This window comes from Stegodyphus dumicola, chromosome 8 (assembly GCF_044657685.1).
Source record: "Stegodyphus dumicola isolate Sdum_Otavi_A_Nest chromosome 8, ASM4465768v1".
NCBI lineage: Eukaryota > Metazoa > Arthropoda > Arachnida > Araneae > Eresidae > Stegodyphus > Stegodyphus dumicola.
In genome coordinates, this window is record NC_140775.1 from 56,704,178 (window position 1) to 56,842,686 (window position 138,509).

At 32.7% G+C, this 138,509-nt stretch overlaps 1 long non-coding RNA gene across 1 annotated transcript; it reads left to right on the forward strand.

Moving 5' to 3' along the window:
* The first annotated feature begins 8,303 nt into the window (after window positions 1–8,303).
* LOC146995854 (uncharacterized) lies at window positions 8,304–118,953 on the forward strand. Its single transcript, XR_015042843.1, has 3 exons — window positions 8,304–8,800; window positions 34,870–34,960; window positions 118,523–118,953. It is a non-coding gene; the product is annotated as an uncharacterized LOC146995854 (long non-coding RNA).
* Window positions 118,954–138,509: the final 19,556 nt, after the last annotated feature.

Genomic DNA, 138,509 nt, shown 5'->3' on the forward strand with positions numbered 1-138,509 from the left:
AAAAAAAAAGGCTCTAGTGTAAAATTGGGTGCCCCTTCGCTTAGCGGTTTTTTTTTTTTTTTAATTTATTTTCGCTATTACCATAATAATTTTAACTTTGTTTTAGTTTCCTGATTTTTAAAATGAAAATAAATTGGTGTGTACATGGACAAATTTAAGGCAGTGCGCAATGCCTAGTTTGTGCAATTCTGGGATTTTTTTTAAGTGAAAATAGATCGATGTGTACATGGACACAGAGTTTGTGAAATTCTTTGACATTTTATTTTGGTGTTGTGCAGTGGCCATCTTGAAATTGCGCTTTCCTGGCGCCGATCTTTGCGTCAAAAAATCGATAAAACAAGGGGCACCCAATTGTAAACATTTACAAAAAAAAAAAAAAAAAAAAACTGAAAGGTTTCGGATTTTAAATTACGTCTAAAGGGGCGTTTTTTTAAAGTTTTGTATTTTACCTTTATTTATTAAATATCATGTTCTTTGCGCTTAAACCATAAAATTCAATTCAACAAAAATATCACGAAATAATTTTAAAATGAGCATATCTTTAGAATTTCCGATACACAGTTCCGCGCCCGCTGGAGATAAAAAGGTTTCCCCCGTAGAGTGTTGCCATTGCTCGCTTTTAAATCGTTGAGTTTGTTACCCAAAAACTCGTTAAAGTTTTACAAAATATTAAATCGATAATAAAACAAATTCCAAATTTGGGCTTTCAGATACCCATATTCGCAGTAGAATTACGTCATTCAAAATTGGATAGCTCTAGGTACCGTTGGTTTATCACAATGCGAGAAATATACATACATTTATGCAGATTCTTCATTATTTAATTTCTTCAACTATAATACAGGGTGATAATATTTGGTGGCAACGATTTCAAAAGTGATACAGCCTTTTAAAATTTTCAACACAAAATCGCAAAACGAAAACAGTAGTCCTTCAGGGACAAAGCCCCTTTGGACTAAAAAACATTTTTATCTCCAGCGCGCGAGACTGTGTATAGAAAATTCTAAAGACAAGCTCATTTCTTAAGAAGATTCTCATTTCTTAGATAAGTTACTTTGCGATATTGCTGTTGAACTGAATTTTATTATTTAAGTGCGAAGAACATGATATTTAATAAATAAAGGTAACACGCAAAACGTTAAAAAAACGGCATTTTGGGCGTAATGTAAAATCTGACAGCTTTCAAATTTTTCTTTTTCCATATTTTCTCTGACTATTTTTCAGTAGCACATGTTTATAATCCTGAACATCTTATGTTTCACTGCGTGTGGTAGCGCGTTTGACAAAGCGAGAGGAGAATGTATAGTATTTGTGTAGAGTTAACAGATTGCTCTAAAATTTTTGGAAAGACTTCTCTAAGGATGTATCTAATATTAGAAGGAAAATTTCAAAAAGTGATACAGACTTCGAAATTTAATTTTGTAACCCGGACGAGCTGTAACAGTATCTGCTATAGAAAAGAATGTTTCAGTAAGAAACATTCTAATCTACGTTCGTATATTAAATTATTTGATATAAAGAAAGTTCAAGTGTTTTTCCTTAGAAAAGCAAATAAATCAATTTTTAGCACTGTTGTAAAGTCTACATAATAGTGGACGTTGTAAGGCATCATTGTAAAGCTATATCTGGCTATGTAAAGCTATATCTTAATTTTTAATATTTTTTATACATGCAGTTAATACAATATATAATTTTTATAACATTATTTATTTCAACAATTATTTTACTGAGAAAATTTTTAAATGTTAAATAATTAACTTTCATTTCGCAAATAATAATAATAATAATAAGAAGAAGAAGCTTAATCTAAATGTTAAAATATTAGTTTAAGAAAAACTTGAAAAATTCTAATTTAGTTTAAATATGAATATAATAAGAGAAAAAATATTTACTTTTTAAGACAAAAATTACTTATATTGATAAACTTCAAAGAATGAATGCTGCTGTTCAAATAAGAAATCTTCTACTTTCCTGTTGAAAAAAGAATTTCTAATTAATATTCTCACTGCATTTTAGCAATGCTATGGGAAATAGCGGTTTCTTCAAATCTTACTCAAGTTTAATGTTAGAAATTATTGTGAAAACTAAAGAGATGGAAACTAAAGCTCCGTTTTCATTAACTGACCCACAAAACCTTAGCATAGCATGGAATAGGCGTTAATATATGACACAAAACTTTCTTATTTATCCTTTTTCATAAGTGATAACCCTTATAATGTTCACAATGGAAGTAATTTGTTTGTTGCCTCAAGGTAATAATATGGTCTTGCTGCCATAAAATTTCTCCAGAATTTCTTTCTGCTCCTCTTTCTTTATGTGGCTTTCTTTACTGCAACGGCAAACAACTTCGATTACAATCTAAAAAATGGTTCTTCGTTGAATTACATATTGATGGCGGCCAAAATTAAGATTACAAACACAAAACATATGATATCTTGAAAAATAATTAGTTAATTGTAATGATATTATGTAAACATATATCTAATTTAAAAAAAAAAAAAAAAACTTTGAGACTGTCAACAGCAGCATAACAAAATAAAAAGAGGATAAATGTTTTGCGAAAAGCAAAATCAGTCAAATATGACCCCTCATATTTCTAGAATGCTCGGGCTAATAAAGAGTGAAGCCGTTTCGCACAGCTATTTGTCTGAAGAATCCTAGGAGGCGGGGATCCTGACGTCGTGCGATGGTTCTTCCTAGAACTTTCAAATATGCAGTGGTCTCAGACTAAAACGACATGCAGGCTGAATACTCGTTCTGAAAGAAGTCGACAAACCAAAACATGTTTCCAACAAAATTTAAAAACATAAAAAAAACTAAATTTTAAATTTTACTTACTGAATATTTATTAAAAAATGCAAAATCAATAAATAACAACAACAAAAATCAAAATCTGTATTTATTTTCTATCTGAATTCTAAAGCTCAGTACCTGCAATAAATTTTTTTGATTGTGCTCTGTAATTCAAATGCATTGACAACTAATTATTACATTTTAGACTGACATTTATTTCAAGTAATTCCAATATACAACCACTAAATATAGATCTACTAAATAATTTACTTTAACAGAAAAACCAGAAATTCAGCCTCATCAGCTGTTTTGGCTGGCAAACTAAATTTACTGACTGTACCAATGCGGAAAATTCTTCTGCCTTACTTTAGTCACATAGCCTGGCATAGAAGCATACAGTGACATATCCCCGCTTTACTCATACATTTTCTCTTTTTTTTTTTTTTTTTTTCCTGCCTTCAAAAGCAGTCGCCCACAGAAGCACAGTCCATATCTTTATGTCTGTAAAATTATAAGCACCATATAAGCACCAAATACGTAATTCAAATGTATTCGCGACAAGCTTAAAGTCGCTCCGACAGACGCATGTAGCCCGTAGTGTGAAACAACTGCCCTATAGTATTTAGGTCTGGCGACTTCACTGGCCACACCGCACTGTGAACAAACACCCTCTTTCTCTAGAAAATTATTGACCGGTTTTCTTCTATGTCAGTGGTCTCAAACTTAAATTGCCTTCGGGACGTATGCTTTCTGGTTCACGAGAACATAGCTGACGGTCCAGAAATTTTTTAACAAAATAAAAAATAATTAAAAAATAATAAAAAATTTAATAATAAAAATAATAATAATTTTAAAATAAAAAATAATTTTAAATGTATTTAAAATTTCACTTACTAAGTGTTTCGCAAAACATACGTAAACAATAATAATAATAATAACGCAAATTAAATAAAGTCTAACTTACATTTAATTTCGATCTGAAATCTAAAATCTGGTATCCGTAAGACATTTTTGTTAGTTGTTCTTTGTAATTCAAATACAGTAAGAGTTAAATATTAAATTTTCAAATTGACGTTTATTTAAAATAGTTCTAACATGTTTAATTAATTATAAAAGAACTTAATTAATAACTTAACTAATAACTGAAAGAAATTATGAAAACTTCTTAACATTTGAATGAAAATTTTCCAAGTAGGTTAAAACTTGATAATAAATTAGGACAACTTAAAAGGACCCATAAAAACATTTTGTTAATTAAATTAGTTTGTTAATTAATAACTCATAAAAGCATCTCTTATTTTTTTTTTTTTTTTTCGAAGCATAAATAAAGATACGTATGTAAACAATTATAAACTTATTTTTTTTCTTACTGCAGCTTGACATTTGATGGCGCTTTGATTCTGATAAAGCTTGTAGCCTAGAAATATCATCATGGATTGCAGATGCTCATCAGGTCGCGTTATAAATTTTCAATTGTGAAAAAAAGCTGCTGACATACGAATGCATTTTAGAACAAAGAGATTCTTAATGCAAAAATTCTTAACTGAACGTATTTGTTTTTTGAAAAGTACGAATAAAAATTAACGAAATCTATATCTCCAAATCTCTGAATAAGATTTATATCGTACAGTAAATTAGTTAGCTCCATTTATAGATTTTTTGATGCACTCTTAATGGTAATGAAAATAATGTAAACTCAGACTTCAAATAATTTCAATCTTGAAGTCTTTGTAACAAAGTCATAATTGAACAAATTGAACTTTGTAACAAATTCTTCGCGGGCAGCATAAAATTGCTTTGGGGGCTGCATGTAGCCCGCAAATTTTAGACCACTGCTCTATGTGGCTTCACGTTATTGTACATAAAATAAAGTCCTCTCCAACAGCTCCCCAGAAAGGTTTCATATAAGGTTCAAGAATCTTATTCCTGGACTGCTGTGCAGTTCCAATGCCTGCATCGAACACACGTAGTGGTCCACGACTATTCCACATGATATCTCTCCACACAAGGATTTCACTTCAACAAAAATGGTCAATTTCTTTTTATGCTGAAGAGGCGATAGCTTGCTTTTCTAAGGTTCTTTTTTTCCCCTAGACTCGTAGAGACTCTTAGACAATCACTCTGTGCACTGAATTTTGACTTATCACGAAAAAGGGCATGTCTGCAGTCTTGGTATGCTTAAGAATCGTGTGTCTGGCTCTTTGGTGGCCATTAAGCGATCTGCTAAAGGAGACACTATTTAAGATCACTGCGGGTACAGGACATCTTTTGTTTACGTTGCGTACTATTAAGTATATAGTTGCCTGGAAGTTGTTGTTGTAGGAGCACCAGAAGATCCTTTAGTCTCATACTTTCTTATGACACCGTGATTCAGTGCCACGTATATATCCTCCGGAAGACTTGTGGCTTTTGGAAAGCCTTTGAGGAGACTTATAGTGATGATGTGCGTAGTTTGAAATTAGTGCTATAACCTGGATGTCATAAATCAAGACACTCGTAACCATAGAGCGATCTTCGGTTGAGATTCACTAGCTCGACGCCTGCAGTTGTTTCTCCATCTCATCCTATCGAGTGAAGAATTCATTTTAAATAAAACAATCAATTTTATATATTATATGATTATAATACGCGCTGCTTGAAAGCGATGCGATGATAGAAGAAACCGGTACTTTTAACATCTGGCAGTCGTAAAAGCTGAGTGTAGAGGCAATGAAGACGAAGCTGACAAACAAAACTGAATTCGAAGATTCATAATATTTATTTTGTCGCACATCTTTTTTTTTTTTTTTTTTAATTTTTTTTAAGACAAGGTATTTTATTTTTCAATCATAGTTAACTGCAATATGTACACGGGTTAAAAACAATACTACGTTATATTAGGTAACAAAGAAGGACAGTTAAGCATAGCAGCGCAGAGATGTTTTGCAGGGCAGGAGAAGTTAAGAAAAGATGACGTAATTGCTCGCGAAGCAGTATTTATACTAGGCCAGTGCATATAAAATTGGTTGATCTCTTCGCTTAAGTATATACTGTAAGAAAGACGAATATAGACAAATCTCACATATTCAGAAGGCATTTATTTTCACGTTTTCTTAAAAAACGTATTCTTTTAACCTTAACCTTGTAAGCTATTATTTTAAACTAACTAGTTATTCTGAATATCCCTGTGTACTTCTTCTTTCCGTACTCTTCATCAGAATGCAAAGATAATCAGAATTTAAACTGAGATTTTTGTAGCTTGTAGTCTGTGGCTTCACGTGCGCGCTACATGTTAGTTTCCTGCGAGTTCTGTTGTTTGTAATTAGTCGACCTTTTGCTATATCACTGCTGATATTTTGATTTTGATGCTTCGGTAGAATTACTGAGCCAGCTTCGAGTAATGGTTAACTGTGTGGCTAAGATACAATAACACGGCGAAAAAGTATTAATTTAGAAGTCAAACAACAAAAATCAGAGTTATGTTTTCAAACTTCTAAATTAAGTTAACTGTGCAGTCTTTCACTAACCACAAACTTTTACAAGCCCCAGATACTTATATTACATTTACAGTTCTGCAAATTATATATAATTCAAGCTTTTAAAATATTAGCTGTAACTAATTAGAATTATTGTAAAAATAGGTTTGTAAATTTAATTTTAGACGCAGCATATTTCCATAATAAAAGTATATTTCCATTGAAAATTCGTAAGCAATTCATAATCGACATAGGTATCACACGTTTTACTTTAACCCAGGGTTTCTTAAACTTTCTGGCGTGGACACATCATAATATTTACGAAAATTTTGTGAGACCTAATAAGCATTGCGCAAATCCGACCCACGCGTTATTGAAACTGTTAGTTTCTTCACCTGTAATGTTATATACTATTGAAGTTTTAGGTCATTAACTTTAATTTTTAAAGTCAAGTAAACGTTTATATTGTTAAAAAAAAAAAAATGCATCGAAACGTTTTTGTTTCTTTGTCTGTATTATCTTGTCTTTTTCTATTTTCAGATACATTATGTAAGAATATTTGGTAATTGTAAAATTATTATAATAAGTTAAAAAAAATATCAAATTTGATAACATTTTTGGAGACCCCCTACTACATGTCCCGCGACCCCATTGGAGTTGCGACCCACAGTTTAAGAAACTCTAATTTAAACTATGCAATTTGAGCCATCGCAAGCTTCATTCCAAAGAAAAAAAAAAAAAAAACCGTTGCTTCAAATTCCTGGCCAACTGTTTTTTCGTACTTTAGAAATTTCACCACCAGAATCTTTCTAAAATTTTTGGAACGTTTTATTTCATTACAGTTCTAAGAATTTATTACACGTACATCTTAGTACAGCACGAATATTGATTTGCCTGATACTTAGAACTTTTAACTTTTAATTGATGACCAACAGACTCGACGGTCACCACTGATTTACGGTTTAATTTTATTTTAATAATCTGTTTAAATTTATTGCACTATCCAGTGAAGTATGTGCTGTTTGTTGATGACGGTCAACTTTAGAAATCTCTCTACTTTTTATCAATGCTCATTACAAGCAACCGTAAACCCATAATGTAATGTCTTGAAAGTCACAGGAATTTTTTTTTTTTTTTCCCTTGTTTAATTTTCAAGTTAGAAACGTGCTTAGAGGAGCCCTTTCAAAATTTGTGAACTATTGTGTTATGATTACCTTGCAATCACGTTACATGCATGCGACTTGATAAGTGTTTCATTGCATGAAGCATAAATCTTTTAATTTTCCTTTCACGAGGCCTTGCCAATGGCCCATCCTTAAGGAGTTACCCTTTGAGAAAGATCTTTAATTTATGTTTAAAATTTAATCAATCTGTAGTAATTGCTTAACCTTTAAACTAAGCGATTTAAAAGTAAATAGCTTACGCCTTGATAATTTTTGTACCATACACCACGTCAAAGAAACCATACACCAAGTCAAATATACCACATACCAAGTCAAAGAAAGCACCGGCGACTTTCGATTTAATTTAATTTTAATAATCGATCTAGATATACTGCGCCATCACATATCCATAATCGCTGAACGCTGATCAATGGTGAAAAACAAACTTAATTTTAATAATGTATTTAAATGATATAATTTTGAACACATTTTAATTGCAGTATGACATTCGGATAATTTTTATGAACATTTTCAACATTATTTTAATTAATAAAAGTATTTCTCGAGCCATATATTACATCTGCTACAATTTTTTTAAACGCACTTCTTTTTTCTTTTTTATTTGTAGATACTTTACAATTATTCTCATGCTTCAATCTTTGAGGCCCCCCCTCCAAAAAAAAAGCGACTGGCAAACATTACACACGATTAGAAGTTAATATTGCTGTAAACTTGATTTTTGAACGGATAATATGCTAGAAAGCTAAATAAAGGTTTTTTTAAAAGTATCGAAATAAAAAGTAAGAAAACCAAAAGAGCTATTTTCAATAGGGCTAACGAAACATTTTTTGGTGAACACTTCTTTGAAAATTTTCGAAGTATACGTACATTTTCCACTGACTCTTTCTTTTTTCAGCCTCTAAAGAATCATTGTCGAAATACAGTGATTTCTTTCATGAGATGTGGTCAGACTTGCTGTTCGAAAGGGCGGTCATTTGCTCGACGCCGGATTTATCACCTCGTCATGATCTCCGCGTGAGCTCTCGATCACGGCACGCGCAACGGTCACGATCCTCTGTGGAATGACAAAAGATCGGTTAGCATCAAAGGCAGGAGCTCCTCAGTGGCCACGAGCAGCTTGACATGGGGGCGGACGAGGCCTAGCACAATCGTCCTTCCCGGTCCTTGTTCTGGTCACGTACACTGAGGCACGTGGTCAGAGAAACGGAAGAAAGAAAATGTCTTTGAACGTGATCCTACCCTTTCACCTGTTATTGTTTTGTTGCCTATTTCTGAAATCCTGACACGTAATGGAAGAATGCGAATGTTTCCAAAGGTGTCCGGAGGCATGAAAGTTACAGTGCTGAGAATTTCTGGATACTCCTGAAGGTACGTTCATCTTATAAAAATGTATATCGTGAAATTCCGATGAAGTCAATGCCATTAGTGTTATAAGCTGTAAAGTGATCCAATAACTTTCTGAAGACAAACACCTCCTTATTGTGATATAAAATTATATTAAACTAAGTAAAAAAATAAAGAAAGAAGACTTGAAATCTGACTTTTTAGATTACAGTACTTTGCCTGACGGCTAATAAAAACTTACATTTTTTGCAGTATTAAACGTGAGATTAAAAGATTGAAATTGAATTTACTTTAATAGTAAGAAATGTTTTGCTAAACATGTATGTGATGTGTAAGCTAAAAAGTAAAATTCGAAGATTATAACGCTTAGTTGGCAAACATATTATCAGGTGACTGGTAATCTATGAAAAACGAAGTACGTCATATTTATAAATGCGACTATTATGGTGCATAGTCACTAGACGTGTTGACAATACCTCTTAGTTTAACAAGTTGCGATTTTCCTTCTACAGTGACAACAATAATATCTGCATCCGGGTGTTTAAAAAAAGAAGCTATTTTAACAACCATCTTCGCAGATTCTTTGCTTAAACCTTTACTGAAAAGTTTGGTATTATTTAGGAATTAGAAAAAATCGATATAATTTTATTCAAACGTCCACACTTTATATCGTTTAGAATTGAATAAAACTTTGTCTATTTCGGGGGAAACAGACATAGGTCTCTTTTTCTTTTCAAGGAAAAATAAAAATTGATAAATTTTTTCAAAATATGCCTTAAGTCTTCTATTTCATTCGTGACCAATTGTTGGCCATTATGCGAGTTTTATTTTCATTTCGAATTCTAATATAACTGAATATTCTAAAACTGGATGGAAACAGACAAAGGCTATTGGATAAAAGCATGGATGGAAAAATAATTCTAGGATCGCAAAGCTGCTAAGTTGCTATTGCAATTGTCTCCTTTATTTAATCATCTAAGAAAGGATAACAAAAAAGTGGCATTGCTTAAAAACTCATTTCACAGCAATAGCTGTTACGAATCAAAGATAAGGAAACTTATAGAGACATTAGGTATTTTTTGGAAGCAGGCAAGATGAAAAATTAGTAACGCCTTCGCCGGATTTCGAGCCACGAACCTCTGTAATACGCGGCTGGCGTGCAGACCACCACACCACGAAGCATGCCAAGAAGGTGGGAGAAATACCTTATAACCTAAAATCGGAATTACTCTAAATACTAAATGCTTTTATAAAAATGTATAAAAAACCTGGTGTAGACCCACCTACGATTTTCTTGTATGGCCTATTAAATTATACCCCCTTTCTTTTCTGCACTTTAATTAAACTTATTCACTCAAATTTTTCTAATTTAATGAACCGATCCCTCAGTGCAAGTTGAAAATTTCATCAAAAATTGAAAATATTGGAGTTAAAATTCCCTCGATTTGTTATACGGAAGTAAATTTTTTTGTAATTTTATTTTTTCATGATGAGTATAAAATTTTCTGAATATAAATATAGAAACCGAAGGAGCTGATTAAAAGTTAGATTTCGCTATTTGTTTAAATTTAAAAAAAAAAAAAATTAACTTATCCAAAACATGAATATTTTTGTCATTTAAAACACTTCTGTAATTTGAAGGATGTGATTAAGCGATTAACGATTGAGAAACTTAAGGCCGGGTAAGGGGGTGGGTATTTATGAATACTATTGGTATAGCCGATTGCAATAAAAAAGAGAGGTGCTCAACAACATGTTAGAGCAGTCCCATATATAAAATTTCAACTTTCTATAGCTAATCCTTTTTGAGTTATGCGAGACACATACGTACACTGCGCAAAAAAAAGGGGGGTTCGGGAGCAGTTCTACATCTCCCGCTGGTCCGATTGACTAAATTCAAATTACATATTTCAAATCAAGCCCAGTATTTCATGTTTCAAAAGCGCGACATAGGATATACATTAGATTTATATATAGCATTGCTATAACACAGGAATTTTGCAAATGACTTTTGCAGTTTGGCAACTGAGGAAGATGCTTCTCTAGTTAAACCATCGAAACTAGTCCTGGAAAATTTACAAATAAAACGCTGATTTTGTTGTTTAATTTTTAAAATAATACGTTTACTATTTGGCAATGCTATTTTTATTTCATACTTTTTCGATTTACAAATTTTTGGTTAGCAGACTCTACGATTTGAAAGCGAGCAGTGGCAACGCTTTTTGAAATAAAGAAGATATTTATCTTCAGCGCTCGAGACTATTGCTATTCGGAAAAATTAGTGCCAAAATGAGCGTTTTCAGTGTTTTTAATTAATCGGCTAATTAAAGTAGTACGAAGATGAGAACGGTCAAAACGGCTTCCCACAAATTTTTGGAATCTAGGAGTACCTCTCTCGAAACTCAACTCCCCGCCGTTCCGGAGGTGATAATGCCACAAACAAACAAAGAGATAGACGCGCACAGATTTTTGTTAGTTTGGATTATATTAGTCGCAGCTAGCAACTTCGCATACAGTGCATTAAATTAATAGTTTTCATTCATTTTATTTTTAGTATACAGAGCTTATAAATATTGCTTTGGCAACAGCCCACTCATCTGAAGCACTTGCCCGCTAGTACACTATAAAAACTGTATTAAAATAATGAAATAGGTGTATTCGTTTCTCCTGTATGTTGCTAGACCAGAATGCTTTCTTTCTACGATTTAAAATCCGAATATCAATAAACATGAAGTAATTAGCAGCTGTCTTAATTATATTTTTCATTCATTCTACAGACAATAAGAGAGACCCATAACTTAAATATATATTTTTACTTCGAATAACTGTTTGAAAATAAAATTGTTGTAATTATGAAATTTGTAAACAGGAAAATCTGAACGTAGTGCATTGTGCTCAGAAAGAAAGAAAAAAAATCCTTCGCCGATAATTGGAAACATAAACATAATTGGAAAATTGAATAATAGACAACTTTTTAGAAATCAGCGAAGACATAGGTCCAAAAAATAAACTTCGTGATGATGTAATTGCCACAATAAAGAGAAGTCAACATGAGAAAGAAAAAAAAAAAAAAAAAAAAAAAACACGCATCCAATCATTGAAGGAGTTTCAAAAATCTAGATCCAATGAGGAAAACGATATGAAGAAAGTCAAGCATTGTAAATACGCATTGCCATTTTCCAGCAACAAAAAAGAACACTAAAAACATTTCCTCATTAGAGCTCTTCTTCTTAGGTACAAAAGGCAATAAAGTTTGTTATTATTACTATGACAGCATTCTTCTCTACCTTAGAGATCTTATATTACTAGCTTAGGGAACAGTTTATGTCACTGCGTTCTACTATTCGCTACTTTGTTTGAAGCATCTGTTAAAAATAATAAGTGTTCGAATTGTTCTTTGATGCAGAGAATTCTTAAAGACGCTCTTTTTTTTGTTTCTTTTTTCAGTATCAGGCTTCGCCCTTAGGCAAGCATTTAAGTTCCTGCTTTTGTTGCATAGAGGGACGCAAAGCAAGTCTATTATCAATTGCTGCTTTAATTAAGGGTTTTTATTCTTTCCAGATGTATCAAAAAGAAAAATTTTTTTAATGTAAATTTCAAGTACGAAGATGAAGAAATGACATACAGGGGCAAATCATCGTAGGAACAAGGCAATTTCCGAGTAAGCAAGCATTGCAACAAAATGAAAGTGTATTGAAAAGTTTGTCTTCGGAAACGAATGAATGCAGGCCCTTGAGATTAGCAGGGATAATTCTTCATTTCAAAAGTCAAATTCAAGATGAAAGAAAAAAAGAGCACATGCAGTGCAAAAAACGAAACATCCAAAAAAAGTATCAAACCATTTTAAATTCGATTAAGTTTTTAAAGTGGAGTGACTAGGAATAATTTTTCTGTCCGTAAAATATTTAAAAACAACATATCTTTAGAATTTCCGACAGACAGAACGGAAATTTTATCCCCAGTACAGTCTCGTGTACTGGAGACAATTTTTTTTCCTTCGTACTGTGTTGCCATTGCTTGCTTTGAAATCGTTGAGTTTGCTAATCAAAAATTTTTCAATATTTGACAAAATATGAAATAGATAATAAAACAAATTACAAATTCTAAACCCGGGCTTCCAGGTGCTCATATTCGGGTGGAGGACTGCTTGAAATTTGATGGTCCTAGGTACCGTTGTTTTTTCGCAATGGTAGAAACATGCATACATTCATACAGATTCTGCATTATTTAATTTCTTTAAATATAATAAAGGGCGATAATGTTTGGTGGCAACAATTTTAAAAGTAATATAGCGCTTTTAATGATTCAACGCAAAATGCCGTTCCGAAACTAATAGCCTTTCTGGGCAAACGCCCGTTTGGGATAAAAATTTCAAACCGAATGGAAATTTAATATTAAAACTTTTGCTTCTTTAAACGATTAGCCCACGTATTTATTAATTAGGATATTTTACCTTCGGAGTCTGGAAAATTCCTGTCCTAAGCGACAGCTGTAATTTTTATATAATTCAACGTCTATACGAGGTGGAACGATCTATAATGGTGCAAAAGTTCTTCTTTCTAATTATACACAAATTTATACGTAAAAGTATGGAAGCTGAATATTTGATATTTAAAAAAAAATCAAAATTAAAGACATGAGAAATTACGTGAAACTTTTAGAAACATTATGTGACATTAAATTTTCTGTTTGAGTTGTATAAATGTTAAAAGCGGCAGAAAATATATTTAATTTTAAAAAAAATGACAAGAGGAATGTTATGAAATGTCCGGAAGCAATTTTTGAAAAGTACCGTGCTTTCTTGCGTTACTATACACACAATAAATAATCATGTAAGTATTCAATAGTTATTAAATCATTTCTTTAAAATTTCAACAAACATCCAAGAAACTCCTCTAGTTGTATCTCTTATTAGGTTTGTTTTAATTAAGTGTGAAACCCTTTAACAAAACATCTACAAATGTCTAAGAAACGCATTTAAAGACGTGTCAAGCATACAGGGATATATCAACGGGGGGGGGGCGGTGTAACAGAACATATCATAACGGTTAAATGGTGCACCTAAGATGCATAGTAGTTTCTATTTATAATCACTCTGCATAAATAACGTTAATAAAGGATAATTTGTTTCTGAGTATGTAAATGAATAACTACAAAGGTAAACAACAGTTAAGCACCTTAAAGGTGGTATATTTAAAGACAAATTTCGGAAATCAAATCTATATAAACTATAAATCTCCCTTTCACATAGAACTGCCAGATTAATTTTCTAATTTAAAATCAAGCAATAGTAATAAAACGTCAGTAATATGACAAAGTCAAAAGTATTTTTGACTCATATATCACACATCAAAAGCGCCTCATGGCAACCTGAATTAAATTCGAACGCATTCAACTTCTTGCCTTTGCCGTAACATTATTGGTATTATTACGATTTACGTGTTACGCCCTAAGGCACCCCCACGGAAGGAACGGATGCCTTCGTGGAGGTCTTTTTAAGGGGAAACTGGCTCGTATTAACACCTTACGTATGGTGGAAAGCACGAAAACGCCCATCCAGCCAGTTCGTCGGATGCGAACCTCGGACCGAATTAGTTGTTCAGGGATTTTACCGCTTGGCCGCTGGGGGGCCTTAGCTGTAACCTGGAGAGCAAGAAAGAATATTTAACTGCGGCTTCAATTAATCAAATAAAAATATCAGCGGCTAAAAGCAATTTTTTTCTTCTATTTTTTTGTCGAATTTGCGTAATTATGAATCACATACCGAAATTTCGGAAGATGGAGACAATTTAGATTCTATATTTTGATACTGTTATCATTATTATAGATGATATTTGTAAATATAATATAATATAATATAATATACTTTGCTAGTTCTCCATTTTGAAGGTAATGCTGTTTTACTAAAGGATCAAAAGGAAGCCTTTATTAAGATTAAGGAAAAATATGTAATAATTTTACGCTATTTTCAAATAAGTAATTTTCATATTTGGAACAACCAAGAAAAAGGCAAATGAATTATGTAACGCTAAGAATTCTGCATGAAAAAAGTGACGGATTTCTGGATTTTTTCTTAATTATTACCGATATGGCAAATCTATATTCATATGAAAATGGTTTATTAACCCACCTGAGCAATTAATATGGATCCGTACTTTTACTGACCGTTTTATTTTTCAAATAACTAGCCGCTGGGGTAGCCAGCCATCTAAAATAGTTATGTAAAAAGAAAAAAATGCATAATTCTTTTAATAAATTCAGCCAGTTTAATTTAATTCCAGCTAGTAATTATTAATAAAAAAAGTGCAGGAACTGCCTTTATCGCTTTTAAATTGTTTAGTTTGTTAACCAATAGCAGGCAGATTAAATTTGAAATAAAATTAAGCATATTTTGCTTCTTGAAATGGCAACAAATCGGTGAGTGGAAGATAAAAGAAATTTTATATCGGATACTGATAACACATTTCTTTTAAATAGTTGAATTCTTTTGTTAAATTTCAAAGGCAGTACACTTTGCCGTGACACATTTCTTTTAAATCACCGAGTTTTCTGATCAAATTTGAAACGACGCTTTGCCGAGAGGGAAGATATAGCTTTTAAATCGTCGAGTTTAATTAAAATGTCATTAAATGCGTAGAAAATAAGAAATAAATTTAAAAAAAAAAAAAAAAAAAGAAATTCAAAATTCGGCTTCGAAGTGCGCATGTTTGCGTGAAGGATTACGTGAGTTCAAAATTTGGTGGCGCCACGGTTCTTTTGCAGTGCGAGGAACTCACATGCATACGTACATACATGGAACAGTTGTGTACAGGTAATAAAAAGCGTAATCATCAGAAGTGTGAGTCTGATAGCAGCCTAAGCCAGTGGTCTCAAACTCAAATGGCGTGCGGGCCAGATGCACGATCTGAAAGTAGCTTACGCGCCTCAACAATAATAATAACAGAAAATAAGGATTTTTTTTTCTAACAAAACAAAATTTTTTAACCAAATTAAATGAAAAGTTACCCCGTATTTGTTAAAACAGACGTATAAAAATGACGCACAGGAAAAATTCAAATTTACGCTTATTTTCTGCCAGAAATATAAAGGTTGGTATCTGCAAGGAATTTATGTTGATCGCAGTTTACAATTCAAAAGTACTGACAGCTAAATATTAAAATTCTCGGAGTGATGTTTATTCAAATAATTGTAATATTTAAATTTAAATTAATTTAAAGTAAAAAATTAAATAACTTATGCTTATATTAATTATTAATTATTGACTTAATTATTAGAATTATTAGAAAACTTCACAAGAGAGAGAAAACATGCGAATAAATAATGACAACCTCTTTCTTTTGTTTATTACATTTTTCTATCACGCGCGCATACAAAACACATATTCTTATGTAAATAATTATAAACTTCTACTTTTCTTACTACATCTTTTAGCTATATCACCTCTTGGCATTACGATTTTCATAAAGTGGAAAATCACCAGAAAATATCACAAATTAGAGATAATTGCAAATTCATCACAAACTGCGATAATCATCAGCAGACTGGTTCTTTTTCTAGACTTTCTTAATTTTTAGCTACAGGGAAAAAAAAAGGAAAAGAAGAGAGCTATTCACATTTAACGTACTTCCAAACAAAGCTACCATTTTTATTTGCAAAAATTCGTAGGTGAGGATATTTATCTTTTACAAGTGCTAATAAAATTTAATCAAATTTGTATCTTCAGATTTTTGAATGAGATTTATGTCACAGTGTAAATTATAATTACCTCCGTTTCTAGATTTTCCGACGCGTTACTGACATTGGTTTTTGGTAATGAAAGCAGTGTAACTATTAAAATCTTATTTTTTTTTCAAATTCTTGTCATAATAATGCTCATTAATTTACGAAAAATGTATTCGTGGGAAGCATAAAATTGTTTAAGGGGTTTTATAAGCTGTTCCTCCAAACGTTAAAAATTTGAACCGTTTAAGACATTTTCTTTTCGGTTATTATTATTTGATTTACGAAAATTAAATAATTTATTTACACTGCTTTTTTTTTTAGCCCAAAGGGCTATTAGTTTCAAAACGGCATATTGCGTCATTTCATTTTCTGCGTTGGTTCATTTTTGTTGCCAGTTTAACTTTTCAAACTGTTGCCATAAAATACTATCGCAATGTATTATATTTAAAGAAACTAAACAATGAAGAATTGCATGAATGCATGAATGTTTCTTGCACTGTGAAAAAACAACGGCACCTAGAGCCATCAAATTTTGAATAACGTAGTCCTCCAACCTAACATGGGCACTTGGAAGCCCGAATTTGTTTTATTATCTATTTCAAATTTTGTAAAACTTTAACGAATTTTTGATTAACAAACTCAACAATTTCAAAGCAAGCAACGCCCACATTGTACGGGGGAGGAAATTAGCTCTGTGTATCGTAAATTTTAAAGATATGTTGTTTTGCTGTTTTTTTAAATATTTTGTGATACTGCTGTTGAACTGCATTTTATATGGTTTAAGTGCGAAGAACATGATATTTAATAAATAAAGGTAACACACAAAAGGTTAAAAAAAAAAAACGCCCTTTTGGTTGTAATATAAAATCTGAAAGCTTTTAGATTTCCTCTCCCCCCCCCGAGGAAACAAACAATGAAAATTTTCAACGTTATGAAAAAGATTGTTTTCATTGATTAAAGCGGGAAAGAAATATTTAATTGGGTTTCTTAATAAAGTGCAAAAAGTCGAAAAACATAAACACATAATAACGGTTATAAATTAGATAATTATTTAATAACAATTTTATATAACTATGTAATTATAAATTACGTAGCTACGCTATTTCTTTTTCTTAGTTATTTAAATTTAAATTAAAAGTCCTTTGAATCTTTCCGAAAAAATCAGTTTGTTTCATTGAAAGCGAAAAGCTCACCAGAAGGCGCTTGCGTGACACGAACACAAATATTTCGCCGTAACAAAAGACGAGGGGATTTAACTCACCTTTATCGTTGACAGGTCCATGGGTCTGCTATTATAAAGCCCGGATAAAAGAAATGTAAGGGAAGAAGACAAGAAATTGCAGTGCTTAGAAAGCGACAGAAATTTTTTTTAACCTCTCTTTCATAATGCAGACTTCTCTTTTTTCCCCCTTTCTTTTATTTATTTTTTAATCTGGCGGTCATGAACAAAGAACGTGGCTCGCGCCAACTGGAAAAGCAGCACGAGAATCAGACAGTAATTGCATTTGGAACTTGGCAATGAACTGTGATTAGCAGTTTTTCTGTCTAACGAAAACATTCAAAAGAAGATGAAAAAATTAGACAGAGGCATGAGGCTTTGTAAGCTGGTTCAAAGTTAGTTCCTTCTTAATCCTATTTTCGCAAGTTGCCTTTGGACATTGTTGCAAAGAATGCATTGCTAATGAGCGAAAATCATACAAAGGGTGAATTTGTTCTTTAGTTGTGATAAATGACAGTTAGTATGTACTAAGATCTCGGCTTCCTCCCTTTTTGTAATTATTACTATTATCATTATTTCGTTAGATTAAACATGGCTGCATAATAATCAGTATATCAAATTTAACTTAATCAAAAGAATTTGAGTTTCTCATGACAAAAATATTTTTCTTGACCATTTACTTGTTTAATTTTTGTCATTTGTTTAAGTGAATTTTAAGATTGATATCTCTGAAGAACAGTGGTCAATTTGTAATTCAAGAGAAGTGTTCATCAAGGAGGCAAACCAGTTTATCCATTTTTTATTGACACTATTGAATCAAATAATGGATTTTTTTTTATTTGGAAATGCAAAATATGAAAGGAATCACAGTCAAAAGCTACTGTGTATAATTTTATATTAGATTTCATGGGCATTGGTTATGAATGTGAGGTGAGAAGATAAAATACCATTTTTATGTAAACGCGTAATAGAAAACTGAAGGGTAATAACACGCCATAATAGTCTTTATTGAAGTTTGTAATAAATGCTGATCTGTCTAAGCTTTCAAGAGTAGGTTTTCCATCTTTAGAAGTTCTATTTCCTCAATGAGTTACGTCAAAGACGTCATTTAAATAACACATTCGATCATGAATATTAAATAAATGAAATTTTTATATTTGCGAAACGGAATGAAACAATAACTCTTCGAATCTTAAGTCTTTATCAACAAATTCTGGAAAAAGTTCCAGTAAGAAGGAATTATCTGAAAAGGAAATTTACGGGTCAGCCAAAGTAAAGGCAAGGTTTAATGGAATTTTATAATTCTTAATTTCTGGTTCAAATAAAGATATATTTCCACGTCGTCTCATTGTAAGAATCTTTAATTTTAGAGTAGCATTCGAACTTTATATCTTCTAGACTACGAATTCCCAACGGGGCAGATAGGACTCTGGTGATCGGAGTTTTAAAGTGGGTTATCCACTAGGGAATCAATAGCCAAATATGCACAGGCAAGTGCTTTGCATAATAAAGATCCCATTCATTATAAAAATTATTAACATTATAAAATTGATAATTAATTATTTATTGATACAAAACTGTGTATCATGCAGTAAGGATGAAATCGTATAAAATAAATATAAGAGAAAATACAAAAAGAAATTATTTAATTTATTTCAAAAATCAACAATGTGTTTTTTAAACATAAATATTTTTATACAAAAAGGTCAATGTAAAAAGATAAAATGCAGCAGCACAAGAAAACATTACGAAAAGGCTACAAAGAATGCAAAAGTTCTTCATAAAATATATTGTTGTTTATAAGGCGCTAGTAAAATTTAGAACACTTTAATGTTCGCTTTTTGAAATAGAAATTTCCGCTTTTCTTCACTGAACTCTGAATATGATGGCATGGCTCGTAGAACAGTTAAACTGTAATATGCTCGTATTTGATCTGGATATTATGATGTAGGAAGAGTTGATTGCATTGCAGGAAAATGTTCAAAGATAAAGTTTATTCACAACATATATACACTAAGTTGTCTGGGAGAAATATCGCAAAATAAAAGTTGTTACCGAACAATGTTATTCATTTTCCCGTCTTGTTACCTAGCAGAACTAAGCTTTTATCAAGTGAATACTTAAGAGGCTGAATATTTTTATGATTTAAGAATTAATTTAAGCAATTTTATTCCCAAAATTAAAAAAACTGGCGTGTCCTTCACACTAATTCAAATCGAATTTTTATATAATTAGAATCTAATTTTGTTTCTAAAAACTTGATTATACTTCTAAAATTATTATTAATAACAATAACACAACCCACATAGCACAAAAACATCCTTGGGATATCCCAAGGATGTTGCTCGCGGGATATGCGCACATCCTCAGGACATCCCGCGAACCTCCTAAACACCTCCTCCCGAGTGCTTAATGTCACATCCCGGGATATCCTCAGGACATCCTAACCAAGTCCCATCGACAGCGTGCGGGATGTTATTAGGATATGAACTCCTACTAACTACATCCTCAGGACATCCCACAAACCTCCTAAGCCACATCCCATTATATCCTAAAAACATCCTATCTATGTCCCATCGACAGCATATGGGATGTTATTAGGATTTAAAGTCCTACTTACTACATCCTCAGGACATCCCGTAATATCCCAATTTCCTCCTAAACTCATCCTCCTGAGCGCTTAATGTCACATCCTAGGACATCCTATCTACGTCCCACCGACAGTGTATGGGATGTTATCAGGATTTGAAACACTAGTTACAATATCCCTTTAACCTCTTAAATACATACTCTCAACTGTTTAGTGTCACTTCCCAGTATATATACAGAGGAAAATTCCAGTGAAAGTATGTGAAGGTGTGATGATCTAAAACCTACTTTTTTTACACAGATAGTCTCAAATCCTTCTCCTATGGTTACTATGGAAAAATCAGAAATGTTGAAAATATTTATACAACTTATTTTGTTTTTAAATCTGAATTTGTGAATATATTAAAACTGAGCAAGGAAATTAAAATGAATTATTAATACAAAATATTAAAACTGAAAATTTTGCTTTTATTTTTAAGATATTAAAAATCTTTTGATCATTTTTAAACATCCAATAGCCCCCAAATTGAATTATTCATAATTAAATTGTTTTACAAAATCAGTTTCTAATTTCAGTTAATTTGTATTAAAAATTGAATAATAAAATTAGCCATTTAATAATCTTTACATAAATGAATCATCTTTCTTTAAAACATGTAAGGAATTTATAGTGTTTTGATGACACTGTTGGGAAATTGTTAAAAGGAATAAATTGTATTTTTAAAACTAAATCAATTCCTAGCCTCAGAATAAATATGTTTTCGTAACATGAGAATGCTGCAGGCTTTTTTATATATTTAATATTTAGTTGTAAAAATTCGACATTATGCTAACAATTCTTTATATCATTCAAAAGGTAACTCAAGAAGCTCTTCTAAAATTCTATCTTTCTGCTCACACAATTAAAAAAAAAATCTGAAAGGCCTCAGATTTTAGCAGTCACTCAAAGAGGCTAAAAGTTTATGAATGCATAGATTATCAATACAGATGGGGCAGTGGAAATAGCAAAACATTTTATAAGATACTGACACCAGAAAGTTATATATCTTTTATATATTTGAAAAATGAAGAAATATATCATGTAATTATGTAGAAATATTAAAATGTTTTCAATTAGATATATCATGAATTAAATGCATTTTAAATCAATCAGATTAAAAATTAAAAAAAGCATTGTTAAGAACTGTGTGTAATGCTTTTAAATAGCTTGGCTTGTTAGTCAATAATATATTAGATTTTAAAGATAAATATGTTAAATTTTGCCAAATGGCAAGACTTGAATGAAAAGCGAAACAAGTTTACGACTGACAATATGAAGTCACATTTCAAAACTAATACCCCTTTTAGATTAAAAAAAAAAGTTCTGAAAATAATTTGCAATGGTTCATTGGTATTATTTTATGCAAAATTCAGTAAAATGAAATTTACCCGTTGAAATCAGCACCAAATTAAACTTTGTAAATTCTAGCGCATGTTAAAGGTTGTCTCATCCAGAATTTTATTACTAACCATTCATTTCAGAGCAAAATAAAACAGTAATTGCCATTTATATGACAATCAATATCCAAAATTTAAATCTGCATTTTACGCAACATAGAAAAACTTCAAAAGATCTACTGTTTACCATGCAATTAAGGCATTTTATTCTGCAATCAACTCTACCAATTATTAATTCCATTAAGTATATTAAGTTTACTCTTTCTGCTCAATATATGCTATGTAAAATTTTCCATAAATTTATTAATTCATTTTATTTTGAGGTGAACTTTTATTCAACTCTCAATGTCAACGAGAACGTTTAGTTCATTTTTTATTCGGTCTCAAAAGAGAAATCAAAATACGTGGATTTATGTATGTGTATTTATGAATCAAAATACATGAGAAATCACAGTGAGAAAAGCACTGCTACCTTAAATTGTGATTATATATAACAAATGCAGTGAATTATAGTTAAAAAATGGTGAAAATATTTATATTTCTGAACTATTTCATATATAACATTTTCAGTTTCGCATATGTGGCAATTTAAGAACTTTTTTACGTATACCAATTTTTTGAAATATCTGCAAATTTTTGTATCTTCAAGGAAAGCTTATTCTTTCACCTTTAGTATATAAGCAATGGTAATTTACCAGATAAAATTACTTAATGGGGAATACAGAAAAATATCTAACCACTTACCTTTGTGACTTCATCTGCAGAGAGACTAAAAAAGCAGTTCAGCTAAATCTGCTATAATAAATATTTATAATAATGCTAAATTATGCAATATCTATTAATATGACAAATTTTTGTAAAGCTATTTATTTGGATGAAAAATAAACACATTCAGAAATTTATGGCACTATATTATGATTAACAGAGGAAAAACACTTTTCAAAATTCAAAATAGTTTTTATTAATCCAATTTATCACATTTTATTTGAATTCATGAAAAACAATCTTATATCCATGTATTCTTATGTATATAAGAACTCTTGATAAATTGGATCTCTGTCATTGCCTTTCACAGCACCTAAAATAAAAAAACACTCACAATTACTATATGTGAATATAATTCATAATTAAATTTAAACAAATGACTATTACAATGCAAATTAAAGGAAGCATTTAAAATATTTTAACATTTAATACCTATAAACAGAGTAGCAATTATCTGATTTTTTGATTATAGTAAAATAAACATGGGGAATGCCTTTTAAAATTTTTTATGTCAGAAAATAAACTCAAACCACCAGCTGAACATATGAGCAGTTTTATCAATCAGCCACTGGTAGGTAACCTGGATACTGAATCAACATATAAAGTTGCCAAGATAAAGAGAGAAACAAAATTATGATAATCACATCTTACCTATTCATAAAACTATTTTAAATTTAATGTGTAGGCAAGTCCAAAAAGAGTGAGAATGAATTTATTTTGCAACACAAAGTAAAGTCTTTCAGGAGCAAAAAAAACTTGTCTCATGAGATTGGCAAGTAAAAAATAATTAACTGCATCTGGTAACATTTATCTGACAACACATAAGTAATTGATAGCTACGTGCAGAAAATAAAATCTGATCAGGGGCGTAGCTAGAGGGGGGAAGGAGGGGCATCTGTCCCCGGGCACAGAATCCAAGGGGCGTCAAACTGATGTTACGACATTTTAGAATTAAATGTTTTCCATCCTTGGCAAGCAGTAGGGGGTGCGAAATCTTCAGTTGTCCCTGAGCACTGAAAACCCTAGCTATGATTCTGAATCTGATCATGTTAATGCAATTTTAAACTTTTGAATTTAACCGCAGAAATTTACCAAAGAAGTACTTGTAACAGTAGTAAATGAAGATGTGGCTAATCTTTACTATATGGTACACCTTGGTTTCTGTCTGAAAAAAAATCGCAAAGTGGTTGTTTGTGAAATGTGGAAGCCCATTGTGTCAAATAAGTTTTTCGGTAACCCTAATGTTGATAATGTTGGTGAAAGTAGCCTTTAGGAAAAAAAAAAAAAAACTTTTTTTTTTGTCAATAAAAAGGAGTTATTTCAAATATTGCCAACGTGTTGTGATAAATTTAGTTTTGAGCTACTTTTTTTAATAGTAAACCTTTTGTACGGTCCCAGGTTTTTGGTTCTTACCATTCTTTTCAATTGCTGTGTTTGGTTGTACAGAAGTGGTATGGTCTTGTATTTTGAACATGCTATTTATTATTTTGGTGTGGGTACCATCGTTTGAGTATGTCTGAGGTAACTAAGAGACGAAAAATTGAATTGAATTGCTTACCTGGAGGATGGTGGTGGGAAGCCTAAACATATGCATGTGAAAAAAAAGGTACGTGGAAAAAATGACGTTTCATTTATTTTTTTGTCTCTGTGTGTTAATTTTTGTTAGAAGATTTGTTGTTTAATGTTTTTATGTTAGGAAATATGTATTTTTGGTAACTTATTCCTCTCTGTTAGTGTATTTTTGGTTGTCTGTATGTTAAGACAGTGGTGAATTTTTTCTGGTAACTATGATATTTTTAACTTTCTGATTTTCTTAAAGTGAAAATAGATCAATGTGTACATGGACAAAGTTAAGGCAGTGCACAATGCCCAGTTTGTGCAGTTCATTTTAATAGGTCGATGTGTACATGGACACAGAGTTTGTGTATGTCTTTGACTTCTTATTTTGGTTTTGTGTAGCGGCCACCTTGAAATTGGTGCCGATCCTCTCAGGTGACGATCTTGATATAAAAAAAAGAAACGATTCGCCAAGGGTTACAGTAGAGTAAATTTTTACCAAAGATGTTGTACCATAATCATCATTTCAGTGGTTTAAACACTAGTGGAGCAGTATGCAGAGATGAAGATTTGAGTTTTGTTTACACAGCATGATGGTTTAGGCACTCCAGCCATTACAGTGAACAAAATTATAATAAACATAGCCACAATAATTGCCTATAAATATTGATGTATAACACTGCATTAACTAATATATTTCTTATGCTAGTATATACAGAATCCTTAATCGAAGGGAAAATCAGAAGACTGTGCATGCATTTTCCTTTAACTGAAACATGGATTTGACCATACAAATCTCAGTCTTACGGGACATGCCACACTATGCAGATAGACAGTAAAAAGTGCTTGCATTGTTTTTATTTGTTAGAGGTATGAAATAAATATACTTCTAGATTTTAATTTTTTCTTTTCTTGTTTTACATTTGGATTACCTATCAAAAAGTAAGGAATTTTGATATTATTACAATATCGGAGTTAAAATAATTATTGGACATGTTAAAGTAATGAAAATTTTAAATTAGGTTAAAAAGTAACCCTTAATGTGGCATATTTTTGAATTAAACTCTATCGACATTAAAAACAACAAAACGTCCCTCTTTATTAAGGACTTTAATTAACTAATTTTAAATACAGAGCTATGAATGAATTTTTTCCCTTGCATGTTATAATAACTGAAACAAAATTACTCTGATACAGTCAAAATTCCTAAATAGTACATAAAATTTACTTTAGCAATTTAAAGAGATGAGACACACTGAACACATGAATAAATTTCTATCAAAGAATAATTTATTAAATTTGGCCCATTCCATAGTAAACTTTAACCATTAGATTACATTATTACACCATGTTATCAGTTTGAAAAGCAAGTCATATGCCAGATCTTGGATGTAAAAGAAATGCACAAAATAATATACAGATTATTGAAAAATGATGTATACCAATGTTTATAGATATTATTAAATGTAACAGAAAATTTACTGTCATAACCACATTTTTAAGTGAAATGTATTATTTTAACATTTTACAATATTTAAGGTATGGCATTAAATGCAACATTATGTGCCTGGATATAAGTTAGTAAATTAAAAAAATAATAATAATAATAATCAAAGAATGAATGTCATGAAAAATTTCAAAAACAAGCAGAATTTAATTTAGAAGACCTTTAGACACTTATGATAAATAAATTTGAGAATTCTTCACCCAAAATTAAATTATAATTAACTAAAACCAGTTTGACTGACCTTCTACAAAATCCTTCAGCTGCAATTTTTTCTAGCTTGAAAACCAAATTCTTCTCCACATGGTAATAACATCTTAACCAGTAAAATTCCTGCAGAAAGTTTGATAACACAGTAATAGAATTAATAGAATAGAAAAATTAACACAAAAGTATAGAACATCATTTAAACTTAACATTATTACAAATTTTGGTGCTTTCTGACTATCTGCAAAGCTGTGAAAATTGGCAAAATGGTTAGTTTATGGTTCATATCTACTGCTCTGTTCCCAAGTAGTAATTCAACTAAGCACTTTATAAGAAACAAGAAATTTTAGGATGCACACACACAAAAATATATACATTGGGTCAATATTCCCATATTTTTCATCCAATGGAATACTATTCAGAAATAAAGATTAAATATAAAGCATGTAAATACACGTGTGTGGTATGCATATTCATAGTTTTCTATTATCGTGTGCATACTCTTGCTGTTTTAGCATAAGTTGAAGCTGTGAGGGCAGATGATAAGAAAGTATCAGAATTTTTCATGTATAAGAAAAGATTGCCCTGACAATAGTATCTCAATTGTTTAGCACTGACATTTACATAGCGCATTAGAAATATATAGTAATATATGTATAATAAAAAGATAATTGCATATTATTAATTCATTTTTTTAAATGCCAAACTTTAACAATTCTTTCACATATAATTAAACAGAATTCTTTCACATGAATATCTAAAATCCATTCTTAACTAAAGAATAAATAATAAAACCATGTAAATTTCTATCAAGCCCATCATTTCTGAAATGTCTACTTCTGAAAGTTCCCAGCATTTCTCAATATATTATTAAATTACTAAACTAAGCTTTGATGATCGTCATGTTTGCTAATGTGGCAATATCTTTCACACTTCTTTGTTACCACAAGTAACAAGTAGGCTTCAATAAATCTTTAACTGTTACATGCTACTTTTGTCTAAAATTTGTACAAATAATAAAATTAAATGAGCTCTTTATAATATACTCAAAGAAATAATTTTGTATGAAAATTTGTATGTTATATATTGGCCTGATTAATGATTCAGGAAATAATTCGGGTTTTCAAAGTGCTTCCAATAATTCAAATTTCAGCTTGTGTCAAAATAAAATCTATAACACAAAGATTTCCTTATGAACAATGCATTTTAACATTATTCAATCACTGGCAATCACACAGTACTGATTGCTTCAATAAACATTACTGTAACTGTGTTATTTAAAAAACTGTAATGTTTTAATTATTTCCTTAATTAAAACATTACAGTCTTTTCCTCCTTCTAACACCAAAAGAAAACCCAGATAAGAAATATAAAAATATCAGTAAAAATAAATTATATTATTGAATGACACTTTACATTAATTACACTTATGCATATATTATTTTATTATAAATTATTTCAAAATCAAAGAAGAGAAGGAGGAGAAACTTTAATATTGACATTTCTAAAATGATATAAACATTAATCATTTAGCACAATTTGTTATTTCAGGCAAAAAGAATTCACTTTTCTGGATAGCATTTATATTTCCATCTCACTTTCAATGAAACATTAAGAGAAATGCATATAATTTAAACACCAGTTTATTTTATTTATCAGACAGATTATGTCAACTCGAAAAAACCTATCAGTAAAATTCGGTAGTAATAATTCTGAATGTTAGGCAACTTGCAAGATTCAAGAAAAATTATCAATACTTTTACTATAATGACAATACTACAGTAACATGAACATAAAATTAAACTGCATATAACTATAAAATAAGCCAGCATATAATAATGGTGCATTGGTTTCTAAAACAATGGGCTTGATGAAAAAATACATGTATTATGGTAGCTATTCATATTCTTCAGCTTTCCTAATATTCTCATGTTCACTTTACATAACTAAAGTATCTAAAATACAATAAAAATGCAAACAATATTTATGAGAAAATGATAAAAGCATTCATAAGCATTTGATTGAATGACCATATTTTGTCTTCCTGCAAGTCGAATCTTAAAATGATATGCAGTTTGAAAAATGCTTAATCCTTTTATAAAATATTCAAAAAAGATTAAAAAAAGGTACTGTTCTGTTATCAGGACCGGGTTCAGAAATGTATTTATGTATGCTTGTATATTTGTATGTTTATGTGTCTACATATACACATCTATGCACATACTTACGAACACAGGTTCATACATTTCCGATTCTGGTCCCAATAACAGAACAGTACCCCCAAAAAACTTGAATTACAAACTAGATTAAGATAATGTTTCAACCATACATATTTTGGACAAAACAATGCAAACTCTTATTTTTATACAATTGTTCAAACTATTTAACATAAATTTATTGCTGCAATAAAATAATAAGCAATCTGATCACACATATTATTTTGAAACTGAATGCATAAACTAAAAAAAAATTCAGTCATAAACATTTGGATAGCAGGGCAAATTAGATATTTGAAAAGACAGCCAGCCATTGAGATACACGTAATTCACGACAGAATGGTAACAATTCATAAAGCTGTGAAACATTTAACTGTCAAAATGACATAAATAACATAAATTTGAAAAGCAAAAAAAGTAAACAAGTATTGCAACTGAACTTACCTTTCATGCAACAAAATATATCCATACAAGTTAACCTCATGGCGCAGCCATTTTGGATTTCGTTTCAAATCAGACAGATGTTTACGGATTTGCGGAAGAATACGAGGAACTAGTAGTTTGCCGGATACAATGTGAAATGACGCGAAAGAATATAGTTCTGTAGAACTTCCTACATTATTCCGTAATAAACAGTACTATTTCCTAATTTTTTCTTTATCTAATTAATTAATTAATAGGGAAATAGTTAAATAACGCCGAATTCATTTTTAATGAAATGTAAAATTTTGTATGTATGGGACGACCACCTTCCATCCAATGTTTCTGAGAATATAAACAAATTTTGGAATCTGAGAGTATCAGTAAATAAATATATAGAATATCGCCTCTCAAACGACCACTTCTGAAAGTGACCAATAGTTCTGAGATTATAAATAAATATTGATATTAAGCATTATTTCTATAAGACGACCATCTCTATATAAGACCAAAGTTTCTAGAATCTTGGATAGTCATCAGAGATGTATCTTTACTGCGAAATTATCGCACGACTGTAATTCAATATCAATAACAGATCGCGCGATTGAAAAACATTTTCTGTCCTGTAATTAGAGGGAAAAAATTTTCCTTATGAGGTATTTCTCCCGCTTTCCTAGCGTGCCTTCCTGGTGTAATAGTTCTGCACGCTAGGCCGGTATTTCAGAGGTCCATGGTTCGATTCACGGCGAAGGCGGTTGCTAATTTTTCATCTCTACGGCTTCCCAAAAAGAATCCTAATGTCTCTACAGTGGCGCCCGAACTAAAAAGGTGTTGGATGAGGTATATCCACACCCAGGATTTAGTGATTGGATCCCCTTAAAAAAAAGTCGGCCTTTAAAAAGAGAAGTAATATAAGGTATTTCTCCCGCTTTCCTAGCGTGTCTTCGGCCCACCAGCGGCCGAGCGGTAAAGTCGCTGAACCCTGGTAGTGCGATCCGAGGTTCGAATCCCGCGAATGGGCTGGCTGCATGGGTGTTTTCGTGGTTTTCCCCACGTGTAACGTGTATACGAGCCACTTTCCCTTAGAAAGTCTTCCACGAAGACATCCCTCCCCTTAGGCAGATAGCCCTAGTGTGCTTTGCCATAATTAAATACACCACCACCACATCTAGCGTGTCTTCGTGGTGTAGTGGTTCTGCACACTGGGCCGGTATTCCAGAGGTCCGTCCTTCGATTCCCGGCGAAGGCAGTTGCTAATTTTTCATGTTTCCTGCTTCCAAAAAAATACCTAATGTCTCTGTACCCAAATTTAAAAAAAAAAAAATCGTTTCCGTAATTATATATATATATATCTAATTTTACCTATATTTGCAGTAGGGTTTGTAATCTGTAAGTAATTATACATGTAATTTATACATTTTTTATAAAAAAAAAATATGTTATTTAGAATTTTGCAAATATTCTAGAAAATGCTAATCCATTGAAAAAAATCTTTTCCATAACTAAATAAATTTTTAAAAACGTCAGAAAAAATAGCAGTTAAAATTAATAACAAAATAACAAGAATAAATCATCAATCATATCAATATTTTTAATGTACAGCATTTAGAAACAACTTAGTAAAATACATATCTATAATAATAAAAGCAAGTGTAATGTGTCTGTCTGTCTGTCTGACCGAGCTCTCCAGCCAAATCTATCGCACGCAGGGACCTGGAATTTTTTATACGGAAGCACAAAGGGGCTGGCCACCAGACCTCGAAGCCCGATTTTCGATTTTTGAATTAGAAAAATTTTAAAAAAATTATTTATAATTAATTAATGACGGTTTTTTTGACTCACTGATATTATTATTTGTTTTCAAATAACGTTCGTTTGTAACAATTGATTTCTTTATTCTAGCGTTAGTTTGCTGTTTTGACGATACATTAAATCGATTAATTACAATTCATTTCTTTTTTGTAGCTTGTGGGGGGGGAAGAGAGAGAGACAGTCTACATGTCCTACACTACTATTCCTGCGCTATTCACTTATCTGCATTTTCTAAATGCACGGGCAACGCCGGGCGGGTACACCTAGTGAAAAATAAAATAATGTGCAAGCTTCAGATGTGCAATATCAAAAAATTAAAACTGGTAAATTTAAGAACAAATATCCTCAAAATGTTTGACAACGAAAGTCCTCCGGACAATGCAGAATGAATGTCCTCAGGATGTGAAATTGGTGAACTCCTCAGGACATCTGAGAATCAACATCTTCAGGACATCCTGTCATATCCCGGGACATAGCGACTTAAATAAGACATCCTCAGGATGTTAAATTACGATCTCCTCAGGACATCTGAGAATCAACCTCCTTAGGACATCCTAAGTATGTCCCGGGATATTGCGACTTAAATAGGACATCCTGAGGATGTTTTGTGCTATGGGGGAAAGAATAGTCAAACAATATTTCTAAAATTAATAAAAATAATAATGAAAAGAATAATAAAATCAAAATCTAATAAATAATTTTTTCAAAGCTTTTATTCGTATTCTTAGTATAATTGCTATCCTTTAATTATGTATGTCTAACTATTTATAGTACGATTTTGTTGTATGCTATACATTATAGAGATAAATGTAATGGGACGATGAAGAAAACCACACTTTTAAAAGGGTCCAATGCAAGAAAAGGTTTGGGAATTTTTATTCTAGGCTATAGACCGGGATCTTTCAAACTGTGTTAATTGTACTACTAATGTAATATAATATCTTTCATGGAGCGATTTTTACACGAAAGATTTAAATGAAAGTTCACAATGAGTGTATAAGATAACCAACCAAAGATAAGGTACAAATATTGATACATGTTTTTACAAATATTTTTCATACTTAATAAGAACAAAAAAGCATATTACTCCTTAAATAGATTAAAATAATATAAATTCTTCGAAAAAAAATAGGATATGTTCTAGCACACTACAACATTTTAAAATGTTTGGTATGAAACGATTTAAAATATGCATGTTTATGAGTATATTTTCATTTTCATTAGTGAAAATCTCTTTCTAAATTCTAAAATAATGATACTTCTCCCTTTTTATTTTCAACGTTTCTTATTTTGTTAGTTAAAGAATTGAATAAATGTGTTAAATTTTAGAAAAAACTTCAAATATTTCCTGATTGGTTAAGGTAATCTGAAGTCATTTAAATGATTTGAGAAGGAAAAGAAAAATTAGAGATATTAAGAATATAAAAGGCGCTAAAAATTACATCTAATAAATAATAAATAAAATTCATGTATATGATAGAAAAATATTAAATCATAGTTAAAATTAAGAATGTGTTGAAACTCGCGAAAGTCAAAATGTGTGAAATAAGTAAAAAATTGCATTTGAAATTAAATAAAATATATGTATATGGTCAGAAAATATAAGAAATAAGTTAAAATTAGGAGTATGTTAAAAACTTGGAAGGTTAAAGTGTATATGGAAGAAGTTAAAAACTAGATTTAAAATTAAGTAATACAATAAATTAAAACGCATATTTGAATTACACCTGTAACATATAACAAATAAGTTAAAATTGAGAGTATGTCGTTAATAGGTATGACAAAAATTTCTATGTAAAATTAAATAAAGCAATAAAACTTAATGATATCAAATATTAAGATTTTGGAAAATAAATGTTATGAACAGAAACTATAAGAAATGCCTTAGATAGGAAACCAAAATTGTTTAAAACGTACATCTACAATTAAGCAGCGACGTTTTAAACGTACATCTACAATTAAGCAGTGAATATCTAAAATAAGAGGTGTTAAGGCTATATATGGCAGGAATTATGAAATAATATATCTCAAGAAAAATATAAAAGCTATGGTATTCCTAAAATTTAAGTTAAAGGTAACCACTGAAAAATAAATAAAAGATAATCTCTCATCAAAAAGTCCTTCTTATTTCGGCTCTTCCTTTTATCAGGTAACTGACGTATCAGCAATCCGCGTGCGTGTTTCGCCTGCGAACTTGCTCCGCTCTCCGCCTCCTTTTGCTGAACTTCTTGTTTCATATCACTATTATGGAGCCTCAAATAACAAAATTACGGGTATCATATTTCTACAAAAATATCCATTTTGACCGCTTTCGAATCCATTTTAACGATATTTTTGCGTGACATCTAAAATCTATATGTACGGACAGAAGAAAGAACTCGTTCTTCGAAAATGGATTCAGAAGAGAATTTTTCATGACGTATATATCTCACATAACTCAGTTCTATTGACCAATAACGCGCTAAACGTGTTCTTATACCTATCAAAACATTCTTCATTTTATTGCAAAATTTGGGAGATAGTTTAATTTTCTTGATGCATCATTCAGCATCGGAATGGAAATTGAAATTTTTTTGCCAAAAAACGCAGTTGTTCTACTGTACAAAATTAATTTCAAAGTAAAATATTGTGAATAGTAAGGTACTTGAAAATTAAATTTTAATCCTATCAAAATGCAGTTGGATGGAATTCAAGTGGAATGCAGCTATCAGATTGCAATTCTTAGAAATTCCATTATGATGTTATATCTAAGAAGAAATATAAATAAATGCCAATCCAACGAATAAAAAATGAAACACTTTGAGTAATTCCCCCCCCCCCAGTTATATAAATGCCTTTTCGCTGAACCCCAAATTATTTTTGAAAGAAACTTGGAATATCGTCCGAGAATTACTATTATATAAAAGTTTTCTTGACCAATTAAATTTTTTAAAATTAAAAAGATGTTTTATAGTAATTAGCATTTAATGTAACGAACTTATTATTTGAATTTCATTTTCTTACGAAACAGAGTTCCTGTAGAGAAATTGATAACAATGCAATTACATGGAAAATTTGAAGTGTAGCCTGTCAGCATAGTTTTGTAATTTTACTTAAGAATTAAGTTTCACAACAGGGTTTTAGATCTTTCAGTCTATAATTTTGATGTCAGAAATGCCAAAAATAAAGACAAAATGACGTGAAAGAATTTTTGGACTTCAATTCTAACTACGTTTTACAGATAAAAAAGTTGAGCAACGCAATTCAATTTGATGGAAAATCTTAAGGGGGAAATCTAGAATAGGAAAAACAAAGAGAAATAGTAAGTTTTGTAAGAAAATATCTTGAGAAGAAGAAGTATGAATTAAATACAAAAATATCATACTCGAAATTACTTATAATCTAAAATTACAATATTGCTAGAAACTTGCAGGCATTTCAATTTATTAACGGAAATGAAGAATTCTGAAACAGAATGCAAATTGCGGGTTAGTATTAAGTAAACTGTTTATAAAAATAAGTTTTTAGCATATGATTGCTTTACTGTAAAACTGTGATATGCGACAAGTCTTTTAACATATCGAAGAGTAGTTATTGTAGTCAGTATAAAAAAATTCGGATCCAATTTAAACAGATGTTGTTGCCAATTGGCGATGGATAAGAACTTCTTTTCAATTTTGATGTTAAAACGGTAAGTATAGAAATGTAGCGTTAAATTAATTATTTAAAAATAAATTTATTGGACTTTTTAACAGTGCTTACAACAGTTGTTTGTAATATTTTACATCATGAGTGTCATAAAAATGTTTCTCATAACATAACAGATCGGTTGCAAGATTTCTGTTCTTCATACAATTTGTTATCGTCTGCAATAAAAATAATATCTAATAGTTACGATGCCGTTTGTAATAACATATGAATTACAAGCATTTCTATGTGTTACGTTTTTATTACTTTGTAGAGACATTAGATATTTTTTGAAAGCAGGAGATGTGAAAAATGAATAATGCCCTCGCCGGGACTCGAACTACGGACTTCTCGAATACGCGCCGAGTGTGCGGACCATTACACCGCGAAGGCATGCTAAGAAGGTGGCAGAAATACCTTATATACTCCCCTTTTAAAGAGCGATGAGGATTAGGGGACCCAGTCGCCAAATCCTGGTGGTGGAGAATCATCATCCACCACCTTTTTTTTATTTCGGGCGCCACTGTACAGACATTAGGTTATTTAGAAGTAGATGAGATAAAAAATGAGCAATGCTCTCGCCGGGGCTCGAGCCACGGATCTCCCGAATATATGCCGAGTGTGCTATGACTATTATACCACGAAGGCATGTTAAGAAGGCGGGAGAAATACCTTATAACTTAATTCAAATGATACTGTAGAAGTCAAGCGGTATTTGTGTTTTTTTAATATTTTGATTTATATCCTTTTATTTTCTAAAGTGAAATTCAGAAACCCATGCTATAGCACTTAAATTCTCTTTAGTAAAATTTTTTTATTTATTAATAAAGTTTATTTTGATGATGAACGGGCAAGAGTAATATTATTTTTATTCGAGTATGGAAAGGAAATATTTGCATGTTCTTTTTTTTTAAATATTTTAATTGTTTATATATTTTAATTTATAAAAAATTTTGGAAATAAATCTTTTCTTTTTTAGGTGTTTTACTGTAAATCCCCCTCCCTTTCCAAAGTTCAGCTTTGTGTTATCGTGTACCAGAGATAAGACTATCTAATCAGCTTATAATAAGGTAATATCTGTTTGAAAATTATTAGAACAAATTTTTGTAGCAACAAACACAGAGGAAAAACCTAAAGAATAATCCATCGGCAAGAAGATGTAAAAATCGCGCTTTAGTGGAGGGTAAAAACTATATTAGTTTAAAATTTTATTGTATTTTAGCATCTTATAAAAATCTTGGGCAAATTTCATGCTTCTTTCTGGAAAGCAAAGGAAGCTATTACGCCTATTTTTATTAATTATTGTTTAATACTTTACCCCATGAGCATTTTCCGTCGATCGCAATTAATAATTCGAAAGCTCAGATAATTTCATGGACTTTGAAACTCAGATGAAAACTTAATAGATTGAACATATAAATAAAATTTTTAATTTTTTAATTTAAATTGTTTCGTTTACAGAGATGAATGTGAAAGAAACGAAGCCCTTTTTCATTGCCTAGCCAAATATTAAAATGTAACTTCCTTTTGATTTCATTGTTCAGCTAACCTGTCTTTTAGTTTTAGGAAAAGTATGTCGAATATAGTTTCAGATTTAAGATCCTATATTACATTTAATGAACAATATCGCAAGGAAACTAACTATGTGTCTCAAAAATTTCAGTGATCGCACTGGATATTTGTTGCTTGTTTCACGAATATTATTTTAAACTTAAACATTTTAACATTTTTCAGTTGTTGATAAATTAAAATAGCAAATGTTTGGTATTAATTAATGTAATTTAATTCTTGTGATGTATTTATTGTACTTACAGTGTTTTTTATATAAATACAAACATGTTCAAATTTAACTCAAGTTTTTAATTGTTAATACCTATGTTTTACCTACTCATTTTATAATTCCAATGCTTTGCAATCCCATTAACCAGTTCTTGTTCATTTATAGATGCAAAGAATATATTGAATGGCATCCGATTTATTAATTGAAAACATTTCGGTGAAATGATGTATTCAGCTTATGGAAATAGGCTACCCGGTTATTACTGTTGCGAGATAGAAACTTTTCATCATATACCAATGTAAAGATGCCCGTACATTTAAGAAAGAGTTTTAAACTTGAAAAAAAAAGCTCCCTTGAAGGTGCAGATATCTTTACACCTAGGCATTCTTGTAAAAATCTGTGTCTTGGCTAACAATGGCTGAATTGTATAAAACTGCCGATTCCTTAAATAACGGACACTTTGCTGGCAAGACAGAATTTATCCACTTTTACACTGCTGAATAAAGAATTAGACTAAACGATGATGAAGTATGATATTTAAACGATGATCAAACTATGAAGCATCGAATAGTCTGATGACAAAGCATTATTTTGGCTCCTCTCAATGACCAGTTACGTATTTGTTTTTAATAAGTAAACGAAAAGTATTGCGTTTTTCTGACAGTTATAGGATACTTTGGGTTCCTCTTACAATTTTGGAGCCATGGACTACTACCATTTAAGTTTAGGTAGTAGCTTTGGATTATCTGTTACAGTTGTGGAATCGAATCTTTAGTCAACCGTGCTCTAGGAGTGAGGCATGTCTTACTCATTTAGCAGGTGCATCTTGGGCCATGTTCTCAAGACGTGGAGGGCAAAATGTTCATTAATAAAGTCCTTCCACAACTAATGCCTAATCGGTAAGTGTTCATGAGTTTAAGGAGTGATTCCAAAATTTATTGAATTGGTGTCTATGAAAGGGCGTGTCTACGCATTGATAACTGCATAACAAATATAGACTGGTAAATACTTTTTTGTCAAGCCGCTTTTTACAGCTTGAGATTATAAACTATTTACATTTTCTAATATTATAGTAATATGAATGATATGACTAACTTTAGTTAGTTATATTTAGCTGTGAACGCTTAGTTATATTTAGCTATGAGATAATGTGGACAATCGACTTGGAAAAAGTAGGCAAATGAAGAAAAGTCTATGTTAAAAATGACCATAAAATGGGCATTAGTTCTGTCACACTAAACCATTTCCTCTTGAAATAAGCGTGATCAGTATCCCCATGACCCATACACGTGTATCTACCTGTCTGTCATGTATGAAGTGGAAAGTAAAGAAAGAAAGTCCGACAGACAGAGAAAGAAATTTCATATGAAACACTCCACATGCGGAAGTTTTTCTGAGTGGACACCATACGGCGCTCGCTTAATAACCTCCCCCAAGCACTCTCTTTACTTGAATTACCTTTCCAACATTTTTTTTTTTTACAACATTGACCAGAGAGTTTATTGACCTTCTAACTTCTAGCAGGTATGAGGGGTCTAATATTCCCTCTGCAGTAAGATCGTCTAAAGAGCAGACGACAGGCTTCTTCGAAAAGGGTCGTTTCTTTTTGTGCTGTGACCTAAAGCTGAGTAATTTCAGTCACGATTCTCGAGACAATTTTTTATTTGTAGATTTCATCTTTCTCAAGTGGCAACGGGTGCATAGATTTGAATGCTATACCGTGACAGGTACAGAGTCGTCGGCATCTTATCTTTGTGGAGAGGGAGGTAAAATGAGGTAAATTAACTCTGCTACGCTAGTGGGAGAGATTTTTGAAGTGTACAAGCATATGGATGACCTACAAAAAATACTCATTCATTGAATTTAATATGAAATTTTATACTTGAACCCCATACTCAAAGGAAACTTCATTTTTTTCGTGGGGGGGGGAGGTCATTCAGTATAGGTGCATAGCAATTTCCGGGGTTGATAACCTTTTTTCAAATTTTAATATATTGACACTTGAAATGTAACACAATAAACCTTCACAGAATAAGTCCTAAAATAACTCAGTTTGCATACGAATAGATGATTCTGGTTAAGCAGAGCATATGATTATGGTACAATATTATTTCAGCCTCTAAGTAGCTGCCATGGTGTCTGTAGCTTGAAAAGATGAGATTCAATAAATTAAATCATTTTGTTTTCTGTTGAGCAAAAAACTGCGAATTAGAGATATATGCTTTAGAAATTGTAACATTTATGAAGTCATTGCAGTATTTTTTAAATAGAAAATTAACGCACTTTTAAACAAACTCTTAGTTTGTCATTTATAATATTATATAACTGTATTTCGGCTGGGTCACAAACCTGTGTTTTCCTCTTTTATAAACAGCTATCAGGGATGTGAAAATTCTTCCACGGGAACATCGTTCTAAAGGCAGAAAAAATTTCACATCTTTATTGAAATAAATTATTTAAGTAAAACTGTTTTCCGGAATCTTAGTTAATATTTGTGTCTCTTGAAATACCCTAAAGAACATTTTATTTCAAAGCAATTCGAAAGAGGATAAATTTTGATGCTCTAATATTTCAGAAAGTTGAACAGTTTTAACATTTCTGAAAAGCAACAGGATCTAGTTTCTTGCAAGCGAAATGATTTCGAATTTTTGATTGATTCTGACACCCTATAAAGCGTAAGATACTGGATAATCAACACTAAACAAAAAATTTAAGAGAAACCGATGCGTCATAAAACAGAGGACTTAGCCAGCTGTTCTGGTAAAAAGGAAATGCTTTTGAAATTATTTCAAATATTTCGAGACGCCACACCTTCTTATGCTCTCAGATGGTACTCGCGAACACAGCTCTAGGGAAAATTTCTGAAAAGGCTTTTTTTCCCCCTTTTCTAATTTTTCTTAACGACGGGCTCTTTTGTTATCTAAAGTAATTAATTACACAAGGGTATCAGCCTTCCTAAACATGAAGACGCTCCTAATTAAGTTCTCGAAACACTCCTGAAGAAGATATATTGGTTCATTAAAAAAGTTATGTCGTATTTGCAACAGTAGATTTCAGCACAGATATCTTTAAAAAAATAACGTACGGAAAAAATAACTTGTACGGAATATTAAATTATACGCATTTTTTCCTGCATTTCGTTTAAACTTATTTCCTCCAATTTCATTAGAGATGTATCTCTTATTCAATTAATTCAATTCTCACTTCGCGACAAGGCAAAAATATATGAAACCTCAAAGTATTTTTATTAAAAATTGAAAAATAGAGAAAAATATAAAACATAAATACAGTTAAAGCAATTTAAAGAACAATTTTTACAATTAGAATTAGAATTTCTACTCAAAAACGAGCAATTCGGCCAGCGGGCAACAAGGCAGATTTTTCGGTGCACAAAACTGAAAGTTTACTTTTGGTCTCACTCGGCAAAAAGACACTGAAGGCGTAGCAACTGACTTAATTTGTAGTGGAAGCTATGCTGAGTCAATATATGGTATAATTTAATAACTTAAATGATAATTCCAGAGTGGATAAAGCATGATTTAATTCACAACAATAAAAGAAGACATTATCTTTGTTGATGCGAAGCTTAGTTTCTTTAGATTGGCAACAAATCCGCTATTCTGCTAAGTTTCAAATGTAGACAAATATGGCTACTATGGTAAAAAAAATTAGGCTTAGCTGCACTTAAACAACTTTTAAATTGTTGATAATTCTACAAATATTGCATGCAGGTTAACTAAAGGCATAAAAACCTTAACTGGAAGATAAGGACAGCATAATTCAATCATTTTTAAAGCAAATAATGCACAATTTACCAACATACGTGATAAGTGATGAGGGATCGGAACACTGTCCTTTTACCACAGTGGTTAATCAGTACAGCACCACGTTCCCCATTACCTAGAGAACAGCATTAACATATGTAAGTAGTATTGTAGAGACTCGGCGCGTATTCTAGAGCTCCAGGTTCGAGTACCAGCGAGGACATTGCTCATTTTTCACGTTTCCTGCTTCAAAATATCCTAATGACTCTATATAAATTTGTCTGGTATCTTTTTCTCTTGCAAGCAGTGAATAGTTTACGGTTCACTTTCAGAACGTTTACAACATAAAAAAACAGAACGGCTAAGCAATAGCGTTGTCTTATTAGTTAGTTCCTTACGTGGCCAAATTTTAAAAACTGGAATTATTTCATTCATCCATGGGCTACTAAAAGTTTGTATCATATTCCAATGCCAATTTTCCTGGCTCATTCCTGGTGTTTCATTTTCTTTTTTGTTAGAGGCCGCTCAGCTAGAATTTTCAAATTTTTATCAATCCCGAATCTTAAAAGTGCCCATTTTCTTGCTCACTTTTGCTGTTTCATCTTCAATTTTTATTAGAGATTAGGTGAATCCTAATTTTTCTCAATTTCAGATTTTAAAAAGGCTCACAAATCATTCGAGTATTAGAATGGTAATAAGTAGAGCGGGAGCTTCTACCTGATGCTAGAAGTTTAAAGCAAATTTCGAATTTGTGTTTAAGGCAAAGTTTTTAAGAATACTGTTTTTTAAAATGCATCTGTGTTTCTTAAAATGAAAATTAAATTTAGTAAACGAAGAGCATAGTTAAAACTGTTGAATCTTTAGACTCGTTGTTTATGCAATTTATCAAAAAATATTTAGTAACAGCTTAAATTTTCTTAAACTTCTTCACGCTCTTCTTAAATTAAAACAAGAGAGAGAATTATTTCGAGAGTAAATGCAAATAAACATGGCTAAACATGGAGGGCTCAATTCTCTCACCAAAATTAAGCGTGAGGCAACGAATAAACCAAGGTGATTATTGGTGATGCAGTTCTACTAAAATTACAATATCAGTGCTCTCGTTTTTTTAATGAATGTTTTTATTGCGTGTCATTAATCTTTCTAAGCTTTTGAATTAAGACTATCGACTAATTTTTAGACTAGGTTTCAAAAGATTTGTGTGAGAAAAAAGAGAAAAAATTTGAATTTTCGGAGGGAATTTTCGAATTCTCCAATCTTTCGCAGGATTCGGGAGATTAAGAGGTTCGAATTTTCAATTCCTAATCTTAATTTTCTTGTTTTATGCTATACGATTGTTTTATGCCGAGTTAAATCATTAACTGAAAGTATTATGGTTTTCAGTTTCACCATACTTGATCTTCTGCAACAAATTTTCTTTCACTTATATTTTGAAATTCTATAACGCAGAAATGAAATCTGTGATGATTTCGGCCAATTCTGTTATGTCTTCACTAACAAAACTTTTCACTATCATAATATTTCTCCCGAAACGAGAATCTTCTCTAAAACTTTATCTTGATTCCAAGCCGTAGCGATGACATTCAAAGCAACGGAACTTGTTAAGCTTCTCCCTTAAAACACCGAAGTATTTTATATACGATATTCTCAAAGTAGCAGTCTTGGAAAGTTATTCCAAAATGTTATTTCGGTTAGAAGAGTAATCTACAGATGATATGCAGCATCGATTAAGTTTTATACGGACAACTGGATTTCCATTGCACTAAAGATTTTAGCTATACATATAAGGTACTTCTCCCGCCTTCTTAGCATGCCTTCGTAGTGTAGTGGTCAGCACGCTCGGCGCGTATTAGATAGGTCCGTTGTTCGAGTGCCGACAAAGGTATTGCTCATTATTCACTTCTTCTGTTTTCAAAAATGCCTAATGTCTCTACATACAAACTGAAAAATCTTATTACCAAGTCAGAGCCTCCTCTACTGATTGTGTAATACGTGCATTTTCCCAGAATGCCGAGATTAGAAGGCAAAAAACTTCAGCTAAATTGTTAAATAAATATTTAGTTAACTTGCAAAGGAGATTTCAAAATATATTAGTAAATGAGAAGGTAAAATTCCTACGGCTGATTCTGCTGTAAGTATTTTATTTAAAAATCACAGCCTTCTGTAAGAAAACTATAAACACACTCCTATTTTCTTTGAAATGTTATTGTAGGATATAATTAAAATAAAATTAATAGCTCTGCAGACTTAAAACTAATTTTTATTAATGGAAATAGCTACAGGGGTTGGACAAAAATATGGAAACACCTTTAAAAAAAACATGTTTCTTTGCTTAATATGGTGTAGGAAACCCGTTGGCATCCAAAACAGCTTGCAGTCTTCTCGGAATGGATAAATACAGTTCCTGTATGTTTGCCAAGGGAATATTATACCATTCTTCCTGCAAAACGGTGGCAAGTTCAGATAACGATGTTGGCGGTGGATAACGAGAACGCACTTTCCGTTCCAATGTAGACCACAAAGGTTCGATAATATTCAGGTCTGGTGACTGTGGTGGTCAGGGAAGATGGGACAACTCATCCTCGTGCTCAGAAAACCAGTCCTGGACAATGTGAGCTGTGTGAACAGGGGCTTTGTCGTCTTGGAAGACACCATCACCATCGGGGAACAAAGTTTGTACCATGGGATGAACTTGATCGGCCAAAATGTTCACAAAGTCTTGGCAGTCATGTGCTCTGACACAGTTATCATGGGGCTAGCAGAGAACCACGATATGGCTGCCCAAACCATAATAGAACCCCCGCCATGTTTCACTCTTGGCAACAAGCAGTCTGTATTATAAGCTTGAGATGGCGTTCTCCAGACGTAAACTCGGCCAGAAGTGGGAAACAATGTGAAAGAAGACTCGTCAGACCATATTACTCGCTTCCACTGCTCTATAGTACAGGCCTTTATGACTTAAACACCACCTTTTCCTGTTACGGGCATTAGCATCACTGATGAGTAGCTTCTCGATTGCAGCACGGCCAGCAATTCCCTGTTTATGAAGCTCCCTTCTAATTGTTTTGGTACTCGCAGGGTTCGGTAACACAACATTCATTTCAGCAGTAATTTTTGCAGCTGTGGTCTTATTTTTCGTCTCAATTGCCCTTAATGATCGTCTGTCACGATCACTCAGGACACACTTTCGTCCGCGCTCTGATTTAGCAGATGATGTTTTTCCGCATTTCAAATATGCGGAATAAATCTTCGATACAGTACCTCTTGAAACACTAAACACCTCGGCTACCTTGATTACGGAAGCATCTACCATACGTGCTCCAACAATTTGCCCACGTTCGAAGTCTGTTAACTCTGACATAATGCAATGACAACCTCACATAACAGTACTCCGACTACAACTGAACTGTTTAGCACATTTACGAAGTTGTATAGGTGGCGTCAGTAGTCAAAAACGCCAGCGCCACCTACATATTTCATTAAAATCAATCTTTCTTTTCAAACATGCATTTCACAAGGTGTTTCCATATTTTTGTCCATCCACTGTATATTACTTGATAGAATATTAAACAAAAATACGTATTTTCAAACACTTGGCTTTAAATAAAATTATTGATTGGTTCATGGGAATATCAGATCAGTCCACGATACCGAAACCTTGTTCATATTATCAGCCGCATTTCTGCTGAAATATTCTTAACATTCTTTGGGCTAGGCATGCTATAAACAACACCCACCATCAGAAATGTCTAAAATGAATGTCGCTGCGTATTACAACTTCGCAGAGGTCTCCTTAAACAGCTGGACTTCAAACCTGATACGAATAAATTAAAAGTTCTCGCAAGGAAGGTTAAAGAGATAAAAGTAGCTCAAGGTGAACACAGAGATGAGCTAAAATTCTTTTTAACAACGATAAGGGTCACAAATCACAAAATCTTTGAGTCTTTTTGCTTTTAAAACAGTCGCTTTTTATGTGCATGAGATGTATTTTCTATAAACTTAGACATTTATTAACTTTTGGTAATATCCTTATGTAACTTCACTAAAATGCAGTAACATTTTTCTCATCTAATTCTCGCTAAGAGTTGTATTTTTCAACATCGTAATGCAGAAAACAACTATATAGCGAATGTTAATGAATTAATAGACAGCAAATGGCTGTTAGCGAATAATAATCAACTAGCTTCTTATTTCCGGTGGATGAACTACGTGAAGACCATCACATAATCAGAGCATTATCACTCTTCCTTCCGCACTTCTTCATGATTTGATCGGAAGTACGTCCGGCTGACAAGCGAAAGATCAGAAGTTCGAATCCCGGCTATGGCACTGAACATTTTTACGTTCTCTGCTTCACAAGCTTACTGATTTTACAAAGTAAGCAAAAATATATGTGTTTCTCGAAGCGTATTTATAATTCAATCAAGCTCGCCCGTGTCGCCAAGTGAATTATTCTTAGCTTAAACTGAAAAAGATAAGCAAAAGTTAAATTTTTGAATTTCTTTGTAAATTTCCCACCAGATTTTACAAAATTTAATATTTACGCATAATTTGAATCATAGAATCGAAATATGAAAAAAGAAAAACTGGTATGTTATTTCAGAAAAAGTCCGATTTTGTGTCAAAATACCTATGTTAGAAAAATGCTATATATAAATCTAATACATATCTTCAATCTCGCTTTCGAGGCGTTAAAAACGCAATTTGAATTTCTTCAATAGGCCCACTAGAACGGGAGATATAGACTGTCCGCCCCCCCTTTTTTTCCGCGGTGTGCATGAGGGATTTGAGAGGCACAAGAGGCTTAGGTCGAATTTCGTTGCTAGGTAACAGGACCTTACATCGTCAAGGACACAGGCATGAGGATTTTGTCTAAATGATTTCGCTGAGTCAGCCGCACAACTATCCCTGATTACGGCTTCAAACCTGTCCCGCAGAAGTGATCAGAGCTAATGACTTTTAAACCTTAGGACTCTGACAATAATGATGGTTAGACCGTCGTGTGAATGTTCTCTTTAGGGCTACCTACCCTGGGATACTTTAGTGAAAGACTTTCTAAACTACATATATCCTCTTTCTAGATCAGAGGTATCTAAACTTTTGGCTTTCCTCGGCCACAATAGAAGACGAAAAATTTTGAACCATACAAATTATTTCTAATAGCAGCGGCAGCTTGTGACGTCCAAAATATGAGACTCACATAATTGCTTAGGTTTAACTGAAAGTTTTCAATTTGCTCAAATTTGAGCTCTGAAAGAAATTTTTTGAATTTCACCTCTAGGAGAGAAATATGAGGGTCTGACCGCGTTAGTTCAAATTTGATCAGTATATAATAAAGCGCATATGTAGAAAAATTTTAAATGAATCAATGATTCGCTTGATACCAGAGCCTTGCCTAGGTACTATTTCCTAAGATAAAGAAGTAAATGGGCCCTCGATGAAATCAAATTATCTATATCTGTATAATTTTGCATTCAACAAAGATAACTAACTAAATCCATCATAACTCTTATAACAGTTCTTAATTGTGACTTTATATATTTAGAACATAGCATATGTAATAATTTACAAATTTTAAATCAAAACGTCAAAAAGTAATCTTTTTTGATAACGCTGACATATTATAAACAGTAATATTACAATTAATAGGAAAAAAAAAACATTACATTCATATTCAAACCTTTAAGCCCAAACGGGCTATTAACCTCGAAACGCGATTTGGCGTGGTTCGCTTTAAGTGCGTTGTTTCACTTTCTTGTCGAGTCTGTTCGAAAAAACGTAAGATATTATTCTTTCATACTTAATCAGTCTTAATCAACAAATTAAACTATCTGAAAGCAACAGACGCTGCTTTTAAAGATTTTTGTTTACTTTTTAATCTGCTGATTTACATAAAAATGCATTTAATTCATAATATAGCGAATTAAAAAAAATAAAACATTTTTATTGATTTAAATAAAAATGCATCTAATTCACGACATATCTAATTAAAATATTAAAGATTTTTGTAGGATTACGCTATATATTTTTTAATTTTTAAATATGCAGAAGATATATAATGTTTCATGTTAGTTTAAATGGATAATCATCTAATATACTATAAAATGTTTCCCTAGTCCACCTGGGCCATTTCTATCAATAATTTCTGCAGATAAACCATTTTAAACATTAAAAATGCCCTTCTGGGCGAACGTTAAAATTTGAACCTTTTCAGGTGGGAAAAAACATCGCGAACGAAAACGTCGCGGAGAAAACAACGCAAGGAGTCGAAAATGTCATTGTACAAAACATTGTAAGAAAAAAGAAAGCAAGGAGAAAACATCGTAGTTATACAACATCATAGTATAAAATACTGTCGTCGAAGATAAAGTGGTTCAAAAACTTCGCATTTTAAAAACACTGTCGTCTAAAATGTCCTTGTTAAAAATAAAACACCTACAGCTCATCGCATGACGATAACATCGCATACATACGATATCAGGCTTTAACAGTTGTAAATACATATTAGCAGAATAATTTGTGAGTGCAAGAAAGAATGAGGAATATTTTCTTTTATATTTTTAATTAACTAATAAACCTTTGCTGAAAAATTAAGAAGGAAACTTAATCATTCTAAAAACAAAAATGAGTACAAAATTAATGGTACTTGTAGCAATTAACATAAATATGATAATTAATTAAACAATATTAATAAAGGTAACTATGTGCAGTTACTCATTTTCCTTTTTCTATTCTTTTTCAGACTATATTTTTCATAAAAATAACATTAAAACTTTATAAAGGAGATTAATTAATTAATGACCTTTATTAGTTAACTATATAAGTTTAAAATTCTGTTAACTGCTAGCATTATTTTTCTACTCATTTTCAGTTCTTGAATGCTTAAATTTTCCTTTTCACTTTTTTCAGCTAAAAAACTTGCTTTTGGGCACATGAGCGTCGTGGATTGGACATTTCTGTTTTAAACTGACTCGTTACGTTTCCAGTCGAAATTTACTGAACCAGTATATGTACCATTTCAATAGCATCCAATATTCTGTTGCATACCGTTATCCCTCTAAATTGGTGCAACTTAGTTGACTTCATTTATTGCACCCAGGAAAATTTACAAAAGTATCTATACAGCTAATTTGTTTAACCATCGACCAGCAGACGCGATTCTTTTCCGGTGTCCCTAGCTATGCTCTCTTATATTATCATCAATGCGTTCTTTAGTTTCATATGTAATGGTCTGTTGGTATGTCTTCTGAATTCTAGGGAAAGCTTGCTCCCTTAGCCTTTTAAGAAAAAGTAAAAATATCTTTTAGTAAATGAGTGTGGACATTTTTAACACTTAATAATCAAACTAAGTAATGAGAATACATATATCTTTCTTTTTACTTCATCATCTACATATGTGAAATTTTAATTAACAACTTGTTCCACCTTCTTTTCTTCAGACTCTCAGTTACATAGACAAACAGTTACAATTCCCATTTATTTTATTGCCAATTACGACTACCGAATGATTATTCATCGGCAGTCCGGTCGTCATGATTTATTTTGGGGTTGGGTAATTTACATTAGCTTTGACTACCAAAGACATGACATCCCCAGATTTAGAGATAATATGCATAAAAATAAATTTCTTCGACTGCTCATGTGATTGCGTAATGATTACTTGGCTAAAGTGCCGCTAGATGTCATTGGTGAATGTGTCAGGTATTCTCGAGATACTAACGATGAATAGTAATAGGAATAACTTCAGAAATAGAATTAATGTGATAGCTTTTTGAGTAAACAAGTGTGATAAGATCTGAAAAGTTATTGCGATGTTATACGGTGAAGTCATAGACGGAAATGATACTTGAATGTTTTACCTTCTATTTTTAAATTTTAATAGCTTTTCCTCTCCGTATTTAATGAACAGAAAGGCAAATAAAAATTAACCTTTTGAGAAACCTCTAGTAAGTATTTGTAAACGTAGAATATCTAAGAAAATAGAAAGTAATCTTAAAACCACGCCTTATAATTACGAGAAGTATGTGGACTTCGATTTGTCTTGTTAATAACGATTTAAGAGGTTCTGAAAATGGTAGTATAAAATTTTACAATTCGATCTTCGAAAAAATACCTTTTTGTCAGAATGTTGAACAGAATTTTAAAATGGTTTGTTAAAAATAAATAAGGTACTTTATTGCAGATACTACTAACATACCTAGTATATGAATTTAATGACTCTTGTTACTTTATATAGTTTTCAAACACTGAAGCTATGTTCATAATAATGAATCTAAATAAATTCTATTAATACGAATTCATTAAATACGAATGTCATTGCTATTATAATGAAGTGTAATATAATTGTAATGTAACTGCTATTGTAATGTAATTCCGAATGTAATTCCTGAAGTTTGTATGGTATATAAATGAATAATCTAAAGTTAATAAAAGCATGACCTTTATTTCGGCTTCAAAGCGGCACGTGTAATGTTGTCTATAAAAACCGCCGGAACCTGAAATATACGGCAAAAAGAATGCATACGAAAACAGCGGTATTATTTGTTTAAAGCAAATAATTGTTATGCGCATGGTTGTCAGAGTTTGGTGATTTCTGAAAATTTGACGACTTCTGCTGAGTTTGATAGTACCAGCACTACAGAACATGAGATGGAAAATTATTCGTAAAATGACCAAAAATTCCATAATTTCTTTTACAAAATATGTGCTATAAATAAAAAAAAGGCAACAAAAACGACCATAAATACCTGCTAAAAATAAATATCGTGTGATGATAACATTAACATTAAAATCCCTCACTAAACACACAGATTCTTTCATTGATCTAAGCTTAAATTCGTCAAAAAAATGTGATTAAAATAAAAATCAAACAGTATCTGTTTTCCATTTTAAGGCTTTATAGCAGAGAGGAAGAGGATTTAAAGTATATTTTGTATCTCGCTTCTCATCATCAGCTGTCATTCAAAACTTTTAGAAATTTCGAAAAATTACCAGATTTTGCAATATTTTGCCTAATTTAGCCAAATTTCTAAACAAGATCTCCAAATTTCGAAAGAAATGTTCATTTTTTCAAGAACTATGATCAGTTTGGGAGCTATTATAGGTATAAAAAATTCTTGTCCTAAACATAATAAAACAGTACCATACGGTGCTCACATTTGCTTTCGAACACTTGTGTTTCCAGTTTTATTTGCAAATATTAGTAAATTACTAGCGAAAGAACTTCATCACTTTATAACTTAATCATCTTTTTTTTTTTTTTAAAGCCTGATTGTTTCTGGAAAAGTTATTCAAAGCATTTTTGATTTTAAAAAAATAGTTTATTCAAAAAATTCTGGAAATGAACTCACGTAAGTATTCAGACACTTTGAAAAAAGGGCTCATATTTTATAAAAACACGATAATAAAGAGACATTCAAGATTTTGTTGGATATCCTTTAGCTAAAATTACACTTTTCATGCATTCTGACATGGATTAAATAATTCTTTTCACGTAAGAATGTTTCGTTTTATTCCATTCCTCCGTAAGAATTGCTTTCAGTAGAGCTTTTGAAGAGTGATGTTTCCTTATTCTCCAACTCATTCTATATATTATGTTCGATAAGATTTAACTTCGGAGGATATGAAGGAGTTTTGACAACTTCAGGACAATTGCATAATAATCACAAGCGAACATTACCTGTATCTTTAGGTCGATATCTTGATAGAACTTGAATGCATTTTGAATTCTTGCACATGCTTTCAAGTGTTTATTAAGAATATTTTTTATACTCCTCCATATTATTTGCTATGAAAACTGTATTTCGCATCCCAGAGGCACGGAAACATTGCCAAACAACTATGACTCCACCCAGAACCGTGCTAAGAAATTTCTTCATCTGACGCAAAGAGATAAACGCGTGCCCCCGTATACTGTCAAATTAACTTTATCTGCATACATCTATATTTAACAAAGGCAACTATAAAAAAATAATATAACTCTTGCAATATTTTTATAAATATATATAATTTTTAAATGAGAGTATCTTTAAAATTTCCGATACACAGTTCCGCGCGCTGGAGATAAAAAAGTTTTTTTTTTCCCCCGTAGAGCGTTGCCATTGCTCGCTTTGAAATCCTTGAGTTTATTAATCAAAAATTGTTAAAGTTTTACAAAATATGAAATCGATAATAAAAAAATTCCAAATTTAAAATTTGGTCTTCCACATACCCATATTCGTAGGAGGATTACGTCATTCAAAATTCGATGGCTGTGTGTACCGTTGTTTTATCACAATGCGAGAAATATGCATACATTTATGCAGATTTTTTCATTATTTAATTTCTTCAAATATAATGCAGGACTCTAACATTTGGTGGCAACAGTTTGAAAAGTGAAACGGACATTTATAGTGATTCAACACAAAATCGCAAAACAAAAATAATAGTCCTTCAGGTATAAAGCGCCTTTGGACTAATAATATTTTTCAAAATCTGCTTTATTTTTTATGTTCCATACAATAATATATGAAAGTTTTTTAGGGCCAACAGAAAATTTTGCAATTTTTTATTTGTTTGACTATTTGCAATTTTCTATTTGTTTGACTTTTGTTTTCTATTTGTTTCGAGACTATTAGCGCAAACGGGCTAATAGTCTCGAAAAGCGATTTTGCGTAGTCCAAATGCGTTGTTCCACTTTTTAATTGAGTCTATTGCCATTCGCAAAAACGTAAGGTGTTATTCTTTAATGCTTGATCTGTGTGCTACTGATAAACAAACTAAGCTTTTTTAAAAGCTATAGATAAAATATGTAGAGTCTCACGTTCTTGGAAAGCATAAACTAAAGTGAGTCTCAAGCTGGATTTTAAGAGACTTATTATTACGTCCAGTAAGAAGACAGAGAACGTAAGAAGGGTGTATATGACCGTTTAATTAAGTACTCAGTTTAATAGAAGGCAATTCCGATGCTTAGAGAACCAGCCAGCATTTATGGTGTAACTCAAAATGATAGAAATTTAAATTAAAACTTAGATAAGTCGTAAGTTAGCCAAAGGCTACATAGAACTGATTAACGTACAAGTTGGCTCAGACCTGTACCGGCTTGACAAGCCCTATAGGCAAGACTAACGCAATGCCGAAGACAGACTGCTACAGTTTAAGTACTGCTACTAGTAACGTGGCGTTCAGCAGGCGGAACACGCTCTGATTAAACAATCTAAATTCTTTCTTTAAATACTATCTCTTTCCTTTAAATACTATCTTTAACTCTGTAGAGACATTAGGTAATTTGGAAGCCGGAGAAATGAAAAATGAGCAAACGCCTTCGCCGGGAATCGAAACGGAATACCGGCCTCTGGAATGCCGGCCCAGCATGCAAATCCACTACAGCACGAAGACGCGCTAGGAAACTAGGAGAAATACCTTACATACTCCCCTTTCTAAAGGACGACTGGGGTATTTAGGGGACCCAATCGCCAACTCCTGGGTGTAGAGAATCCTCATCCAACACCCTTTTAGTTCGGGCGCCACCATTCGGTTTCAAACCAGGTATGTCCACGGAGCACGCATTGAATCAGTTGTTGGATATAATACTCACTAACAAAATGGAAGATATGCACACAGAAGTCATATCCCTCGATGTTTAAGGAGCTTTCGACTCGTTGTGGTGGCCCGACATCATGAACAGTTTGGATGCCCTCAAATGCTCTGCTTCCATAAGACACCTGATTCGCAGCTACCTTGACAAAAGACAAGTTTTAATGACGTTACACAGAGAATTGGCAAGGAAGGGTCTTAAGAGGGGATGTTCGCAAGGTTCCTGTCTTGGACCTGTCCTTTGGAACCTAGTTGCTAACTCAGATTTTTCAGTCTTTGAAAACAAAGAAGGAGTAAGGATTTTAGCATACGCAGACGACTTTTTACTCATTGTAGCAGGCCGAAGCGACCTTGAAACGCGAATTCAGGATTGCCTTAATTTATTTGCTGACTGGGTGACAGAGCATAAACTTAAACTCTCTGTGCCTAAAACACAAGCACTGATAATTAGTCGAGGTTCTCCATTACGTAGAAACCCCTGTCTTAAACTCTTGGGGTCCTCCATTAAATGTGTTAAACAACTTAAGTACCTAGGAGTAGTAATAGATAATAGACTTTCCTGGCAACCATACATCTCTTCTTTAAAGTTAAGAATCAACTGACTGACTACTTCCCTGCAATCAACAACCTCATTAAGATGGGGTATCCCATGTCACTTGCTTAGAATATGGTACAAGACAGTGGTGGAAAGAACAATTCTGTATGCCGCTGCTATTTGAGGAACTAACATCTCTTCCCAAATAAGACGTTCACACTCTCTATACAGCGACATTAGCTTCTTCTCACTTGCAAGGCTTATCGTACCACTCCACGGCAGCCCTACAAATTATCGCAGGAACGCCGCCTCTGGACTTGTTAGTTGAACGAGAGGCTGCAGTGGTTAGCGTAAGCAGGCTACGACGCACCATGAGTCTCTGGTGACAAATCCCTATCCATACAGATTATGAGCATCACGTACCGCAAGCTCCCTGCCACCATGCTAAAAATAACCTTGTAGACATTATCTACTTTAATAGAACACAAGACGCGGTATTTGAAAATGGTGTTTTCACTGATGGCTCGAAAACTCCAGGGGGCATAGGAAGCGGATTGTGTACACTTTCTGGAGGAGCTTTAATGCATGAGTGGAAAAGAAAGCTCGCTTCTGAAAACTAGTGTCTTTCAGGTGAAGCTCATAGCTATCAGAGCAGCTCTTCTCCACCTGAAGAATAATCCCACAATGCCCAATATCATCTACACAGACTCAGCCTCAAGCCTCGCTGCGATAACTGGAATTCGTTCTCGCAGCCCTATCGTCAGCAGCATTAGAGACATTCTAACCCATATGTCTGCTTCGCAAAGACCCTCACTCATCTGGGTGCCCGCTCATATGAGAATAGGAGGAAATGAGAGAGCAGATGTTATCGCAAACGAAGCAGCGGATTTATCCACTTCGCGAGAAGTCCCTACCCTTAGGCCAGTCTCGGACCTAAAGAGTCAGACATTTCATCAGCTCCTAAGAATACGGCAAGAACGTTGGCATCAATCCTCCACAGGGAGACGTGTATACAATCTCATGCTCAAGGTCAAGACAACGATCCAAACTAATGGCAATTACATGACTTATTTCCTCACTGGTCACGGGCCCTTCTCTTCATACTTGTGCCGCTTTGGCTTGAGAGAGAAAGGTAACTGTGAATGTGGGGAGGAGGGTCATCCAGACCATTTTGTGTTCTCCTTCCCCCACACAGCACTTGACAGCCTCACGCAACCAGGAGCCAGATTCTAGCCAAATTGGTTCCAGAATCTACAAAGTAACAGAGTTGCTCAGCGGAAACTAAAAACAATAATTAACTACTGTACTAGCAATTACTCTTCTTACGCTGGAAGATAAGTAGCCATAAAGTAAAAACTTGAGTCGCATGTAACACACATTAAGTTCTAGCAATGACATTTCTAAGCACAGTTATCTTAGAAATAGACATCGCACCTTCAGTATGGCATAAACTCTTCTTGAACTGGCCCATTTATTAACCTGAAGACAGTTTACTTGCTCTGCAAAGCATGGCAGTATGCACGTTAGTACTATATAAACTAGTTCAATATGTCAGCAACAGGGTATCTGATATGTATGTTCAATATGTAATTTTGTATTTATGCTGTGCCAGGTTTTCATACACAAAGTTTTTACTGTATCTGTACATGTTTATATCTTTTATTTATGGTACCTAATTTATACTAAGGATCATGCATACCTCAATGGCATGCTTCATGTAAGCTTTAACTATCATGTTAACATAGATGTATAGATGTATCTATGAATATGAGTGAGAGTATGTATACTTTTGCTTGTTTCGGAATATAGATGTATGTAAGTGTGTATATAGCTGTATCTGAGTTGGTATTTATATGTATATACATATATTTTGATTGTGCTCTTCCTCAAGTGCCTTGTATGCACATGTGTATTTCTTTTTTACGTTTTATAAATGTCGTCTGCTCAGCCGGGACTGCCCAGGGCTGCGGCCTGGCAACTAGTGGCTAATTCCTGCTGACTTGGTAACCAATTCTGCATGGATATATCTCTACCTGGGTCAGAAGCCAACTCAGCGGTTTACTCCCCTAACCACTATACCGTCTAGAGGCTGTTGAGAAGGATACATAATGTTCAAATGTTAGTCTAAATTCATATTAATCTAATATACTATAAATATATGTCTGAATATTTATAACATATATATGAAAACTGCTCCATTAGATGTAAATAAAACTGCTTTGTTATTATAATAAGATGACTTGGTGAGGGTTGCAACGGATTGGCGTTGGAGAGGACAGCGTCTTAACTTGAAGACTTTGTTGCGTAGTTAGAACGATGGATGAATAAACCAAAAAACTTTCAGACATGGCATAAATTCCACAAATGATTTTATTCGATAATGCACATTATCACTGTGGGTGCGCTATGCACCCCACAATTTTCTACAACTCACATTTTAAACAATGGACGAATTTAAAAAAGTAAATTTTGCGTCGACACAACGGAAAGCAGCAGAAGGATGATAGGTTATTTTTTAAACACTGAAAAAACAAATTTTATAATTCACTTCTTTCACATTGCATTTGAATTTGTCACATAACGATGATTTGAAGAGCTGAATAAATTTTCCATTGAGGTCTGAGGCTGCAGGAAACTATCCTGTCGACTTATTGTATAAACGCAAGAAAAAGACAGAGCAGTGCTGATGCGTAATAGCTATATAGGATAGATCGTCGATCCATATTGAAGAGGAAGATTTTCTGATTGCGTAGTAGGCTAATGTGTTGAATTCAGCTTTGCTCTCTACACTGCTAGGATGTAATTTCGCTGTTTTGCTTGCTATCTCAATAATATCAAAAATGTAAATGTTCTGTGAATAGGCACGACTAAGAGTGCCAAGTGATTGTGGCCACAAAAGTCAGTTGCAAATAAAAATGGAATTAAAACTGCCTCGACTGCCAAGTTTCTTAGATATTCCGTAGTCAACACATTAGCATAATCAGAAAATCTTCCTCTTCAATATGGATCGACGATCTATCTTATATAGCTATTGCGTATCAGCACTGCTCTGTCTTTTTCTTGCTTTTATTACATATATACATAACGTATCGCTATTCCCGCTGGACCATCTCTATTGATAATCTCTGCTGATAAACCGTATTAATATTTAAGAGAACCATTTTCTGCCAACGTTAAAATCTGAAACAATTCAGATTGTTATTTTTTTTTTAAATTTATCATTTATTTTAAGTTTTATGAAGCATCATTCTTTCAGTAATTGGTAATTAAAAATATCCTTAGCGCAGTTCCTGAATTCAGATACGCTTAAACTTCAATCCTGAAGTGTCTTTAAAAGACTTGATTTTGCTTTATTACCAGAATTGTTGAAATAATGGGGTTTTTGAAACTAGATATATCTGATGTAGTACCTGAAACATTTAAATCATTTGGATATATAAATGTTAAACAGCTCATTTTCAAAATACTTAAAATCAGTAACATTAATTTTTCGCTAGTTTAGATTTGGAAATAGGAAGTTATTTCGTTTATTTTTTTATATATCTCTTTTAGTTGTGAAATTAATATATCTCTCGTTTCTTTCATTTCTACTGTAGAAAAATATTTTTCTGACAAAATTAGCTTTTTTATCAGTTGATTCTACTTGTTTGTTTAAATCAGTATACGAAGCGAGGACTATACGAGGACTATTTGCCTAAGAAAGGGATAGTGTCGTGGAAGACTTTCTAGCTGAAACTTGCTCATATTTACGTTACGCATGGAGGAAAAGCATAAAATCATTCTTGCAGCCAACCATTCATCGTTGTTCGATATTAGGCTAACCATCTGTTAAGTGTGGCATTAATGTATTTTTAAAATTTTTAATTGCAAGTTTTTATTTACTCTTTCTTTACTTTAAATTATCCAAAGACATGTATAAAATTTCAAATTTATTTCTATAAAGAGGTTATTAGTTTCAGCTTATTTTTCAATGCCTTATAAAAATTTGAACTTTTCAACAAAAAGCAATAATAGCAAGCTGAAAATTATATTACGCACATGATAATGATTTTTCTGCCTCACTTTAAATATGCAATTGTTAACAGTTAATTAAGTTTTTGATTTGGTTTGGTTAATTGATTAAGCAAAAGCACGCAAAGGCACAAGTTTACTGACCAATAAAGCGCTCCTTTTATTGCTTTAAATGTGCTGCTTTAAAACGCGCTTCTCGATACGTTTCAGAACTGAAAATTAACAAATATAATTTATTTTTAAATACATTTGTAATATTTCGTTGCTCTTCTTAGCCTTTCATCTGAGAAAAGTGCCTCACTTCTCTCACCCATGGTTCGGCTCTGCCTCCACTCACGTACTTAATAGTGGATTTTCACATTCAATTTTTTATTCGGATTTCGCCACACAGCAATTCGTCCATCGGATCTAAATCTATTTGCAACGCCTTTGCAAATATAACATTGTTTTAATACGATAAATCTTTGCTTAACAGATTTTCCGAACGTCAGGCATATTTTCCTTGCTTACTTGTTGACGAAGAATTTCCTTGTTGCTGATCTTCCATTGTATCCACACGCTCTGGTGATTGTTCTAAAATTTTCAGGGATAACTTTTATTACAAACTGTTCTTTTCAATCAGCTTTAAATTCCATATATGGGTTTTATTTGATTTCTAATAGGATACATCTCCGACTCCTTTGCATTAGGTCGGAATGCGGTCCAAACTTAAATATATTTTCAACAGTTCCAAGCAGTATCCATCGTTTAATAAAATCAAATCATCTAATGAATAAAATCAAATCATCTAATGAATAAAATCAAAGCATCTAATAAATAAGATTTAAGGTAAACAAGATTTTTACCATCAAGAGAAAAAAAATTGGAGTTTATGTTTCCATATTTAGTGCCAAATCTATGAATATAAATTTCAAAAACACGAGTATCCGAAAAAAATGTGAGCCACTGTATATGGAGTGAGTTGAAGAAAAGAATAAGTAAACATGACATTGCTTCGAAAGCTCTATTTAAAGCAATTCTTTCGGAGAAATGGTACAAAATGGAACATTCAATACTCGAAAAAGTTAAATCCATTCCAAGCCTCATGAAAAGTATAATTTTACCTAAAGGATATCTAAAGAAGTGCAAAGATTATTTTAATGATATTTATTTCATAACAAGTAAGACTTAAAATAGAGAAAAATAACATATTAGGAAAGCAACTGTTTCAATACTTAGGGCAATATCCATGCAAATATATTTCAAAAATACAAGCGTCCGAAAACAGGTGTGAGCCACTGTATTCCCCATTTAAAAAATTGCATATTCTTCTTTCTTTGTTTGTTTCTGTTCATAAAATTTACAACATTGGCCTATGGCTTTAAAATATTCTTATTACAATGTAATGAAATTTTCGCACACCTAAGTAATCTTTTAATTTACTCAACATTTAAGGTGGCTGATTCTTCTTAGCTAAAAACAAAGTATTCTTTCTGAATTAAACCGATTAGCATTAATTATTTTTCTCAAACTCATATTTTAATGCTATGCTGAAAATGAATCTTATCGAGTTAAAGCAAAGGATAAAATATATTTTTTTCGATTGACCGGCACTCAAGAAAGCGTCTATTAAAAAGCAAAAGGCTCCTTGAAACTTGTTTCTTTGAACAAAGAGCTTAAAATATCCCTTAAACACGAAGTGACACAGCATTATAAACAGGAATAATTTTTTATATTTTTCTTTAGTATAGTCTTAGTCACGAAGAAATAACTTAGAGATTCTTTTCTACTTTCTTTTATAATCGTCTGCAGGTGACGCGCTGAAAAGAAAGGGAAAAAAGAATGAGTATGGTTATATTGAAAAAGCAGGCTGTTTGAATTCGAAACTTTGTTGTTAAAAACGACAGCTTCAGCGAAGACAAATAAGCGTGAGTTCTTAAAATCTCTATAAAAGGGAAATTAAAAAGTATGCCCACTAAAATATTCAAAAAGAATAAATTGACGTGCTTGTAACTTAAAAAAAAAAAAAAAAAAAAAAAAAAAGGGGGGGGGGGAGGGGTATTTTAAATGAGCTATAATTCTATAGAATATGTTTTTAACAATAAAGATATTATTTTGGAGCGTAATGGAGTTCATTTTAAATTGCGTATTAAAATTTCACTTTTCTTTTTGTACATTAATTAATTTTTGAATTAATAATAGTAATAATAATCACAACAGAAAAATCAATGGCAGCTGTTCTCATTTTATTCTTTTTTATATTATCTGAAGATCTCCATTTTACTTCTGTATTACCTTTGTATTTATAGTAAAGAAATTTTCCATATAGTCTAAGAAAAGCAATTTGCCTAGTATATGAATTAGTGTTTTTGTTTTAAATTTAATCTTTATGCAAAACAATTTGAAATGAAATGTAAAACAGAAGAGTATAAGACTATTTTAAAACTAGGTTTTAAAGGTATGCATGTTTTAAAAGACGAAGAGGATGTATTTTATTAACATATAAAAATGCATTCGTTTACCAATAACAATACTTTCAATTAATATTTGCATTACTAGACAATTTTCATAACTAAATAATTAATGTTTCTTTAGTTATTCAATAAAAAGAAGGTATTTGAAAACTTAAAAAAAATATTTGATGTGGACACCACATGACTTCCTTGCACAGCCTATTATATTATACACATTTTTTGCTGTATTTCATTTAAACGTATTTCCTCAAATTTCATTAGACATATATTTCTCATTCAATTAATTCAGTTCTCACTTTGCGGCAAGGCAAAAATTCATAAAAACTCAAAGCAACTTCATTAAAAATTGTAAAATACATAAACACATAAAACACCAAATACAATTAAAAACAGTTAAAAAAATTTTTTTTACAATCAAAATTAGAGTCTGTACGCCAAAACAAACAATTCAGCCAGCGGACAGGAAGATAGATTTTTCGGTGCACAAAATTAAAAGATCACTTTTGGTCCCAATCGGGGGGTGGGAATTGAAGTTGGTGCACAGATTGACTTAATTCAGTATTCTGTTAAGAATTTCAAATGTAAGGAAATGGCGCTCTAGTTAGGCTTAACTTAAAATTCTAAATTATCGATAATTCTACAATTATTGCATGTAGATAAAGCCATAAAAACCTTACCCGGAACATAAGAACAACATAGCTCAAGCTCTTTTAAATTCACAATTTACAAACATATAAGAATAAAAAAGCTGAACTCATCATCCGGGTAACAGAGTGGTTATATATATATATCTATGTTTGGTGCTGTCGATTACAGCCAAAAAGAGAGATGCACAATTACATGTTATAGCAGTACAATATATAAAATTGCAACGTTCTGAGGCTACTCGTTTTCGAGTTATGCGAGATACATACTAACGTACGTACAAATGTACAGACGTCACAAAAAATTCTCTTCTGAAATGATTTTAAACCCATTTGACAATCCGTTTTTGGAAAACGAGTTCTTAAGTACGTTCTGTCCGTACGTACAGACGTCACCCCAAAAAAATATTTCATTCGAGAGCGGTCAAAATGGATACTTTCGTTGAAATATGATACTCGAAATTTTTCGCGATTACAGTATTTCCTTTACATCGCATAGGGAAGTAAAAAGACACTTGGTTTCTTTTTGTTTATCCTATAACTATTTCAAAATATTGAATACATATTAGATACATATGTAATTTAGAATGTTAAATGCATATACAGGGTGATTATAATTAAAGTTTAAGTTTCAAAACGCTATAAAAAAAGAACCACTGATGAAAATGATGTGAAATTTGAAAGGAATGTTATTGAAGAAGGCGGAAAGCGTATGGCAGAAGAAAAAATTTAGTTTCAAAAGTTAGCAACAGATGGCGCTGTAAGCGGCAAAATCACGACGAGAAACGAGAAGCGATTCGTAAAACAATGGCTAAGGTGGAAGTTACACATTAAAATGCATTGACAAATTAGAATTGTTGAATAATTTTATTTGCATGACTGTACATATCACATCGAAAGGGACAAATCGGTTTCAAGAGTTTTGCGGCGACATACCGCATAAGAACCATTCATCAAAGAAGTTCGGAACTGTCGCGAGACTGGCACAAAACATGTTCATTATGGTGTTGTGTGCAACAAGTTGAAAGCGACAAACAGCATGTTCCACAACGGATCGCAGTGTCTCCGGGGTGATGTTCAGAATGTGTTGCGAAATGCGTGCCTTTAATTCCGCTAAATTTGCAATTGGAGCACGGAACACAACATCCTTCAGATATCCCCACAGCCAGAAATCACACGGAGTAAGATCAGGCGATCGGGACGGCCAGGCTGTAGGGAAATGACGGCTGATAATTCGAGCATTTCCGAAATGGCGCCTCAGCAGCTGCTTCACGGGATGTGCAATGTGCGGAGGAGCGCCATCTTGCATAAAAATGATTTCATCCACACATCCACGCTGTTGCAGAGCTGGAATCACGTGGTTGCGCAAAAGAGACGCATACCTCTGACCAGTGACGGTTGCAGTAACAGGACCGGAAGCACCCGTCTGTTCGAAAAAATATGGTTTTAGGATAAATGATGCCGTAAAGCCTCACCATACCGTGACCTTTTCAGGATGAAGTGGTACGGGGTGCGTTGCCAGTGGATTTTCTGTTGCCCATATTCGACAATTCTGGGTATTCACGTATCCTGTCAGATGGAAATGGGCTTCATCTCTCCACAAAAATTTCCACGGCCATTCATTATCCACTTCCATGCGAGCCAGGAATTCTAACGCAAACGTCTCCCTAGCTGTCAGGTCAGGCGGAAGCAACTCCTGCACATGGCCAATTTTGTACGGATAGCATTGCAGGATGTTTCGTACAATTTTCAGCACCGTGCTCGTAGGCCTGTCCAATGTTCGGGCAATTCGTCGTGCACTGCACGGTTGCACACCACCGGCCGACCCCTCCTGTAATGCTGTGGCCACTTCTTCAACTACCGTCGAATGCACTCGTTTTCTCCCTCTACCAGATTGCACATCAAACGAACCTGTCGTTTCGAATTTTTGCATCATTTTCTTTAGACCTACGACACTCATTGGACCAACGCTTTCTTTTATACCCTTCAGTGTCCTGAATTTTTGCAGAGCTACTCTTGCACAATCATCATTCTTGTAATACAGCTTTACCAGCAGAGCGCGGTCCTGCAGTGAAACACCCATGGCGAACGTCTGAGACGCGAAATGAGGAACAGCCTGGTACCTGACGGCTTTATAACACTGAAATTTAACTAACATTTTAATTTGTCTTCTTCCGCTTGCAGCGCCATCTGTTGCTAACTTTTGAAACTAAATTTTTTCTTCTGCCATACGCTTTCCGCCTTCTTCAATAACATTCCTTTCAAATTTGGCGTCATTTTCATGAGTGGTTCTTTTTCTATAGCGTTTTGAAACTTAAACTTTAATTATAATCACCCTGTATTATTCAAAATGTTGGCCAATCTATTGAAAACTTTTGAATTACCTTTAATTAAAACGTGTTGCATATAGAAATTTTTGACGTTGCAGGAATTGATTTCTTTTTGAGAGAAACAGAGTACTGTTTATTAGTTTTTCTCACACGTCATTCAAGTGAGTTTTGTAAAGGGAAATACTGAAACAAAAGCAGCTAATTTTTTAAATTGTGAAGTATTATATTAAATGCAGTTGATGAGAAGCGCGCTTGAATTTAGACTTAGATGTAGTAGACAAAAAGTTCTGAACCAACAATTTTTTTTTTTTTAAATTTAGATCTTGTTGTAGCGAATACAAAATTCTCAATGAGCAGTTTTTGTATTTTAATGTGTGAATGTGTGAGCTTCCAATAAAGCTGACATAATCCTAATAAATACCAAATTGAGAAGTTGGTTTCTTGACAGTGACATTTTACATTGAAATCACAGAATTTCTCGATGATTCCTTCTGCGCCTCGCATAACTATGTAAGACATGAAAGAGATTATTCAGCCCTATCATCAATATTCTGTTATGACGAATGAATTTTAGCTTCCCCTGATACAAAAACATTAAAAGAAATAAAGATAGATGAAGATAAATTACCCAAAATATATTCTACAGATGAGTACCTGAAATAATATTTTAACAATTAATAAGCAACTCATTTGCAGCTCTTATATTCATTGTTGTTTTTATTTTCTTTCACATTCTCCACGTGTCAGTAGCTAAGTATATTGTCCTCGATTGAGAACAAATGCGATGTTTCTTGGAACAACGTTGATTGGCACGAGTATTAATTGGATGCGATTGTGTTATCTAGAAGGTTCCTTTCCCCCTGAAATTTTCAGCTTGATCCCCTTTGCATCCGCTTGATAATTGAAAAGGCGAAATCGAAGATGTAATCAACGGACGTATTAGTGTCGAAACATGAAGGTTCCGAAGAAAATCTCAGCAAGAAAGAATTAATAACCACGTGTCAAACCCTTAAGGTACCTCTTCGTAATTAAAGTTGACATTTGATACAAAGGAATTCAATTTGTTTGATAATAACGACAATAATAAAAAAGACGGTAAAGAAACATATTTGAAAATGGCGGGGAAAAGTAGCTCAACTCTTGTGTCATCATATCATTTGTAATGAATGTTCTTAAACTCAGCTTCCTTGCAATGTAGATGATGGATGGGGTGGCAACACTTTTCACATACAACAATAGGCAAGAACTATCTCTCAGGAATATAAAGAGATTTCTCAAAAAAGGCGAGAAAAAGAGAATTCTTGAAGTAAATAAGGGAAGAAAACCTGCGAATTTGAGTTGTAGATTTCTTAATTGAAATGTATATTAAGATATAAGATACATATGAAACAAGTAAGTAACATTTTACCATGTAGGAATTCAGTAGACAGGACATGAACTCTCGCTGAATCACTCGACAACTACAACAGCAAGAAATGATCTTCCTTTGAAGTTATAAAATTAAAAAAAGGAATTCAATTGAGTTCTTGATGAGTCATCGCATAGCTTCGTCACTCTGATAGGATCTTGACTTCTTCATTATCGGTTGCTATCTTTAAAATGTCACCGCAAGTGCTTTGTGTTTCAAGAAATCGGCCGCTTCATATCTTGATCAAACACATATTAATCCAATATTTAACGTAGGCTTAATGAACCTGAAATCTGTCATTCTGTTATAAGTTTAATATTCAAAATAAATAAAACTATAGGTATGTTGTCTAAAAGTTGCATGTCAAAGAAAGTTAATTTGTAAGTAGGCAATATTTTGAAGAATATTTATGCGGAATATTCTACAGTTTTTAATGCACCTTTTCCTCTTTCTGCTAATCCTCACTGGTAGTAGCCGAAGAAAAAGCCATGAAAACATAGAAACACATCCTGCTTTAATTTATGTTTATTACTCCAATTTTTGCTCAAAAGTTTGCATATTTTAAAATTATTAGATAGCTTCTCAAATTTCAATATTATCTTTTGGAAGATAACTCCATATGAAACTGAGGAGAAAAACTGTAAGCTGTAAGGTGTATGTTAATTTTATAACAGTTATTTTAAATTTTGAAACCCTTTCCTTTTAATTCTTGTTTCCCTTGAAGCTCCCAGAATTCCACTTGAAGCTCCCAGAATAAGTTTTAAGTATCGCGTTGAATGCAAGTGAGTTAGAAATAGTATTCGAAAGAGAGTGTTTAGTAGTCCTTAGTGGCGGGTGTTTGTCTTCTGGCTACTTCGTTCTTGAATCTATTATGCTCGCCAGTATTGAACGTGCCTGTTGATAATCCCCGGCTATTTAAATTAAGGGCTATAGACATAAATAACGTTATATATTTATGTCTGGCTTCGGCTAAGTCTACTTTTAGTTAGTATTGGATTAATTTCTTATTTTCTAATCTTGATTTAAAAGCCCGAGTGGAGGCTTTCCTGTAAGCCCGAGAAGGTGCCGTCTATTAGTATTTCTTTGAGTGAATAAAAGGGTATTTTTAAACCTTTTTGAGTCTACGTTTAAGTACCTGAACTCAGCGATAAGTCACTACTTAGTTCATTCCTCGATAGACAAAGTAGCGAGGAACATTACAAAGCTAACACTCATAGACAAAGTAGCGAGACACTCATAGACATTACAAAGCTAACACTCATAGACAAAGTAGCGAGACTTTCATAGACAAAGTAGCGAGGAACATTACAAAGCTAACACTTAAAAACAAGCGTTTTTACGCTCATTTTGATTATGGATAGAAACCATGTCTGCTTAAAATAGGAAACTGTTGACATTTCACACACTATTTCAGTACTTAATTGCTGCTCATAAAGCGAATATGAAATTGATATTTTACGAATTTATTTGCGCATTTTGTAAATATATTTATAAGTAAAAACCTAATAAAGTGTTAAAGAATTAGACTGATATTATTGAATTTTTATTTAATTAATTTGTTAAAATAAAAAATATATCCAAGGAATTATAAATATTATAAAATACTGTGAAATATTATGAAATCGAAATGTCATATACTGTAAAACCAGAATGCGATACGCGTAGAATGAGAGCTCCTTTTTTTAATGATATTTGTATGCACTTTATAAAGTGATTTTATTTTCTTATTTTTGTTTCATTTTTCTTAAATATTTGTTGTTTTTTAAGAGTTACATTTCAATGTTTGAGAATTCTGTTGTCTGTAATAAAAAAGTATAACTGCTTATCAAAACGACTACACGTAACTAACTGCTTATCGGAATGACTACATCTAACTTACAGAAAAAGTTGTCCTAAATTTAATGTGCACTCATACAAATGTTTTAGTGGTATCGCGATTAAAAGAAATCCATTAAAATTTTTTAAATTAGGCTTTATTTAATTAGTTCTCAACATTGTTTGAAATGAGAGTTTTTATGATTTTCTGATGAATTCGATATTTTGCTTCAGTATTTGTCCAATATTTTTTTCGGTATATCAGAAAATCTGCAGTTCCTGTACAGCTGAGAGTCCTCCCGAAGGTACCTCTCCCCGTTAAGGAGATAACCTTCATGTGCTTTGCTCTATTCAAATAACCTAACTTAACTGAATGTTCTCTTTTTATTTATTTATTTATTTACTTACTTATAATTTTGCTTTCTTCTTGTCTCTAATACCATACTGTACAGAAAAATACTGTCGCTCCTTGTCGAACTCTCCCGAATCTCGATTTCTTCTCTCGCATGGACATCGATTCTTCTCCATCCGAAGAAGAAATGGTTAAATTTTTCGAAAAATATCCTGCAAGTTTTAAATAACATGCCAATTTTTTTGTTGTGAAATAGTTGACTTTTACATTTATTTTAATTTTTATGCTATTTTTAACTTATTTTAGAACGTTTCGCTGGTTAAGCTGCATCCACACCAACGCGGTCACGCGTTCGCGCGTATAGCGTTAACCAATCTGAAGCGTGTTCAGAGGCGGCATTTGCCAGACTGCCGGAGACCGCGTGAGTTGACTTAACTTCAACTTTTTGACGCTTGACGCGTCAGTTTCAGGCATCTCGCTTCAAACGTTCAGTTTATACCATGGTTTTTTAATGAATGCACTTTCAAAAATTCTTGATGAAAAAAAAGTCAAATGGACTAACCTTGATAAAAATTTCAGATAATAATAAAAAAGTGCATATGCTAATAGAATAAATAGCTTTATAAATTATTATAAGGAAATTTCTCAAGTTTATTAGCAGTAATAAACTTTAATAATCAACCATAAATGATATATGGTTGATAATTTTTACAGAATAATCTAAAGCAATAGATTGTTGCGAGAAAATAGTGATGGATTTCGAAATCCCAGATTTTGAATTTTTCTTAAAATACATCAATTTAAGGTTGCTCTTGTTGCCTGGTGGATAAAACTTTGGCTTCTTGAGTTAAAGCTTTTGGATTCAAGCGTACCCAGGAGTGGTGTTGTAATGGAGTTGGTATTTTTAAAAAGATATATACAGAAAATATTATTACTAGTTTCAGATGCCCAGATGCATCTTCAGTTTCCTGAAGCTGAAAGTGGGAAAAACCATTCGTATCAGCAAGATACCTTAGCGCGGAGGTAACACGCTCAAGTAGAATATTCAGCTTTTACTAGGAACGTGTATTGCAGGTATGGGCCTTGCTTTTTCCTATCTTTGATGATGGTACGAATACACCATTTTTTTTTTTTTTTTTTTTTTTAAATCTATCGCGACTTTTTTTTTCGAGGGGGGACACAAGAAGATTGCATTTATTTTTCATTTCATTTCTTTCATCATTCATATAAACCTAATTTTCGCTCGTCATTGTGTGCATTATCTTTCTTTTGACAACGAGCCTTTGGTATAATTCATAAGAAGATCTGACTATATTTGGTATAATTTGGTATAATTCATATAAGTCTGATTCTATTTCGACTGACACGAGACTAGTAAAAGCGATACTGGTATTAGTATAAAGTTGCTGTTTCATCTAATTAAAAAATTTAGTGAGTTCTGAATTTTAAACGAGTCGCAACGAGTAAACCATTTGTTAAAAAATTAAGAAAACTGTTATTTGTACAGAAAAGGAGCTCGATAGTATGCAGCTGATGTTATGGAATACTTCTATGCATTTTAATGGCTTCATGTTTGTTTTTCTTAACGTGCATGACCACTTTTCGAAAAGTTAAATCTTGATGTAATTTTTCATTAATTTAAAGAACTTTTGCATGAGCATTTGCAAATTTGCTAATTGTGGAATTTAATTTTTAACGCAAAACAAGAAGTAATTTATAAAATGCAGTTACTTCAATGAGTTTTAGATAAAAGTGACTTTATTAAATAAACCTTTAGATAGTGGCTGTTCATTAATACATGAATGACTAATTGAAGTAATTACTGTTACATTTAAGGTAAAAAATAGGTACATAAGACAGAAACTAAAACACAAGCTAAAACAAGCAAACAATTTACACAGCTCTTGTATTAACAGAAGACTCCTGCTTGAGCTATTAACGTAATACAAACGTTAAAATTAAAACCTAAGTATTTAGAATAAGATATTTTCAAGACAAAGTTCTCCTAAAAGTTTCGGCTCAGGCCCTCTACTCACGGAAGCAAAGACAGCTACTAAATGCTAAAGCTAATTAAAGTAAATTTAGAAGCTGGGTGAATGAAATAGTGAGACAGTTAGCAATTGTTACCAAAAATTATCCTCTCCTTAATTCAAAAACTGTATACATTATCCTGGTGGAAGCTGACGAAAATAGTAGCGGTAGTACAAGCAAAATAATAGATAACTGGTTAACAAGCAGAAAGCTCTTTGGCTATTTGAATATCGAAAACATTTCATTGATTTATTTACATATTTTTAATTTTTTTATTAAACTAAATGATATATAAAAGATAATAGACACTACTGTTATTTTAGGAGGCCATTAAATTAATTTTGATAAATGTATTCGATATGGAGATTAGTTTCCAGTGACCGGTAAATATATAACCCGTAAACACTGATGGAAAAGCCATATAATATACACTGGCGTACTGGCTCTTCGTATAATTTTTAAGTGATTGCTTAGCCGTAATGAAAACCCAAGCAAAGTGGAGACGTAATTCCAATATCTAAGCGAGGAATCTGTGTCTTATAAGTTACAGAGTAAGTGGAATCGATTTTACTTTTCAGCCATTTGATGTAAGCAAATAAAAAAATAAATTTCGTCACTTAAATCCTGTCGAATAAGGTAAGTGCAGTTATTTTGTTTCACGAAAATAATAACATTTATATTTCAAACCGAATAACTTTTGACGAAATAAAATACAGCGAAAAAAATTTAGAATATTCCTTCTCTTGCACTCCACCGATCAAGATTTGTGCGGCAAAAACGTCACGTCAGTTATTCGAATTTTCGATTATCTGGATACATTATGATCCCAATTAATAAGTATATTCCACCATATACAAAATGTGAAGAATACTGTCAATATGGATTTTAAAAAGTTGAATCAATAATATTGATGTTTTAAGCTCTTATTTTCATTCACAGATGGATGCAAATAGCGAAAAGCATTCCTTAACTACTATAATTATGTATCGAACAACTAATGATGATATATCTATGAATTTACTTCAGCGATAAATAAAGAACAGCACATAGAATTTCTAGCTGAAGAGGCTTCCGAATGTCTGAAAGTAAAGAATATAGACCTAGAATATACTACTAGTAAACCTAGAACAACACTAAAAAATAGGTTTTAACAAGTCTGTTTGTTCTCGGTAGTTTATTTGTTCAGACGATCAAAGTCCTATTATGTACTATCGTTTACCAAATAATATACTCTTGGGCGTAGCGTATTTTCCAAAGGAAAAAAACAGAAAAGAACACTTCACCAGTTTATCCATTTCTAGTATTTTCTTCTTACCACAGAAGTAGGAAATTTCAAAGAAAAGCCCTTGGGTAACTGAAGATTTCCGTAGGAAATCTTGTCTTTAAAAGCATCTAATAACACTCTTCAAATATTATCCCCGTAATCTTGTTTTCCAGACGAGCAGCTCGCTAATTTTTATCTTTTTGCGTCATTTTCCTGTAATATGCTTATCGCATATCACACAACTGGATTTTCTATTGCAGCTAAGGAAAGTGGGAGAAAAATTTCCCTTTTTAATCTCATCGATAACAATTCTTTTCATGCGACCCTCTTTCACGGATCTGGAATTCGAAAGCGGATCGAATTTCGAGCATCATCCCTCTGTGCAAATTCTGAATGATCCCACAAAGACGTATGAAGGAAAATGGAGAGAAAGTAGAATTTCATTCAGTTCCTTCCCTCCCCTCTTCATCCACTTTCAACTCAACTCGCACCGCCAAGATGGCCGCCGGCAAATCTTCCATTCGAGTTGTTTTGTTGTTCTTTGTCATTCGATAATCGTCTGCGTTTTTATTGTTGCGTCGGAACGCCTTCCCGAAAAACGCGGTAGCCAGAAAAAGAACACAAAAAGCAAATGCCAAACTTTTTCTTTTGTGCACCATTCACCATCTGAAGTCCGGTGCACTTGTCTCGTGTGTACCAAAGAACTGGACCAAGCATTCACTCGCATATCCAATTAATGCTCATTCAATAGACTTTATTCCTTGCTTTTTATAAGGAGTAGGGGGGTCCTGCAGAGTCGGTTGAATCAGAAAAGTGAAAGTACGAGGATAGTGGCGGGGGAGAGATGCTTGTCAGTTCTAGAGCTACCAGAAATAGAAATTCAAGTTTTTGCCAGCCTGGACTTTGCAAAAATTGTTTACGCGTTCACCGCTTGGAGCATTTGAATGACAAACGAACACGTCAAAAATTTCGATGACGGGCGTCAGTCACTGGTTTCTTTTTAACCCAGCAGGTGGCTGACATTTCTGAAAAGCTGTCAATGCTCGGTTCTGTCCGAGTTCAATGTGGTTCGATACCTGACAGAACCTAAAGCTAACCCCTAAAGATAGGTATACGGACAGCTGAATAAAAGGCAGTTCGAGAGATTATCCCTTTGCAACATTTAAGAAGTCTGGAAGTCAAAATGAAATGAAGAATGTTTTCGAGTTTGATTGAGATCTTAGTAGGCGTATGTTGGCAACAACCACAATATTAAGTTATCGAAACGTCAAAAGCCTTGGCGAATTATCATGTTAACTTCAATATTTTGGACGTAAAGTTTTTAATTTAGTTGTTATAGTTAAAATACAAGTTAAACTGAATTCTAAATTTAATTGAAATTTTACTATTCATTTCTTTGCAACAATCACAGCCTTAATTTTAGCGATCAATCTTCTGAAAGTCTACATATATAACGCACATATCATGCACATGAACGCTAATCTTATACTGAACTAAATTTACTCTTAAAATTTTAATATTCTTTAATATATTTTTATAAATTTCACATTAAAAAAGCAACATTACTGATGCATATTTTGGCAAGCAATCGAAATCTTGTTCACTGCATTTGAAAATAAATTCTAATTATCATACTAGAATTTAAAGCTATACCTTTTTCTAATTTTGTAAAACCGTTATTGTTATCTTTATTATTCTCATCATTATTATCTTTAACTTTATTATTTTTATTTGTTTATTGCTTTTTGCTTGTTTAGTTCATATATCTGTAGTGGGGGTAATTAAATGCAATACATGAAAAGCTGCTTAGTAAATTTTTTGACTTTTTCTGAGGAAGAATTGATTTGTGACGAGATTTACTTCATTTTCAGCGTTTTTTTTTTTTTTTTTTTCCCTCTCATTAGGATCTGTACTATTATATAACCAAGCATATGTAAGCGTGTTAAAATTTTAGATGTTTTTATTATTCAAGTGTTAAAACTAGAACACTTGAATTTATTTTTTCACAAGCATCTCATATCTGAATAATAATGTGGATATAAATATAATATAACAATAGAATCAAACTCATCTCACAAAATCAAATAACATTTACTAAGCAGCCATGAAATTTTCGTTTGTTAGCAGCGATGTGAAAAAGAAGACCGACAGGCATTTGGTTCCGTCTGCGATTTGGTTCCGACAATCAGACTACCTATACGGGACTTTCTTATATGTTGCCACATTTTTTGTTAAAAGCCTTTTGCGAAGGCTTCTGCGAGGGTAGATGTAACTGAGAATCATGAAATTTGTTGCGAGTGCTTGATCATCATCAGTTAATCCCAATTCATTAGCCAGTTATTAAAAAAAAAAATCGGTCTAGCAGCGGTTTACTTTTAATGCAGAAGGCTAGTTCAGTTTCTTTCGACGTTTTTATATGCAAATTTTTGAAACTGGCTATCTTCATACCACTTGCAAGAAAAATTAAAAATTTTATGCTTCATGTAATGGCAACACTTTCCAAATTTGGCAGATGTTGGTAATAATAGTTAAGTTTAAAATTTAATTCTAAGAATTTATTCTTTAGAATTAAATTCTAAACTTAGTTAATACTTAAATAATAGTTAAATAAACTTAAACAATAGTTAAGTTTAGAATTAAATTCTAAACTTAACTATTATTAGCAAATTAAGTTCAGAAAATTTGGAAACTCTCCGCTAAAATCAACATCAAAAGATTTGCAGTACAACAACATGGAGGAGATATAAAAGATCGATCCAGTCGAGATCGAGAAAAAAATGTCTCCACTTAACTTGAATTATACCATATATAATTTTTTTAAGTACATACACATTTTATTTCCTTTTTTTAATCCAAATTAAAAAAATTCGCAGTCTAAAATTTCAGCTAATAGTCTAATACCATGAAAAAGACTTTATTATTATAAATTCAAAATATTAAATAATATTGAAAAATTTTTAAATGTAAAAAATTGTAAAAAACACAAAACAATTGCAACCAGATCTTTGCATTCACACACAGCCCTTCTGGGCTAACGCCCTTTGGGCTTAAAAAACAAAAAAAACAAAAAACAAAAAAAAAAAAAAAAAAAAAGGGGGGGGGACAGTTTCTATACCTCTTGTTCTACTGGGCCGATAGACGAAATTCAACTTGCGTTTTTCATGTCTCAAAAGCGCAACTTAGGATATACATTAGATTTATATACAGCATTGTTCTAATATAGGTATTTTGACACATCGGACTTTTTCTGAAATAACATATTTCCATATAAAAATCGCTAGAGTAGTTTTTAAGAAATTAGCTCTCAAAATTTAGCTCCTCCATGTTAATTGAATTTGGTATATATTTGCTAATATCTCTTTTTTTATTAAACATATTTTATTCTTTCTTTCACATTTCGAAATTTAGGTTCCTTCCAAATAAAATTCGCCCATTTTTTATGATTTATTTCTAAAATTTGTATTTTAAAATAATTTTTATAAATTTATCGAATAAAAATTTGAATTATAACCTATAAAATTTTCAACATCATCTTAAAGTAGATTTATTTCTAGGCACACCTGCAAAAAGAGAGCGTTTTTTATTCAAAATTTTCTAGCAGGTACATGAATTTACATATTGGCGATACTTGGAAATTTGGCATATTTGTTATAAGCGATAATTATGCCGAATATGGTTTACACACTTTGTTAAAATTATTTGAAAGTATGAACGATGACTTCTTTCCGATCATCTACAATGAAAAAAAAGAAAAGGAAAATAGGTTGCTATAAATTAAGGAGTTGGCCAAATGAATTATTCTTGGCACAAACTTAAAAAATGCGCCAAGATAAATTTGAATTTCTCCGTAAATTTCACACCAAATTTTACAAAATTTAATATTTAGGCATAATTTGAGTCTTAAAATCGAAATATGGAAAAAAATTGGCATGTTATTTCAGAAAAAGTCCGATTTTATATCAAAATACCTATCTTAAAACAATGCTATATATAAATTTAATATCATATAATCACGCTTTCGAGACATGAAAAATGCAATTTAAATTTCATCAATCAGCCCAGTAGAACGGGAGACTGACTGAAATTCGTTAAAGTTTTACAGAATTTTAAAGATAGAATCAAACAAATTCGAAATTCAAAATTCGGTCTTCCAAGTGCCCATGTTCGGTTGAAGGTCTAAGTTATTCAAAATTTGCTGGCTCTAGATACTGTTGTTTCTTTGCAATGCAAGAAACATTCATGCATTCATGCAGATTCTTCATTATTTAGCTTCTTTAAATGTAATGTACAGCGATAATGCTTGGTGGCAACAGTTTGAAAAGTGAATCGACGCAAAATGACGTTTTGAAATTAATAGCCCTTCTGGGATAACGCCCTTTGGGCTAAATATGAATAAAGTAATAAAAATAAACAAACAAAAATAAGAAATGTAAATAAAATAGTAAAACTAATTGAAAGTTGTAGTCTCAGTATTTTACATTTTATCCGCAACCGCGATATTATAAATGCTAAAGAATCGCTCATCATTCACGCTATGAACTTTGAAAGTTTTGTGCATCTGCTTTCTTGCATGTTACATCATCCACATTATGAACAGTAGTCATCCACGCAATGAAATATGAAATCTCTCGTCATCCATGCTATGAACTATGAAAGTTTTGTACATCTGCCTTCGTGCATGTTGCTTCGTTTATACATCAGCTTCAGTTCCATGTTTAACACAACTTTTCATTGCAACTCAGGTCACAGTATTGTAACAGAATGCTGTTGCTTTAAGAATTTGTGTGACATCATCATGAGTTTTTTGATTAATTTCTATAAAAAGTTGTATATGAAGATCATTAGTCATCAAAGGGCTCGTCTTTTGAATTGTATTAAAAAATGTTAATTAACAAGTAGTTCACCAGCAGCCGAGCGGTAAGATCGCTGAACACTGCCGTCCGACCTGAGTTCTATTTCAGGGAAATGAACTGGTTTCATAAGCTTTCTTGTAGTTTCCCCATGTGTAACGTGTGTACGAGCCAGTTTCCCTTCTAAAGTCTTCCATGAAGACATCCCTCCTCTTAAGCAGATAGTGTGCTTTGCCATAATCAACCAAGTCAAATCAAACCAATCTATTAATAAGTTTGACTTCAAAGCTGATGTGTGAATTCTTGCGACTACTGATAGACAAATTAATGTGAAAATATGCTTACAGCATTTATTTACTACATTGCATAGTATGTGTGGAGTCAACATGTTTAAACTCTTCTCTGCTGCTGCTACCGTCAACATGATTTTGTGCTTCTGATCAACTTTTGTCTAAAAACTTTAGTGCCTTTTGTCAAAATATATTCTGTCTATTCCCCCTCCCTAATCATTTATTAGGTGTTTAAGAGAGGATTTTGAAACATCTAACTGATTACACAAGACGTGAACGAATACTTCGTTTGATCCTTCTAAATTTTGAATCAGTTTCACAATGTTTGGACAGAATTAAGAAATGAAAGTCATTGGAACTCGCATTTTGCGAAAAAGAATTTCATTTTCAAAATGTTCCTCTAGGAAATTGATATTGGAGTTTTCATACTCATATGCAGAGCAGCAATAATATGGTCAAATTACAATAGCTTCGATCAGTGGCGTAGCTAGGATGGGGCAAGGGAGAACATCTGTCCCCGGGTGCGTAATTGAAGACCGCACATTGAGTTGAACAGTGTTAAATGAATGTCGCATACTGCGCATGCTGAGAAAAAAAATTTGGCGTAATTACTGTGTTGGCGCTAATTGAAAAGAAGATAAATACGGTATATGGTAGATGTACCGCCATCTGATTGTAAACAAATCTGGCGTTTAAATCTTCCTAGAGTGTAATCTAAATGTATAATGTTTTACTGTGTAAAATACGATTTTTTTGCTGTACTGCTCCAACAACTGGAAACCTGAATGATACGATCAAGTATAAATTCGACTGAAGAGTGAAAAAAAAAAAATGGGTAAAGGAAGTCAGCGTAAATACAAATGCCCCAATGGATAGCGCAAGAGCTTAAAACCAAATGCTATTGCAAGATTGCTTTCAGGTATGTATATATTTTCTCATTTCAGTAAATTTGATATGTTATTTATAAGTGCAAGTATGTTTATGTATTATGCCACAGTATCATCTTTCTTAACACACATACAGTTCATTAACTTTTTTTAACATTTACTAAATTTCTATATAATGTAACATTAAGAAAAAAGTTTTAAGGAATGATTTGTTTCCTTACTGTTCTAATTCTTTCGAAAAGAAATATTATTTCCAAGAAACTTCAAAAAGAAAACTATTAGTATTTACAGCGTGATTTTATCACAGCTAAAACTGATGCAAGGTACTTAGGTCTTTTATCTCAAAATATGCTGAAATGTTTTGGTTGAAGTTAATATGATATAAAATAATGTAATGAACTTGCAATGTAATGAATTGTGGTATAACTGTAAAGAATTGGTAATCATAAAATATGATTGGTTTAAATTTACTTAACTCGTTATATTATCAAATATCTATTCAATAGGAAAACCTGATGAAATATTAAATGTAACAAGTTCTATTTTTAAAAGGCAGATGATTGTACAGCATGTAGGAGTTGATGATAATTTTTAATAATCCTAAAGTAATATTAAAGTCAACAATAAAGTATATTTTGATGTACGTAATTTTTCGTCAATGATACATAACATTGCACTTAAATATTACAAAGTATGCTTGGATTGTTTTCATGCGCGCTATATATTATTGCAAATTAGTTCTTCATAAAATTGTATATTTCTGCAGTGAAGAGTCTGAATGCCATCATGAAAGTTATAGGAAAACATGTACATGTACTGCACATGTAGCAGGAAGGCAAGATAACAATTATGACTGTCAATCATCATTTGCTTGTATCTGTCAAGCTGACTATACAGACTATAGTAGCCAAAGATAATTTGAGGAAAGTGTGTACCAGAGATGAATATATGAATTACAGTTAGTAGATAATCATTCTTAGTAAAATTTAAATACAATAACCCTTTATTTCATTTTTTATAAATTTTCTTATTATTTTGATGTGATTTCATAACCATTGACACTCTCGTGTTGTTAAACAATTCAGTCAGCACTGAACAACATATCATTTCATTGGTATAAAAATAATAATATATTTTTTGTGTATGACCAAGTTATGATCTAAGATTTTTCAATACTTGAATCATTATTTTAATTTTAGGCATTGCCACAGTGAATGGCAGCTGAAAAATTTTGACCGTTGTTTCTGGAAGTGGAATGTTAAGATGTAAGTAAATGTCTGAGATGTAAGTAAATGTTAATAATACTGTGAAGCACTTAATTGTACGCTTTGCTAATGAATATGTACTAGGCAATTGTGGTTATTATGAAAGAGGTGAAATTTCAAATACAATTGTTTCAATTACAATTATTACAGACATTATTTAATTTTGTAATAACACTAATTAAATATATGAATTAAGAAAATGCAAAAATTAGTGAATAAGCATACTAAGTAGTTCAGAGTAAGATTTATACTTAATTTATAGTAGACACTCATTCACATATACGATCACTCGAAGCCATGGACATCACTAATAAGCCATGGACATCACTAATAAGCTAGCGTAGGGTTGCTTAGTCGCCAATATTTCTTCCCTCGCCAAAGGTACACCATCAAGCATGCGCTCCATTCTTGGCACACAGAAAGGGACGCAAATTCTTCAAGTTGTCCCCGGGCGCTGGAAACTCTAGCTACGCCCCTGGCTTCGAACCAAGAACCAGCTTTCTTTCACAAATGTCCAGAAACAATATTTCTCATTTAATCGATAACATTAGTAAATTTTACATTTATTCCGTAAATACGAAAATTATATACCTTTATTATAATGTAAAAGAAAGAAAAATGTACATACCTTCAAAAAATGCCATCTGTTACTGAGAAATAAATTATGATATTGCGTAAATGATATTTCTCGTCTATTTCATGTATTTTTATCTTCTTATCCTCTAAAAGCCATTATTCAAAGTGCCCTATTGCATTTGAAATGGAAAATATTCCTATATTTTTGACAGACAGTAAAAAGATAGACACCCACTTGATTAATGACGCAGCACATTTACATAGCATCTAACATAATTTGTCATTTTGTATTACCTATATCTTAAGGTAAATCAATGACAGAATCTATTTCCAAAACACTTTTGCGACAAGATCGGGACAGCGAGAGTTCGATAAATATTTTTCTTTTCCACATTTCGATACCGATTAACATTAATTATAATGATCTATGCCATGACTCTGATTTTATGTGAGATGAATGTTTACTCAGTTGATAACATCCTTAAATACCTTCAGTTAATTAAAAATGATCTCTATGCAATTACGCGTAAGTTTTTAATTTGTTGTTAAATCTGTGTAAGCGAGATAAGAAAGCTAAGAAATATTTGATTAAGATAAAAAAGGGTAAGAATTCATAAAATAAATATTTTTATCAGGCATATTTATATATCTGATATTTTTCTTCATCAGATTTATCATATTTTAATTACCATTATTGGATGTATTTATATAGTCTTAGAAAAAATATTTATTTGATAGTTTTTCCCTCATAAAATCTATGCACGGTTTATTAATGAGGGATGTTACTATGTCAATCACCACTTCTAACAGTTTTATTCTTATTGTAGAATAAGTGATTGCTATGCTCGCAAAATTCTTGTATTTTTACATACCATAAATTTTCAAAATCAGAGCATTCTAGCCTAATCGTATAACATTTTACGCATTTATTATAAATACATGTAATGAAAAAACTCTGCAATATTGATGGCGTAAAAACAGTTGATGACGTAGAAACATAGCTAGTATAGATTCAGATTCAGATTGACATAGGATTGAGTGCTGAGACGCTGAACGTGTAGTACGCTTTTGGATATGCTCTGATATTTGATTCTTTGCTGACCCAGTCAAATAGGCGGTCAGCATTGTTTAGTTATTTTCTTTGCTAGTGCAGTTTTTCTGTACAGTACTGAAATATTTTTCATTGCTTCTGTGCCCTCGGGTGCACTAAAAAATGACCTGTTATAGGACATCGACTGATATTAGTGAGGATGAGATGAGTGAGAAGGACTCGTTAAACTCTTCTATCTCAACGAAATTGCAACCGCTCCCATATCGAAAAGATTTCCTAGTTACGGAGGTTGCAAAGAAACCAGCGAAGAAAAAGACTAAGACTCCTGTACCGCCAAAAAAAAAAAAAAAAAAAAAAAGAACCCGCTACTTCTACTCGGAAAACTTTTTCGGAGGAACAACTGCGAGTGCTTTTATCTAAAATGGAGCCTAGCAGATTCATAGAAATTTTGGAGTTAATTTGCCCTTTCAAATGCAGAATCAGATTGACCAGCGAACTGTGGAGCTTCACCAAAACGATGGCAATCAAGAGAAGAAACAGCTGAAGCCTGATGAAGAACCTACAATGAAAATCTGATGACTCTGACGCGGAATGGAAGCAGCCAAGGAATCAAGGCAAGCAGCCTGAAATTCCTGAACCCATGGATTGGATTATTCAGTTATGGCAAAGCACACGAGGGCTATCTTCCTAAAGGAAGGGATGCCTTCGTGGAGAACTTTCTAAGGGAAACTGGCTCGTATACATGTTACATATGGGGAAAACCACGAAAACGACCATGCAACCAGCCTGTTCGCGGGATTCGAACCTCGCTGAACCCATGGAAGTAACGCAAGCAGACAGATTCGATACATTAGTAGCAGGAGATCCCGAAAGCTACGTAGGCGTAGCAAATGCAGTAGAAACGCCCTCTACCCTAGTTTTTTTAAGCGAAGTGACGGATTGTAGTAGATGAGCTACTGCAGAAGTGCTGTACAGAGGCATACGATTCCAGTTTTAAGAACAGGAGCATTCACGTCCATGTAAAGAACTCGACGGATTACAAGACTGCTTTGAAAGTGCTACGTGACAAATCCATACCTTTTCACACATACCTACTCCACAGCGAAAGAAACATTCGTGCAATTTTAAAGAACTTACCGTCCTCTGTGAAGGAAGAGGCAGTCCACAGTGATCTTGTGCGCAGGAAATTTCCTGTTGTTAAGGTGAAACAGGTTGTTAGGTCCAGAAGAGAAGTGCAGGAGAAGCTGCCCATTTTCTTTCTAGAATTGAAGAGAAACGCAGAAGGTAATCAGATATTTCGCCTGAATGATATGTTTAGTTTCGAAGTACGCGTGGAAATATATAATCCCAAGAAACGACCAACGCAATGTTTTCGTTGCTAGGTGTACGGACACTCTCAACACCTGTGCAATAACTCGAAAAGATGTGTCAAGTGTGGTGGCTCGCATCGCACTAATGCATGTCCAAAGAAACCAGAGGATAAGCCGCGCTGCATTTTTTGCAGTGAGGAACATGTCAGTAGCTTTCGTGGTTGTGCAGTTTACGAAGCGAGATACGAGCAGAGGAGGCAGAAGGCGCAGCGACCTTCGGTTCCTGAGAAATCGATTGTTAATTTCCCAGAATTTGTAAGGGCTGACGATCAGCCGGCGCAGAATTCAGGAAGACCCCACTACAGTGATAAAGTTAAGGGAATGCCCAGAGCCACCACCAGTGCCTTAGAGAAGATAATTTCATGGATCTTCGGTTCTAAATTTCAGGAAATTTTCAAAACTCTATTAGGAATTTTCAGGTTTTTTTCAGAGCACCAACTTTCTTGAAAAAGCGAGTTCCAGCCTACAAGCTGTCCGGAAACTTATGGAATCTGCCGCAAGAGATTAAATTCCGGAGGTAATGACAGTCATTTTTGTCACTCGCCAGCTCCAGGGCATTCGGACTAACAGTTTTTCGTTCTTCTAATAACCCTACGATTCAAATTTTTTCTCTTTAACGGTAAGGTTGCTACTAATCTCCCTTAAAATTGTTTCTAAAGTCAAAATTCCCTTAGTTATTTTATCAGGACTTGTGTTCCTCTTGACTTGCTTTGGAAACATGAACTGTCCTGACATGGAACTGGGAGCTTACTCAAGCTATGTTCAATAAATTGTGAAGTAGACAATACACACAGGAAAGGTATACGAAACCCTTTATTTTTCTATCTTTACAGGTATTTCCGGAACTTCGGAATACAGAGACCAACCACTTGTGGTCTGAAAGTAAGAATATATAAACTACTAACTAAAACTTTAACTAAAACTAACTTTGAATTAGTATACAAGTGCCTAGCTTTAAGATTGGCCGTTATTTATTATTAAGTCCGTATGTAGTACGCCGAGCTGCTAAAACTACGATACGTTTTGCAATTATCAAGAGGGCTAAACCTCTGGCCTTGAAGGCATCCAGCAACCGAGTGAAAACTCGTAAAACTATAATGGCAAGCGGCCTACTTCCAATAACTCCTTCCTCTCTTTTGCTTGGCAAAAAGCCACAACTTAAGTACTTGGCGTTAGCAAGACAAATTTGCATAAATAAGTTAAAGCTTTTAATTCTGGCCGGAAGTAGAAAATAAGAAGTGATAGTAAAGATTTAAAATAAAATAAACGTTAGTAAAACTTAGGATCCTTACAATTTGAAAAATATTGTTAAAGATGTCAGCAAGTTACTTTTTTTTTATAATTCGCAATAGCAAATTTTTGTTCTACACGGGATAGTGGATTCAGCACAGACACTCGGGTGTCTTAAACACCTTTCCACTGGAGGTATAGATAGCATAGAACGTAGAATGTTGAATCTGTAATGAACATCAAACTTAGCAGCCAAGGCAGTTTAAATCTTCATTTTTATTTCAATGAACATATTGCGGCAACAAACACCTTGGCACACTACTTATGCCTATTTCAAAACATGTACACTTTTAAAAGTTTTGCAGTAAGAAGAAAGCAGCAGGCAGCAGTCTAGCTAGGCCAAAGTGTAGAAAGCAAACGTGCTGTGTTTAGGATGAAATTTTAATTCAGACTGAGTTTAGTTTTCAATGCATTTTGATTGGATAATTACTACTGCTGTAAAATTATTATTGGTTGTTTGAGTTTTAGTTCCGTTTACGTAACCAGCGTTATGCAAGAATCACATGAGATGGATTAAACTCGAAATGACGCAGTGCAGAAAAAGGTTATTTTTAGAATACAGAAATATTCAAACCTTAAGGGGTTTTTGTTAATTAAAATTATAATTTATCTTTTACATATTTTATTATCTTACATACATATAACAATTTTTGTAACATCAGATGGGTGTTGTAATTTCCAAGTAGAGAGCATCCAACATCAAATTTGCTTTGTGAATAAGATGAAATGGGCTTATCCTATGCGAGATTTTTTTGTTCTACAGTAAGAATCTTCATTTCCAAGACAAATCGATTAAAAACTAATAAACTAATTCATAACTAGTTAGTTATCTGCCTTTCTCTCAGTTTGTTTTTTCAGTTACTGTTGTTTTCTAATAAAAGAATTGGCAGTTATTCTTCATTCCCCCCACCTATGGTTTAAATGCATTTCTAAATGATAAGTTTTGAAACGAAGATGAAATCGGATTTCCCGTAATTTAATTTTATAAAAGCAAATATTTCCCATAGGATCAAAAATTTCCAAATTCGGTAGCAAAATTTTCAATAAAAGCTACATTTACCTAACAAGTTTTCACATGACTTTAAGTTATGATGATATGTGCATTAGGTACCATTATTCCTATTGGGAATATGTTCCACAATATATAGAGACTTAAGAGTAGTGGGCAATGGAGAGGAACCATAACCAAGTGGTCATGAACTTATAGTCCATCACATTTTAGTTGGAAAAAGTTATGTGCAAAAATCTATTAGCATTCTGGGGAGCTCGAAAATTGAGGATTTTGGAAGGCACTAAATAGCAAGGGTGCACATGGAAGGGATACCGTTATTGTTAGGATTTTGATCAAACTGTAATTTAAATGCAGTCATGCAGTGCTATATCTCGGTTCATCATTTATGCAATTAGTTTTGAAAATAAAAGTTCTTTTTTGCACTCATCACAAACATACAGAAAACATTTAATTGGTACTTCCTTACTGTAATATGCTGATATAGATAATAATTTCGTTTTCTCTTGCATCAATGCATATATACTGTTGTGAGCTAAGGGAGCATTGATGTTTCTTTAAACAATAAGTTCAGATACGCAGGAAGAAATTAACAGTTTATTAGAAAAATCGGCGGAATAAATATTACACACAGCACAATAATGGCTGGAAATAACTCAAGAAGAATGTGAATATTTAGCAATTCTTCCTTCATTTAAATTCTTCTCTGCATTTAAATTCTTCCTTAGTATACGAAATAAACTAGTTCCTCAGATCACTCACAGGATAAACTCTAACTCGTGCTTCAGATAATTGCTGAGTCTCACAGCTGATTCGCAAATGATTCACAAGTGAACTCTCAGATACTCGAAAACTCAGTTATTACACAGGTATCAGCTACCTAAGATAGCTCTTTTCTGTAACCTCAGATGGCCCCAATATAGGGAGTAATGAAAGTGATAAGGCGTAATAGCTATTCGACCCATATCTTAACCCTGCAGCAGACTTTAGAAGCAAAAAGGAAAAAGTCTCTATTGTTAGTTCCTTCTTCCCTCTAGATTTCAAAATACTCAGATTTTACTTACAGATATTTGTGTTATCTAAAATATGCAAATTCCAAAATATCAAACCTTTGAAAAATTCTGTACGTTCTTCCCTTTCTCGCCTTTAGCTATTACTTTTTTTTCTTTATTAATGTTATGTTAATTTTTATTCGATTTACACAAATCGAAGTTCCAGACATAAGCCATTTGTGATTTTTGAAACGCGTGTGACCCTCGAGACTTCTACTGTAGTCCGCAGTAAGAGTAGCAAACTTACTATTGCCAATGATCTGGGAGACCATGCAAGCATATTCTTGTAGATTTTTTTAATGCAATGTAGTACATGTGTACATGCAGATTTATAATAGTGTGTAGTTGATTTAATGAACTCTTTACTTTCTACGTAAATTCACAGTATTCCTCTTAAGATCATTTTAATAGTTTGAAATAAATATTGATATTATAGCAGGATATATTCCAACAATACTGTCAAGAATTGTTCCAATATTCTTCACTGAATGGGACTATTCGCCGTGGCCGTTTGGACGTAGCCGTTTCGCCGTCAATACATATTGTTACGAAATGTACAGGCGCGGTGAGATAGCTTCCCCGCAAAGCAGTTTTAGGGTTGCCATAAAATGACAGAGAAGGTAGGGTGCCACATTTAGCGAAAAATCGCCCATTTGGCGATATTTTGCGACAAAATTGGCGATATCTCATGGACGAATGGAGAACCTTCTGGAAGAATTCTTACCGGTTTAGCACAGAATATTCTCGAACTCAAGCCGAAAGCTATATAAACCCTGCTGGTCCGCAGTCAGTAAGTGTGCGTCTCTCATCGAGTGAGTGTGTCTCGTCTAGCGACTCACTCGTAGGGATTGACTAATCCCTGCGGAGGCGATCGCGTTGACAGCCGGCCAGCGAGTGCCGAGTGGGTCGTCGAGTGCACCGAAAGAGTCTCGTAGAGTATCGCGGTTAGTGCATCGTCGATAGAACGTGTTGAGCTCCAGAAACGACTGAACCGAGAGTCAGGAGCTGTGCTCTGTATGTCGTCGAGTGCATCGCGAGTTGTAGCGTGGAGAGTCTCGAGAGTACGTGGAGTTCCGAGAACGACCAAGCGGAGTTAGGAGCTGTACTCGGGTGCTTTGCAGTGAAGCTGTCTCCACCGTTATTGCCTGACAATGTGAAGGCTGTGTCACTGATTGTTCCAACGTGTTTATAGTAGATCTCCGACGACTGTAAAAAGTGTTATTAGAGATGTCCTGATTAATATTGGCTAAATAAAGTGTGTTTCGATACTTCATCAAGTGTCGTCGTTATTCACTCCAAATCCACACAAACCCAGTACGACCGTAAAGGAAGAAAATAACGTAACAACTGGTGTCAGAAGAAAGAAAAACGCAACAATATTTTTCTGTATATGATTGTATTATATCTTGACGTATTATATTAAGTTGATTTAGTTTAATAATTATGTTTACCTATTGTATATTTAAGAAATATTTTTCTTTATATGCCTATATTATATCTCACCATATTATATTATTAAGTTTATTTAATTTAATAATTTTGTTTATCTATTGTATACCTCTGGCTGTCTTAAATTGTAAAAGAAAAAGGCTTTTGCAATTTCTTGCAAGTACTTTAAACTGATCGCATAAAACAACTTTTTAAATTTTTGTCATTTAAAGGACCAGATAGTTTGTTGACATTTACAGTTTAGCAGAAAACATAATCTAATCACTTTAAAGCAAACAGTACACAATTTACCAACATATAAGAACAAAAAATAAAGCTCACCGATCTGCGCAAGAGGGTGGGTATATATGCATATACATATATATATGTGTGTGTGTGTGTAAAATATAAAATATCAATCTTTCAAATAATAATTTAATAATAGTCCTTTAACTTCCGTTTTCATACTAAAAATGGGTGTACTCCAACTGCGCTAATGAAAATCCCCCCCCCCCGGGTCGAGCGATTGTCCAACTGCGCCAATCAAAATTTCTTTCCCTTGCTGCCTACAGGGTTACAATTTAACTTTTCGAAGCTAATTGTAGCCAAGAGAAAAATAAAAATAAAGAAATAGAATTACACATCACAAGAACAAGTAAAAAATATCTAATAAGCAGGCTAATTACTTGAATAACAGTAATAAATGCGAGAGCTAACAAAGAAAATAAAAGATATTGGTAAACATACATATTAGCATTACAAACATCTTTCATTTATTATAAAAATATCATAAATTAAATAATTATAAAGCATACAAATTACATTTTTAATAAATTACATCAATAATAGTCAAGATGTCTGAACTAGACTGGAAAATTTAATAGAATTCACTAGCGTGCAAAAAGTTATTCCATATTAAAGTGTGTTAAAGTGTGATAAAAATATTTTTTGTTAATTAAAGTAATCATGTAAATGTTTGCAGAAATTAAATTTAGTTAAATTAAAAAAAGCTTAGCATGAAATCTATTATAACAACATTACTATACATTTGGAACACTGACGTATAAATTGTAAATAAATTAAAATTATTATGCTAAGAAGTTTTTTCCAAAATTTATCTAGAAGAAAGGAATTAGATAAACAATACTGCAAATTAATATAATCAATCAGGCCTCTCAATAAATAAATTTTTAATAAAATAAATAATAAATAAAAGTTTATTTTCTGAACCAAAAATTAAAAATTGGGATGCAAAAGTTTGAGTAATATACTTGGAAATATCTGAACATATAATCAATTAGAAATGTATAATTAAATTACTAACAAGCTAATTAACAGTAACATTAAGCTTAATTTCATTCAATCTAAAACAAGCAATCGATCAGGAGCTCCGCATAACTAAAGTTTTAATGCTATTTTACGTAGATTTGCATATAAAATAAAAGTTGCACTTGTGAAACAAGTGAATAATGTACTGATAGTCAACAGGAATTAAAATACAGTGGTTAAAAATATGACTACTTGTCAGAAGGTATGCAAAGTTGCCCTGGCTAGAGAAATTGAATGATTATAGAAAACTCATAAAGTTAAGCGCTACAGTGTGAAAAGGAAATTATGGAATAAACATGTTAAGAAAATTAGATGGAGAAATAATCCTTAATTTATTGATATCGATATAAACTCTATGCTTTTGGAAAAATGTTACATATAATTTGCACAGAGGTATCAATCACCGAAACCGAGTTAATTTCTTTCCTTATTTTTTTCTTATTAGAGGGATTTGTAAAAAGATATGCCAAGGTAAAAATGAAAATTTTTGCAATATTTTTAAAGAATAAATTAAAAATGTATTTTTACTTCGTGAACTGAAATTTTTACGCTATATTTTTACACAGTAAATAAGTACAAAAAAAAAAAAAAGAAAGACCTGGGGGATCACTGGGACTAGAAACTCGGGTCGAACTACCAATGTTTAGTGACTTTTCCGCTTGATCATAAGACCTTTTGAAATTAAACTGAACAATATATTAAAGAAAATAGAAGATACAGCACACGTAAGAACAAAAGTGGGCTGAATTAGAGATTCACATGTTTGGTGAATGAGTTAAACTTACCTGTATGCCATTATGAAATATTAGGAATGTAGCATAAAAGCATGAGTGAAGAAGGCAATGGCAATCTAAATCATTGTAATCTAAATGTATATTATTATCAGTATCTGCTATTAATTTCAATACTGCTGAAAAAATTATAAATGAATTATATTATAAATCACATGAACTCTTTGCATTATAAATTACAACAGTTAGAAATATTATTAGCGTGATTTAGCGACCATCTTTGTTAACAAATAATTTCAAGTAATTAATTTTACAAATAATTCAGCCTGAAACTAGGTTAGAAAATAAGCTACATGCTGAAGATTATGGTTTGCCAACGTGTTATCTTCTGTTAACTAGAGTTGTGATGCAAGAATTTGTAAAAATTATCATTTAAATATAAATTGGCATAAAAACAATGCAAAGTATATGAATTCTACATACATGAAAACTTGAGTACAGTGCAACAATATGTGAAAAAGGAATGGATTAAAAGGGAATGGAAAATCTCAGGATAGGAATATAAGGGAGTTTGATTTTTTTGTTAATTATAAAATTTCTGCTGATGCTCATAATTACTAATTTATTAATTAAACGTGTATTGGAAATTAAATGTATGCCAAAGTACATCAGGTGGAAAACAGAATAAATATATAAGCGTTTCTAGTATTAAAATATGGAATTGGTTACGTGTACCTTTAAGTGAGAAAGAATTGTTAGGGCATTTATAGGGATTACATTATATGTAATCAGTTAAAGTCCAACTTTTCCTTTCTTTTAATCATTATATATATTTAAATACTATATTATAAGTATACATAAAATATAGCAGTTTTTTAAGCTACATATTTATATATCTATTGTTTCGTCTGGTTTGTTTGATTATAGCAAAGCATTCGATGGCTATTTGCCTAAGGGCAAGGGTGCCTCGCGGAGAACTTTCTAAGCAAAACTGACTCTTACGCACATTGCACATTACACGTGGAGAAAACCACGAAAACGCCAAGACAGCCATCCCGTTCACCGGGATTCGAACCCCGGATCGACCTCCCAGAGTTCAACGACTTTACCGCTCAGCCGCTAGTAAGCCACACACACACATCCACACATATACATTAAATTATATTTACATGTCGTTTATTAAGTATAATTGAATGCAATTTAATCATAAAGAGTTAGAAAATATTCTACGGAATTACTTCACTTCGTAGACTTTTTGTAAGCTTCACCATATTTCTTAAAGAGAATCTCAGTGCTAGTTCCATTTCCAAGCCGTTTATGTACCTTATTTTTTATGCTTTGAATTATATTTAGAGAATTATTTCACCTGGTTATAGCTGAAAATGCAGTTTTTTTATTGAAGAATTTAAGGGTAAGAAGAGAATTATGTCCTTTTTTAATTATTCTTGAAGCATTTAATTTTTTTAAAAAAGGGCACATTAATACGGATCACTGAACTAAGGTACTCGATACAAGACAGATTAATCAGCTACTAAATTTTGATTTTCATTGAGTAAAAATGAATTCATCTGCATTCTATAAGAAAGCAAATATTCAAAAAATGTTTTTTCTATTCTCGCAGTCATAATATTTTTCTTAAATATTCAGCTAATTCATATTCAAATACTCCAATCCATTACAATTAGTAATAAATCGATACAGTAAATAAATAAATAAAATCAATTAAATGGAATTTTAATTGCCATTTTCCCTCTGAAAAACCCCTCTTTAGAGTTCAATAACAGTCGATCAGCTTTTGTTGGGGTTCATTTTTCTTTATGGGTATGCTTACGTTATATATGTATGTATTATGCATTGCTCATACTCGTCAATTGCAACTTTTAATATCTCTTGGAAAAAAAGTCAATATGAGAATCCAGAAAATGATTCTTAGCGACGCTAAAACTATTATTACTAGGCACTCTCATGCCACAGTGTTTAAAAAAAAATCCCATTGTTTAAAGGTAGATCCTATGTTCATATCCTAGTCTACAATTAAAAGCTGCGAGTCAAAATTAAGGGGTTGCTCTTAGGAAGCCTTAATTAGAAGTAGTTATAGGAAATGCTAATCAATACTTATTATCTTATGGATTAAACACTTACTCCCTATTTGATCACGTGTATGGCAAACGGATATTCGTCAATCATAAAGAAAAGAAAGGTGAATCAAAATGAGTTATATTCTTGTTTTTCCAACTGCAAAAACATCTTAAGCTACTATCGGATTTAATCTTTAAATTACTTCAATAATAATCAGAACAATGGGGGCCACTATTCTTAACTATAAATTATTAATGCAAATCCTATTTTGGTTTCAAATGCCTTTCATTAATTACATTAATGATATGGATATTTACTAATTATTACTATTACTAAAATAGTTGTAAATACTTTATTACTGATATGTTTATGCACTATTTTACTAAAAACGTATTTTTTAATTTATTAATAAATTTAATATAATTTATTAATATTAATTATTTATTTATTAATAAACCAAAAAAGTGCATACTACTATTATTAAGCTGTTTAATAAATACGTAAAAGAGCACTTCAAAACTTTTCGTATCCTATGTAATTTGTCTCCATTCCGGTGCCGTGTGCATCCTTGTACGCATTACTGACTTACAGTGAAAAACAGAGGAGAGCTCCATTCAAGATTTTATTCCTGATCTACTGATACTGAATGAGACCTAAAAACACTTTTTTTTTTAAATATATCTTCCCTTATGATCCCTGACACAGCCGTTTACTTTCCCCTTCCGTAATTAACGTCAGTCTCCTGCTCTTGACCGCATTTGCCAAGCCACCGTATAAAATTGTGGAGAGTATAGCGCATCCATAGCGATGATGTGAATTATCAAGGAATAAAATTATGTGCGGAATTTACCGTTATATGTGTCTTCGAGTGTCATCTCTAACTACGCAGGAAATTCTCTTCAAGTTATAATGCAGAGAACCATAGTCAATCCTTTGCAACTTTCTTTCACCAAGTCAGTCTTATTACAATAACGACACAGTCTTATTACACACACACACACACACGCATATATATAATGACTTGCAATGCAGTATTTATACCAGAGAGGTGCATATGTACAGCTAAGCTGCTATTAGCTAATTTTAGGATTTAGTTCTCTTTATAAGCAGTCTATATGTTACGTGTTGGGAGGAAAGATGAATTTAGGCGAAGAACATAAAATCTAGAAAAGTCAATTGTGAAGTCGCCAATCATTTCTTAAAGCAACCAAAGCTGGCATACCAGCATTTTGGGCACTTCAATGTACAATGTGACTGGTACGCATTTTGCCGGATATTGCCGACACTATGCGCAAGGATGCAGTGAAGTATATAGAGACCCTTAAGGAAGTAAAGAAGAAATATCCAGTAATTCAAATATGTTTTTGCTACGTGAATAAAATATTGTTCAAAATACATAATAATTTATTTATTCGGTAATGTACTTAAGATAGGTGAGGTTTATGCTTTAAAAAATTTTCTAGTGGAACCTTTAAATCTGCGTACGGTAGTTTCACCCATGCATTTTTTACATAATTCATGATTGTATTTTTCGAATTAATATCATCAATAAAGGAAGATTTGCTTTTTGTGTAAATGTATACAAATATTTAATAAGCTGTGTAAAAAAATTCAGAAGTTTTACTTGAAGGAAATAAATTGTGCATGCATCATTGTATTACAAATTATTATTATTGTCAACGAAATTTTGAGGCTTCTTAAAACATAGGATTTCTTGTGGACGCCTGTGTCTCCATACATTTTCGCCGTGCGATTTCGCCTTATGCATAGTGATGATTTATAAGATCATTGCATTCACTAGGGGGGGGGGAATGGAGAATTTTATTTTACTTTACAGCAATCGGTACCTGCTATAAACGTGAATCAAAAACCAATATCAACTGTAAGGGAACCAGTATCTGCCATAATTCCAGTCTCGCATATGGAACTTTGAATTCCAAAATAGTATATTAATGGCAAACTATTTTAATCGATGACCCTTAAATCGTTACAAATATATCACCTGAAATTTCAGTTGTAATTTATGCTGTTAGCATTAAAAGCTAGAGAGAGAGAGAGATTGGTAGAGCACGGAGATCAGTTCCTCAAAGGAGAACGAATTTTTATGATTGAACATTACTTCGCAATGTATTCCTACAAAAAAAAAAAAAAAAAAAAAAAAAAAAAATGTTGAAGCGTTTAAAGAGATTTCTCGAATTTTCGCGAATCTAGCAAAAGAGTGTTTTTCTACTTGGTACCTTGATTTCGAAAAACTGGCAACATCACCGTAAGAAATGAAAAGGCTGTCAGAATCTTCGTAATTTGGATAAAATGAGCGAATTTGAAATGAAATATTGCAATCACCAACAAAGAATATGGGAAAAAAATACTATCGCAATTATATTTTGAGAAGTAATGCTCAGTCATAAAAATCCGTTCTGTGTTGGAAAAACTTATCTTGATCTTGCACCAGACAAAAGATTTTAAAGTTAACACCATAAACTTCACATGGGAAGTTTAATGTTCGCGATTCATGGATCACACTGTGCAGGCAATCATTTCTTCTGCCTACTAAGAGAATAATCCATATTCAGCTGTTATTAATTCTGATTTGTAAGAGCTTTAATTATTGTATTTACTCGAAAATAAAACTCTTCTCCTTTTCTTTGCTACATTTTAGTTCTAAAATTTGGTAGAATCTTATAATTAGGTGTTTTAATAAATAAAGCTGCAGAATGAGCGGTAAGATTTAAAATTTTAAATAAGCAGTAATAAAGGAAAATAGTAATAATCTAACATGCTCATTTTTATGCTATTTAATCATTATTAATAAGATTTAAGATTAATTCAAAGGGAATTAATTATCTGTTAATAAAACAAAACACATAAAATATTTACTTATCATATTAAAAGACATATATTTTATACACGTAGTCTGTCCAAAGTATATTATATTTTTAAATTAGTTCTCTCTTAACTTTTGTACTGATAAAATGATTATCGTTACGCGTTTGTTTATAACATCCATTAAAATTAATTAACAGAATTCATTAAAAAACTTTTAGTCCGAAGAAAGTCATATAGCAACTGTGTTGCAAAATCGAAAAAACAAATTTTTATTACTTTGTTTCCTAATAAATCAAATTTAGAAGAACGATATCTGTTAAAAATGCTAAATTCGAGTTAAAGGGGCTCATTTTCAATAGAAGTTGCCTATAATAAAATAGTACAGAAAATATCGCTCTCAGAAGCAAAGAACTCCCCAAAATTTATCGTGTTTGTACATAGGCCGTAAGATGGACGTTCTTCATAAATCAACTTATCTCCTCTTGCAATCGAATGTCAGAAGCAAACCTTTACGAAACGAATCATCGAAGGAAGTGAATTCAACCCTGGCACCTGCTAATCAACATAAATAAAAGAAAAATCTCAACTCCTTGAACACCATTTTGCCAGAAGGCAATGAGGAAAAAAAAAAAAAAAAAAAATAGGAACATTCAGAAGATCAGACACGTGTTCCCCGACTACGTGACGTGCTTTCAAAAACGCCAATCATGTGTCGGAACACTTGCCGCGGCCAATTAAATGCTATCAATCATTTTTCGGCACGTGCGAGATTCTTCCTATAATCCTGAAAGAAACAGAATGAGTCCTGAAGAGGTCACGAAGCAAAAGAAAATAACAGCTGAAGTCATTCCTGACTGCCCATGCTTTTTCACTTCGACTAGCACTGGACAAAACCTTTGGTACACAGAAGAAAAATTCTTCGCAACAAAAAACAATCATCGGTCCGCCTTCCATCTATTTTCACCGAAGAATTACAGCTTGGTAAAATGAAAGACAAAATGAATTCTGGCTTTGTTAGCGTTCCATGAAGACTTCAACGCCTTAGATTAGTTTTGATATGATCTAAATTAAATCAGCAATGAATAAAAGGAAGGAATTCCTTGGCAACATCTTTGAATTGGGAATAAAATAGATAGTTATGTTTAAAGTATGAACTTCAAAGCATAAACTGCTTTAGGGCGGCAAGAAACTTGTTACATTAAGCATTGAACAGCCGACGTTCTTTTCAGATCAACTCGTGAAAAGGTCAATGTTTGCTAAGATTAACAAATTAACGTTACTAAAAGTCTTGTGTCAGGCAATTAAAAAGAAAAATAATGGCTAAAACGAAAAAGGCTATACTCTGTAATGATACCATATATAGTCAAAGGCTTATCACAGACTACCAAATTTTTAAACGTTCGAAGAGCTTGTTTACTTGACAAATATGCCAATAATGATGCCTTACGAAAGAAGAATGAAACATTGTGTGTCTCTTTTAACAACTAGTTTATATGACAGGCATTGTATAGGTAATATTTCTCAAATATTTGCATTATCATTGGTCGATAACTTGTTTTACCGCAGATATTTTTACATAGCTACGGATAATTTGAAGCAATCGTATGAAATAAAAAATATAGGCCCAAATAAATTTTTGCCGAGTTAACTTTGCCGTAAGGTTTGGTAGATGTTAGTTCTGTAACAAAGTTTAAACTTTTTGTCTTCAATAATAATTATTCAACTAATCTGGGAAATTAATTATCTAAGCAATTTCTCAGCTATATATGGGTAAAATTCAAAATAACTTTTTTCGCGTGTGCAGTAAATGGTTTGGTTTGGTTTATGTGATTATGGTAAAGCCTCTAGTGCTATCTGCCTAAAAGGAGAGATGTCTTCATTGAGGACTTTTTAAGGAAAACTGGCTAATATATACGTTACATATGGAGAAAACCGCGAAAACGGCCATGCAGACTGCCCGTTCGCATATTTGCAGTAGGAAAGCAATGTTAATTAGTAATACATCGGACAGGTGAAAATGTGTGTAAAATGAAAGGTTAAAACTATTTCTCATAAAACATCAAGGATGCGTATGTAGTGTTATTAGGCTTATTTCGAAGGGGCAAACATGAAAACCAACACATCTCTCGCCAGGGTTTCGAACTCCCGATTGAACCTCCCGATTGCCGCTCGGAAGTACTTTCAATCACGCCACGAAGCTAGGCAGAAAAGAATCAGAAAATTCCTTACCCTACACGTTTTTTATATAGGATTTGAGTAAAAAGGACATTATAACGAGTATTTACTATAATGAAGTAAATTTAATATACTGTTGTCAGCTGAAAACTTTTTGCCTTGGTAGTTGCAATGGTATACTCGTACGATGGTTTATAAAGAGTGATTAACTATAAAAAATTCACTAAATTTTGAATATAGACTGCGATTTTTTAATCCCTTTCATATCAAAAAGAATTTATTATATTCTTTTTTATTTCTGAATGGTATAAAAACAAAGAAAAATATTCTTTCCTATTTATTTTAATACACTGTTTGCTTGTAATCCCTAGATGTCATTGTTTAATTGTTGTACGTCGTTATAGCTACATATCAACGTGAACTGTTTGTGTCAAGCTGAAGTTAAATGTGAACAAAATATTTTAAAGCGTATTTGCTCGATTTGAGTTATTTTGAAAAGATTATTTAGATTATTTTTGTTAGTTATTGCTTTTTTGTATTCTTTTCCTAACGTTCTGCAGTAGCCAGAGTATCAAAATACTTTCTGGCGTAATGCCTTTTTTTCCCCTTCAGTATGCAAAACAGTATTTCGGTAACATTTCGATCATATGCAAAAGAAATCTTGGAAGTCTATTTGCTTCCTATACTACTGTATTCCCGTATCCGCAGGTAATGCGTTACAAGACTTACTCAGATGCATAAATGTGTGGATAATAAGGCATGCTAAAGTAACATTTGGGTAACAAATCTGAATATAATGTGGTCGAATTTTTCTTTACTACGTCTTTTTATACGTTGCGGTGCCAAAGTGCCAGAAAATTAGTTCTTCAACATGTCCTTAGAAATTGCCTGGCAACCACTGGTTATTTTATACTCATTTTCCTTAGCAAGTGCACTACTTACACTACCTTCCCCAATCACTTGTTATTTTACTTGGAAAAACTTCTGTAATTTTTTGAATTTTTTAAATTTAAGGTTTTAGAAAGATGAACAAGAGATAAATTTTATTACTCGTTTTTTAAGACGGAAATCATTCATGCAATAGAACATTATTTAATGGCTTAAAGAAAATCTTTAGGAAAAAAAAAAAAAAAAAATGATTGTAAGAACTAACCACGTGATACTTGATACTCTTGAAAAGTAAGGATGTAGGATTATACTTGGTACAACCACGTGATAATCTTGAAAAGTAAGGATGTAGGATTATGCTTGGTACAGTATTACTACTTGAACGTAAGAGTAGCTTAAACTAGTATCAAATTCCTAACAGACAGTTGTTACCAAGCAAATTATTGCTTGGTAACAACAGAGTGTTGAAAAGGTTTAAAACAACCTTTATATTAAATCATAACTTTAATATAAAAGCACGTCTCGTGCTTAACAATACAACCACCATTTGCCACGATGAAATTTAAGGTAACAGTCAAATTCGAATTTAAAACTAAGCCTAGCAGTCAAAGACTACTCAATTGATTTAACGCGAAGTTGACTCAAAACTTCTCACCAACATAATAATTAAATATCGGCAGCAATCACGCAAAGCCGAAGAATTACAATCTTAGCAGAACTGGTGAACTTAGTAACGTGGCTCGAGAAGCAAAAACACGCTATAGATATTCTGTCTTACAATCCAAACATTGAACTTAAATACTTTTCTAATCGATTTTTCTAATTTCTGATCAGGAAACGGAAAAAGAGAACATATAGTAAAATTCTATATCATAATAAATGGTTAATTAAAATAATGATAACATTACAACTGTGTTATTAATAAACAGCAAATAGCTTGATCATAGATGGTAAGTAAAATATTTCTACACAATTACATGTAAAAGCACGGATTTTTACATAAAAATCTATATTAGGGGCTTTAAACTAGTGGGAATTATCTCCTTGGGTGAATTTCATAGTTTCGGGGAATGCGGTCAGTCCTTTCTTTACCTGTTAAGTATTTAGTTTTACTTTATGAATACAAAAAACTACTTTTATTCAAGTTTGCGTATTTACCAACGTTTTCTATACTTTTTTTTAGATTAATTTATAAAACACATTGGAAATAATCTAAATTTAAAGAAATGTATTTGTATTTTTCGAATTTTGGAAAAGATGGGAGCTAATGATCATCTAGCAAAGATGAAAGGGTTTAATGGGGCAAACAAGACTGAGAACCACTGATCATTTATAGGTTTCTATACGGAGCATTTAAATTGGATATCTATAGATATTCAATTTAACTTCTTATAAGAGCGATTCGAAAAATGTATTGGTAAAGAACAAAATAACGTAAACCAAGTAATTTCATACCCTTAATTATTTCCTACTCATTGAAACGTAAATTATGAATACGTGTCATTATTTTATGCAGTACTGGATGGGGTACCCGGCTTCGCTTAGGGAGTTGATATGAGATGGTGTGGAAGTTGGAATAAAAGGATATACTTTAGAATATAAGAGGTAAACTTGTTTTATTGAAAACATATTCTAGTATTTACAATACTTGTTCATAAACAGTATTTTTCATTTTGTTATCCGGGGTATACATGTACAAATTTTTCGAATTTACTACTTGAGAGCAAGCTACGTATAGCTGACCATGAAAAAAGCAGGAGTCTTTGAGGTTGATGCCGCAGTGTTGTAAAGTATGTCCTTGCGCTTTGCTAATTGTAAATGTACAGGCTCATTTGATTGGAAATTGCAGTCTTTTAAAGTGGAATGACAGTTCTGTTAATATCATTGGTATTCTGAGGATAAATACTGTGTGTCCTTTGTCCATTCCAGTCATAAGTTCGGCTTCGATGATGTTATTCGATACGTGCCATTATTTTATTCAGTACTATAGCTGTTTGACGACCATCCTTGTTCCATTACATAGTTTTGGTAGTTGAGATTTCTAAGTAGTATCATCAGAGATCCAATTTTCAGTCGAAGGCAATATAATAGCATTCCTAGTTCTTGCAAAGAGCTTAAAAATTCTGTAGGGAAGTTAACACTTTCTTCAACGTTTACCATCGTGTCAATCGATTTGTATATTCTCTCTTCACCGGGAATTTTCTTTTGAATATTAAAGTTGATATCCTCGACAATATTATTTTTAGTTGCCAAAATTGTCCTTTGAAATTGCCACTCTGGATTGGTATAGTTGTGAACAATGTTTGGTTAAATTTGGTCGATGAGTTCGTTTTCATGTTGCAGAAATCACTGTTGAGTTCAACGAGGCTGGTCGTCTGATCAGCAGGATATGTGCCTTCGCTTATTTGTAAAACTTTTGAGCAAAATGTGCTCTTCTTTTGTCTTTCGGTAATTCAACTCTCATATTTCTTGTTCTTCGCAGTGAAAAACAAGAAAAGCACGCTCCAAAAAAAGTACACTTATTTTTACATATTGATTACAATTTCTTCTGACTGAAAATTGAATAGCGTTATAGGATAAGACATAGATTTAATCCTTAAAAGTCATAATCTTATATATATTCATTCATCAGTGATTAAGAAAAGAGGAAAACTTTTCAAGTCATAAACTTTAGAAATAAAATAAAGTTACTGCATGAATAAAATTTCCAAAAACTTAAATGCGATAGTTTAACTCAAAAAAGGCATTTGTTTTCTTTTCTTTATCCAAGAACTGCTTCAAAATATTGAATGCATATATAATTAAAAATCTTGGACCATCTATTGTAAACCTCTGAATTATCTTTAATTGACGCCTGTTGAGTATGGAAACTTTTGAAGTTGGAGGAATGATTTCTTTTTGTGAGAAACAGAGCACTATTTATTAGCTTTCCTCACACATTATTCAAGTGAGTTTCACAAATGAAAATATTAAATCGAAAGTAGCTAATTTTTTAGCTTGGGAAGCATTAAATAAACTGCACTTGATGAGAAGCTCTTGAATTTAGACTTAGATATAGTGAATAAAAGGTCATGGCACTAGCGATTTTTTAAAAAAATCAGGTCTGGATTTTTCACGTTAAAGTCGTGTTTCAGTAGTTTTAGAGTTTACCTTCTTATGTGGTGCATAAAATATATTTAATGAAGAATTTTGAAATTTAGTCCTTATTGTAACGCATAAAAAATTCTCAATTAGCAGTTTTTGAATTTTTATGTGTGAATTTCCATTAAAGCTGACATAATCCTAATAATTATCGAGAAATTTTTTTCGTGACAACTGACATTTTACATAAGCTCGCAGAAACTCTCGATGATTCCTTCTGCGCCTAGTATAGGTATGGAAGACATGAAAGAGAGTATTCACCCTTGTCATCAATATTCTGTTATGACGAACGAATCTTAGCTTCCATTGATACCAAAATATCAAAAGAAAAGATAAATTTAGATACTATATTTTTAATTTCCAATACTTGCGACTTTTCTATATCAAACTTCTTTAAGCAGCTTGACTATCTAAAAACTGTGTTTCATATAGTTTATAACTGTATCCACGATACATTTTTCTTAACCCAGATAAGTGCCTCTTTTATGGCACTTAATTCAGTATGATAAACTGAACATCTGGGATCTAATTTATATTTGAATCTTTTCATGAATGTTCTGTTTCTGTAAATACAGAATGCAGGATTTAGAACCATCCGTGAAAATTTCCGTCCTGTTTATAGATGACAAGTTAAGTTTCCAGTTATACATCTATACCTTGGTATTAAACCCATTTAGTGATCTTTTTATCCACTTCTTTATTCGTGAACCAGAGCTTAAATTGCGCCGAAGTCCACTGGAACCTGGCTCCGGTACTTCTCAGTGTATGAGGTAAATCGTAAGTGAAACACTGTTTCAGAAGACAAATTATATTTTAAAAATAAATATACCTTTCAAATCGATTATAACTTCCCATCTTTCTGTGGGGAACAAACACTTTGACAGAGGTGAAGACGTTTAAGGAAAGAAAATTCCCCATCTACATGTCAAAAGGCTTATTCTACAGGTAGTGCAATAAATTTTTGAAAGCGGGTAAAATCTTTTGTTCCCGAAAGCATTAACAGTGATTACTTTGGTCTTTCACGTCCAGTGCTAGTGACGTCTCCCTGTAGAACTTCTAAAGACTTGAACTATGTAACCAAATACGGAGGACAAAAATTGTCACTTATGCAGACCTTACATTTGTTCGCATGTTGTCATCGTATCGGATTCGGGGGAAATTTTTTTGCCCAGTCGTATTCTGCTTGACAGCTAGAAATATATTGGCAGGGCATCGCCGTCAAAAAGCGTTGGACTCCTTTCTGTTTGTTTTCGAAGCAACAATTCTCCATCAAAATTTTTTTCCATACTGTCATATTGTTTCTAGCATTCTCTATATTTTCATTAATGAAGCTTTAATCGTTTTAGTTTTTTCTACTGGCGTGCTCGAAAAAGAATAATTCCTCCCTCCATTGAAATAGTATGTTGTTGTTATATATGGCTTTATTGGAAGGATCAATCCAAACGTATACACCAGTTTAAGTACCACACAATAATGATATATAATAAAAAAGAACAAACATTTAAAGTAAGAACCAGAATAAATGAACATGGGAACAAAAGTAAAGAGTTAAAAATTCAAACAACAAGGTAAGGAACATAAGAGATGTAGTCTTTACGAGAAGTTCATGAAAGTTCTGGCATTCCAGAATAGTTTGCTTATCTCACCACGTTTCTGAGCCTCTTTACCCAGTTCTGGGCATATAAGAAGATACTCTGTATTCATAACGCCCAAATTACAAATTTTGCATATACTAGTTGGAAAGATGCAAATTTTATTAAAATGATGTGCCATGCAATGGCCTGTTTTCAGTCTAAAATTTGCTTCTTTACGAGGTTTTTGACAAAACTTTTTCCACGTGTCTTGAATGTTAGCCTAGAATTTGTTTGTAGATTTTGTTGCCTGGTCAGATTTAAGAATGCCCATTAATTTCTCAAAAATATGCTTTTTAAATGACTCTGGAAGTTCTTTGCTGTCTTGTGGCTTAAGTGTGTTCCTCTTTTGACTTGAAATAGTATATTATGCTGTTTATTTAGGGTCTAAATTCAGCTGGAGGCCGGCTGAGCTGTTTCTTATTTTTTGTATGAAATTGTAAGTCAAGTCGGAACATCCAATAACACGAGGTCCGACATTTTATTTCTCTTATTTAACTATTAATCATTAATTTAATAATTTATTAAATTTTTATTTATATATTTATATGTATTTAATTTTAATTTTAATTTAATTATTTTAATTAGTAGTTATTCTATTTATTGATTTTTCCCACTTCGCTCTGACGGCCATCCAGAGGGCTTCGGAACTTCTGAATTTAGAAATTAAGATGTATAGAACTGAAATGTATATAATTCGTGAGTGCCACTTTCATCTGTTATATCACTATACTTTATTTCTAAACTAAGTTGTAAGTCTAGTGGTAGTCAGCCCGTTATAACCTAGAAAGCAGGAGTGGAAGCCATCTTTACCCTCTTGAAAGAGGTAACAGTACAGGTCTTTAAATTCGAGGAACCTCGTTTTTCATTCTTGCAGTTGTGTTAGCCCACCAGCCATGGCAACCGTAAGTTGTTATCTGTAGTAATGCATTTTATATTTTAAAACCTCCTTTGAAAGGCTCGTCTTACGAAATCTATTAACAATTCTTCCGACTTTGCCTTTCAGATATTCAATGTGTGGTAATCACATCCAAGATCAATTCAAGATACTTCATTTCAGAAACAACTTTTATGTCTTTTCTTTTCCACTCAGTGGGATTCTTGGTGAAGTTTCTCTTGAGCCTCTATATGCTAAGCATAAAAGACTTGGCTTTTCTGGGGAAAAACTTATATTTCCTGGGCCATTTCAGGCGCTTACTCATTTTGCTTTTTGCTCCATACGGGCTGCGGAAATGAGAGAAATATAAATAATAGATGCTTGAGAAATATAAATAATAGATGCTTGAAAATACGCCATCTCCTAATCGAATCTTCAATGCTATAGTCATTATAATATTATAGAAGGAAAGTCTCAACATAGCCTTTTTCTTGAGCTTTAGAAATCTTGATTTCGTTCATATTATAAATAATCTGACAATACTTTAACGTACGTTCAATCACTTCGTATGGATTATGAGAATATTTTTAAGTTTTGCAGTTTAACAAATAAGGCAATCTATCAAATGCTACCAAAATCACTTTTAATATCCAGAGATATTATATAAGTATAGCACATCTGTCTATTATTAAGATCGACTGTAGAAGTAACGCTTTTATGTTATCCTTTTATGTTTAAATGTAACAACTCCGATGTATAACTCCAGTGCTACTTAACAGATAAAGCATACAGTCAAGTCCAGGTTTTCATACTCTAGCTGGTTAGTGTATTGAGGCAATACCTGTTCGATTCTATAGTGAAGTCTCTGGTGCTCCATGCACTTTTACCTGCTTACCTATAGAAGCAACGGTATTGATTGCATATGCTATAAGTTTCCTTGGCGTAAAGCCAATTTGAGTTGTTACAAATTTATCATTTGAGTAGAAATAATAACTTAGATGAGAAGTTAGCAAAAACCTTGTTCCAAGTTGTCGTTAAACAGATGGGACGATATGCATCTGAAGTATGTGGATCCTTGTTCTCTTTGCAAAATAATACTAATTTTGCAGATTTCCAGTAATCCAGAAATAGTCCTAGCCGTCGTTGAAGAAATACGTCATTAAAAGTGGATTTGCTGCGTACGGTTCTTGAGTTATTTCTTTCGGCACGTTATCTCTTCCAGGTGCTTTACCTGGATTTAGCCTCTTCATTGCATGGCCGACATCGGAAACTGCAAATGGCAAATTTGTCCGTGTAGAAAGGTCTTTTTAAATCAAGTCTCATTCTTCGGTGTATTTCCAAATCTTGATCCGAATCATCTTTTAAGAATTAAGTAGAGAGTAAAAATTTAATTGTGTCTCCTATGGTCTCCGTGATTTTATCGTCTTCTTACTTTATTCCGCAGAGCGATAACGAGATTTTAAGAAATTCTTTGTTATTTCATATTATGTTATTTCAAACAGGGATTGAGGAGAGATAGAATTAAGATGACATCTCATTCTATCTCTCCTCAATTCCTGTTCATCTCTAAGACATTCTTTTAGCTTTTATGGGTTATATTTTATAAATCGCAAAGATTGGTTTGTACAATAGTTGGCATTGCGCAAGCAGATCCTCATCTGTTGTGCATCTTTGAAATCTCTTACGTTCGGCATTAACTTTCTTCTTAAGATTTTATAATTCTATTATCCATCAGAGAAGCTGTTTGTGTCATAAAGTTTGAGTTCAACGCAGCTTTGAAGAAATTTCTTCACATATTTTTATCACCTACTCGGTACAACTGGAATAGAACCAAAGAAGCAGAAGAGTTTCGCCTTCATTTGTAGCCAATCCCTTTTTAAAAGTTGAATTTCTTATATAATTGCAGACATTTACAGTTTATAATGCGAACTTTACTACTTGAGAATTCCATTAAAACTTTTACTATGTCTCCAGAGACAAAAGTTTGAATATCAGTACGGTTCTTGAACACAAGCTAGTGCTAGAACTAAAATGATATAGTCGCGTGGCTTAATTTGCTGCTTTAACTGAACATCAACTGCTTGACAACTGAACATCAACTAGAAAAATTTGTAATTCTTTTAAGGAATCGCATGCATGATTATTAACCATAATTTATGCACTGTTTTAGCTCTTCAATTTCTATAATGTTTGTTGTACAGGTACGATCATAGCTGGTTTGATTCGTACCCAAGCTTGAGCCTCTGTCAGAGTTTATCTCCGCACAGCTATTACACTCCTTATAATTATGTCCAGGTTCATCGCAATAATCACAGGCTTTTTCAGTTTGACAATTCGCACTAACATTGAGCTGGTCTGAGATATTCTTTTACATTGACTCTCTCCCAGTTTAAGCAGATTTTCATTATTTTCATAACTTTCTTGTAAATATCTGAAATTACTTCTAGAACCCAATGATGCTTATCTTTGGATTTAAACGGGAATTTTATTGTTAAATTTCTATAATTAATTTTGAGCACAAAGGCTCTTTATTAAAACATCTTTTGAAAATTTCTTTGGTAAGTCATGTATGACTATTTTTGGATTTTTCCTTTGAGGGCGTTTAAATTCTGTTTTTGATTGTAACGCCTCATTTATTCTAATCTCATTCTCGAATACTTTCTGTTCATCTTCTTTATCAGTTTCTATTAGACGACCACCTCTGGAGATCCGCTTCAATCTTTTAATCCAAACTCTCAGCTGGGCTGGATTTTACCCTCTGCAGGATATGACGCTTTGTAGATTCAGAATCCTCGGTACCATGTCCAGCGAGGTTACATGTTGAACTTGCTTTTACTCAAAGCGTTTCTTTTGACGTTCTTGTTTGTTTCGGCGGTTTTTTAACCATTTCAGCGCAAGTCTGAGCTTGTTGTTGTTGTGACTGAAGCAACTCTAGTTCGCTTGATCCGTACGCAGATCAGTAACTAAGTTTTTTCTGAAGGTAAATTCCTTTAGAAATGCTAGCAGACTTTGCACTTAGCAAATTTTTAAGCTTTTGGTTCGCAAGCTGAGCGTTTTTAATACAGCCTTTTGCCGAGGATGAGACATTAAACATATTTGACGATTCCGTTATCACACAGTCAGTTACTTAGTCCAGGTGTCCTTCTCAGTAACCTGGGGTTCACACTGAGAAGTGCAGTAGTAGGCAAACATTTCGGTAGGTTAGACTGTTAGGAGAGGGAGCCCCTGACCGCGGCAAGGCGCCCGAGATGAAGTTGGGAATGGAGTACCTCCATGAACTAACTAGATAAATAGAATGATAAAAAAAGATACAAAGTCAATCTCTCCTATATACTTTTGCGCAAATTAGCTAAATCACTCATTTGGCAGTCGCATTTTAATCACATTACCCGGGCGGTGCTATAGTAATAACAAAAAGATGTAAACTATTTCTTAGATTTTTGGAGCTTTTTAAATGAGTTCGACAAAATGTAATGAAAGAATAGAAAAGTCCTTATGTTTATGGAACTCTCTCCCGCACATTTATGTGATTCATCATCATTGATACATGTCTGTTGTCAATTTTCTCCCAGCAAACTGTATCGACCGTATCCAAGGAATTGTAGAATGACGGAATTATATAAAGATCAATGAGGACACATTATATGAAAATGTTAGAGTTCCGAAAAAATAGGCCTTGCAATTCATAAACAAGAAAAAAAAATTAAGTTTTTATCCTAGGTTCCAAATACATGTCGATTCCTCTAGGATAAAGTATGGCTTTTGAAGCCATACCTTAAAGTTTTAAAAAAATGAACTTCTTTTTTCAAAAGATAATAAAATCATTCCATCAAAAGAAAATGATGCTGATACAGACTTTTGACAATGATGAAGAAGAAACGCTATTCCGTGTTCTGAAGCTTTTCAAAATTTTGTCTATCTAAAACTGAATTAAGAAGAGTTAAAGCTATTTAACTCAAAATGATGGCTGAAAAGGATGCAAATGGCAGTTTTGGTGACAAAGACGAAACTGACTGTCCCATGTTCTGCGAATGCTGTGCAGGCAAGAAAGGATGAGATAGCATCGGCAAACTGCTGGCATAACACGAACTTTAAAAAAGTAACTTAAAAGAATTAAGAAAAGTTTCGCATACTTTAAATAAAACCAAATTTATATCAGAAATCGTTTTTAGAGTATTGTAATAAATACAAAGCAGTTATATTCCATTAAAGAAAATATAGTATGATAAACTTTATATTTTATTATATTCATAATTGATAAAAATCATGAATATTTGTCTAAACATAATTTTTATTATTACAATAATCACTGTGTATATGGCGTGTATATGAGCCAGTTTTCCTTAAAAAGTCCTCCACGAAAGCATCCCTTTCCTCAGGCAGATAGCTCTTGAACGTTTTGCCATAATCAAATAAACCAAACCAAACCAACCACTGTGCATATGGATATAATATATACTTCGGAATTATAAATACCTCTCATTTATGCATCATTCTCATTTTTATTGTATTTATATCAGTTCCTTCAAAGTTGTATAACTGAAACGGAACTACTTGTCTAGAAGAAAAGCACTTTTACTGAAACATATATATATATATACATAATTTTACGTAAAAGCATGAATTCCTTCTCTTTTGCAGTTCACTTTTGCGGTGCACGGCTGCCAAGGAGGATATACCAGTTGCAGTCATAGGCTCAGCTAACTTATGTGCTCAAATATAGACGACACTCTCTGTAAAAGAGAAAAAAAAAATTAACACACTTAAATATGGCATCTGCGTCTGATGCCAAAAATATGTTTCGCATAAAAATATTTAAAGAAAACGAACTAATTTTTGTAACATTTTTCAGTGCATATAATATGTTGGTATTTCTGTATAAGTGCATTTCCTTTTGGTTACGTTAAAGAGGTTTTTTTTTTTTTTTTTTTTTTTTTTTTTTGTTGTTGTTCTGTTTATATCAAGGATAATAATAAGACGTTATTGGTTCTGTTGGTAGGTTGTACTTTTATAAGGTATTTTCTCCCTCCTTTCCATGCGCCTTCTTTTTGTAACTGGAAGCATACTCGACTGGAGGGTCCGTTTCCCGCGAAAGCACTGCATATTTTTCACGCCTCCTGCTTCAGAATAACCTAGTGACTCTACACTTTTGCGTATAATAATAAATTCTACTAAACGAAAATTTACTTTTAAAGATATAATGATTTAACCAACAATTTGTTAAATATTTGTAGAATGCACAAAACCAATAGTTATCAACCATTTTAGTACCATACACCCCTTTCAGATTTCTAGAAGATAATTCCCCTCCCCCTCGCATTTTAAAACTCGAAAAATGCATGCATAAATTCATTTAAATTTAGATTATTTATTAACTTGTTTTATAAATGAAACAAGAAAGCAAAGAAATTGTTGATAAATACTGAAACTCGAATAAAAAATATGTTTTATATTCATGAACTGTAACTAAATACTTAATAGATACATTAAAAGCTGACCGCATTCCTCCCCTGAAGCAAAGAAATCCCCCCACTGGTTGAGAATCCCTGCACTAAACGGACTTGTAATTCAGTTTAGTTACCATGAACATAGGCATATAATAAGATTACAAGTGTCATGAATATGGTAGCCAAAATAATTATAACTTCACATATATTCCTACAAAATTTTTCGTAATAAACGCATTGCACGAGTTTATTTAAGAATTTTGATTGAACAGAACTTTAAACACCCGTCGTAAATGGCAAGCGCTTGAAATACGCTTTCCCATAATCTAGTAATATAATCATGGCATCAATAGGGTTAATTATTTATTGCTATTCTTGCCAATATGAATACTAAAATTTTCATTATTTATTAACTGCCACAAAATTTTTCGCTACGTCAGTGTTTTGTTACTTCCTTCTACGAAGTAAAGTATTGTAAACACGAAAAATTTCGGGAATAATATTTCAACGAAAATATCCATTTTGACCTCTATCGAATGCAATTTAACGATATTTTTGAGGGACATATGTACGTAAGGAAAGAATAAAAGACTCTTTTCCTCCAAAAAAAGTATTAGAAAAACTTGTTTTCCATTTCAATGAAGCTCAGTTTTTTTTTTTTTTTTTTTTTTGGTTATATGTTGGTAAATTGTGCCTTTTTTGCTTTAAAAATGATTGAATTATATTATTCTTATCTTCCTGTTAAGATTTTATGCCTTTAGTTAATCTGCACGCAATAGTTGTAGAATTATCAACAATTTGAAAGTTGTTTAAGTGCGGCTAAGCCTAATTTTTTTTTACTACAGCAGCCATATTTGTTTACATAGGAAACTTAGCAGAATAGTGAATTCAGTCAGTTTCTGCACCATCAATGATTTTTTGCCGAGTGGGACCAAAACTAAACTTTCAGTTTTGAGCACCGAAAAATCTGCCTTGTTGCCTGCTGGTCGAATTGCTTGTTTTTGCGTAGCAACTCTAAAAGTAAAATAATGCACTTAAAAAAGAATTTTTATCAAATATTTATCATTAGATATCAAATAGATATTAACTATTTAGGAGAATATATTTTGTAATATAACCCAGAAATAATTATTTTTTCAATGAATTTTCCAAGTGCTTTCGCGGATAGAAAACAAATGTACTACAATTTTTTTTTTTGGGGGGGGAAATACATATGGCAAGGATATGGAATAACAACGATAACGAGAATAACGGAAATAACAACTGAACAACAAGCGCTTTCTTTTTCTTTAATTCTTTGAGGGGGGGAGGAGCTGAGATCTTCTGCAAGCTATAATATTTTTATTTTGACGTAAACATTTACAGCGTTTAGCTATGCTTCTGTCACAAAATTTCTCAGCCTCAAAAACTTAATACGTTGGAAAAAATTACCTCCATTTATTTGCAGAAATTTGAGTCGGACTTACAGATCATTTCCCTAGGTTGAAAATTGCTAAAAGGGCAATTTTTGAACTCAGAATAAATATTTCATTTTTAAACTCCATATTGGCAACCTGCAAAACGATTGTATTCATCCGTGGAAAGCGCTGAACCGCGTTAATTCTTTCCGCTACTTTGTACTGAAGTGGCCGGACTGAACCACAACGGAGACGTAAACAACCCTCCTTCGAAAAAGGGAATGACCTATTTTCTCGTAAAATATGGAAACATTTCATCTTACTTTAGCTAGCATGATCATAAAAGAAGTTTGGTGAAAAGTAAAATCGAAAATACTAGCTTTAACCTCACAGAATCAACAGAAGGCACAATGGTTTAACGCAAATATACTTGTAAAAATAGCTACACATCAGACTAAAGTTTTAAATTGCTCTGAAAGGATAATCGATTAAGTGCGAATTCAGCATCTCAGATTTAAAAAAAAAAAAAAAAAAAAAAAAAAAAAAATGAAAGCTTTCAGATTTTACATTACGCCCAAGGGGACTTTTTTTTAACCTTTTGTGTGTTACCTTCATTTATTAAATCTTCTTTGCACTTAAACCATAAAATTCAATTCAACAGCAATATCGCAAAAGAATTTTAAAATGAGCATATCTTTAGAATTTCCGATACACAGTCTCGCTCGCTGGAGATAAATGTCTCTTTTTTCGTATAGTTTTGCCATTCCTCGCTTTGAAATCGTTGAGTTTGTTCATCAAATATTCGTTAATCACTAACGTGTGTTACAAGATATGAAATCTATAATACAATAAATTGCAAATTCCCAATTAGGGCTTCCAGATGCTCATATTTGGGTGGAGGTGGCTCTAGGGACCGTTGTTTTTATCACTATGCGAGAAACATACATACATTTATGCAGATTCTTCATTATTTAATTTCTTTAAATATAACTGAGGGCGATAATATTGGGTGGCAACAATTTGAAAAGTGATTCAGACTCTTTAAAGTTTTCGAAGCAAAATGCCAAAACGAAATTAATAGCCCTTTTGGTCTAACGCCCTTTGGCCTAAAACTTTTTGTATTCCTCTATTATGAAAATTTCAAATCATGATCTAACATCCCAGAGAAAATTTTGTTGTTTATGGAATAAGAATTAAAGCTGATGCTACTTAATCAACCTAAATATTTATTGTTAAATAAAATAAAAACAAAATTAAAAATATATTATAATTTATTTGATTATAGAAAAGCACGCTAAGGTTATCCTGCCTAAGGGGAGGAATGCCTTCGAGGAAAACTTTCTAAGAGAAATAACACACAAAGAGACCAGGAAAACTCCCAATTAGCCATCCCCAGGATTTTAACATAGGTTGAAGTATCCGTATTTAGAGCTTTTTTCTCTTGAGCGCTGGTGGTCCCTCTTCGAAAAATAGTAAATAAATTTGAAAATTACAAATTTGAAATTTGTTTTCACATTTCTTTTTTTTAACGTAAAACAGCATAATCTAAATAGGAAAATTTCAATTTATTAAAAAGTATATTACAATTTGACAAGGAAGATCTCCATTTGTATGAAATTACACATGTGTATGAAATGGTTTAAATATCGAAGATGAGGGTACTTATAGTCATGGCCATTTGAGCAACTTCTTTGTTATTGTGATCTTCTTTTGAATGCAGTTGCAAATAAATTGCCTCTAAGCTTGCTTATCTGTAAATGAAGTTTGACTTTTTAAGACATATTCGCAAAACTGCGGCGCAGTAAACTTAAAGACGACAGACGCAGAAGAAGCATGTTTGATTGGTTGTTTGCGTTCCGGTTCAGAAAATTTAACGTTATTATTGGCTGAAGCATTATTTAAGTATCTGTGGCATTAAGGTAAGAATCGAGGAAAGTGTACTAATTTTGAAATGAGGCAGTTTACACAGATCTTTTATTACCAGTTATATTTTCTAGGACAGAAAAGGGAAATAACGAAATTAAAAAAAAAACGAGAGTTCAAGGAGTATTGTAAATTAAAATTAGTATCTTGTTTTATTTTTTTTACCTTGCATACATACATATATGTGTGTATATTGAATGGTCCAGACTTTCGTAAATAAACTTTTAAGTGTAGGTTGGGCTTCAAAAAATAAACCATTTTTACATAGGGGTATGTAGCTTGCAGTTGTTCAATTTGTATTGCAATTATTTTAAGTTTTATCACAAAGTGTGCTCATAATAAAGCGTTAATTATTACTGTCCATTATCTTGTAAGATCTTTATTTCTGCGCTGACGACACATGACCCTCAGAAGAACCGAGAAAAGTGGACGGAGCACTACTGTACAAGTCAAAAAACACCCCACAGGTCCCAAAAATCTCGAGTGGCGCAACATCACGCAGCGAATGATCGCTCTACCCGTAACTCCAGGACCATCTCCTGCGGTGGCAATCCGGCCCTTCATCCGTTGGTTGAGCATTTATTAATTTTGTACAAAATTTACAATTGGTCCCATATACAGTGGTACATATAATATCGTTTGCAATAATTTTGTTAATATAATCCAAATATAATATGATAGTTTAGCTTCGAAATTCACAAATAAGGAATAAAATGGAACAATATTTAAAGAAAAGTAAACTTCCTAATATCTTCATAATATAGTCTTTGTCTTTCTTTAAGTGGGTCTGTTCCATTCTTGTCACTAGATGGCGGGCATTCTTCCTTTCTCTTTCGCTAATTGAGATGTCGGAACGAGATTAGATTCGAACCACTCGGAGGAGCGTAAAGACATAACTTTTGATTTCGAAACCAACTAAAATGTACTGTCATTAAAGTAATTATCAGCTATCATGTAAATACTGTAATTATAAAGATGTGTGTAAATAAAAAGTCATTAAGACTTAATCGAAGTTATAATTTGAATCGAATATAGAAATCGAAAGCTCTCCCAAATAGAGCTATGGATTAGAAATAACAATTTTAGTGGTGTCTTCACCAAGAGACTTTTGGATTAGAATTTCGAAGATTAGCAGACAGATTACCTTTATACAGGTAAGCAATTCCTTTTTTCTTTGAAAATTTGAAAAAGAAATGAATTTCAATATTTAGTCAATTTTTAACATGGAAGCTTTAAACAAACTGAAGCAGAAACGCACGAATGAACGCAACGAAATTAATTACAAAAATAGAATCTTTGTTATCGGAAAATATTGAAAACACAAACATTGAGGAATTGCAGGAGATGAATGAAACAATTCTTGAAAGAGAAAACACGTTGAAAATATTGAATTGACAAATCGAAACTCAGTTAAAAGATGCTAAAGAATTTGAAAAAGATATTTCTGCAAGTGATAAATATAATGAACAAATTATGTCTGCAAAGTTTAGAATTAAAATAAGATTAAATAAATGTAATGAAAATTTGTCTGTGAAAAATGCATCAGATGCAAATTCTTTGAACACATCTGTTTCTGAAATAAATGTATCGTCATCGGCTATGAAATTGCCAAAATTAAATACTCCAAAATATTCAGGAGATGCAAGAAAATGGTTAGAAATTTTTAACAGTTTTCAAGCTGCGATTGATCAGACTAAAGCGTTAACCAAGATTGAAAAATTCGTATACTTGAAATCATTATTGATAGGGCAGGCATATAATGTCGTTGAAGGATTTCAATTAACCGAACACAATTACGATTCGGGCTTAGAACTTTTAAAAGAACGCTTTGGAAAACCAGAGAAAATTATAAAATCACATATGAATAATCTTTTGGATATAGAACCAGTTAAAAATTCTTTTAACTTGAATGCACTAAGAAGATTATACGACGCTTGTGAAATAAACATTCGAAGCTTAAGTAATTTAGGAGTAACTTCAGGTTCGTACGGACACTTGTTAAATCCGATATTACTGAAATTGTTGCCTCATTTTTTCACTATTTACCACATAAAGGGGTATTCAAAGAAACTTCGATCACGAAATTGCGACCGGTATTTGATGCTTCCTGTAAAGACAAAAATTCGCCCTCACTTAATGATTGCCTAGAAAAAGGTCCAAATTTGCTGGAACAAATTATTCCTATAATTTTAAGATTCCGCAAGCATAGAATAGGAGTTATTTCAGACATAAGAAAGGCATTTTTGCAAATGTCAGTGAATAAGAATGATCGAGATTTCTTACGATTTTTATGATGGAAAAACTTTGACAAGAAGGAACTTAGAGTTTTTAGATATAAACGCGTTGTTTTTGGATTGAATTGCAGTCCCTTTTTATTGGCTGCTCACACCTCATTGATCTAAATTCGTCTAAATATCCTGAAACAACGGAAAATTTAAAAGAATCATTCTACGTAGATAATTGCATCACATCTGTTCCTGATGAAAAGACACTTCAGCGATTCATCGAGGAAACTACACAAATATTAGATTCTGCGTCATTCGATCTGAGAGGGTGGGAGCACTCTTCTCTTTTGAAGTCTGAAGACAGTATAGAACCTACTACTGTGTTGGGAATTTTGTGGGATAAGGAAGATGATAGCCTTTTCTGTGAGGTAAAGACTGCTACTTACAAACCAGTGAATCTTACTAGAAGAAATATATTGTCTGCGATACAATCGCGTTTTCGACTCCATGGGTGTTCTCTGCCCAATAGCGCTAGCACCTAAAATAATCATACAAAAGACATGGTTTTTAAAAGATTTAGAGATAAAATTTGGTTTGGATACAAATATACCCGAAGACTTATGAAAAGACTTCTATTCGTGGATTTATGATTTGTCACTTTTATCCAGTATTAGAATTCCAAGGGCTTTAGATATAAATGGAAATGAAAGTCTTATTCTCCATACGTTATGTAACGCAAGTAAACAAGCCTATGGATGTGTGATTTATTTAAGAAAGGAAACAAGTGAAAATGTATCGGTATATTTTCTTCTAGCTAAAAGTAGAATGAATCCAATAAGAAAAGTGACCATAAATCGTCTATAATTATTACCTTGCTGTATAGGAGTCAGACTCGCAGCTCTTGCTTTACGAACACTCAAATTAGACAATGTTCCTAGGAACTACTGGACAGATTCGAGTACTGCTCTTTTTTGGATCCAAAGAGATGACCATTGGGCGCCATTTGTCCCAAATAGAGTAATAGAGATACGAAAATTTTCACCGGAATCTGAATGGCGTCGCATTCCAGGAAATTCGAATCCAGCAGATATACCGTCACGAAGGTGTTCGATTAAGAGTTTTGTGAAATCTCACTGGTGGAAAAGGCTAGAATGGTTTATGAAGAACGATGAAGAGTGGCCAACTAGTGAAGTGATTACTAACGAAGAAGAAATTATGAAAGAAAAGCGAAAGAACGTTATTTCGACTTTGGCTAATACCACCGCTGACAAATGGTATCTGATTTACTTTTCAAGTTACTTTAAAATTGTGAGAATGATTTCTTGGATTCTAAGATTCATAAATAACTGTAGACATGGAGGAAGAAATTATGACGAAACCCTGAGTGTTGAAGAATTAGACATTGCTGAGAGGTAATTATCGAATCGTTCAACAAGAAATATTCTCTAATGAAGAACAGTTGAAAGGACATTTTACTTTCAGAGATGGAGAAGGGATTAGAAGATTGTATACGAAGATTTTGGGAAGACATGACGATGAAAAATTCCGATGCCCCATTTTACTTCCATCCAAACATGAATTAGTAGAATGATACATGACTACCATTTACAACTTTTACATGCTGTTACTCAAGTTCTTTTGACCAATATTTGCCAAAAAGTTTGGATAATAAGAGGAAGAAAAACAATACAAAGAATCATATCGAAGAGCGTTCGGTGAAGGAGACTCTCGGCAAAAGCTCTTGATACAGTGCCTTGTCCTCTCCCAGAAGATCGAGTCAGAGATGCGTATGCATTTGAGGTGACAGGTGTTGATATAGCAGGACCACTTTATTTAAAAGAAAATAGAAAAGCTTGGATCTTGCTTTTTTACCTGTGGAGTTTATCGTGCGGTTCATTTAAAATTATCTGAAAGTTTATCGACTAATGGGTTCTTCCTCGGATTTCGAAGATTCATAGCACGAAGAGGACGGCCTAGAGTAGTATACAGCGACAATGGCACACATTTTGTAGGAGCAAGGAATTTACCCCGAGCTGTTGAATGGAATCAAATTATCAGACGTTCCTCGACAATGAAAATTCAATGGAAGTTAAATCCACCAACCGCAGCATGGTGGGGCGGCTGGTGGGAGAGACCGGTTCAGATGATCGAGAAATTAGTGAGAAGAGTCCTGGAAAAAGCATTATTTTCATATGAAGAAATGCTAACTATCCTATGTAATGCAGAAGCAAATATTAACTCCAGACCATTAACATACGAGTCAGAAGATTTCACCGATTTATGTGCACTCACTCCATCTATGTTTATTCAGGATGTGCGAACTGAAGGTGTTTCGGATCTGGACAGTTTGGATAAAATCAGCTTATCGAAAAGATGGCGATACCACCAAAAATTGCGTGTAGAATTTCGTAAAAGATTTAGAGATGAATATCTTGGACTGTTAGTACATCGACCAACGACCGTACCTTCGCCTACTAGCGCTATCTATTGATGAAACGAGAACTAAAGCATAATTTCCTTAAAGGCTGAATGCAAAGATGGATTGGAATTAGGGTCATCAACTAGAACAGAAAGGTTTTTTTTTTTCATTATTATTATGTGAAACGCCTCTAGAAAATCTAATTCACCACCGGAAGATGTTTTCGGAAAATAATTTTGGCTGCAGAAAAATTGAAAGTGTAATTTTCGAACAACAATGCTGGGCAACAGAGAACTTCTGTGTTTCCTTTTTTCTAACATAGGCCTCATGTTTCTAAACGCGAAATTTTAAGACACTTTTAGTTTGACCAATGTTAATTAAACCACACTGGTAAGGAATTCTGTAAACGCAGCAGGAATTCATATTTGGAATGGGAACTTGAGTATGGAACTTGGAATTTTGATAGGAAAATAAACGATCCGAAAGTTAAATTTCTGTAAAATACGGGCAATTTTTTAGCTAACGGATGGAAAGAAAGGAATGCCAACAGAATTCTTATAATTTCCTAAAACAAGAGTGTGCCTTTTGGTGTGTTGAGATGATAATTTTTTAAGTGCTTGATTGATAATGTTGCGTCAAAAGCCCTTGTCAATAACTGCTGTTTTTAAACAATTTAGTTCTTAATCAAGAGCCAGTCTGGAGGAGCAAACTTGAAGTGCACGGAAAACATAGGAATAAAATGAAGCTAACTTTTGTTTAGTCAGATGACATGATTTGAAGTGTAGTGGAAGGCAAATCGATAAAGTTTTACGGTAAACCGTCTTACTGAAGTTGGATGTGTTACGTGTGACCAAAATATCGAGGAACGACAGAGAATTGTATGCCTCAAGTTCAAAAGTGAACTGAATAGCAGGATCAATAGAATTCATTGTTGAAAGAACTTTATTTAAATCATCTTTATTACCGTCAAATAGGGTAAAAGTATCGTCTACGTAGCGGAACCATACCTTAAAAGTTTAAAGTTTGAACTAATTTTGATTCATAATAATGCATGTAGATATCAGTCAGTATGGGACTGAGGGGGCTTCCCATAGCTAATCCCCCAGTTTGGGTGTAATACTTATTTTGGAAAGTAAAATGCGTTTTTTTCAAACAGCGTTGAATGAGGAAAATTAGCTCAGCAATTTCGATGCAAGAGAAATTAAATTCACGATGTCTGGTTTCTAGACATCTTAATGCACCCTCCATCAGCTTTTTCAATAAGAGCCAAAGATTTTGGCATCGAAGGTTTTGAGGTTTGTGAGAAACTAGACCGTTATACTGAAGTTGACATCAAGATTTTTTAACTAAAAAGGAAAGTTATTAACTTGGCGCTGATAATCATCATGAAACTTTCAGAGGTGTTCAGCATGTGAACAAAATAACATAAAATGGAGCACTTTTCGTCTATTTTTCTGTTTACGCGATTCATTACTCCTGAAAGTTTCATATCAGTTGCCGTCGAAAAGTCCGATAGCATTCCTTGTAATTCTATACCTAATATAAATCAAAGCATTTAATACTTTTCTGAGATTATTGAAACAAATGTCAACAGTAAGAGATTCCCTTATTTCTTGCCCCTCTCCCCACTTCCAAGGAATATAGTGTAAATAAAATAACGTCTGTATCATTGAACTCACATATGAGCCTTCAAGTATGTTTTTTTTATGATGGATTTTGTTCAAAATTAATAACATATAAATCTGTGAAAGGTAGTACAATTCAATAATATGCAGTCTTCTTCCAAGAAATCATCAAAGTTCTATGATGTAATTAATTATTTTTACAAATAAGCGAGCAAATCTTTTCAATTCCTTAAAATCTTTAGCTGCTCAAAGTAACCAATTCTGTTCCAAAGTTTGCACTTTTAAGAACGTTTCTGAAGTCAAAAAGAGGGCATAAGAGGAAAAAAGTGATGTTCTTTTGATAGGAAATTCTACCATATTACGTAGACTGCTGCGATGGAACAAAGTGAACACACACAAATACACATAAAAAGTGAAAAATTCCGATGGTTCGCTTACGTAAGCGCCAGGTGGGCTGCGGAATTATGACGCATTCTTTTCAATTCATTGAAGGAGGTAGAGGGGAATATCACCCCTTGCCCCATTGTGAAATACTCCACAGTTAACGGAACATTCAACCGAGAAAAAGCTGTAATGCAACAATGAAGACGGACTGCTGAATTCCCCTTTCATTTCTCAGATCGAGCCCCCCCCCCTAAATCTTAGAGCATTCAGATCGTTAGAGTTTTTTCTCCTCCGCCATATTAGTTATGCTGCTCAGAATCGTAAATTTCAAACACGCATTTTTTTTTTTTTTTTTTTTTTTTTTTTTTTTTTTTTTTAAGAGCGGGAGTGCATCACAGTACGAAAAAAAAATTATTTCATCAAGAAATTTATTTTTCGTTGTGCTAGGAATGTTGAACTACTAGGAGACTGATTTCATTGTTATGTAGGTCACTCCCAATGTTTCCGTATGTGGTAAAGAAACAATAAAATTGTGTGAAAACTTGTATCTTTTCCCTTCCTTCCATTTAGACATAAATTATCTTTATTTATATCGGCCTATGAAAGACATGCAGTATACACAAGGTGAATAAGATTAAGTTTACCTTCTTTAGCACCTTCTGTTAGTGTAACTGTTGAATGAAAAATCATAAAATGTGGTACACACATGGTTCATATCACAAGAATGAGGTTTATGAAATTAAAAAATCTGATGTGTACACAACATAACTTCCTTGTACGGAATATTAAATTATACGGATTTATTTCTTGAATTTCATTTAAACATTGAAATAAATCTCCTTCGTCGATAACGCATAAACTACAATAGAATAAATGCACTCTTTAAAATTTACTGTATTTGTTTACCATAGTGACACTCTGGCGCTAATTTCACTTAACTGCGCTACATTTAATTTATTTTATAACTAATCCTAATCCTAATAGTCTCTGGTATGCTAGTACACAATCACATTAGGATTTTAACCAGTTCGTTTGCATATGTCTTATACCAGTGTTTCTCAACCGCCGGTCCGCAAGAAATATTTGTCGGTTTGTGAAATATCCAGCTATCTGTCCAAAATCCAAAGTGTCATCGGCCGACAACCGATGTTGCAACAGCACCTACATTAAAATAACAAGAGTTTACTAGTTTACAAAATAATATGATCGATGATGAAAAATATAACAAACTGGCAACTATGTACCTAATCCCCTTTCATAAATTGCCGTGTCATACACTTAGTATATCAGTTAGTGTGTCCCTGTCTGCCTTGAGTGTCGCTGATTACTTGAACGCTGAATATCTGTCGTAGTGTTTAAGGCGTCTTAGGTTAGGTTTCGCTTTTTATCCTGCTTACATTCTTCTGCACACTTTTAATAACTGTTTTTAATAAGTTCTCAATTTAATACTGTGCTATTACTACTATTTCTGTAACTTTACGTAGACTAAAAATCAATAACCAGTAATTAATAATTACTAAATTTCGTGCAAAGAAAGGATTCTCCAAAACCAAGTACGTCGTCTGCCCCTTCGAATACAGATGAAGGTGAATATAGTCCACAATCTGCCAAAAAAAGAAAGAGCTTTGTAAGGCACTATATAGCAGACTATTTGAAATATGGTTTTGTCCTTTGGCCACAGTCAGAAGAAAATTGTCCCAAACCTGAATGTGTTGTTTGTAAAGATGTTCTTTCCAACGCAAGCATGAAAACTTCCAAGCTTTCGCGGCATTTACAAACGAAGCACCCACATCTAGATACAAACCTCTGGACTTTTTTCAGAGAAAATGTTTGGAGAGAAAAATTCAAAAGGATGCTTTTAAAAAACGTTTCTCGGTTGATAAATCGCTTTTAAAAGCATCGTATGTAGTTGCTCTGCGTATTACCAAATCTAAGAAACCATACTCGGTTGCTGAAGAACTTGTCAAACCTTGTTTGATAGAGCTGTGTTGTGAAGTGTTGAGCCAAACTGCTGCAGACAAAATGAAAACTCTGCCTCTGTCCAATGATACTATTGGACGAAGAATATGTGAGTTATCATATGACACAGAAAGTCAACTACTGCAAGATATTCGTAAATCGAAATGGTTTGCTGTCCAAATGGATGAGTCAATTGACGTCTCAAATAGTGCCATATTATTATGTTATGTTCGTTATATTCACTATGCAATCAATGGTGTTAGAGAAAAATTGATGTTCTGTATCGAACTACTATCCCAAACACCCAGTGCTGAAATATTTAAGGTAGTTAACAATTACATTGAAAGTAAATCTATTGACTGGAAAATATGCATCGGTTTGTGTACTGATGGCGCTGCTGCTATGACTGAAAGACATACAGGTGTTGCAAAGAGAATAACAGACGTAGCATCAGAAGAATTATTAGTCACTCACTATATTATTCATCGTGAACATTTAGCAGCAAAGAAATTGTGCCCACAATTGAATGACATTCTTCTGGAATCGGTAAAAATTGTAAATTTTAGAAGTAACGCCCTTAATTCAAGATTGTTTACAACTTTATCTGAAGAAATTGGATCCGATCACGTACAATGATTGTTGCACGCCGAAATGCACAGGCTATCCAGAGGAAAAGTCCTTAAGCGGTTGTGTGAGTTGAGAAATGAGGTACAATTCTTTTTATTTCAGAAAGGATCATTATTGAGCTGACATTTTTCAGAACGTAGAATGGGTAGCCTTGCTTTCATATTTATCAGACATATTTTCATTGATAAATGAAATAAATTCAAGTCTTCAAGGTAAAAATAATACCATTTTCAACTTCTACAATAAGATTGATGCTTTCAAGAAGAAACTGAAACTCTATGGTACAAACGTGCGGAAGAAAACACTTTTGATATGTTTGCTTCTTTCTTTGATCACATTAATGCTAAGGGCATGGATCAGAAGAAAGTTAGAAGCGTCATTTTGGAGCATTTAAATGAACTTTCTATGGTTTTTGATCAGTATTATCTTCCAGAAGAAGATGTGCGTTCAGGTAATCTGGATAATCAATCCATTTATTGATTATTATCAACCCCTTTATTGATTATAACAATCTTACTACAATTAAGATACAATAACACGGTATACAAATATTAATTTAGAAGTCGAAGAACAAAAATCAGCGTTATATTTTCAAATTTTCACAGGACTAGTTCAGATGGTTTTGCCGAACCATCATCCTCAGCTGCAAAAGCGCAAATGAACGAGATAGGATATAATGATTAGATAAGATAAGATAAGTAAGCCTGGACGGGAGATAAGCTACTGGCGCCATCTGTTGATGAAACCAGAACTAAAACGTAATTTCTTTAAAGGCTGAAGGCAAAGATGGACTGGAATTAGGGTCGTTAACTATAGCAGAAAGATTTTTTGAATCTGAAATGCCTCTAGGAAATCCAGTTCACCAATGAACGATATTTTTTGAATAATTTTGGCAACAGAAAAATTGAAAGTGTGATTTTCGGACTAACAATGTTGGGCAATAGAACACTTCTGTGTTTTCTTTTTTCCAACATATGCCTCATGTTCCTTGACGAGAAATTTTAAGGCTCCCTTAGTTTGGCCAATGTAAATTAAACCACACTGACAAGGAATCCTGTAAATACCCCAGGAATTCATATCCGTAATGGGGTCCTTGAGTATAGAACTCGGAATTTTTATTGATGGGAGAATAAACGACTCGAAAGTTAAATTTCTGCAAAATACGTGCAATTTTATAGCTAACTGATGGAAAGAAGGGAATGACAACAGAATTTTTATAATCTCCTAAAACAATAGTGTGCCTTTTGGTGTATTGAGATGAGAATTTTTAACTGATTGATTAATAATGTTAGGTGAAAAGCCCCTGTCAGTAGCTATTGCTTTTAAATAACTTAGTTCTTCATCAAGGGATAGCTTGGAGGAGCAAACTTGAAGAGCACGGAAAACATAGGAATAAAATGAAGCTAACTTTTGTTTAGTCGGATGACATGATTTAAAGTGTGGTGGAAGGCAAACCGATGAAGTTTACGTTAAACCGTAGTACTGAAGTTGGATGTGTTACGTATGACCAGAATGTCGAGAAACGGAAGAGAATTCCAAGTCTCAAGTTTAAAGGTTGTTGATCCGAAAATCTGATTTTCAATTTTTCTGTTTCAATGAGAAAAGCGATCAACTTATGTTCATTATTATTCCTCGTTTATAGAGAACGTAGATCGTTTAATTCTGGTTTTACTCACGCTTGAGTTGCAAGAAGTAAAATCAAAGGTCTTCCCTAAGCAGTCCTTTAAACAGAATACTGGGAGCGACGGTAAGTACTTAGCTCGGAGTCTGCAATGATTTTGTCTACCGAGATGCAATGATTTTGTCATTGTAATGCTCTTGATAATTACTGCTTTAAAATTTCTTCTGTGAATAATTATGGATGTTGACATACTAGTTTTTTTTTTTTTTTTTTTTTTTTTTTTTTTTTTTTTTTTTCAGAACAGGAAACATGAAAAATTAGCCATGTTCTCTCCAGAACTGGAACTACGGATCTGCTGCCTGCTGTCTAGATATGCTACCAATTACGTTACGAAAACAACCACTGAGGAAGACTATAATTTCTTATATTCTTCCCCATTTGAAAGGCAACTGGGGAGAGGGAAACGAAATCCAGTCCAGAAAATCTAAGTTGTGACGAATTAGCATCCACCATATTTTAGTTTTTTTCTTGTCCAGGATCGAACCGGTGGCGTACTGTGATTTCAGCAAAAGGGACTAAATACGAAGAAAGATGTAATCCTTTCTAAGACGACTATCCACTATTGCAGAAGAATTTGGTCCTCATTGGATGTGGTTGTCTTAGAAAGGTAGAGTTCTGTACAAATGTTTATTTACGTTCTCAGAAATAAAAAATTTTTTCAGAAGTGTTCGCTTTGTAGAGTTTATTTCCATGATAGGGTTTATTGTATTTTGAATATGAAGACTAAAGTATAATAATGCACAGCATGCTGTGATAAATTTTTAAAAAAACATGAGGGAAAATTAAAGTGAACTTACCAGATTGGTTCAAAAATATTTTAAGCTGCGGATGTCATAAAAAATAAATAATCAATCGAAAATGTTTCTCTCTGTAAAAGAATACAAAACCAGAGAAAACTGACTACAACTATTTTGAATATCGTTAATTATTTTGAAACTGTGTAGAATATTCGCTTGTTAGATGACACGTATAATATTTTATTCATACTCTGTTTGAACATACACATTTTGTTTTCCAAAATAAGTATTACAAGCAAACTGAAGGATTAGCAATGGGAAGCCCTCTTAGTCCCATAGTTGCTGAGATCTACATGCATTATTATGAATCAAAATTATTAGAAACTTTAAACTTAGCGGTATGATACCGCTACGTAGACTATATTTTTACTTCATGTGAGGGTAATAAAAGAGATTTAAATAAATTTCTTTCAACAATAAATTCCATTGAGAAATTCAATTCTCTTCCGTTCCTTGATCATTTGGGTCACATATCCAACTTCAGTACTATTGTTTACCATAAACCTTCTTCGGTTTGCCTTCCAGCACATTTCAAATCATGTCATTCGATTAAACAGAAGTTAGCGTCATTTTATTCCTTTGTTTTCCATGCACATCAGGTTTCCTTCTCCAAACTGGCCCCTGATCAAGAACTAAATTACTTAAAAACAGTTGCTATTGACAGAGGTTGGGTTGATAATATTGAAATTTCATCCAACATTATTAACCAAGTGGTTAAAAATTTCTCATCCCAACACATCAAAAGTCACCCGTTTTAGAAGAGTATAAGAATTCTATTGTCATTCCTTTCTTTCCATCGATTAGCTATAAAATTGCACGTATTTTACAGAAATTTAAATTTCGGGGGCTTTTTCCTCTTCTGTCAATAAAAGTCCCAGTTTCATACATAAGGATCCTATTCCGGATATGAATTCCTGGGATATACAGGATTCCTTGCCAGTAGGGTTTAATTCCCTTTTATCAAACTAACAGAGCCTTAAAATTTTGTGTTAAAGAATATGAGGCATATATTAGGAGAAGAAAACACAGAAATATTCTGTTGCCGACCACTGTTGGTCAGAAAATCCCACTTTCCATTTTTCTATAGCGAAAATTATTCAAAATAACATTTTCTATTGGTGTGCTAGATTTTCTAGAGGTGTTTCACATTCAAAAAAAATCTTTATGTCCTAGTTAATGACCCTAATTCCAATCCACCTTTACCCTCACTCTTTAAGGAAATTATGTTTCAGTTTTCTTGCTTCATCAGTATAGCAGCTTTAAGTGTTTTCCGTCACTCTTACCTTATCACCATATTCTATCTCATTCATTTGCACTTAGGCAGCTGAAGAAGGAAGTTCCGCATTTAAACCCTCGAAAATAATTCTGCAAAACTAACAAACATTACTCTGATTCTTGTGGTTTAACTTCTCCAATAATAATATTCCATGTTTCTACAAATGAGAATACTTGAGCTAGATCACGAATAATGCAATTGTCCCTAAATTTTGTTAAACAAAATTTCGGAAAAATTAGATTTGAAGATGAAAATTTCTGGCTGGATTAAGATTTTTAGAGAATAAAAGATTTTATTGCTCCCACATAATACATTTATAGTATAATACCTGTTTTTGGCCAAGTTTTATATATATATATAATTTTTTCTCTCCGTCTCGGCTTAGCTGCAATATACATTTCATGATAAAACATTGGGAATTTTTTGTGGCGTCCCCTGTCCTTGATGCCCTTAGCACATGCTTATTTTGCTTAATGGTTAATCCCATCTTTGCTTAGAAAGCTCACAGATTCATATTTATAAGAAGCTGATTTATCGCATTTCTGTTCTAAGAATTATAATTTCACAATGCACGTACATGACTTCACATTTTTCAAGGCACACGATATTATTTTAGGAATCGGAGAAGTCCTTTTGTTATTGTGCACCTGCTGACTGTGCTTTCTTGTTTTCTGACAAGAACAAACTGAGAAATCATTATTTCATCTCTATGCCATTCGTACAAACTTATGAAATTCAATTTATATTTAATAGCTAAAATTTTGAGAGTTAATTTTTAAAAAACTACTTGTGCGACTTTTACAAAACTTGGCAGTTTGGCATAATTTGAGTCGTAAAATCGAAATATGAAAAAAAAAAAAAAAAACTGACATGTCATTTCTGAAAAAGTCCGATTTTGTGTCAAACTACCTATATTTGAACATTGTTATATATAAATCTAATACATATCCTAAGTCGCGCTTTCGAGATATGAAAAACGCAAGTTGAATTTCGTCAATCGGCCCAGTAGAACGGAAGATATAGTCCCCCTCTTTTTTTGCGAGTGTACAACACTTCTCATAATGATACAGCTAAATCAGCAATTACCACTTTGAATTACTAAGAGCGTCGAACACAAGTCAATGCAAAAAGCCTCAAATGCTCGCACGATGATTTCTCAATACTCTGAGCTAAAACTGAAAACTGATGCTCTTTCCGGTCTTGTATAGTTTCCACCCGTCCACCGTAAAATTTCCATTATCTTCGATTTCTTGAAATTGCTGCACTTCATACACAGTTACAGTTGCATACGGATCGGACCACTTACAGAATCTTAATAAGGTGGCGCCAAATAGTCGCAAAGCTCAGTGATTTTTAACGATTTTTTGACAAGATTAGCAATAAAAACTATTCGCGAAAACCTTCGCTAACTTGGCATTTATCTTAATGTCAAGCTCACTCCTGTAAGCTTTTTTTTCCGGCGATACTTCGCTTTCTGAGGCTATTCATATTATTTATGCAAGAGATATTACTTATTTAATTGTTAATTAGTAAAATTATTATTAAGTTCACTACAATTATTCGTAGCATTTCCCTTCCCAAGCACTGCAAATTTCTGGCACTACACACCCTGGACAAAATCAAAAACCGAACACTAAATGCAATAATTAATGCATGAATTTACAAAATTATACACACATAACACCATGGTCTAGAATTTGATGGAACAGAACTACGACGTCATTCAGCATATTTAGTACTTTGTAAGGACCGTCGAAGCATGAGCAGAAAGTATTTTTTCTCGAATGGGGTTCCATAATCACAACGGAAAGAGTGCTTTCCGTCCACTCGGGTTCCATAACTATACCTTGTCACCTTCGTTGAATTCATATCCTGTAGCTGTGTCGCATCGAGTCTACATCTTCTTCGTCGCCAAGTTAACCCGCTCTCGGGCAAAATTGTGCATCACTTTAAACCGTGCCTGGAGATCTTAAATGTACTGCTCAGGTGATGACGGAGCATTCGGAAGACGACCAAGAACACATCACAAGGCAGACAGTGATCCCAACCGAAAAGCATGTAGCACGGGGAATAGCCTATTGTCTTGTAGACAGAACTGAGATAGGCCAGTAAGAATCAGAGGCAAATTCTGGTCCCAGTCTTGTCGGTTTACAAAAACCATCAGCGAAGCGTCTATTAAAGATTGTTCGATTAAGTCTCTTTACCATACCGTATGACTGTGGATGTAAAGAATGTAAAGGTTTAGGGTTTTTTCTGTACCGAGCAGTTTGCAAAGTTTTTAAATTATAACCGAGATAAAATCCCTTCCTTGATCAGAACGTAACTGAAGAAGCACTCAATACCTGGATATCCAATACTGTATCATTACCTCTGCTACTGTGACACTTTCTTGATCAGAGATAGGCTATGCTTCAGGCCACTTTATAAAGTAATCAATGATAACGAGGATGTATTTGTTGCCACCAGCAGATTGCGGCAGAAGTCCAAGGATATCTAAGACGATGAGTTTAAAAAGCGCACTTACATTCTAACGTTGCGTTTTCTCGTTGTTGCATTTCTTCACGTCTTTCCACCCCATACAGTAATCGCAGGATTAGCACCAAGTTTGCCTGTTAGCTGTTGCTTTACTCCAGTAGAAGCGCTCTCGAATGCTGCGCAAATTTTTTGTTATTCTGAAGTGGCTTCCTGTCGGACTGCTATATAGTTCTTTAAAGACATCTGAGATCCGGGATTTAGGAAATATCAGCTGCCATCGTAATGCCTTTCCATCATCCGATTCAAACTTTCGATACAGGATGCCATTTCCAATATAGAGTGAAGTCCAGAAAGTCTAATATTGTTTTGTCTTAGAACTATAGATCGAAATGTCTTGCCAGGTAGTTTTCTATTTGAAGATTTCATTAGATCAACTATGTATTTAATGCGGCTGTCTTCCACCTGATCTTTTCTGACTTCTTCGCCAATCAATGACTCTATGATGAAGATATAATTACAAGTGGGAACCGATTAACCAACTCGTATTTCGCTTCCACCTTGGACCAATATCGGAAGCTTTCTGAGCGTGGACGTTTAGGCGGAGTGTCGGCGTTTCCGTGTGTTGAACCATTCCGATGACGGATAGTAGTGATATCATATTCTTGGAGTCTCCTCCTCGATCTGGCTATTTGGCCTTCTGGATTCTTGAAAATTAATAACCAGGTTAATGAAGCATGATCTAAGCTAAGCAAAATTTTCTGCCATAAAGGTAACTGTGGAAATGTTCTACGGCTTTAATTATGTGGAAATGTTCTACTCTTTCCTAGTGATATAATAATTCTGCTCCTGTTTAGATTGACACTTTCTCCAGTATGCTATGACACATTCTTGGCCGTTTGCTTTTTTAGCCAAAATAGCATCGACACTTTCATTGCTCGCATCCGTGTCAAGAATAACTGGTTTTTCGAGTTGAGGATACATTAGGATTTTCGTAGATGTTAAAGTCTCCTTAAGTTTGTAAAATGTATCCTCACATTGTTTTGTTTACAAGAACATTGGCTTGCTGTCTGTCAGTTTATGAAGAGGTCTTGCAGTTGAAGAAAGTCCTACACGAATCTCCCATAGTAGGTGCAAAGCCTCGGGTAACTTCTCAGCAGATGGAAACTTTCTGAGTGTCTCCAATCTTTAATTTCTGACATTTTTTTCTGGATCTTTGCCCACACCATCGGCAGAGATAACATGTCTGAGGAAATTCACTTCTTGTCTGAAAAATGTACATTTGGCACGATTTAACTTTCCATGAATTTCTGAAGCACCTTTCTAATATTTTCTAAATGATCGTCAAAACTTTTCACTAGGATGTCATCCAGGTATATCAGACAGACTTCATAGGTAAGACCTCTCAGCGCGGTCTCCATGAGATGTGTGAATGTTGATGGCGCATTGCGTAATACTAAAGGCTTATCTTGAGCTGCTTGTTCAGTAGTAAACGCCATTCTTTGACGATCATCAGGATTATCTCTACCTGCCAATATCCATTCTTGAAATCATGAGCTGAAAACCAATTGCTTCCAGAATGAGTATCCAGAATGTCGTTAAATCTATTAAGATAGTAGCTATATTTCTTTATCACGTCCTTACCGTCAACGCAGAATTTAATTCAACAGTTTTTTCTTTCTGACCAGAACGATAGGAGAGGCCCAAGGACTTGCTGAAAACTCGATAACGTCACTTCTTTTGCATGTTTTTTAGATGTTTCCCTTCCTGTTTAGTAATCTTCTTTTGGCTGGCTTCCATCTTTTTGCCTCGCTTTCATCTTTTCTTTAATCGACTTGACGATCCCTTTAGCCTTTGCTCGGGATTCAGCAAAGGCTGCACCAGCTTTTTCGGTTGCTTTTTCATCGCTCTTGTCACCGGCATTCTATCCCACTTCCGACACTAGAAACATTTTACATTCGTACGGGTTCATAACAGATTAAATGCATACAGAATGAGAAAACCTTGATGAATTCCCCGTCCCGAAAATACTTCACAGTTCTGAAATTTTCCATACAAACGTACTTATATAGCTTTTCTCAGAATTACAGTGCTCAATCAGTAATTACAACTCCAAACTATACTGTTAACATTGTCTAACACAGAGCAATGAAAAAAGCCTCAAATGTGTAAGCTCGTACGGTGATCTCGCAATACTCTGAATTCCCAATACTCCGAGCTAAAACTGAAAACCGATGCTAGTATCTCCTGTCTTATATAGGTTTCCCTCATCCACGGAGAAATTTCTAGTATCTTCGATTTGTCGAAGTAACTGATACGCAATTACAGTTACATAGGGAGGGATACAATTACAGTTATAAATGTATCTGAACAGTTGCAGTTACACAGGGATATCTCAACTATCTCTAAGCTTGACGACTTTGGGCAATTTCTTGCCAAATTTGGCGACAAAAATTAGGGGCTAAACCATCGCCAACTTAGCTAACTATATACCTCAATGACAAATGGACATAACTCTGTAGCCATATTTTTCAAGCGATGCTTTTCATACTGGTTATACAAAAGATAATACAATTTCAATATTATTCCACTAAAATTATTTACTTGGACACATAATTTGTAACCATATTTTCTGCCTGTAGCTGTTACATGCACTTCGCATATTTTCTCGCAATTGGGAGGGGGGGGCAGAGGGAAGAAAAGTTACGAAATCCTCTTTGCCTGTATACAATTGAATGAAGCGATACGTTTAAGAAGGTTAGAATAAATGGAGTAAGCCGCACCCGTATGGAATGAAAAGGAAGCTATGAACGTCACGGTGTGATGTCACGAGTTATCGCAGCCATTGCCATAAACGGACTTCTGGTTGGTTTTGTTTACATTCTAATCGGTGTTATCTATTCATCATTAAAATTAAAAAAGTCTCCCTTTCTAATTTTAACACTTAAATGAAAGATTTGTTATTTAGTATCTAGAAAAATTACAAGTATTGCAAATAACTGTTTCAGGTTTAATAAAATCTAGAAAATGTGTCAATGGTAACTATAACACAAATCCATCCATGTTAAAATCTGGAAGATCAGCTGAAGTTTCAATAGTATTTCATGCAAATTATACCAAAAGACACTTTTCTGAGCCTATGGACGTTGATCTTTGCTCTCAAAATCAGTGTAATTTTATTTAAAATATGTTTTATAGTATTATCTGTACGCTGTATGGCGGCCATGATAAGTCGTGACGTCATGTTGCTGACTAAGGCTTTCTAGTAGCTCTATTACTGACGTATCCTTGGCTTCACTGTAGTGACGTCAGTCTTACTCCATCTATTCTAACCTTCTAGGTAAGTTCATTACCGTGCATTGTCCTGTTATAGCAAAGAACAGGCAAAAAGAAGACGACGTAGCGTTGCACAGCTCATTTGATTTTGAATGTCTGACACCAGTGGTGTAGCTAGGGTGAGGCAAGGGGGGACATCTGTCCCCGGGCATAGCTTCCAAGGGGCACCAAATAGATGCAAAGAAATTTTTTAATGAAATGTTTTTCATTCTTGGCACATAGAAAGGGCTGCAAGTTCTTCAGTTGTCCCCGGGTGCTAAAAACTCTAGCTACGCCCCTGTCTGACTCTAAAATCAATGATTGACCCCTTAGCTACAGATTATCCAAAATTGATGAGAATTTTAGTATAAGAACAAGTTGAAAAAACGACAATTCTTTTCCCCACTTTTAAATTTATAGTCATGAGCTGCATGCGTTCAGACGATGCCCCTGAAAACGAAAACAGGGGGAAAAAGGGGGGAAATGCCATTTTCAAATTTATGCTCAATTCAGCTTTAGCTTAATTTCTATACACAAGCTCTCTGCGGCAGTAAAAAAAATCAAGGAAAGTAGTTGTTCAGGCACGTGAACGAACCCAATGAATACAATGTAATTTAATATGTTCATTATAATGTAATTTTTTTTCTGGCAACAGGATTTTTTGTTTACATATCGCTTGATGCAACAAACTAGATGGTTTTCAGTGATATAGTATATCAAGGCTAAATAAAAATCTCGTTGTTAATTCAAAAAGGTTTTTTTCACTGCAAAGTTTGTTTCCATTCCTCCGCAGTTATTAAAATAAACTAAGAATTTAAGTGATTTTTAAACAGTAGTTAAAACAGAAGTTTGTTAACCTCAAAATTACTTACGCCTAGAGTTCTGGAAAGTTATACTTTGTTTGGTGCTGCCATCTATGGAAATATGCTACAAACGTTTTGAATTCCGTTTAACTTTCAGAGACGATCTGTTATTAAAACTCATTATGGATCGCTTATGAAGTATATGTTTTCCTTAATTATTCCAGAAATTAAAAAAAATATTCTTATTCATATTTCATGATAAACTTTTATTTTGAAAACTTTTAAAATTAAATTACATGTTGATATATTGAATTATCATATTTTATTTGAGATAAAACGCGGCGTTGCAGTATAATGCCGTTTAGATAATTTTTTTTAAAGTTCTCCTAGATAATTTTTTTTGCCAGAAAAAATTTCTGAGTGAGTTTTAGATCACATATTCATGAATTTAAAGTAAATAAATTTTTCTTATTTAGAGAGATTTAAAAAACACCCGTGACTGACTATACAGAGAAAATACTATTTTAGGTTCCTCAGGTAGGTAGCTAAGTGTTGTATGTGGGAAATAGATTTCCAACCAACTATCGAATCCTAAATGCATTTTAGGTTTGGCCAGTGGCATAGCCAAAGGTTTGTGTTGCCTGGGACGGTCCCTGAATTTGCCACCCCTCTCGGTACACAAGCAAATAGTTAAAAAATGCAAAATGATGTGTAGGGAAATAAATTAAAACTTTATTTTAAGCTTTAATTCCAACATTTTGTGACTATACTGATATTTTGCTTGTTTCTCTGTTCGCAAAAGCATGGATGACATTGTAGTGGTCTGCGTCACTGCTCCTGTTGCTGTTATGTAGATCATACGGAAACAATGCTTAAATGAAAGCTATACATTTGTAGTTCTTAACTGCTTCTTAAATGATTTTTACTTAGAGAACTCTTCTTACAGCAGTAGCACTTACAACAATTGTAAGAAATTTCGAAATAATATATTTGGATAATCATATTTGGAGATTGTACGTCATTTTAAACTGCTGTAATTTAAATGAACAGCCCCTATATCTTAAGTGTCCTTTTCATACCAATAACAAAAAGAAAAATCTGAAATATTTCTTTTTTAACGAGAAATTTTTTCTTATTAATGTCATCATGATCACAATTTATTTTAACTTCGTATTTTTTTCTCAAAAGTTTCAAGAAAGATAGAAGATATAAGATAGTGGCTTAATTTTAAATATAAATAAATTTAAATAATACCGAAAGTATTTAAATAATATAGAATTTGCTGCTGTTTAGTAACACAAGTGAAAGTTTAATTTTAATTCCTGGGAATCCGTTTTAATATGTTTATAATGTACGCACTTGTTTGCATTTGAAGTGTATGTTGAAATATGAAATACCTTTATCAACATACGAGTATGTGTTGATAAAAGTATTTCATATTTCATACAACGTATTCATACATCCTCCCCCTCCAAAAAACTGTTTTAAATAATGTACATGTAATTTATACATTCCCAATATTCAAATTTCTTTTCGTCGACATATTCATTAGAAATATCTTAAAACTCTGTAGAAATGATAAGCTGTTTCTTTAACTTTAGAAAAGATTCGAATATATTTGCTCAAAAATCGAAGTTCAGAATAAAATTTGTTAAATTGACAAAATTATTTACATTATTAAATTTGTTATTTGACAAAATTATTTACATTAACAAGAGCAAAAACCGAAATGCAGATGAAAATTCTCAAACTAATATAGATCAAGTAATTTCAAAGTTAACACTAAGGTCTTCTACGACAAAATCATTGCGTTTACAAACATTAAAATTATTACACTCTGTTTTGAAGGGAAGAAGAGAAAAAGGATATATTTCGAGCTGAAATATTCATAAAATAAAACGACGAATTTAACTTTTAAAGTGTGTTTCTCAATTGCCGTATGAGAATGCAAGGATCTGACCTAATCACAAAACTGAAATGGGAACTTTAGGCTGTTGATTTCAAACTGTTGCCAATATCGTTTCTTAAAATAAAGGTAATTTATGAGGCATGACTCAGATTTTACACAATATCTTTCAAGTGCACTTAATAAATAAAGCAATATAAATCAACTGTAATATGCTGTGAAACATCACACATAACAGCAATGGTATTCAACTATCTAAAAATTCTCAGATTAACTTAAGGCAATGTTTATGTAAACTTCATTACACTGCCAGAGAAATTAATAACACTTCCGAAGGATAAGTATGTATCACAGGTTTAAAATCATTCTTAGATTAATAGAAGATCTTAAAGCATTTATCGATATTCATTTCATTAATTATGTTTGTTGCCTTTCTAAAAAAAATTCTCAGGAAAGTCTTTTTATTGCTAAAAGAAGAAATTGCCGGTTATTAACAAGAAAAGAAGTAAAATTAAACTTCTTAATATTTTATTAGTTATATTATTGAAAAACACACAGAAACTATGAAGGGAAAAAATTGCGAATTTTAGCTAAAATGCATCCAAGTTCATAGAATCAGCACCTACATACTTTGACCTATTTTGCAGACCTTGAAAACATGCTATCTAGCATTATGTCAACATTCAGTGGCTACTTTTGGGGAATGTAAACGAGAGCTAATATTAACAGCAAAGCCGGCGCCAAAGCGCGTGCAGCCTATACGGCTAACGGCTACATGTGGTATAATTTAGAGCCGGCAAAATTTGTTGACTTGAATAAGGAATCGGGCAGCCAAGTTTTCGAGTTACAGAGTTTGCAGCGGGAGGCAAAAAGTCTAGTGCTGGCCCTGGTTAAGAGTTAAAAAAGTTTGTGTAAACAAACCAATTAATAACTATTTTAAGGTTTTCGTCTCGAAAATTGATTGTATTATTCAAATAGATATGTTAGGAATATTACATGCATTTTTAGGATGCATTTAGAATATATTTCACGTTAGAGATATAAGTAAAAAACACATGCAGAATTATCTGTTCTAATAATTTATTATTCACCCATCCCAACTATCCTGTTCTTCTCCATTTTATTTATTGTGCTTAAGTAATTTTTATGTTGGAGTTGAATCCGAAAAGTGACAAACTTTTCTACTTCAATTAACCACGAAATGAGGTATGGATTAGTAAGATTCTGATTTTGTTATTTTAGTCACAGAATGAAACCAGGTAGCACAAATTTAATATAAAGAATCCTTCCTTCTAGCTCTACAAATGTCATATCTCGTCAATCTGTCTAGTAATGTATCTGAGCAAAACATCAATAAGTGAAAATATTAGAAGATCGATTTAGGATTGTAAAGATAAAATAACGTGTTTATCTAAAGTTTGGAGTTATTTATGATATTTTTATTTCAGATGAAAATAGCTAAAACTCATGAATTATTGAGAAGTTTGATTTCATTTTCGTAGCACTCACAGTACCTCGGTTGCATCTTAAATGAAATTTCCTTTCCTTCATCGGGAGGCATATATTACACAGTTATCATGAAATTATCTACAGAGAAGGGGGATGGAGGAACGTGTGACCTAAATCTGTCTTTTTTGATTGGTGACCTACATTCAGTATTTACCATTCAAAAAACGACTACGTATATCTATCTCATTTTGACTCAGCTAACAGTATAACTTCTACTATCGCTTGCTTTTTAAGATAAGCAGGCACAAAAGTCCTTGGATGAAAAGCGGCACAGCAACTTGATCATATTTAGTTTATTCTTCCTTTTTCAAATTTCTTTACTAGAAAAGCTATCTCAAGTGTACATGCCTGTTTGCTGAGTTGTAATAATTCAGTTTTATTCATCGATAATTGTTTACAATCCTTTTTTTTTTTTTTCCTTCTCATTCCTGAGTGATCACTGTTATTTGAGAATAATTTATACATTTCGAAATCATGTCAGATGTAAAAATTATGTCAAACGTGCGTCTTAGAGCCCAGCCGAGGTGTAATATGTAGCATGCATTTGACTCGGTAAGAAGGTCGCAGAAAATATAATTAATTTAATATTAATGTGAAAGCGCTGAAATACATTTAAGGGTACAATTTGAAATATGCCTTAGTTGTCAAATTCTGTATTGCATAGTTGATAAAAAAAAGTATGTGATAGAAATTGTGTGATTACTTTTTAACATCGGTTTTTCTCTTTAATTAAGAAACTGTCCGTCGATGAGATAAAAAAAAGTATATCCATTATTTAGATAGATGTTAAGCGTCATCATTTTTAAATTAGTATGCATTATTATATATTATTTTTTTAAAGTGCCAAGCTTTTCGTGAGCATTTAGTGAGGAAATAGTATTCAGCATTTGCGAGGAAATGCTATTGAGACGGTCAGCTATCGTTGACAGCCGTCTCCTAACTTCAAATTCTTATTATACAAATATTAGCTAATTTGCATCCTGGTGGAACCGATGGAAGCACAAGTAGTACAGTTAAAATTCATTAATCCGGACTCGTCGGGACTTCGGCGATACCGGATTACCGATTTTTTCGGATTATAGATCATCAGTTTAAATCTGATAAGAGGGCATGCAGAAATTATAAAATTAAAAATATGAAACCGTAATTTAGGAAATAAAGAACAATTATGATCTAAAGGGTATCAAAATTTGCCAAAAAAAAGCTTAATATTTATGTGTTTACTTTATTAAACATTTCTTTGAATGTAAGTTGTTTAAGTTGCTTTGTTTTATGTGCTAATACTTTCTCTTTAATTCTATATAAACAGACATAATTTCTTGTTCAGTTACAAAGTTCTGTTGTTCAAGTCCCGTAATTGCTGTGCTGAGAATACCGACTAACTTGTCAATAGAAATTTTTTTCGTTTTCACTAACCTCTCTGTCACTTTCTTCATGCCTTTATCCATTTTTTTGCAGCAATTCCACTTTTTGTTTGATGGACATCGAAACATACTTTCGCTTTGTATATCCTTTGGGAGCTCCAGCATCGGAAATTCTATTTGACATAATCGAAAGTTCAAGCTTACTTTTATAAAATTGCTCTAACAGTCTGCAAAAAATAGTAAGCCGGATCCAATTCGAAGATTAAGAAACAACGCAATCTGCAACATTAACTGAAATAGAAAATTAGATAATTTTAGCTTACACCGTCCGTTATGCATTAAACGCGCATGCGTAAACGTATTATGCGCTTGCGCACACACATATGCGCTGTCGTAAAGGTCTTACGCGCATGCGTAAACGCCTATGCGTATGCGTCAACGTGAAGCATGCGCAGAAAGTTTGTAGCTTTGAGGTCCGGATTATAGATCATTCCGAATTATGAGTGTCCAAATTAACGACTTTTGACTGTAGTATACGTTAAAAAGTCTGAAACTTTAGGTCGCCCAAAAGAGTTTGTTAAGGTTTTTTACGCTCTCGCTGAGCGGGCAATCTACCAGTATGTTGTTGCACTCACTCCTGCCCACCCATTTTTTTTTTTATCTTTATTACTAAGTACCGTTTTCTTCGCACTTACGCCATAACAATTTAATAGCAAAATTACAAAAATTTTAAAAGCAGCATATATTTAGAATTCTCGATGCAGTGATAAGTGTTGACATACATTTTTCTTTTCATGCTTTTCTCAGTTCAACATATCAATGTCCAGTTTTCTTAATAAGATGGCTTACAAAATATTTTTTGTCTTTTTATTATTAACGCTTTGTGCGTTAACTTTATTTACTGAATATCACGTTCTTCGCACTTACGCCACATAAAATTCAATTCAACGGCAAAATAACAAAACGTTTAACAATAGCATATCCATAGAATTCCGGATAAACAGTCTCACGCGCTGGAGATAAAAAGTTTTATTCCGTACAGTCTTGCCACTGCTCCCTTTCAAATCGTTTGAGTTTTTAATAAAAAGTTCATTAAAGTTTTGCAAAATATAAAATTCAAAATTCAAAAATTCGGGTTTCCAGGTGCACATGTTCGAGTGAAGGACTACATTATTCAAAATTTGATCCCTGTAGGTGCCGTCATTTTCTCACAGTGCGAGGAGCATGCATACATACATGTAGATTCTTCATTATTTAATTTCTTTAAAATTAATACAGAGCGATAATATTTGGTGGCAAAAATTTGAAAAATGATACACCGCTTATAGCGAGCCAACAAAGCCAATATTAGCCTATATGTAAAGCGCACTGAATATCTGACAGTGTTAAATTAGCATCTTGAATATTTCTGCTTTAGAGTGGCAACTATCAATGTAAATGTAGTCAAAATAAAACACAAGCCTCTAGCTACTGCAAATACGAGATTAAAAATAATAAATAATATAGGGCGATAATATTTAGTGGCAATACAATTTAAAAGTTATTCCCCATTTAGAGTGAAACGACACAAAACCCCACGTCGAGTCTTGGGCTAATAATAATTGGCTTAATAAACATAAAACGCTAAAGCTTTTTATTTCTTTCCAAATATGTTGGATTGGTTAACATCTGATAAACATGGTGAAGTTTTTAAAATGTGTGACGCATTGTATAGCAAAAGTTCCCTCAGAATTTGAACTTTGTCTTTGAAATCCCAGTTTTGTTGAAGGTAAAAATTTCTGGAAAGTTCTAGTTTCGAGCACTTTCTTTCAAACTGCCTTTTCAAATATTCAGATAACCACACTGATTCAAAGCATCAGCAGTTATGTTCGAGTTTCAGCACCGCTTACAGCCATAACTCCCTCACCATTTTGTTTCCATCCATAGCGTTTTACCTTTGCTTGTATAATTTTCATCTTCGTTGCTTCACTAGCCTTTCTGTACACTTAATACCCGTTCACTTGATTGCAGAACATTAAACTTATATTTAACTGGAAAAAAATTACTTCGTGTCAAAATTCTTCAGACTTGTTTAGTAAATTCTTTTTGCAGATTAGTATCTCTTCTCTCTGCTAGCTTATGAATATTTTTCTTGTAGCCACTCGAGCACTATATTTAGACATTTTAATCAAATTTCCAGTTGTTCTAGAATGAACTTTGCTAATTTCCTGAAGTCATGATGCAACAGAAAATTAGCTCACAAAAGGATTTAATTTCCTTCAATAAGAAATGTTCGTCTCTCCTCCTTACCTTCGATGGTCTCTCGAACGTTGCTAACTCGTTAACAAACAACACAACTATAGTTGGATTATTTACAATAATGCTCCAGTTCTCAGCAGATTTAAAAGTTTAGAAATCAAGAAAATTAACTGCTATGACTTTGAAAACCTTTATACTTCTCTACCATTAGAAGAAATTTTTACTAGTTTAATGCAACTCCCACAACTTTTTCCTGACATACTTGACATCCTTTGTATTGAAAGATGGAATACTCATCTGAATTGTGCATTATTTAATAACTACATTAAATTCAATAATAAAATCTTTCAGCAAGTGAGAGGAATTCTTATGGGAGCAAACAGTTATACACAAATATGTAACCTATTTTTTTTTTTTTTTTATACTTATGATTATAAATTCCAACTAAGTTTAAAGAAGAATGAATTAAAGCTATTTGCACATACATTTAGATACATGGATGATATTATAAATTTCAATAATAATTCTGCTTTTGAGCAATTCAAAATTTACCCAGATAGTTTAACACTTAATAAAACGAATACGAATCAAGATACTATTAAATACCTAGACCTGCTAATTATTAAACACAGCAAAATTGAATTATATGATAAAAGAAGGAATTTCCATTTTCATACTATTAAGCTAATTAATTGGAACTCTAATATCTAGAAAAGTAATAGAAAACACGTTTCATAACCAAATAATCAGAATAAAAAATATATGTACTGAAATAGAAGATTTAAAGGAAGAAATAATAAAGCTAATTAATGTTCAAGTTGATAACCAAGTACCACCAAAATTTATTAATTTATATATTAAAAAGGCAGGCATTAACTTTACTTTATAATGTTTTGGCTCTTTATGTTATGATAACATTACCTTAAACCTTAGCTGGAAGGTAATGGAGGATATAGAAGAGTAAAGGAATTATCTTGTAAATTTTTATTGTAAATATGTATATTTAATCAATACTGGATTCTTTCCTTTTACTAATAAAGGGCCAACACTTTTCAAAAGTCTCAATTATAGCCCGAATTAAGTGAAGATTTTAATTTTCTTCTAATTTTCCATATTTTAGCCAGTATTTAGTAAAGTTTTGATATACCAGTTGGAATCAAGTTTATTAAAACTTTCAATATTTTCTTTCTTTAAATTTAGCTTTTAATAAACATTTTTTAAGGCATTCAATGTAATAAATAAAAAATTTTTAGGAATTCATTTCAAAATTTAAATTTTACTTCAAAAAATTTGTGGAATTTTTTAAGACATTTTAAGATATTTTTAAATTTAAATTTTACTTTAAAACATTTTTAAATTTTAAGCATTTAAGTTTTACTTGATTACTTTTTAATTATTACTTTTTAATTTGCAATTTTCACTAAAAAATAATTTTTTCACTTAATGTTTTGATTTGCATTATTTACACAATTTTGCAACACACATTTAACATTACAAACAGTTTACATTTATTAATTCACAATAACCACTTAATTCTACTTTACTTCAATTAGAGTACTCTTTTTATGATATTTGAAGAGCAAACTTACATCTCTTGATTGGCTCAGCTACTAAACTCCTTACCATAAATAGTTGGTCAGTTAAAATTAAAACTTGAATTACATACTTTAAGGATATTCTTCGATTTTTTCTAGATTTATATTATTTAAATATTTTAATATTAAAGTTTACTAAATTTTTAATAAAACAAAGATAGCAGCTTGGCACTCTACTTACATAAGCCGCATCTATGTAATTTGCAGAACGCACTTACATCACTTAGGAAGTACTTTTACAGACCCCAACACTATATGGTAGGTAAGTTAGAATTAAAACTTACTATTTACTTGCTTTTAAGTATTTTTTAAGTATTTTTTATGTAGTATTTAAGTAGTATTTTCTAGATATGTAATTGTATTTATTTGTTTTTTATAAATTATGAATTAGTTCTTTTTGTTTCTTATTGGTTTATATAAATTATGTCTAGTTCCTTTTTAGTTTCTTTTTGATTGATATGCATATTCGTGTCGGGGAGGTTTCTGTAGACAAGAGTTTCTAAAATGCATTGGTTTCTAAATTAATTTTTCTGAAAAATTTAATTTTTAAAATAAAAAAAAATAATAACAAACTTTACATTGCTTAATTCTCAAAATACTTCATTATTGGTATTTTCCTTTATTTTAATTGCTAATTTCTCAAGGTAACACTTTATCGGTATTTCTTTTTGGACATTCTTCACTATGTATTTACTTTTGGTTTTGACTTTTACCCTTGCCTGCATGAATGACGAAACACGAACTGAATGATTGTAGAGTTAGGTTTGGAGGCAACTTCTCCTTGATAAGTCTGTCTCCTGCCTACTCAACAGTCATTCACTTATGCATTTTTTTAAAAAAAAATTTAGATTATTTTAATTTGCTAAATTGGTGAATTTATTTTCATGGTTTGGTTTTACACTTGATTTACTTATGCTATCTGAATTTAAATGATATTGTAGATTAGTTCGAAAATTAAATCTTTTATATGTTTGCACATTTTTAAAATTATTTAAACTTTAAATTTGCTTTTTACGTATATATATGTTTGTTAAAATTTATATTTCACTCAGATGTTTCTAGATATTTCCCATTTTTGAACAGTTTTGTAATGAGATTTCTGACTTCAAATGGCTGCCTCATATTCACATTTTCCTTGGTGCTTTCGAAGATAAATTTCTTTTGATAAGTACAGTGCACCGTGTCATCGAACACTTCGCTGATCAGGACTGCCTAGACAGCGAGAATATTCGACGCTTTTTATGATCCTCACATTGTCCAGCTCTAAATCACATTGAAAATGTTTGGGAAACCTCTGGAAACGTCACTTGCTGGTCGAAAATATCCTCCAACGAGCAAGAACATCCTCATCCTTGCACTGACAGAGAAGGGGGATTAATTGCCTCAGCAGCTGCTGGATAATGTTGTGCAAAGTATGAATGACGGGTGTAAAGTTGCATCGTAATCCACAGTGGACATATCCCATACTGAAATCTTTCTCAAATGTTTCTGCTGTCGTTCATATGCAGTTTTCCATTTCTCCATACACAGCATCAAACGAACATTTTTTTACTTTTTACTTTTTTTTTTTTTTTTGAAAAACCGTCTCTCTTTTCTGAACAATAAATATCCTCTATTCTAATGCCTGAACAGTGTGACAACAATATTTTGTCCTGCTTAGCCACCAACTTAGCATTTCCTATTTTGGTTGCAATCGGCCGCACCAAAAGTATATAAATATATGTATGTATAACGCAAGTCATAGCGTTTTTAATTGACTTTTAATTACTTTATTTTGAATATATATCCAGTCTGTTACTCGGCTCAGGAATCTCAGTTTCTTTATTCTTATATGTTTGTAAAGTGTGCATTTTTTGCTTTTAAAATGATTGAATTATGCTGTTCTTATCTTTTAATTAAGTTTTTTATGCCTTTAGCAAATCTGCAAGCAATATTTGTAGAATTAACAACAATTTAAAAGTTTTTTAGGTGCGGCTAAGCCTAATTATTTTTATCATAGCTACCATATTTATTTACATTTGAAACTTAGCAGAATAATGGATTTGTTGCCAATCTAGAGAAACTAAGCTTCGCAACAACAAACATAACGCATTCTTCTATTTATTAATTAAGTCATTCTTAATCTGTTCTGGAAATTATTCGAGGAAATAAGTGTTAAGATTTACATCGTAATTTTTAATATAGATATTTTTAGTTTTTATGTATTTTTGCCTTGTTGCGAAGTGAGAAATGAATTAATTGAATGAGTAATACTAAATCGTCTGTAAAAAACTGTTCTCTCTTTTTTTTTTTTTTTGTTTGTTTAATTTTTTTATAGTACATCGTTTTAGATTTATTAGAGTATATGAATAGAACATGTGGCAACGATTACATAATTTTTCAAATGATATAATTTTTGTGCATTCTGAATTATAAAATGAATGAAATGTAACACTGTTAATTGAACCTAGCGTCAGATTGTCGCTATGGTAAACAAATATAGTGAATTTTAAAGAGTGCATTTATTCTATTGTAGTTTATGCGCTAACGACGAAGTAGATATAATTCAATCCAATAAGTTTAAATGAAATGCAAGAAAAAATGCGTATAATTTAATATTCCGTACAAGAAAGTCATGTGGTGTATACATCAGATTTTGTTCCGTATAGTCTTTTTGCAATAATGACAAGATAGGAAAGTTATATCAGATGCTGTCGTTCAAACTACAAATAGAGAAACACAAAAAAAGTTCAGGTTATCAACATAAAGAATCATAATGTATAATATAATTGTAAATCAAAATCATAACTTATTCGAATGGTAAATAGCACAAGTCCAGAGCAGGTTAGCAGAAAGATAGAGGATTATCTTATTATACTATTCTACCATACAGTTTGAACTTGAAGGCTTAGGAACGACGGATTTCAGAAAATCACTATTCTCTCTTCTGAAGATTTATCGACATGTTTACA